Source organism: Lepeophtheirus salmonis, chromosome 13, assembly GCF_016086655.4.
Source record: "Lepeophtheirus salmonis chromosome 13, UVic_Lsal_1.4, whole genome shotgun sequence".
NCBI classification, from domain to species: domain Eukaryota; kingdom Metazoa; phylum Arthropoda; class Copepoda; order Siphonostomatoida; family Caligidae; genus Lepeophtheirus; species Lepeophtheirus salmonis.
In genome coordinates, this window is record NC_052143.2 from 25,383,952 (window position 1) to 25,526,726 (window position 142,775).

Here is a 142,775-nt window from a genome sequence, read left to right on the forward strand (position 1 = left end):
AATACATGCATGTCATACTTTTGAATATACTCAAAAAAAAAAAAAACTTGGGAATGATTTTCAAAAATCCATAGTTATTCACAAAAAATATTTTTTTTTTCGAAAAAAGTTTCGAAATTAAATTTTAAATTTTACTTTTTTGGGGAAAAATTTCAAAAATTCAGAGTTATTCACCGGAAATATAATTTTTTCGAAAAAAAAATCCAAAAATTCAATTTAAAAATATTACATTTTTTGAAAAAAAATTCATAGCTCTATCTACAGAACATTAATTTTTTGTGAAAAAAAGTAAATTTAAATAAAAAAAAATTTCCTCTGCAATTTCAATTAAAAAGCAAAAAATCCTTCATTTGGTAGGCTACAACCCCTCCAGCCCACATCACAATTTCAAGAACGTAATTTCAAAAATTAAATTTCGAATATTAAACATTTGGAATTTTTTTTTCTGGCAATTCATAGTTATTCTGAAAAAAAAAAATATATAAAAAATTATAAAATCCATGTCTAGTTACAAAAAAAAAAAATTTATAAAAAAAATATTACACTTATGCACTTTTTGGGAAAAATTTCAAAAATCTACATGGGTATTCAGAATTTTTTTTTTTTTTTGGGGAGGGGGAAGGAAGCCTTTGTTTAAAATCGAGTTATGGATCTTAATTTGTTCCCAAATTATGGTCGACTATGCGTTTTGCGTTACTCAGACCATGAATTCTTACTTTGACCATCTTTGCAACAGGTTTGATTAAAATCAATCCATAACTCTTCCCCTAATCCTGGTGACTAACAAGCAAACCTTTAAGGGAGATAGAACATTCAACATTCTCTGTTCAACGTCCTTGCGGAGGTAATTAAAATGGAAGTATAAATAGCGGGTGCTGTAGTAAGATGTAGATATTTGTCATAACAAATGAACTCCATAAACATCAATGGGCAGACCTAAAGGATACGCCTTATTGGATTCTCAAGTACTTGAGTATCTACTCACAAGATACCTACTACCTACAAGATATTTAAATTGACTCGTCCCGTCCTAAAAGAAAAATTGACTCTATTTCTTTTAATCGATAATGTTCCAATTTATTTATATCAAACAATATTTTAACATACAAAAATCAATGTTCAATTTTAATCTTTTAAAAATAATATCCACATAACATGTACGAAGATGATACTCAGATCAGAGGCTTGAACACCAGACCAAGAGGCAGAAGAAGAAGCAGTTGAACATATAAAGTCCGGTGTCCTCCATTGCATCCATCGTAGTTACAAGTTAGGATACATCCACTTAGTGTATCGTTTTGAAAATGGAAGGTTCCGCATTGTGAGTTCATATCTTCAAAGACACAAGTTCGAATAACGAGAGATTCTCCCGATTTCACTGCAAACACATATAATATAGATAGTGTATAATATTAAATAAATAACAACTATCCCTAAGTAATTATATAGCTATTTTGTTTTATTTGCAATAAAAAATAGGGGCATGATATCAAAAGGGGATTATTGTTCAAAATTAATCAATATTCTTTGGTATTTCTGCTTCAAGTTGAAATTAGAATGGGATGAAACTTTGATATATGAATAATTATCTATTATTCATATATCTATGTACAAATATTGTAGATAGAATACACCCCGAAGGGTAATTTACAGAGCTAATGAATAGGTATTTAATCGATTGACTCTACATTTGTAAATGGCCAAGAAAATAACAACTAATGAATTCTTGCATATATAATTATGCAATTTATTTATCAAGATACAGGGCGAACGCATTTATATGAACGCAGGGATTATATGTTTATATATTTTTTTTCTGGGGGTTGGATTTTTTTTTAAATCCAAAAATTAAACATTTTTGAAAAAAAATATAAAAATTAAAATTTTCTGAAAAAAAATTGAAACATTAAATTTCTTGGAAAAAAATTTCAAAAATTCAGAGCTGGCTGTTCACAAAAATTAATTTTTTGGGAATAAATTTCAAAAAATTGTTTTCAAATTTTAATTTTTTTTTTAAAGTTTCAAAAGTTCCCAGTTATTTATAAAAAAATAAATTTAAAGAAAACATTTAAATATTTTTTTTTTTTTCTAAAAAAAATTTTAATAAAACATTCAGGAGTTTTTTTCTCAATTCTTTGGAAAAAGAATTCCAACAATCTATAGCTATTCTGGAAAAATGTGAGGTTCAATACATCAAATTGAAAATTCTAGTAATAGTGACGTAATCGACTATGATTGTATGCGTGTTTTTTCAAAATCTGTCTATCTTGTCCAGCAATCGGTACGATCACATTGACAAAAAACGCAACCACTCATACACTATGACGTCAATATTAAAAAGCGTGGTGGAAGTTAATTATGAATCGTACACGCGTTATGGTCAATCTTTATATTTCTATTAACCTTGGTCTAACTTTGCACTTTTATTAACCTTGGGGTACACGCTTTACACATATAGAAAAAAGTGAGACAAATCCAACCTAATCTCCATGTCAATAGGATCATTTCCAACAAATTTCTTTCTTAAAATAGAAAAAGAAATAGTTAAATTTCATAGTATTTGTTAAAGATAGACGAAACTTCGGATTCGGCTTCGGAATCGCCCAAGGAAAACGAGGTTCTTCGTAATAATAAGTTTTTTTAGCACCTCCTCCGGTGAACCGAATTCTTTTAAGACATATGTATATTATATTAAATAAAATATTATTCAGTTTCTCTTAATATCAATAAAAAATATTAAAAATAATATTTGATTGAAATAGTTGAATAGTTGATTCAATGCAAGCAGCAACAAATAGAGAAAAAAATGCCGAAAAATATGAATAGGAAACTTAATCATATATTCAGTCAAAAACTAAAAAAAAATTGATCAATTGTTAGTGAAATATATACTTAAAGTCATTTACTGCAGGCTGTATTTATTTTCTGTCACCTTCGGCTTCCGCCGAACTGAACTTTGACGTTCTACCAGACTTCGGTTGACCCTCTTTCAGTCTATCTCTAGTATTTATTATTTAATAATTGGATCCTGTAATTTAATTATTTGTTTCCCCCGGAAATGAGGAACTCTAATTAATAAGGAACCCACCCTAGTTTCTCATTTCCTTGCTTTCAAATTTTAAATAATGAATTGTAAAAATAGATATATTTAACAAAGGTAACAATGAAAGGAATAAGTAGGTAATACACATATTAACACCTACTAACACATCTCGTGATTCCTGAATATTTTGAACTCCTTCAACCGCAATCATTTTATCAATTACCACTCGAAAAGAACTGCCAACAATTATAATAGTGAGTATTGACTAGTTTCGACAAGCTTATTTGCTCCTCTAAATCAAATATTGAGAAAATAGGAGAAACTTTCCATGAATGTCCCCGTTACATACTAACTTACTATAAGGAAATGAAGGACTAAAATCCGTAATGCCGAGCATATCGCCGAGCTTGGAGTAAAAGTAATACAAAAGATTTTTTTTTAATTCTTTGTATAAATATATCAAAGAGTGTTTTTACATATCATATTTGACATACATACTAAAAAATTTCAAATATCAAATTTCCAACAGTTCTATTTCCAAAACCAATATGTTAGAATTATGTCAAATATGATGTGTTATAAAAAAATCCTTTCATATATTAAAACAAAGAACTACAAAAAGTCACTTGTAACACTTTTACTCCAGGCCCACAATATATAAATTACTACATGAATTCATAGATGAATATACCGCATGGGACAGTATTCAGAAGATCCTCTCTGAGACAGGAGAAGTTGATCATAAAAATGGGGTTGAGAATTTCGAGAGAAGAAACTTGAAGAATCTCTATAAATTGGCAGTCAACGCCACATTTTCGACCTTGTTCTGCTACTTTGATTGGATTTCAGGTTTCCTACACATTCACGATCATCTAACAACATCAAATGGTACAAAAGGGATAGCAAAGTATGAAGACCTTGGTTGGAGAGAGGATTTCAAACTCCTTTTGAAGCTTTGTGAAGGATACATGTTTTACAATACAGAGGGGAAATGGCACATCACCCCATGGCAAACTGTCATCAATTCATAGAAAAACTCACTTCTTTTTCCAAATTAGGAAGAGCAGCTGAGGGAAAGTTACGACTTTATTGCAATTACCTGGGCGTCGAACCAGATAGATTATGAAGATCTGGAAATATCCCAACTTCAGTGTCCTAATGCAATGAAACGATTCTCTACTCACTGGGAAAATGGACCATCAGTACTCGATGTGCCTCACTCCAACATCGTAGCTCAGAGAGTTGTAAAAGTGATGAAGGAGGTTCATATAACTTACAAACCCCACCAAATATATTTAGAGCGAATTTATTAATATTAATAAACAACTATTACAACACTAAAAAAAGCTCTACGTAATTACTCATTTTCGTGATTCTTTATGTTTATCTCTGTACATGTTACAGATCATTTGATCATGAAGGATTTGACTACGATGCAATTTCATTGAAATTGTAATCAGACAATCAAACTATTGTATGATAAGAAATTATCAAGAGAGATTCCATTTTATTTTATAAAATATACCTCGGCCAACAGGCTTTGCAAATGGACAGCTGGTTTCTAAGCGGGATCAAAAACCTGAGTATCAAGGGCTCCTTCAAATATATTATAATACAATCAAAGTCTGCCATTGTTCTCTGCCTCAAATTACCTTGCTGGTCTTCTTTTTTTTTTTTAATTAGCTCCTACTAAATTTTAATTGCCATAATTATTTATTAGACACTATTTTTTGATTTAGTAAACTAAAACTATGCTATACATACAGGTTTTTCCCTACAAAATGGTCTTAAGAAAGATCATCAAGGTTAAGGTCATCTAAATTTACACTTTTTTTTTTGTTAATTTAAGTAAAAACACATTTACAATTTTTGGAGTTATGAATAACTCCTCATTGCCTGTGATACACAGATGAACAGACAGATAGGCAAGAAAGCTATTTCATTTAAATATTTTTATCATTCTTTTAGAGACGTAAGAAATGATTTATAATAAACATTTATAAAAAATCTTTTGATAGATGTTTAACTTCAACAAATTAGTTAATTTTACAAATAAGCTGTTGTGTGTAGTATACGGATAATAAAAAAACAAAATCATGTTTTTTCCAAAAATATGTAAAATTTCAAAAACTCTAGGACCGTTGAGCTACTTCTAAATATTCATAGAAATGGTTCAAACTAGTAAATTGTATTTTTTTTTATCAAAAGGAACGCATTTGAACCTTCAATTTTTGAACGTTTCACAAAAAGTGATTTATTGGCCCCCAAACCCAGACACATGGGTTAAATAATTGAACCACTTGTCCACAAGGGGAGATCAAAACCTATCGCCACCACTATCCTGAGTATCAAGGACTCCCTCTAATATCCTATGATACACTTCAGCCCAAAGGTTGTGCAAGTGATCCACTGGTCCAAAGGGTAGATCATTACCAACAGCCACCACTTGGCTGAGCATCAAGTACTTCCTTTGATATCCTATAATACACCCCGCCCACGTGTTGTGCAAAAGAACCGCAGATTCAAGAGGGGATTGAATTATAAATCAAAAATGACTGGCGTCTGAAAAAAAAAAAAAAAAAAAAAAACTATACAAATAAGAACATTTTCTAATTTATTCAAAATCAAAAAAGTTCCGGGAAAAAAAGAAATCCGTAAAAGCCGAACTTTTTTTTTTTTTTTCAGATGCAAAAAAATAGATTTTCAAAGAATATTGGATTTGTAGATAAAATACAGTTTAGTAAATATTTGTCTGGAGTTTCGTTTGCATATAAGTTTGAAGCATAAAAATGGATATTTTACTCAAATATCTGTCATTTTCTGAATAATTTCTGATTTTTTTTTTTCTTCTTCTTTTTTTCATCAAAAGTCAATTTTCAAAAAAAATTGACACTAAAATACTAAAAATCTTCTTTTTTTTATTTTAATATCTGGTATTTTCATTTTTTGAAACATTTTATTACATAATTTTTTGAATATTAGTGAAATGAAACAGTTATCGAGGGTTATTGTTTTAGACCACATTATCCTCCATAACTTTTTTGTTTTTGCAAGTACGAAAGCAATCTAGGTAGTTTTGTTCTCCTCCTTACCATGATAATAAATTACATTACTAATGAAATACAGTTTTTGTAATTTTCTTCCCGAATTTCGATTTACCTATTTTTTCACAAAAATAAAAACTGGACCAATTTTTTCATGCATATACATATATGTATATATATTATGTCAAGTTTATACAATTTTTTTATTGATTAAATTCATAATAATAAATACAAGTATTAGGATATATTCATTAATGAAAATCCTGTGTATAATGAGCATGTTAAAAAAAAGAAAGTGACAATTTGAGAAATGTTTTGGAGGAAATCAGCTACAGTCACCTTTGATAAGGGAGGAGAGGGAGAAGGAAATAAACTATGGCATTGGCATGAATTACTCCGATATCGATCCCCAATTCTACTCTGAGTCTAACAAATACTTACAATTGTATCTCCGCAAGAAATCCTCAGGGTTACGCTCCGTCTTTTATGAGCACACACGAATGTTCAATCAGGTTTTGAATATAATTTAATCTATTTAGAAAAGGATCTTCACTACTCAGGAATGAAATAATCATGACAACTACGAAGGAAAAAAAAATCCTTCTTCTGATTACCAATGAAAAAAAAGCAACAATTGATCAGCTAAAAAAATCACTGATTATAATCCTTGTCCTCATTGAAGGTGTCTAAACATTAAGAATAAATAATATTGACCATTGTTAATGCGATTTTCCGCTCCCTCCTTGACCCGAAAATCCAGGGTAACCCTGCTATTTTTATATTAAATTGTAATATTTTAATAAGGAGAGTTTCAGTCGCTAGTTTTTTCAATGTTAGATGTGAAAGTGTCTTAGGCGTGGAAAGTTTTGGCTAAACCAAAGTTATTTCTTTGAGTTTTGAGTAACAATTCATCATTTGTAACACCAGTTTTATAAATTTGAGCTTAGCCCTAACTTAATGTGTAATCCCTTAAATATTATATTTTTCTTGATATTTTAAAGAAATTTATTTGATTATTTATTGTCTATAGACTAAAAAATCTCAAAAAAAAAAAAAAAAAAAAAAAAATTGTGAAATTTTTATTATTGGGCTTCAAGGGATACTTTGAAGGAGGAAAATATCTGAAACTTATCAGTTAGAGGCTATCCTTCAAAATTCATATATAGATAGATTGTGTGAATTCTGATCCAATATTATTTGCAGATTTTTCAAATCTAAATAGTGCTGTTCGTTTGCTAACAGATATTAAACACTCACAAGAAAAGAAAAATACATATCACATAAAATCAAGATCAATGCTCTAGCAGGATATTCCTATTTTCGTCCCACAGTATCAGAGTGTTTAAATAAAATTTTGATTTTCCCAATGTAAAAAATTAAAATGTAAGCATTTCTCATGATTAACTGTGCAACTGATAAGGAATTAAAAGAACTTATTATATAGGTCTGCAAGATAAAATCGTGAACTTGACTTTAAATTAATTTAGATTACTTTAGGGTAAATATTTAATACTAGATCGCGCTATTAAAAGTAAGGACTCTTCCATTTAATAAACAATAAAAAAAACAAAGTTTCAAAAATCAACATTAGTTAGTATAGAGGCAAAAAGGGAAAGGTTGTTTGATTTACTCAAAGAATATATATATAAAGAAATAGAAGGGTAACGTGTCTGCCGAATCAAAGGAGAGAGCAACGGAAAATAAGAAAAAAAATATTTACCTTAATGTAAGGTTAATAGAAATACAATATATCAAAATTGAAAATTTTAGAAATAGTGACGTCATAGACTATAAGTGGTTGCGTGTTTTGTCAAAATCTGCCTATCTTGACCAGTAGTCGGTACAATACAGCAGATTAAAAATTCTAGCAAGCCCGATTACATGATGGGTTAACCTTGTATTTCTATTAACCTTGCCTTAATGCAATGATAAAGTGTTGAAATTTATGTATTAAACTTCTTTTTTTTTCGTTATAAGTTTTGAAATAGTGCACCTACAAACATGTTTATTAATTATTGTTTAGTAATCTATGATATTATTATTCAATAATTATGTAACAAGTACTACTTTTTATTTATAATATTTATTTTATGCAAATAAAATTTGAGTTTCTAGTGTGCTTAATGAAATTATTGTCCATTTAGAAGAATACCACTTATATTTTTTAAAGCACATGGTCACATAACAGTTCCCAATAACTACTTATATGTAATAGGCTAATAGCATAATATAATAATGCATTGTAGACCAAAATATGGGAAAAAGAGGAGCATATTATATTATTACCAGATACAATAACAATTTATATGCAATAGCAGAATAGAATATGTTTTGCAGACAAAACTATTGAGAAAAGAGAGTAATATTATCTTTAAGGTTCTAGAATCATCTTCCATTTGTTTTCCAATCACAAAAGAGACTCACAATTATTAAAGGAATCGCTAATCAGGGATGAGTTTTAAAGTGTACATGTTATATAGTTATTCATATAGAACATCTCAAATTCCACCTTATAAATTGAATTAATATCAATGTGAGTGAGATGAGTCACTTCAGTGTTATATACATCAAAAACACTTATCAATGAAATAGTTTTCTGAGAGTGGGAGACGAAGCAGAGTTGACTTAAGGAGAAAAAGACTCAAGAACTTTAATGAAGGAGCAGTGGATGGTGGATGAAAACTCTCTCTGTTCCTCACTGGATCTTTCAAGCGATTATTCTGTCGTTTTATTGAACACCGTATTCATATATGTAGAAGTATAAGATGATTCGGTAGAAAATTTGGAGGACTTTATCTATTCTTGAGCGTAGAAGCAATAAGGCATTTCGATCTATTAGATGAAGCTATATTAATAAAAAGAATGTGATATTGCTTAACTAATAAGTAATAATAACTATGATAAACATGATAACAAGGTATATATTTTTAATGGTTCTAGGACAATGTGCCAAAAACATTTTTGCCGAAGTACAATTCGCCGAAATATTATATGGGACACTTGACCGAAACATAATATTTAATATATACTATATTGATATATGAGGTTGCATATTTTAATTCAATTAAAAAAGATTGTATGATAAATTACCCGATTGTTATTTTTCATATGCTATATATGTCATATAAATTAATTAATTAGTTTTCTTTTCCAGAAAATATTTTTTTATTAATTAGGTTTGATCATTATATATATAAACACAACACAGTAGCATGTAGTTCACATCTTTTACCGCTCAAGTGCTTTAAATGAATTAAATAATAAACAAACACGACAGTGATCCAATCGAATGGACGAAGTGCTAATAAGTAATATCCGTAATATATCCGTTATCAAGTATCGTTTGTATCGAAGGTGCTGCAGCGTCTTTAGGCCTAGGTTGGAGGCCATGATAGCAGCCTAAGGAAATGATTTTAAAAAATAGAAAGATATATCAATAAAGAAGTCTGTAATAAAGCCTCAATATTGTAATCCTTTTCATTCTTGCAAAAGTATACCTATTGGTTTGTTATCAAAAAGTGTACGACTTAAAGTCCCACACTATATTTAGAATAAATATATATAAACAATTCTTTTAATTCCTTAAAACATAAATTACACGAATGTTTTAATTCAACTTTCTTTTTCATTTAATTAATATTATACTTATAAAAAGTGTGTTCCGTGTATAGAGTATCCATTAGATATTGATATCTTCATTTCGATATAAAATTTCCTTAACTTCATTATCATTGATTATACTATGCAACAGCATTTTCGACCACGGCTAAAACCCCCATTTATCTAAAGTTATTTAAGCAATATAACACGAAAATGATCATTAAAATTGTCAGTTGCAGTAGGTTTGGCCTTTAAATCCTTTTTTTTTTTTTAATCACGTCTTTAAGGTTTAATTTTGATTCTAAGGCATATTTCGAAATGAAATAACTGTATAGATAAAACTTAAAGGTAATAGCAATTGATAAAAAAACATTCCAGTATTCATAAAATAATTTTTTTATTAGGCTATCTTGAATACACTGCCTACAAAATGTGTCTCATCATACAAAAATCAGGTAAAATGAAGGATCTTGTTTAGAGGGTAATATTTTTTTCATACTTTTTTTTTGTTTCTTTATATTAGAGCTAAAATTAAAGAATAAACCTTCAAAGAACTTCAAAAGATTTTTTGTTAAAAAAAAGTTCGATTTTCATTGATTTTTTCAGTTTAACATTTAAATAATTAATTCTATAAGAAAACTTGTAGATTATTTAATAAATAAATAATGTAAGGCTCCTTTAAAATGTTTTAAAATTAAATATAATTAAGTCGACTATTTGACTAATTGTAATAAGTAAATGTTACTTTTGAAGAGGGAAGATTAACCTTAATTTAAATATGTTTAATATCTAATGTATATTTATTGATTAGATGTAAGTATCTAATTGACTTAATTATATTTAGTTTTTGAACTATTCCTGCCTCTAAAATATTCATTACTTCTTATAATTAATACCTTAAGGTTGTTACATAGTGATATAGTTACATATGTTATAAAGTATAAAAAACATTGGTTGTTGAATATTGTTGATTTGTAATACCTAGATACATAATATATAAGGATAATGAGAAAAGGTTTAAATATTTAATCATGATTTCCCATTCTACTGCTCAAACTAATTAATTATTAATAACTTACAAGAAGTTCCAATCATTTTAACGCAAAAATTAGCAGGAAAAGTCCCGATGTGATTTACTTTAGGGACTTTGCAATTCTCTTTCAATTTCTTATACGCAGGAGACATTGGGTCCTCACAGTGAGGATCCGTATTATTCATTGAGGAGCAGGTGTAACAATCAATGGAAGACATTCCTAAAGACAAAAAAACATATTTGATATTGGATAATTAGGATTACTGCACGAAAGTACTCATTCAAATAGTATTAGTAAATTAATGTATATGTAAACTGTATAACGTACATATAATATAACTCAAGTGAAACTGTAAAACATCAATTGACAAGTTGTACATATCTCAAGGGCGTGGTTTTTGGATTTTTTTTAAACCAACAAATTTTTTTTTGTTTTGAAATTTTTTTAAAAAAATCAACAGTTGTTCAGAAAAAATTAATTTTTTGGAAAAAAAACATACAAAATTAAACTTCAAAGATTAAATCTTATACAGAAAAATTGTTAAAAATCCATAGCTATTCTCAAAAAAATTCAAAAATCCATAATTGCTCAAACAAAATTTCAAAAATTAAATTTCAAATATTTTTTTTTTTTTTTTTGGAAATCGACAGTTGTTCATGAAAAAGTTAATTTTGGGAAAATAAATTCAAATATTAAATTTTCTTATAAAAAATAAAAATTCCTTTATTTGCGTTTGGTAGACGATTAATCGGAATAAGATGTATTTTTCTGGAATCAAGATCGGAAAAATAATGGTTAATATGCGATTCGGATTCTTATTTATTACAATTATTTTTTGTTTTTTTCAAAAAAATAATTTCATTTTTCAATTTTTTTTTTTGAAAAAATTTGATTTTCTCTGAATAACTATGTATTTTTGAAATTTTTCTCCGAAAAATATAATATTTAATTTTTGTTTTCAAAAAATTTTACATTAAAAATTAAGCTCTTGACATTTTTTTTTGTGAAATAGCTGTGAATTTTGTAAATTTTTCAGCACAAATTTTTAATTTGATAATAGCTATGGATTTGTGAAGTTTTTGTCAAAAAGTTTAATTCTTTTTTAACTGCCGTGGATTTTTGAAAAAAAATTCTTTAATATCACACTCTGTATTTGAAATTTTTTTCAAAAAATTTAATATTTATTTAATTTTTTTTAAATGTAATTTTAAAATATTTAACCAATTTTATTTTTTTTATTTACAAAAATTCCAAAACAAAGCCCACCTTCTCCCCTCCCCCAATTACAATCCTGAGGACGCCAACGATAGCAAAAATGCTATTTTTTAACTATTATTTACAATATTAAAGAATTGGAATCGGCATCGGAAATTTTTAATAGAATCGCATCGGAATTGTCATCGGGATTTTTTTTTTTTTGGAATTCTCCCATTACTAATTATAACACAAGGATGGTTTAAGGAGATATAATATACATCATATAATTTGAACTTTTATTTTAGCTTTAAATACTTTACATGTATATGGTAGAAACTGTTTTTGTACAATAATAGACACTCTAATAATTCAAAACTTGACAGTATCTCAATTTTTAATAACTATAGAGTCCATTGTTTTCTCCTCATTTCATTCATTTAACCATATAATTACGTCATTAGATCAACGAAACATTATGCAATATCATTATATTCAGATTTAAATCTTTTCTTTGACATTATTTTGTAAATTTATTATCTAAAATCTACCTAAAATTTCACTATAATCCGATCTTATTACTGAATTGTTAGAGGAAATATTTAATTAAGTCATATTAACTTGGATGAATTAATTATCATGCAGTGGTGAAGCAATAACAGCAATGGAGCAATAAGACACCCTATTTTCAAACGTGAAAAACATGGCAACGCTCATACACCAAATGAAGAAGTCAAGTGATTTTATAAACTTACACTCACAAAAACAAATAATAAAATCAAATGTGCATACCTATAGATACATTTCCCCTTATAAGGTAACTAATAACAAAGTAACCCAAGGCACTATTTGTTTTTAAATAAATGTTTATTTTGACAACATTTCATTACTATTTCTATTTACTCTTTCTTTATATCTATAAATTATACAGGGTAGATCTTATCTACGTGTACACATTTGATTATTTTCTATTTTTCAAGAGTATAATTTAAATAACAGGTTGTGTGAGGACATATATTATACAAAAAATTCTTTTAAAATAGTGCTCAGTATAACTTTTATTCAATATGCGAGGCCTAAATCCTTTGCAGGGCTTGACTATGTAGTCAGACTTCAGCCTGGCCCACTCTTTCTTGATGGAAGCCTCTGGAGACTTGACATTCCTATGAGGAGTAGCACACAACCTCATCTCTCATCACACATTTAGATAGAATAGTCCTAGGGGTTTGAGTCTAGAGAGAAGAGAGGCCACATATTGAGATCCCAAAAGTCTGGGAAGGCTGGTTCTTAGCGGAGTGATGACACAGAGCTCCTTCTTGAGTGAAAACCAAGTTGTCCCCAAACTTTTCTCTGACCCAAGGAAGCACTTTCATATACAGAAGTTCGTTGTTAGCATCTGCATTCTCCAGAAAAATGGGAGGGCAGATTTTGCCTGTGCTAGCCACTGGATTTTTTGTTCGGAAGACATGTTTCACTGAAGCTGAGACATTGTCTGGATGTTCGGTTGTGATATAACGGCTGTTCTGCTTATTCACAGTGTCATCAACGATGTAACTTTTTCATTAGAACAGAGCAAAACTTTGGCCGAATTTTTGTTGGCCTTGAAAATATTTAGAATCTTCTTTACTCTTTCCAACCGTCTCAGCTTGCTCTGTTCAGAGATAACATGTTTGTTGTCCTCCTCCGTGATTTTGCACCAATGCCATTCCGGATTGGAAATAATAAAATTTGCATCAACAGATAAGATCAACCCTGTGTATTATATATCAATAGAGTCTAATTAACCAATACTACTAGAAGCAGAAGTAATTAAACAATTATTTAACAAATATTAGTAGTAGTCGTATAAGGAAGGACTTAAACAAATATTTGAACAATTCGAGAAGTAATGATGAACGGATTGATAAAAGAAAACTATTCACATTTCTATACTGATGTTTACTTGATTCCTAGAGAAAGAAATATACATACTGTATATGGATTTCCCCAAAAGATTCCAAGGTTAGATGGAGTAATTGTAATACTATAATGTTTACTTATACTTAATCAGATCAACTCCATCTAACTAATTAAAGGAACATTAAAAAAAAAAAACTATTCTTTCATTTAAAATTTTATCAAATGGTTGGACTTAATGGAAAAATGAGGAAAAACAAGTAATCTACAAAAATCACTTCAAAGATTATTGCCTTGGAGTTAACCACATATTTAAGAATTAGCTAATTGTTTACAGAATGTATTTTGATACTACTTATCTATAAAAATATTGTCAATTTGAGATCAATTGGCTTTAAATTTAAGAGATACCAGTATTTAAAGACACCAAAATTAAATATATTTTCATCAAAAAAAAAAAAAAAAAAAGAATTTGAAATTTGACTAGACCGTCATTTCAACATAATCAATGACTCGCTCATTTTTAATCCAACTATGTCAAAAAAATTTAGAAATTTATTAAAACAAAATAAATTCAAATATTTTCAGAGATAAAACTTATTTATTATAGAAAAATTTAGAACTTTATATGCAGAAAATTATTTCTATAAAAAATCTTTTGCATGGTTATCAAAAGTCATATTTTGATAACGAAAGAAATACCATTTTAGTATAAGAAAATAATGCTTTTTAATATATTACTTTTATTTTTAATATAAACAACATCCATTAGACTTTTTATTTAACCTAGAAAATGTTTTATTCAACTTTGTTTACTTAAGACATCCATACCTCTAAATTTAATTAATTAAACAACTTGAAAATTTCACAACTATTAAACATATACATTAACCATATGTTGTTTAAAACTTGGCTAATTTTAAGATATTTAAACATTACATTTCTCTCTTCCTAATTCAGGAACTTGCAATGGCTAGAGGTATTTAAAAAAAAATCCGGAATAAGTCTTAAATCTGTTAGATTATCAGAGTGATTTTTTTACCATGATGTAATACACGCTACCTTGGACTCTCACTTGGAATATCAAAGTAGGATTTACGAGTTGTGAAATTCATTAGAGGTGATATTTTTAATTCACGTGATTCAACTGAAGCCACAATTTTTAAATAAGCCCTGTCATGGAAATTCAAATAGTTATTCACTTATTCAAATAAATAAGTAAACGGAACTTTTGGCCTATTTTGAGACCTTTATGACAGGGTTTGGGGATTCACATTTGAAACGTTGTGATTAAAAATCAGCTGTTTATATAGTCATTATTGATGATAGGATACAAATGCGTTTGAAATATGGTGTATGACAGGGCCGGGCCTAACCTCCAATGATTTTACCTTTGGAAGTACTCATTCACCTATTAATGGTGTGACATTGACAGTACTCCAGTCAGGCCCCCATAACAAAACAATATTGTAACTTTGGGAAACAGCATGTCCCCCATTGACGTTGAACCTTAAAATCGGGAATTAATCATGTGCTTTTGTCTGCAAAAATGTATATATATATATATTGCATGGGACCATCTGAGAAGATTATTGAGTTTTAGGAGCTCTCCGGGAATTCTTCTTGCTCAATGGCGTGATCACTTATCAAATATGAGATAACAATTCAAAGATGGTAATTATCCTTATTGATAATCAGCTAAACTACAGGAAATGAATGTTTAACATCAGGTTACTTCAAATAATTTTTGTAATTTTGATGTCCAGAAATTTAAATAATAAAACTCTTTTTTCTTTAAAAAATCGAATTTTTGATGAATTCTAATTCAATTGTCCTTAACTAGGTTGTTACATGAGTTAAGAAACGTCTGAAAAATAATCTTAACAATACTATGTATATATTTGAAATTATCAAATGAAACAAAATATAAGAATTTTTAATTTTAATTAATAATTAATAAATCTTTCAATTAAAAAGACATGTCTTTAATAATACAGCAGCTAAGGAGAGGAGCTAAGTGATCTAATTCAACTTTTCTACCATAGTTTCTTGAACCTATGGTTTTAAAACTTTTGTGAAATATTTTGTTCCATAAGAAACGACTATTTGAAGATGATGAGTGTACACATTTCTGAGCTGGGACATATTCATTTATTCTGGAATTAAAGTATTACCTTTCATTCTTAAACACATTTACTTTTTGAATATGAAAGGCCAAATAACACCAACACTATCATTTTACTAAAAAAAAAAAAGTGAGCGTGGCCGAGTTCATTTATTTTATATAGCAGATAAGGTGGTCGGTGATTGTGGAGGGTAGTCAACTCTTTCCTCTTCTTCTTCTCAAATACAAAATATTGAACCTTTATAAGTGAAGGAATAAACAAAATAATAATCTCATGCTGTCCTTCAAATTTGCTATCTACTATATGTAATATAATATTGTAGCTGTACTACGATATACTCGTATTATGTATTTTATTACGAATTATTTTACTATGCACATACTCAGAATAATAAGACCAACTCGGTAATCCTTTTATTTCCCTCTAATACGAATTATTTCATTATGCACAAAATAAAAATACTTGCTAATCCGGGGACGAATGACAAACACGTACTATAATATTATATTATAGTAGATGTACACATGCCCTCTAATAAAAACTCATAGCCAGGGTATTTATATACTTTAGACTTAAAATAAAAGTTGTTCAGAATTATGAATAACGTACATACGGCTATTTTTTTTTTTTTTTTTTTTTTTTTTTTTTTGATCAGACCAGCTTCCTTGACTCTGGTGGGCAAGCTTATTTTTTTCGCTAATAAGTTGATTTTTTTAATGTTTCTCCTATTGATTAGATGGAGTTGTACTGATTTAGTATAAATAAGCATTATTGTATTACTCCAACTGATCTAGGAATCTTGTGTGAAGACCATATGCATAAAGTATCTTTCTTTCTCTAAGTATAACCTGGGGCGAACCTGCGTACATAGAGTTCAACACAATATTTTCTCCCGAGCGACTTGTCCATGAGCTATGGCGATTCCATTGATTTTTTTCATTTAACAAGATCGATTCCCCGTGTCTCAAAGTTTTTTTTAAGGTATGGGTTGTGAATTCGAAATGCACCAAAAAAAATTGAACATTCATTGAAAAAATAAATAAGGTAAATGCAAGGTTAAAATACATTCAAGGTTATACAATCATGTAATTGGGCTTCCCAGAATTTTCAATCTGATGTTTTGTACTGGGGGCAATACAGACAGATTTTGACGTCATAGAGTATAACAACGGTATATTAACAGCAAATAATAATATAAATTATATGATTAACATTAACAGTATATTATGTTCTTTGACGTCACTATTAAAAAACGCGTGGTGGAAGTCAAACATCAGTGAGAAAAGCATTATGGTATAACCTTGTATTACTATAAACATTGGGTAAATTAAGGAAGAATACAATTAGGGATCTAGTCTCGACTGTTGGACAAGAAAAACATTGATTAAATTAATATTATTAAAAGCGTGGTCTGTCGTACACGCGTTATGGTGTAACCTTGTATATATATTAACCTTGTTAAAACAGTATATTTTCTATCATAAACAACAAACTTTTCAAACAAAATTCCATAAAAATTGGACCACAATAACATTACAATATTATAAATCATAATAGATAAAATAATTCTATAAATAAAAAAGAAAAATAACTCGTTAATTTGTGACGTCCCTCCATTATCTATGTTGTTACAGTCAAAGATATTGTTTCTGCTTTTCTCAAATTCCTGTTTCAGATAATTATTCTTTAGATGAAACAATTTAGAAAAAATAGTATTATTCCTACTAAGACAACTTTTTCTTAAGTATTTATTGAAAAATATATACCCATTTAATAATAATTTTAATTCAGTTGATATATTGATTTATAATATTGTAATGCTGATTTGGTACAAATTTTATGGAATCTTTTACTTAAAAATACCTTGATTTTTGAATTTTTTTGTACATAAATTTCAAAATTTGACACTTTTTCACAAACAAAATAATTTTTGGAAAGAAAAATTAAAAAAGGAAATTTTAAAAATTAACTTCGGTCGAAGAAAATTCAAAACTTATAGCTGTTGACAAAAAGTTAAATTTTTTTATTATTATTAAACTTTTTCTTAAAAAATATCAAAAATCCACTTTTATTCAAAAAAAAAATTAATATTTTTTGGAGTAAATATTTCAAAAATTAACTTTTCAATATTAAATTTTTGAAGTTTTAAACAATTCCAATAATGTAAAATGGAATTTTCTGAAGAAAAAAAAATTGACTATTATTTAGGCTCGTAATTTCTCAGGTATTTTTTTCAAAACTCGCAAATACTAATTATGTAAAATTCAGCTCGGGGCACATCACTAATTAAAGTCTCAACCATCAATTTCTTTAATGTTATCTGTATAGATAACATTATTTACATTTATGATATCCAGGAAGTTTGTTCTAGTAATTTCTATGGAAAATAATTCAAGAATGTATCTTTTAATTGTTATTATTATAGAAGAACAAGTGTCATATGTTATAAGAATTTGTATCTTTATCGGTATTTCCTTGTCATTAAAGACGTTAAATGATAATAAAACGATCTCAGTCATATTAAGTAGGAATACATAATAAAATATTCCTTCCAAATTGACTCATCGATATAGTATTGCTGGATATATGTATGTCGTATACATTGTACAAGTTGAAACCTAAATATGAGATGAATAATTTCAAATAAAGAATTTACAATATTAAATAACAAGGCTTCAAAAGGGGGGGGGGAAGGGGTTTATAGTAGTGGCCCGTCGAATTATATACATTTAAATATATATATATTTTTTTTTTTTTTGGGGCTTGGTTTCTTATTTATTTGAATAATGCAAAAATCCATGGCTATTCACAAAAAAAATGAAAATTATTTTTTTCAAAAGTAAATTTAAAAACTAAATTTCAAATATTATATTTTTTCGAAAAAAATTTCACAAATCTATAGCCATTTGACAAAAAATTAATTTTTTGCAATCAAATTCCAATAATGTTCACAAAAAATAAAATTTCATAGAAAAATATTTAAAAAATTAAATCTCACATATTAGATATTTTCAAAAATCTACAGCTATTCACATAAAAATTAAATTTTTTGGAAAAAAATACCCTTATTTTAGCATAGCTTTTTTCTTCCTGAGCCAAAAAAATTCTAGTAAGAAGCAAAAATTCCTTAATTTGGGGGGGGGGGTACAGCCCCTTAAGCCCAGCCCCAGTCCTTGAGACCGGTCCTTAAGACTGTACGTCCATCGGACTTTCAGTACTATAACTGATTAAAAAAGAATAAATTAAGTTGATTCACAACATGAAGAACCTAACTATATAAGTTTTTGGATTGATATACAGGACTGAGCTGGACGGTACAGTAGTCTGGAGTGCTAAATAAGGATTGGCACAAATGAGGTTCTAGGACGTTTTGCCAAACGAACACTTAGCCGAAAAAAATAATAAATATATTTGATGAAGAATCATGCTGCAATTCTATGTCTATATCCACTAGACTACTCTAACGACAACCCCATATTGATAACTATAGAGTCAGAGAAGACCTCAGCAGGATAAAGAAGTGTGAATCAGGACATACATAAACAAGTACATCGGAGCTTCAACTCATTCGATCCAAACGATTGATTCATTTACATTATACAATAAATCTCATCATTGATTAATTAACTCCTTCTCTTCTTTAAAAACATTTTTCTCTTTTTAATATATTTATGGGCACTTGTAAGGATTTTTGTTACAGCTGTCTAATTGCAGTTTGAGGCAACTGTTGAAGGGTCTTCATAATCAAATTAATCAATTATTTATTAATTAACACCAAGCTAATGCGATTCGTGACAAGTAAATAGACATTTTATCTTTTAAAGTTGGTGTAAAATGAATGGGAATCCTAATTACTTAGTGTATATTACAGAATGAATCATTATCAAATAATTATTTTTTTCAGAGAAATGGTCATTCCCCCAAGTATCTGTTCGGCAAAGTAGCTTTCGGTAATAAGGTTTTTGGCAAAGTGTCCACGCACGGAGGAGGGAATATTTGGAACAACCATTTTTTAAAACATTGTGGATGGTTTTTTCTTTATAAAACACTTTCTTGGGTGAATTTTTATTTCTGGAACAGCCAAATATTGCCTGAATATACCATATTAATTACCAGATTATTGATAGTTTCCCCTCATTTGACTTCGCCTATAGAGGTTAGCAAATAAAATTCATATAAAATATTTTTTTGTCAAACTGTAATGATAAATAGTTGGTTATTAAAATACTTGTAGCTATAAGTAAATTAATAAGCATTATGACAAATACAAATTGTACTTGTACTTGCACAAAACATTTGTCAAGTAAGAATCAAACAGAATAGGTATTTTTATATCAATATTTAATTCAGAATTTTTAGCTTATAAGTTATTAATATTAATTATAAAGCCAGCTGACTTCTGAGCTGGGGACCCGGAATTAATACATAATTGGGACCGGAAAATCCGTATTATAAAATGATGTCAAATATTATTGACACAGGCTTTATGCAATTATTATCGTTTAAAACAGTGTACCGCCACATATGTCTCTGACAATCCTAAGTTATTTTTATAAAAATATTCAAAATATAATATTTCAGTCAGAATGCTTTAGGAGCTCAAGTGAGTGGCTGAAGCCCTCACTCCCCCTCCCCCCCAATAAAGTGATTTTTTTTTTACTTAATATATAAGTAAGTGTAATCATTAAATGGTTGTCTTCTGTTAGAATAGTTATGGGGTTATGCCCCGAAATTACAATGCATACTAACAAAAATCTCACTATGTAATGAGTTCGAACCAGAAACAAAAATTGTATTATTATTAATATAATAATAGAAATAAACAAAGTTGACGACAACTGTTTGAATAGAAGAAGTGCTACTCTCTGTTCCGTTATTAACATATTCCTTATCATTTAACATTATTGATTATTCATATTGAAAAAAAATATTAACTCGTGGATAGACGAACATGCATACTATAAGGCAAGATAAGGAATTTCCACTTCGTTATGATCCAAAATGTGTCTAAAGAAGGATTCGGTTAGGCACTCAAAGGTTAGATCATAGTAGAGTATGAGGAAATGAGAAACGCCAGCGAAGAAAACTTAAAAGCTCAGGACAGTTGGAACAATTTAGAATCGAAATATAAAGATAAGCACGATGGTCTTCATCTCTTCATGAACTCCATAACTTATCCAAAGAGAGTAAAACAGTCTACATTACGTAGTCACTTATGGGACTCAAATACCTCGAAGTTGTATATATAGAAATGGGAATTCATACCTCCAACGAAAAAAAAAATTAAATCTTGCAGGCGTGTGGGTCAACTCATATTATCTGAACTCCATAATGTTGTATAAAAGGATTCGTTTTTAACAATGATCGTGTGTAACTAAATCTCATATTAAAAAAGAAAAGAAGTCCATTATATGAAATCCAAAATAATGAAAGTAACTTTGGATGAGGTTACACAACGAGCATGTGTAGCTAAAGTTCATCCAGGTAGCGTCTAGTGACATCTAGAGACGTAAGTACTCTCTGAGTCATCACACCATAATAATTTGGTTTTTTTTTCAAGCTGTTACATTTATAAATAATAGTAATATATATGGAATCGAGACTCGAGTTGAACAGCTGATGATATAGTAATGGCCCAACAATTTGTCTTTACCTCATTTTATGATTTTATTCTTGAACACATTGACATGGAAACATTGAAATAGGTAGGATATATTTAGTGATTCATCCACTTTATAATTGAAACAGATTGATGAATATATAATGGTACATAGGACCGAGTGGTCCATTAAAATTTGACCGCTTTGAATTTTAAACTTCAACAAGATATAATCTATTAATTAATTAGAGAACTTCAACAAAATTAACACTATAAATAGATGTGTGCCTGAACTCTCTTAATCATCAATGTAGCCATCCTTTGAGGCAATGATGGCTTCTGGGCGGCGGTGGAAGGCCTGATACCCGCTGTAGATGTAGTCATCTGTCATGGCGTCCAAGTGCTCGCTTACAGTGGTTTTGAGGCCTCAGTGTTTGGATGATGAAGACTGTAGGCCTTCTCCTTGACATGCACCCAAAAGATGTAGTCGAGGGGATTGGCATTAGGGCTGGAGGAGGGCCAAAGTTGTCAAAAAGTAGTTCAAAAGGCTCATTCAAAATAGTCTGGCAACAGAGGAGATTGACTTCTTTCATTAGCTCTATGAACAGTCTGGTGTAAAATCCCGAGATCTCTTGCATGGACCATCATGGACTTGAGTGGATTGGCCTGGGCTATTTTCTTTAAGTAATCAGGATACAGTATGGCATTTATGATAGAGCCCTTCTTCCTTTCCAATGTTTTGGACTTGCTAATGGCGTATAGAATGGTCCTGCTTGGATTGCACGAATGGAAATTCGCCGATCACGTTCAAGTATCATTTTCTCGACTTGTATGTAAGCTATGGAGCTTAGATTTCTATTGTAATTAATTGTTGATGCTTTAATAAATCGAAATAGGAATTAATTTCAATCACTCAGCCTTAATTAATTATTGAATAAGTAAGTATTCATATTTCAATGGGCCACGGTATCTTAAGGACTCACAAAAAATCAATCATTTCCACATGCCTAAATAAATTTATACTCATTGTTCTATTATTCTTTCGATCAAGATTCATGACTTCAAAGTGTTATTTTTTAATAAAATAGTTGCGATTATTTTGTTTCATTATGTATGTTTAAGAATTCCCTTCTTAAGTTAATATAGAATACATTCAAACAAAAATATATTATATACTTACGTATGTAAACTCTTTAAAATCACCGTTTTCTCCAATAACTTTAAACAATATTATTTAAAAATAATAAATGTAATAATACATTTAAATAATTAATTGTAATTAAATGAGATCAATAATCATCAATCTGGTTGGAATCCAATTCGAACGTTTAATACACAATTTCCTTTTATTTATGTCTTTCGGAAAGCTAAACATTTTCATGAACAAGAAGCAAATATATTTTTTGTCCCAGACATATCGTTTTTTACAATACACTGCAAATTAGGGTGTCCTGTTAATGTATTTTTTTGAGTTATGCAAACACAAGAGGCATCAAAATTAGCGTAATTTTACATAAATTATGAAAATAGTGAGAAAAAAAATTGTACATCATTTGTAGGGCTCTACTGCTCTTTAAAGTTTTGTAAAAATGTATGTCTTAACAGATTTTTACCGTATGTATAAAATGATACAAAAATGAATCTTGAAAGTCATATTATGATCAAAACAGGAATGGTCACTTAGTATAGTGGAAAACCTCCGCCTATGGTCATTTTTTGGTGTGACCTTGACCTTTAACTTTTACCTTAACTTCTCAAAATGTAATATCCTCTTACTGGAACATATATAATCTTAGTACCAAGTTTGATCAAAATCGAACCGTAACTATTATTATCTTATTATTAAAATCAATTATACTAAAATTTTGCTTCATTTGGAGGCCTCTACCGGTCTTCGAATTTTTGTTAAAATTTACTTGTAGCACGACTTGGTGTGTTCCAAATAAAATGATTCAGGTTCTCATTAAACTGAGATATGATCTTCTATAACTTCTTTGCGATGGTAAGGGCCATCTTAAGGGTTTTCTTATTTATCTGAGTTTTGTCTTTTCGTCCATCAAAGTAAATACTTCTAATGACAACTTCTTTAAGAGCTTTTGAATATTCTACGAGAGCTTTAGATACAGCTCTGATAATCTTGTTTTTATCAATGACCAGAGTTGAATTTTCGACAGAAACTAAGACAAAGTCGGCCAAAACTGCAGAAGCAACAGAAGTACCAGATTGCGTAAATAAACCGTATCTATCATATAGTCGTCTACAAATAGGGCCATTTTTACTTCGATCACAAATTTATTAGAGAGACAAAGTTGGAATTTAGAGGGGATAATTTCCGTTGGATGTGACAGAACTGCAGTTAACGCCGGTTGGACAGGGGGTGTGATTCAATATTTAGGGAACTATTTAGTGAGACCATTACAATAGTGCATTTGCATGCTTCATACCAATGAGTTACCCCTTCGTTATTTATTTTTGAGTTTAGATGGTGACACTTTGGGTACTAAAGAATATTTTGAACCAATTGGAAAAAGATTGGCTGGCTGTGAAAATGAAACTGTCGTTCCTTTTTCTGCGGTGACTGGTAATTTGCATAACTTGCCAAATCATGTGGTCGATCAATTCAGTACAGATGAAAACAATCTGTATAAAATATGTCCAGACGTTTCAACTGGTTCATGTACTCCTGAGCTGGTAAACTGTAAACCTGGAACATTGACATACTCAAGTGCTTGTCAACTATGTGCTTAAAGTGTAGTTCCTAATCAAGGCAAAAAAAAATTTTAAGGATGGACCTCAGTATTTTTATGAACAGATTTTTTGCTCCAGATTTTTATCAGAAAATCTTAGGTCTGTCGTGGACCCTGTTATTGAAAGAAATGTTATTGTTTTTTTTTTGTTTTTTTGCGCAACCTGAAAACCTACTTGTCAGTATATTGTTGGATGAGTGGGACCACATTCGGGAGTTGGCATTAGGAAGAATAATAAAAGCTAGGGGAACTGAAAATAGCATTAAAAACAGAATATTTAAACCCCAAAAAATAAACTTTTATACAAGAGACTAAACCGAGATTATTGTGTGGCACGAATGTCAAGTTACTGCAACACTGATTTTTGAAATATTTTTAATGAGTACATTCAAATCATGGCCAAAAATAAGAAATTAGAAATTGTTGATTTTCCTTGTCACACGCAATCAGTGGAAAGATGTGTTAAACTGGCAACAGAGGAATTACAAAATGTAAGTTTAAATTCAGATTTTCGTTGTTGATTATAATCTTTAATTTACTTATATAATTTTTCTATATTTGGATCATTGGTTTTAATAATAAAATACCTTTCAATATTCATTTTTGTACTATTTTAGGCAATCAGTTTAATTATGGAAAAACGTAAATCCGCTCTACCGAGTGTCCATTGTTTTTTTAATCATAAAATAACTTTCAAAATTCATTTTTGTTTTATTTTGGACATGCTGTTTATATCTGTGAAGACGTAAATTTTTACAAAACTTTGAAGAGCCGTAAAGCCCTCCAAATGATGCACAATTTTGTTTTTAGTATTTTCATTTGTGTAAAATTTTGCAAATTTTGATGCTATCTTGTGTTTGCATAGCTCCAAAAAATACATTAACAGGATACCGTACTGCTCAATACATGCCCATTATGAAAAATATACTCCAATTATTTTTGGCTGATTATTCTAAATAACTTAATTTAGTGGTATGCCCCCAAGACCTATTCAAAGAGGAATATATGATAGCTGACAATTTCAAAGCAATCAAGAATGAGAATAAAAAAATATGATCTACTTCTTTTCTTTTTTCCCCTTGAGTCCTTTAGAGCGAGCATTTCCAATTTTTGTTTGGAAAGTGGCCTTTTTCAGTTAAAAATTTTCATTCTACGGCTCTAGGGTTTCACGAAGATCACAATCAAATAAATACTCAAAATTGGAACTTTAAGATCTGTTTTGAGGATATTACCTTCAATTAAATATTAATATAAATAGAAGTTGTTTGAAATCTTCTGTAATTGGAATAAGCAGATTATACAATTTGCAATATCTACTTATCATTACACTTTATTTAACTGCATACATCATCAGTTATTTTGATAACTGGCTATTTATTTCATTTTTCCTCTATTCAGACTACTTAGGTATTTTTTTTATATTTAGAAATATTTTAATTGTGAGCATATAAACTTTAAAATGAACTAGCGGTAGTAGAATTACATGGAGTAATTCGACGTTGACTAATAGACAAATTTTGCTTTAATAATAGGAAAATCCCTCCTCAAGAAATTATCATTGTTACAAATGGCGTGTGCAGGATCATATTTCGGGGTAGCTTCGTTTTTGAGTTATTATTTTTAAATCCAAAAAAAAAGAATTTTATTTTTTTATTTTTTCGGAAAAAAATCATCATCAACATTAAATCATCAAATTCTTTAGAATTTTTTTTTTTAATTAAATCAAATTTCAAATATTAAAATAGTGCGAAGCAAAAATTCCTTAATTTGGGGTGGAGGCTACAGGCCCTTCATCATAAGTCCTACTCTAAATTATTCATTTAAAATTTTTCATCTTATTTTTGGTTTGCAAGTTGTGCAATTTTCTAATACGAGTTACTACTTATACAAAATTACCACTTATACACAACGTATTTATTATATAGATTCCACGAAGTTTATCGTATTATTTTTTATTTTGTCATTTATAATTATATATATAATTTATAATTAGACTAAGTAGTAATTTGATTCATATAAAGCAACATTGATTGACATAAAACAATGTCCTGTTTTTTTAAAGATAAAGAATATTTCAAGTTAACAAACATTTTTGAGGGATGAGACATAAAATTCATGTAGGAAATTTTAACTCATGAGCCACATTGAGAATTGGGATTACATATTTTAGTTTGTACATAAAACTTGAGTAAGACGGAAGAAAACCATCATGAGGCAAACACTATTTGACTTACGGATTTGTCTGAGTATGTTAACTTTTTCAAATAACTTTCATGGATAATAATAATACATGCCTTATTGAACAGTACTACTGAGTCTAATATGTTGTTTTACTATAGGGCAGTTATGTTCATTTGATGTTTCATTAAGGTAATTAAGGTTTCTAAACTTATTTTAAAATAACACAAATTATAATATTATATTAATGGAAGAATACAAACTGTTAAATTTACAATGTAGGGTACTCAAAATCGGCTTATCAGACAAGGCGTTATCTCGCTAACACAAAAATACACTATCTATTTTGTTGTCAGCCGTGGATTCCCTCTTCTCCCTTAAATTGATAAAATAAAATAATTTCAAGTAATACTTAATATAATTCTAATAAAGGAATAACCCAGCTTGAGAAGTTACCTTTGAGTGAGTAAAGTATTTACTCACAGATATATATAGATACACATAAGTTTAATTCTGATAGTTTAAGGAAATTTATTTATTTTTAAAGATGGCCTTTTCCCAACAGAATGTATGCTACTATTTTTAATTAATGAATACTTCTTCATACAGATATTAAATATTGTATATGCTGTTTTTATGGGAAATTTTAATTTGTTGCGCTTACATTACATAAAAAAGTGTTAATAATTTTGGACAATTATGTAAATGAATTTTTATCACTAGATTCAACTTTTAAATATTCAAAGGATATTTTTACAAAAAGTAGGCTTGATGCAAAAGATTTGTAAAATTATGATTTCACAAATCGAGTTATTCATTATTTTTTTGAATAATACTTCTAGAATTGTAAAATCAATTTTTCGTTCAGGGCCTAAAAATAAAACAATATCTTCTGATAATTTATCTTCGTGACAAAATAAATTAAAAGTTAGATCCCAAATTTTTTTTATAGCGTATGATATTTCTAGTACCCTTTCATCATTGAGACAAAATAACATTATAAATTTTGTTTTGTTAATGAAACTGATATCTTTCGGAAAATGCTTATTCATTGCCTTAAAAATGAGATCATCAAATGTGTCGTCTTTTGTTGGCTTTAAGGACATTTTGTAAACTACAGCAATAATTTTTTCACTTTACATATAATTTTTAGTAGTTCTCTTCTATAATGGTTTAATTTTGGGAGAAATTGAAGGGTAGGCCTTATGCTTAAGTCTTTGGGGGTTCTGTCCTTTATGAGTATAAAAATAATCTCTTTCATTGAAATGTAATGAACAAACTACAAAATTAGACGTTGGTATCTATGAGGATTCATGACGGGTCATGTTGATCCATTTATGCTTACGATTTAAGGATTTGGGAAATCCAAGTATTTCTCAATGTCTCTCTATCTTTCCTTCAGAGAGGGAAAGAAAAAAGCCCCGAAATTATATGTACTGGTGTGGGGTTTCAGTCTAATTTTTTTAGATTTGTAGTGAACCGAACTAATTCGGTCCTTCAAAAGAAGTTCGGTTTGGACCGGTCTAAAGAAGTTCGATCTAGATCGGTATCAAAGAAAAATTCAATCAGGATTAGTCTTATAAACACTAGCAGACACTAGGATTTTAGGACTATTGATCGACATTTTTTGCAGAAGGGTAATTTGATGAATGTACATTTTACTATAAAATGATATTTAATAGATTGATATAAGAGCATGCGATTGCCAAAGATGGGTAAATTGTCTAAATTCTCCTGAGTGTAAAAAAATAATAATTATATGTTGGCGACTTTGAAAGACGACATATCTATTGAAAAAGATCACAAAATAAAGTATAGTGCTCCTTACTCGCTAATAGGTTTGAATTTCAAAATAAGACAAATAATTTTGCAGATAGTAGTGTACAGTAACTTCGTATATTGATTTAAAATATTTTCGTATATGGACATTTTGTATAACAACAATTTCGTATAAATTTATGAGGAAACGGGGCAGACTTTATGAATTGTCATTTTTGTACCCCGTATGTGGGGTGTGTTTTTGGGTATCGCCGATACTGAAGTAACTACTAAGAGTCCCTCACAACCTCCCCAATTGTTTTTTATTTGATTTTTTAATAATGTTCTGCCCGAATACCCGGGGAGTCCCATCCCCAGATCGCCCTTGATTACTACACATTTGTAATGTATGTAGTGGGATAGCTAACGGATTCTTATGGATCTGGAAAAGTGGTTTTAGGGGCCAGACGATGTTTATGAGAGAGGGAAGGGGTGGGGTAAATTATGGATCCAGGTCCGCTTCTAATCTTGTCGAGACTCCATAATATGTTTACTATAATATTTCTTAAGCCTGAGTTTCCCTACTTTACAATACCAATGCTGCCCTACACTAATACATTTTTAGCTGAGGTCCCCTTTACATATACGAAACAGGTGTACTATGTATGCATAGACAGAAATCAATCCTCAATTCTCAATCTTTCTGCGCCACCCTAGAATTCACCCTAAAAATCATTGTCTTGAGCAACCTTAGTTTTCAGATACTCTGCTGGAACTTGGGGCACTATTCATTCTGCGTATAAGGTAGCTGCATCCCTAAATATATATATTTATTATATATATATTCAGTATTCTAGGGTCCTAACATACAATATCATCTCATAGATTATTTTGAATAATGTTGATTACATCTCCAGCCTCATTATATTAAAAACCTGATTAAACATTCGTTTGTGTTAATAAAAGACAGAGTATAACCCTGAGGATTCCTTGCAGAGTTATAATTGTAAGTCCTTGTTGAACTCAGAGTATAATTGGGGATCGTCATCGGAGTAATTCTTACCAATGTACTTGTATATTTCTTTCTCTCATTTCTCTTTGTCAAAGCCGATTATAGCTAAAGTACGTTAGAGTTCTTTAATTGTAGTTAATCTCCTCTAAAACATTCCTCAAATTGTCAGGGTTACCATCTTGATTTTCAGTTACTTTTTTCGTAAAATAGCCATTATACACAGGATTTTTCTCACTGGATATAATACTAGAAACCTTTCAGTGGAGGCTCAAGCACGCCCGCTACAAATGAGGTAGAAAAACTGAGAAATTTTGCAATGGCATAAAATAAGTTCAAAAGACAATTTGTCATATTTTTATGGGAAAAAATTATTTATTGTATTTAAATTCATAAATCACAGTTTTTATGAAATTATTTAATTTCGAAATCAATCCTATTGCATACCACTTTTTAGGTATAGTTGTACATTTGAATATTTGAATCTAATAAATGAGTGGTTGTTTTTTCATAAAAATTTGACAAATAGCTTTATGAACTTATGTTATGTCATTGTAGTAATTTCTAAGTTATTTTACCCCATTTGTAGCGTCCGTGCTTGAGTCTTTGCTTACAGGTTTCAAGTATTATTTACACTATATACATCAAAGGCATATATATGGGCTGGAATGACTTCGATGTGGATCCTAAATTCTAAGTCCACCAGGGAATTGTATTTATAACTCCCAAACAAACCCTCATAGTTACTATCCGTCTTCCATGAACCCAGTCACTAAAGATTACTTTATAATAAGATGTTCTCTACAGTTTTGGAAAATATAAAACCCTGTTCTAGTTGCAACTACATAATAATATCACACTCGTTCTACGTCATATTTCGAACAACTCTATTGATTTAACGTGTTTTTTATATTATAAAATTGGCCAAATATTACGATATTACATTTATAGATAGAAAACTTTATGAGTAATGAAAAAAATGTTACACAATGTAATGAACACAGTAGTAATAGTTCAATTTCAGAAATTTGAAGCAGATAGAACATTTTTTTAATAAAGCAACGGATTTTTATATGTATTAATATATTCAAATGAATGATTTTGGATCCCTTTTTTATAATATTATGCCATTTATACAATTAATACAGAAAGGCTAATAATACAAGAAAAAAACATACCCATTTTAAAAAAGTTTATGGTTAAGCAGTAGAGGAAAATCCACTTCATTTTGATCTGTCAAGCCCTCGGATCTCTGTATACAAAACAATCAACTATTTAATATCATGTTAATATAGAAATGAAGTACATAATATACTAGGAATGACTAGTTCTCTTGCCTCCCAACGTTTTCTTATCCACTGTAATAGGCTTGTACAATCATGTTCATAACATAATATACAAGTTTTCATAAGTGAGCTCATTATTGTTGTTTTTAATTTATAGCGGAAGATACGACACTTTGATAATAATGCGTATTTGAGTGTCAAAAGCTCAAAAAGTACAGTACTCATCATTCTACTATTCATGATTTAATTATTTGAGTAATTAGTAGAGGTTCAAGTGAAAAACTGGGAGGGTAGGGGAGAATTATTTCATTTTCCATTGTTTAACTTTCTGAAGAAATCTACACCAACAAGTTAAGTGTTTTAGAATATTGATTTAATAATAAAGCTTTAACTGATTTCTAATTTAATTACATATTGGGTATAAAGAACATTTGCAGACTCTCATTGTTCAAGAAGACCATGTTTTTTTTAACAATAACCAAATATAATTAAGAAAACTTCAAAGGATATTTATTCAATAAAGAAAAATCACAGCACTCTTTGATAACATCAAAATCTAATATATCATTTATGTATGGAGAGATGAATATAATATAAGAATTTTTTTTTGTAGTATTAAATGGAATCACAGAGAAGAAGAGAGAGATAGAGATCATCATGAGCTTCCTTGAGGATCCGAGTCGGAAGAATTCACTAATTCGATTTTAGAAGATAGTTTTTTGTAAGATACGCGATCTCTACGATAATTCTTGTTGAATATGACTGACCAAAAGGATTTGGACTCTTTTTTAGGCTTTACACCAACGATCCACTGCTCTGATTTGCTATCATAATAGTATACATATCCATCTTCTTCATCTAAGGAAAAATCTTCATCTGATGAGGAACTCTCAATTTTTTCATCAGATGAAGAGGAATATTTTGTCAAAAGTCTTTGGTATGTAGACGAAGAAGAGTCTATTGTATCCTCTCCTCGACCAAATTTAATTGCTGTTTTGGCCTTGGACTTTAACAAATCTGTGATATAAAAAAATCCCAGAACACATGAAAAATCACGGCAATTATTTTATATGTTTACCTTTCACTAATATCTCTGATTTTTCATGATATTGCGGATACACTGTGGGCTGACAATGTGTATAAGTGATAAAATACTCAGACTCTTTCCACATTTTAGAAGACAGTATGGATATGATGAGAGACATGCCCATTGTGCACAAAATGAAGGATGCCCAATAGGCATCAGAAGAATGTGTAGCTCGATGATGGATTTTGGAGAGTAAATCTGTTTTATTCTTCATAACTTGCCTCATTTTTTCAGCATTAATTTCCAGTTCAGATTTGGAACTAAGATCTTCAGGATTACAAGGACACATGAATGATGGCGTAGTGGATCCCGAAAGGGATAATGAAGGCAAAGAAGTGATAGTTAGACTTGTTGATGTTGTCATCTCGTCCACATCGTTAATGCTGAGTATGTAATATCAGACATGTATTACTCACTGAGTGAACACTAAACAGCATAGCTCATAATATACAAAAGTCAAAACAGACGCACCTGACGATACACTTAACCTTTTTTTTTTTACCTTTTCATGCGTTGATGATGATGATACGTATATAAAATTTATTTCTTCATTAAATGTATACAATATTAGCTTGATATTATTATCCTATTATTTTATGAGATAATTATTTACTCCCTGATATTACATTTTCATTCTACTGATTAAAGCAATATATATATATATATGTACCTATTCAAAATATAAGGTGTTTAAAATAAGAATAAATGACGAAGATTTCTTTAATACTATGTAATAGAACCTTATTGCTGTGTATTTCTACATAGACTCTATAAACATTAACAAAGTTTTACAAATATAAGTTAGATTCATAGAAAAATGCATCACAAGGATTGAAATAGTCTGTACAGAGTACGTCCAAAAATCAATTCAAAAGGAGCGGAAGAAAAAAGATGTAGAAAGAAACGCAACCTTTTGGACGGGCTAGTATCTGATAGTCAGATTGGCTATATCAAGTAGCCTGATTTGTAGCTCTCAGTTGGTATCTCCGAATTCATGTTCATTGACAAGGAGGGAGTAAGTAAATAAATAAGTTCTCAAGATACTCTTGACGTTCTTCATCATCGTCATCGGGTCTTTCTGGGTGTATTCTTAATCTTTGGTATTTGCCTTTAATAAAGGGATGCGTTCTTCCGTGAGTCTTTTAAGCTCCAATCATGGAAATAATTCAAAAACTAAATATTTTCTTAATTAGGTTAGCGCCATGCTAAAGGAATGCAACCCTGAGTCAAGTTTAGCTTACCCTGATTATGGCCAAACTGCAGAAGGAAATTATATTTTGACGAAATTTTATTTTATAAATGTACTTTTTTCAAATATTTGGGAATTTGTAATATTTCTACATCCTTCCTTTACTTTTTAAGCTTAAATTACAACTCCATTTCTATGAATGGCTAAATGACTTTATATAATCATCAAGTACTGCAAGTTTAAAAGATTTTCCCGAGAAATGTAAATTTTATTTTTGTAGTATTCTCAAATTGAGTCAAAATATTTTATAATTCAAAATTTAGATCACGGTCGGATCTCCGTTCTCCTTCGCTCTCTGAGTGAAAGTTATCCTAAAGACTTTGACATTAATGAGTTGGTAGATGATGAGTATCCTTGTAATGATGATCGAATAGGAAGACTACGTTGGATTTCAGGAAATTATCCTTTAGAAAACAATTCTTGGGGGGATTTTCAAGTACATCGAGCTATTTTGGGACTTGTATCCTTTGGTGTGGCCGAAACACTTAATGAATTTAATGAATTACTAAAACTTCATAATATTATTCAGGTAACTTTATCGTTCATGAATATAATTTATTCTCATTTATCTTTCAACCAATGCATTTTAGGTTAAATATTCAGATACTCTAATCGACTCTAGATTAATAGTAATAGGATGGCCTCCAGATACCTCTAAAAGTCCTCCCAATCCTGATGGACATACTCAAATACTCTTCTATGACTCTGATATCCGTGAAAGGATTTCAGAATTCGTTAAAGCACTAATCGTAGTTTTGGAGTTTCGTCGCCGAAATAGAGCAATTGAGAAACAAGAAAAACTTCCTTTATATTGTGCTCCTTTTGAGAAAAAGGATTTTGTTGGATTAGACATGGAGTCCCGTGTGAATAAACGTCGTATATATGGAAGATGTCAAAAATATATTGCAGACTTAAGTCTGCTTTGTGGTTCATATTCGGATGCATTCATTCACTACGAAGCAGCTGCAGATGTATTAAAATCCTGTCACGATTGGCTGTGGTTAGCCAATTCCTATGAAGGGCTTTGTGTAACTTCAACAATTGTTTTAAATCAAAAATTGCATAAAAAAGCTCTAAGCACTCCTGAAATAATTGAAAAGTATAAGGAAATCGTCATGCATTATAGTAAATACAAACATGCAGGAATAATTGAGATTGAAAGCTCCATCAAAGCAGTTCATGTTCTTAGAGACGTTAAGAACTACTTACTAGCTTCAGAATTTCTGCAAAATATTGTGTTCATTAACTTACCAATGAACGACGCTGAAAAAATTGAAAGATTCTCAGCTCTTTCTAGGTTATATTGGGACATTGGTTTCAAGAGGAAAGCTGCCTTCTTTAATAGAGTTGCTGCAATGAGGTTAATAATTACATTTGTTTATGTATTCATTTACTTTAGTATCTACATATTAATGGATTTAATCTCATTTTGTCTGTTTTGACTTTTTTTAATATACCTACCAATTTACGTTATCCAATTTTCATTCCAGGTGTGTTGCACCCCAAAATCCTGTCCCACAATGGTCTTTATGTTATCAATTATTGTGTAAGACTGTAAATGGTTACTTGTTGGAAGAAATAGTTGAAATACCAAGTAAGTCCAGCAATGAGGTCTCAAATGCGAAAAGAGGTTGGCCATCTTTACAAGTTCAAATCTTGCAGGAACTTGTTGGTACTGCCAGGCGAATGGGAAATATTTATGCATCAATTAATCATATGGTTCTATTAATCGAAACCTTTTTTGATAAACTGACTCCTAAAGAGCGTGTAGACTTTTGCCATCAACTCAGTGTCTTATTAAAACATTACTATGAAGAGAATCAGGACACTCCTATTACTGGTATAAGCATTTATCGTGTTCCTAGAGTGGATTCCTTTACTGTTAAGCCCCCTAGCTCCCATCATATCCCTGTTAAAATTGTAGATACGGACTCCATTGTGAACGGGCCCTTTCTATTTACTCCCATTGTTTCTGCTTCAAGATCTTCATCGTTAAACAAAAAGAATAAAAGAATTCAATGGGTTCAGTATGAAGTATGTGAAGTAGAGTTCACAATATTCAACCCTCTAGGTGTGGAATTGAAGGTTACAGATTTGCGATTGGAATTTGATTCAGTTGATTTTGAAACATTTGGAAGTACTTTTTCTTTACCTCCCTTCTCTGGACCTCATATAATTACTCTGATGAGCAAGCCTCATGGAGTAGGGAAGTTAAGAATACAGGGATATTCCTGCTCAGTTTTTGGTTTAAGGTCGATATGTTCGCTGTCTCATTGCAGACTAAAATCCAATTTTACAGAAGAAGAAAATGAAAATGGGGAATTGGTAGTAATAGTAGAAGTATTACCTAGTCTTCCTTTGATGAAAATGAGTCTTGAATCTACAACCTCGACCTCTTCCTCCATCTACTGGGGTGAAACACTAGAGATAAATATCATTTTTGATAATATTGGATCTAGGCCCGTCGATGAAATAAATCTAACGAGTATCTCCTTGAGTACATCTTCAGATTCTAATAGCAATTTTATAATTTTCAATGAAAATAGTAATATTGCAGACGCGCTCGATCTTCCCTTGTCTCCAGTTGCTTCTTTAACTTATAAAGTTGATATACTTTTTAGAGGAATGAATGAAATATTTATGAATGGCATAAGATTACCTGCCAAATCCCTTAATCAAAGTTCCTATCATAACATGACACTTTCTGTGACAGTTGCTTATTCATCATCTGGTGACGAATATCGGAGATCATCTACCGAAAAAATTAACTTTACTCTAAATCCTTCAGCCAATGCAATTGGAGCAGATGTCTTGAGAGGAGACGAGGATCCTAGAATGTGTTATCTCGTACTTGATGTGCGTAATTTAACGAAGCTCGAGATGGATCTCCTTCTTGAACCAAACAAAGTCCTCATTATTGAGCCTCTAAATGTATGTCGTGTTCCCGTTTATATACCAAAGTTGAAGCAGCCTATTACAGAGGCGAGAATCTCAGAGTATTTATCGAATAATACCTCTATTAAATGGAACATAACGGAACAAAACAGATCTGGCTGGGTTTCAATCTCTGATGTGCAGCTGTCTCCTGAAATGATTAAGTCCCTTAGTTTGTCTCCAATCACTGTCGAGCTATATGAGTCTAATAATCTAAATGTATCATGTACATCTCTGGAGTGTTCACTTGGAGGCACAAATAATTTAATTCTCATTATCAAGAATAATAGTGACGATGGCCAAGAAATTTTTATAAGTGAACTGAATGTATCATGTAAGACTCTGAGTAAATCTGATGGATTAACTATTTCTAGACCTCGCAGACGGTGGAATTCTAAATTGGATCATAATTCATCTTTTGAGCATGAGCTCTATATTTTGCCTTTAATTCCCGGTAACTATGATTTGCGGGTTTCTTGTGAATATAAAGTCAGTGATAGTGATGATGTGAAATGTGATAAGTATTTCAAGATGATAAGTCTACTCATCCGAAGTTGATCATTTTTGTTTGTTGTTATGAAATTTGCTTCAAGAAAATATTTTTATTTTATGAGGAAAGTTTATATATATATATATATTTATGCATTGTATACGTTTTTATTCACACATAGCCAATTTTCAATTAAGTTTCCTTCATATACATATTTTGTTCGTTACTATAAACTGAATCGCATTTGACTGCTAACCTTAACAATAGAGAAGAGCATGTATTTATAATCCAAGATCGAGGAGCTTAAGACTTGATTTAGTCTTACACCAAAGTTTACAATAAAATAAATCTATAAATCTGCTAATTCCTTGAGATCTTAATCTTCATTCCAAACACACTTGTAAACAGCCTTGTATTCTTTAGGATGCAAGTGGGTCTTCATTTCCTCTATGAAATTCCATGAATATTTATTTGAAATGTCTTTTTGTGGTTGGATATGTCCTCCGAGATACTGTCCTTTAAAGAGAAAAACCTGTGAAAAAGAGTAGAATTTGTTTTCCTTCAAGAATAAGAAGAATAGTTACAAGTCCTCACCTTCCGTCCTATTTTCCCTACTTTCTTTTGAACGTGTTGAGGATATTTGTATTCGTAGTGGCTCCAGGGAGCGTTTCCCCATAGGTAAAAGTCAATATCTTCTCCTACAATTTCTACGAGTGCTCTCTCTGCCGTTTTTCTCAGGTGTTGATCCTCTGATCGAAATGTGGAGAAGGGAAGAGACCATTGGAAAAAGCCTCCACCAACGTCCATTTCAACGATAAGTCTAGAGGGCCGATCAATCCCTTCCACTCTCTTCGCTGCTCTGAATTCCTCAAGTTCTACTCTCCAAGCATCCTCATCATCAATGGCTAATCGAGTGGACTTAATAAATAAACGTGAATCACAAGAGTTGGGAAACAACATTCAACAAAAGTAGATCAGTTACCTTTTGAGTCTTCTCTCGCTCAATCCGAGCCTCATGTAGGGACACAGATGACTTTTCCATTTCGATTGCACTCATTACATCCTTAACAGAGGCTTCCAAAGGTGTTAAAAGAGGTGCAATGCGAGGAGGCCGTTCCAAAAGGACGGAAGCGCATATTTCCCACGGAGAACGAATTCGATGCATTTTGAAATGACGTCATCAAACATTGTAACAGCTGATATAACTGTGACGACAAAAAATTTTATAGCCAGAATTATATTTATTCCTACGTACAGAAATACATATACAAAAATGGCTTAATTATTAAAGGTAGGTTTTAACATAATATAAAAAATGTTTTTTGAACTCATAAATCATATGAGCGGAGGCCCGTATATATAATATATTATTTGCTTTTTCACAAAATGTTATTGGTTTTTTCATATATACTAAATTTGAGACAATTTTTTTTTAAATTTAATAATAATTGGAACAAATAACCATTTTTCATAAAAAACTAATTATTTTTTTGACATCGTAAATTATTAAGGCAAGACTGATCCAACACTATCTATGGCTTGATTTGAGGTCTTTAAGGGGTGTCCGGTAAAATGATTATGGTAAAAAGATTGTGCACAAAAATGGTGGTAATATCGATCATTATCTTTGTGAAACAAAATCGTTGTGAGTAATATAATTGTAAATAATATGATTGGGAGCAATTTCATTCCAAGGCAATATGATCGTATGCAATTTCGTTACAATTATATTATATTCGGACGTTAAAACTTTTGAATAATGAAGAAACATGCCTTTTAATATGCTATAATACACTGCTGGGCCCCGATGCAAGTTAAATTTATCCACCGCTTGTTCGCTGTGTATCAACGAACCCCTTGTAATGTCCCCAAATATACCCCTCAGGTTATACATGTGAAGTGCTGGGCCCCAAGGCAGTTTAAAATCTACCGCTGCCGCGTTTCTAAGCACCAAAGGACCATTCTAATACGCTGTAATACACCTTGGCCCACAGGTTGTATAGGTGAACTACTAGAGCCTGAGGTAAGTTGGTTCATGATATTACCACCTAACGATATTAACCCCAACGTTTTTGTCCGCAACCTTTTTACCAGAATCATTTTACAGTAAACCTCTTTAAGGCAGGGATCACAGCTGTCACTCGTTGTTTTTTAGGGGTAGTGGGTTATTTATGTCTTCAAATTTTTGAACGGATATCATATTTTTTCAAACTCTAATAATGAAGGTATACATTTTTGATATGCAGTAAGATTTAAGTCATTTTATTTGTTGGTCGCATTTTAACTTCTAAATACATAGCAATAGTAGACTATTTTTCTTAATATTAATGAAAAAAAGAGTTTTAACTATTATAAAACTTAGTTATTTAGACCCCTCAAATATCCTACATCACGTGAAAACCATATTTAGTTCCACAAAAAAATTGCAATATTTCGTATAGCCGAGTTGCATAAAATTGCTCTAACTTTTAAATCTCCATAAATTGGTCATGCATTTTTTATGTAATTTATGTTTTTCAAATTTAGCCTCAAACTTTTGTGTGTTTCTTTTATCCCTATATCATGCAAAAAATGAACTGAGAGAAATATTTTGTTGTTGTGTGTTAACATAACTTTGAGGCTTGAAAGAGTTACAATAAACACCACTCATTTTTTTCATACTTAAGGGGAAATTATATTATTATTCAATTATACAAAACTATGCAAAGATAAAACTTCATCTGACTGTTTTGTCCAATGTAAATCTTGAATGACATCATTTAGCTCTTCCTCGCAAAATTAATTATTTTTACTTAAACAGCTTAAAGGGATTTCATGATATTCATCTTCTTGAGGGGGGTGTTAAATTCATTTTTAGCCCTCCTTTTCGGATGCAAGAGCATATTTTAAGCACTCTAGAGAATTTAGAATTATAACACACAAAATAATAGGGTTTTTTTTTTTTTTTAAATAAAAAGGGGAATGTTGTGAAGTTGTGAACCCCAAACACAATGGAAAAACTTTTAAGTATTTTATTTCAATCTTTTGTTGCATTTAAAAAAGTGTGTCTCACTCTCTAGATCAAAAATCCTGAATAAAAAGTCCGAGGAGAAAAAATACTTCAGAAAAAACCCTTAAATTAACCAAAAAATTAAAGACGGAGCTCACTTTCTTTACTCGCAATGTAGATACGGGGAAAACATTATATATAAATTTAGTATTTTGTGCAACACTTTGTTGTTTGAGAAGAGAACTGTAGCAATTATGATTGGTTGTTTTTGTACTGTAGTTTGAGTGAGTTTCTGACATCTTGTAATGTGTAATTCTGTGTTTTGATTGTTGGAATATCGTTCGTAATAATTTTATTTACATGAATGGGCAGTTTTGATACAAGATCAATTTTTTAAATAACTCTTACTCTGTCAAAAAGAGAAAGGCAACATATGGTAATTAGTCTTCTGTATTTTTCTTATTGCCGACTGTCAATTATTATTTAGAGAATAGTTATTATTATTATTATTATGAACATTGAGTTGATAATTTTATCAATATAAGTATTAATGACAGAGTATGACATGACATGAATTCTAAACAAAGGCCCTTGATTGATATAAATTAATAAAAAAATCCAAATCCTGCGTAATACCTTCTTAAGTTCACAATACATAGAGTCAGCTGCTTTAAACCATACGGGAGTCAACTTATGAAAATTATTTAAAACAGCTGAAGGGAAAAAAACACATCATCCTTCATTTAAAAAAGTGAGCCGTGTTTGTATACCACGTTAGTTGAGCGAACAGGATTAATTGAAAATAATTTATTTTTGCATAGTTCTCCTAAACCTCGGCCGTTGATGACATAAATTTGTAGTAATGCCAAATAAATATCTCTGCAAAGACGTTAATAGAAAAGTGACTCAAGGATTCAAGTCTTTTTATTTATATTTTGCTTTAGTCTTTCTGACTCTGAGACGAATGAATTCGCTTTTAGATGAAAATATTTATTGATCATTTTTGCGTTTTTCCAATTATTAATTACTTTTTTATTCGAACTCAAAAGTAGCATTGCCCAACAACCGCTACTAACAACTATAAGATTCATTTATGACTTGGCCGTCAATCATTTACTAGTTTTACTTTTCAATAATAATTTTTCCTGGTTCTTTCATTTCAAAAGTTTCGGTAAGCTTTATTGGTCTCGGTTCCGGTCTTCGGTTTTGCTTCTTTTTTATACAGGCTCAGTTTGGTAAAAGGCACTTAAAACAAGGGATGTCACTAGAAAATTCGTGCCCAAAAAATTATATTAGATATAAAAAGGTCCGTAGCTACCTTTACGCAGATTAATTGGTTGCTCTAAGTTCCAACAGAGCCCCCAAAAACCAAGGTTGCTTAAGACCATGGTTTTCAAAGTGGGCCGTGAGGGGAGGGTAGGGTGGGACAGGAGTAGGGAGAATTGAAGATTGCTTTGAGTCTACACATACATAGTAGACATATTTCGTATGAATGGGGACCTCAGCTAAAAATGTACTAGTGTATGAGGGCCTTGGCATAGTAAAGCTTGGAAACCCCTCACTCTGGCTTAAGAAATATTATAGGGTCCCGACAAGCATAGTAGCCTTTCCTCTTTTATTTACACCGTCTGGTGCCTAAAATCACTTTTCCAGATCCATGCGAAGCACTTATCTATTTGGAACTCAGATACAACTATATCACTCAAAAAACTCAGACTTATTGTCAATAAGTCAACTGATTACTGCTAATTTATTTTTTATAATATATATTGCATTTTCTTTTTATATTCTATATAGGAACAAAAGTACAAGAACCGAGAGTGATAATCAATATATTTCGGTCTCTGTTCGACTTTTGCCGGTTCCGGTTCTAGCCCAATAAGCACACAACCTTGATAATAATTATTGAAAAGTATGCGGGGTAGATGGCTCGGAAAGTGAATTACTCGGGGGTTAAGAGGGTTCTTCCAGTGGGTAGGTCCCCTGTTCCCTCAGAAGGAGTACCTTCATGCATTATTTGCAATAATATATTAGAGATAAATAAATACATGAATCCATGAATTTAAGATCTAATACAAAATAGGAACATCCTACATTGCCTCCACAGAGATGAGCTATTCCATGCTTTAATAAATTAAAACAGGATTGAGTTTTGGAAAAAAAAAATATTGTTCGTACTATGAATTGGGCTGGAGGCTTTCTATATACCAGATAAAATAATAATAATGTTTAAATAAATTGCAGTAATAAGTGATGACGTCAAGAGAAGTCTGATACATCACTAATACCCATACCATTAAGTTAAATTAATAATTACGATTGTATAGTTGTTAAAAGATTAAATTTTTGGCTGTATTTATTGTAGTAGGGGATAAAATGTTGGTGGTAGATGGCTCGGGGAGTGAAATCCTAAGGAGGAAGGATGGGGGTAAATTAATGAAGAGTGTTGTTGTCCAGTGGAGTAGGAGCAGAGTTGGGAAAGTTAATGCAACTTAACTTAGATAAGTTAATTAACTTTTAACTTAACTAGTTAATTAACTTTTAACTTAACTAGTTAATTAACTTTTAACTTAACTAGTTAATTAACTTTTAAACTAGTTAATTAACTTTAAACTTAACTAGTTAATTAACTAACTTAACTAGTTAATTAACTTTTTAACTTTAATTAACTTTTAACTTAACTAGTTAATTATTTAAACAGGGTTATTTAAAATTCAATTTAACTAATTATTTTTTTATTCATTAAAATTAACTTTTAACTTAACTTGTTAATTTCTAAGCTGCATTATCTTAATTTTAATTTAACTTGATTAAGTTAAAGTTAAATTTATTTTGTTATTCTAAGTTGAAATACTAAAAAACTTTCTTGAAGTAATCAATAGTTCTCTGATAATTTAGTTAAACACTTTTTCGATACTATTTGTTTTATTAAACTTTTCAACTGGGGCATTCCATATCAAATTGATTAAAAGGATATTTCTTCAGTGTCGTAGAAAAGGTTGTTTTTGTATTATCTCCGATATTTTACTAATTTTACATGTAGTTTAAAATGAGATAGAAACTCAAAAATCTAAAAATTTTGCTCCCTTTGACTTCTATTTTAGTAATAACTTAAATTTGTATTTTTTTTTTCTTGATCGTTCAATTGGAAGTGGAGAAAATTTCAGGGAGAGAGACCGACAGAATAATTTTTATTATAAAACCTTGATAAATCTATCATTTGAATTAGTTAAATAGTTATTTTTTGATATTGAAATTAATTTTTAACATAATCAAGGTCGGGTGAGTTAATTTAACTTAAATTACTCTAAAGTTAATTAACTTAAACTTAACTAGTTAATTTTCATAGAAATCGAAATTAACTATAATTCAACTAGTTCTAAGAAAATAAAATAAAATTTAACTTAACTAGTTAAAAAGATAAGTTAACTTGCCCATCACTGGGTATGAGACCCAGAACCAATACCAAATAAATAACTTCAAAACATCACGAAAACGGTTAATATATATACAGGCTGATGCGGAGGAAATATTAATATATATATAACAATAAACACTAAGGAAGCCGGACACACGTCATGAAAATTGTATAATAAAATATAAATGTTTCAAAAATGCTATGAAATTGGTTTCAGGAACTTCCGATTCCGTATGTATGTACGTCCATTGAGAAATACGATGTAAGATTGATTAGTGAGTCTTTGTTCGAGGACTTTGGCTTTTTGAGATCCTCCTTTTGGAGGATTTGAGGGCTGTGAACTACGATTTCCATTCCCAGTCTGAGTTTTCCAAGTTTGATAAATGGTCTAAATTCATCGACAGATATCCCTTTTTTCCTTCTTCATTATTCCGTAGAGGTAGTCCTGACAGGAATGGTTGACTTCCATTTAAAAAAATGTTATTCTAAATCAGTTGTTGGAACTGTTTTGAATTATGATAGAGTATAAATGCACGATAAATACAATAAGATATAAGAGCGTGAGATTATGTCAAAAAGCATCTAAAGTTATTTTGATTATCAGTGTTCTGTGGCACTGCATAATAAATATTTTATAATATGGAGGATAGCCGATGGTTATTGAGTATGGCAAAATTCATTTTTAAAAGTTTGTATATGGTTCATGGAATAATGAACTTCCATTAATTTGTTATTGGCTTGAAAAAAAAGACCCAAATACAATTTCCTCCATCAAAGAGGATTTAAAAGCTATCATTCTCGATGTACATTATTAAAAAAAAAAATTTGAATCACTTTTTTTTTTGTTCAAAAAAAAAAAAAAAATCAATGACGTTTGGTTTTAAATACAAAATTTTGACTGACCTTTCTATAATAATTAGATAACTAACATACACTTATTGAAAAACCAGTGCTTTAACCCGGAGTTTTTTGGAGTTGATGAACAGATAATTTTTTTTAATAATATAAATTTGCTTTATTAATATGTATAATAATTCCCCAACAAATCTTCAGAGTTACTATCCATTTTTCTTGGGCACACTCACACGTAGTTACTCAATACTTAGATGTTCTATCCTCAAGAATAAAAGAAGGATAGTTACAGCTTGAGAAAATAAAATACATTGTTTGTGTTGTCAATAAAATCAACAAAGAATTGTACTACAGAAATGCTTAGGATTTGCAACTCTAAATATGTAAACTCAACCTTTTCTTTGGTGAATACACTAAAAAATGACTTTACGGCAAACCATACAAACCATAGATAAATAAATTTCTATAAATAAAGTTTGTATTTAAAAAATAAAAGCCCAAAAATTAGAATATAAATATGAATTATTTTAGAATTACTAATACATGTTCAATACAATTCAGGTTAAAGTAATTTAGTCTATATAAAAAATGTAATTACGCCGAGGTTAATAGAAATTCAAGGTTATACCATAAGTAACGTATGTACGACTGATCTTTGACATCACTACACTTTTTAATAGTGACGTTATATAATATGATTGGTTGTGTGTTTTTCCAAAATCTTGCCCAGCAGTCAGTATGATACATCAAATAGAAAATTCTAGCAATAGTGACGTCATATAATATAATTGGTTGCGTGTTCTGACAAAATATATCTGTCTTGCCCAATAGTCGATACATCAAATTTAATATTCTAGCAAGCCCGATTACATGATAGTCTAACCTTGATTTCACCATGAAAAGCTTGTGTCCTTTAAAGGTCTTGTGTAAAATCTAGACAGAGGAATTAAATGTGAATAAGATATTCGATAAATGCAGATATGTCGTCTCTCAAAGTAATCTTATTTTTTATAACATTCTCTCATGCTTGGTTTTTACGCTTACCGAAATTTGATCAATATTCACCCCCACATTATTATATTAAATACAGTTTGTCTGTTGCCAACTGACATGATTTATGAGTGCTCTATATTATAAATTGGATAGATATTTAGAAAGAAGTTAAAAACGGCAATCACATATGAATATGTTTAGAAAGGATTTGTATTTCTTCATCTGTGATAAAGATCTAAGCTTATGAATAATATATTTAACAAAATTTGGAGAAATATTTTTTTGTTTTTTAACATTTGCTTAGTACCTAAAAAATATGGAAAATCCACAATGTATGTACAACTATCTTGGATATGCACAAATCAACAAAGAAAAATAGCGAGACATGTTTTTTTTAAGCAGACAAACCAGAAGCAGCTGATGGAACATAGCACCACTTCTTGACAACTGGCTTTTGAACCCTTCTTGGATTCTTCCTAGAGCGAGCACATACTTCTTTAGGTACATCTACACACTCTGTTGCAGGTTTGAGATTAGGAACCAACTTAGTGACTTGTTTGCATGACTTTTGAGGCTCCAAATTGCAGTTTTCCTCTGGTACCTATATAGTCAAAGCATGGTTTAAAAAAGCAGACAAAAGAGAATAATCATTGATAGTTACTTCTTGGATAATGGTTTCTTTTTTGTCAAAACATTCCTCCGGTCCAGGTTGGGCAACACATCCAGAGGGACCACATAATTGTCTTGGCACTTTCTTACATTCTGTTTCAGGACTATATTTCTTCACGTTTTTCTTTTGAGTCCTACAGACTTGTTTAGGCCATTTTGTGCATTTCTGCTCGGTGGTGTAGCCTTGGGTAACATCTTCGCATTTTTCCTCTTGAATGGTTTCACAGTCAACTACATCATCTTGAACATCGTGTTCATGATAGCGAGTCTCACACTCAGATTCGTAGACAGTTTTACACTCTTCAGGGCCTTCCCCCTCACAGACCAAAGGTGTGTGACAGAATCTAAGTTTTGTAACGCAGAAAAATGAAGTGAATCAATTGCTAATTCAATCACTTACTTGATGGTTTCATCAACAGCTACTTTCTTGTATTCGATGAAGCAGCTCTTTTTAAAGTTTTCTTCACACTCTTCCTCCTGTTGAGGCTCAAAATCCGTAGTGTAGGTTGTATGACATCTCTCAGAGTAGCTATGATGACATTCAATATGATCATCATACTCAGTCTCTTCAACCATGACAACCTTATCAATACAACGTTCTCCTGCTGCAGCAATCGATCCGATATCTAAAGGAAGACTATCTCCTGCACCTTGACGCCCAAATCGGGCATCTTCATCTTCTTGGTGATGCTCTTCATGGACACCCTCATGATTATGTTCATGGCTAGGAGCTAAAAATCGAAAAATTGATTTGTTTTTTCATTTACCAACAAACTAAGTTTTTTACCAGAACCCCTTTGATTGAATGGAAAAGTACTGAGAAGGGATCGTGGATCGCGAGAATCTTTGAGTCTGAGTCTTCGAGGCCCTCCAGCAGCAAGGGCAGTGCTTATCAGATAAAATATACACAGACACTAGAGATGATTAAAAAATAATAATTTTTTCATTTGAAATCCCTGAAATTATGTCAGCTGACTATAACCTTTATTAATGAAGTCATGATGACTGGAGATAAGTCTAAGCCTATGAGGTTTCCACACTGCTTAGAAACCAATATAAGGGTGATGAAGATTCCCTTCAAATATGTTCTTTATATAGTGTTAATTCATGCCAAAGTAAATAATTAGACTCGCACGCTTAAAATTTTATATTACGCTTGGAAATGTCATGAGTGACTCAAATCTTTGTGCAAGTGATGATCTAGCACAGATCACTTCATGGTATAAATACAGTAATAAGGCGTCAAACAAGTTGAATCAAAACATACTTAAGTAAATCCTTGTTACCCATAAAAACCATTCTGAATATATTCAAATCTTCTTTAGATATAACCATAGTCGTCACGTGGATTTTTTTTAGGAGGGGGGAGGTGAAATTTGCATTTTCCTCCCTCGTCATTACATTAATAATTAATCAAATTTTGCCACTGAAATAATCCAAGGGGGGGAGGTCACGTATCACCAAGGCCACGGCTCTGGATACAACATCTCGTAGTATAGGGCCGTCGGAAGATTTCAAACATTCGAGGGACACAAAGTACTTTTTCTACCTTAAGAAAAAGGAAATATAGGCTTAAATAAATTATTGGGATGAGTAGTATCCCCTCCACAGCCGTGTAATAATGGCTAAAAGTTAGTGTGATCAACTATCCTCTTTTACCTTGGGCAAACATCTTTTATCTTGGGTCCGTGTATTTTTTATAAATTCATAATTTGTTTCTATAAAATTTAGATCCAAAATATCTTTAAAAACAAATTCAAAATATGACTCCCTCCACTAAAACTAGGACTAAACGTGAATTGAAAAGTTTTCACTTTTTAGGAAATATAAGCATGGTCACAACAGTATCAAAATGTTGCCCTGTTTCTTCAGAGATTTTGTAACAGGTATAACAAAAAAAATTATACAGAGCAAGTTGTAGACAATAAATACATTGAGATTGATTCTTTTAAATATATAGTTCGACAATGAATGGTTTCTCTCGATATAGCCTACATTGGCTGATCGAATAGCATCCAATCTATGCAAAAGTCTTTACAGACAGTCCTTAGACACAAAGTAGGGGCCCAAACTTGTAGAACCATAACTTAATTACGAAGAACCTAATTTTCATGGAATCACGAAAAGGCAACTCAAAATCAATTTGTGATATCTTTAAATACCATTATTTGATTCAGATCTTTTGGATATAACGGACTGCTTGATGTTGAAGACAGTCGGATGGAGAGCCCAATGGTAAATGCAGACTTCTCCCGTCTTAATTCGGCGCGTAGAAGATGGCAAACGCTTTTTTCTTGTTGCTCCGAAATTTTACAATTAGAAAAGGGAATACAAATAAAATTTGTTTATTTTGTTTCAACTGTCGTGAGGTTGCGCAATGAAACCTTGTAATTAAAAGTAATGGATATTAAATCGTAATTAAATGCTACTGCGAGTTTTGGGTTTTGGATCATTGACTGTCTTTTTCAGTGCGTCCATACTTATCATAATCCAGAGGGTTAAGACCCAGGCTGTATGGGAGTCATATTAACTTCTTTTTTTCACATTGTCCTGAGACACTTTTGAAGTTTAAGCTGGGACACCATACTGCTGCAAGACTTTTTACCTTTTTGTTTTTATGGTTCTAGACATTGCCATCCTCTAAGCATTGAAGTTATCAACTAACATGGTCCCACATACTCTTCAGTTGGATAACCTTCACAGCTTCCTTCAAAATAAAGAAATTCCATTTTGACTTTCTGCCAGATTCAAGATTTTCAACAAGTCTTCTTCGAAATTTATCCTTTTTTTTTGACATTCTAAAGAATTTTTCCTACCCACCGTGCAATCTCTGTAAAAGTAGTTCCTGTTCGGAAAAAATGTTTCAATACGGATTTTTTTTTTTTTTTTTTTTTTTTTTTTTTTTTTGTAGTGTTCTTCGGAAACCTTAGACCTGACAAACATTCTTATAAAACAAAATATCATCTTATATGTCTCATCCGTAATTAATTTTTTATCAATTTTTAAGAAATTTTTTTTTTACAAGTCTAATATTTCCATTAGACTCGGTAATTGAGACGAATAATTTCCATTCTTCATTGATAGAAACAAAACCAACCTGAAACAAATATTAATAATAAAGAAAGAACAAAACAAGAATACAAATTTAAAGTTAGAGACAGATAGGGTCAAAATGTGTACAAAGTATATTAGTTATTTGATATCCAGACGAATCACTAAATTGTTATCATCTACTAAACCAAATATATATCATTGAAGAAAGGCGTGTCTTCTACTACAGTTATTAATTAATTATACTATTTGTGTATCTTAATGTTGATGTAAAAAAGTGTTGTATTGAATTCGTTATTTTTTTGTATACATTCTGAAGCAATTAGAGGATCGTGAATATGTGTAGAGATCCTGTGCAATGTGCACGTCTTTTTCAACATAGGAGTAAACAGAGATTTAAATATGAACTTGATTATGATAAGATTTGAATTAAATTATTTAATTTTTTGTAATCAACACATTAACTTATATTTTTATACGGTACATATAGGTTAAAAACCTAGTGACGCGTCATCCATGCGATTGTGCCTATGCAGTTACAAAATAAAATATAATATTAATAATAATGATTAAAAGAGAATTGATATCAATTCAATCTCTGGGTCTTTTATTGCTAGGAATTCATTTGAAATGAAAGGAAGATCTAACTGATTTGGTGCCTTAAATCTGTTTCTATTTGGAATAAATGTTGCAAGATACAATAAAAGTAACTACGTGGTATGTTTAGGCATTGTTTTTTGTTACATTGAAAGATTAAGGACCCCAGCCTTATCTCTAAAGGGTATAGATTTCAAACTAATAAAGCTACCCCCAGACCAATTACCAGAGAAACTCAATAAACGTTGTAATTAACAAATCTAAATCTCCCTACTTCTTTTGTAAATAGTTTGATAGCATCAGAAAAAGGCTGTAAAACCCCTAAAAAAGGACACCTTATTTAGTCCCTTCCGAGCTCGAGAATACCCAATAATCTTACGCTCAATAAAGTAACGAAGGCAACATTTACTAACACGGGAACCCTAATTACCAAGAATCTACAAAACTATAACAACAATGCATACATACTATGCTTATTCTTCCCTCAATAGTTTGACTATCACTTTACAAATTCACTCGTAAGGTTAATTAAGGATTATTTTTGATCTCCAGCTCTCAAAATACGCCCATTGTACAGATATACATACAACAATGAAACTTATTTTAACTCCTTTTTCGAATATCTTTGCAGATGAATCCAGGATGTGGGCTTGGGCTAGAGAGACTCTAGATCCCCACTCCACCAATTTATTGATTTTTTAATAAAAAAAAACAAATATTTAAAATTTCATTTATTTTTCAAATTGTTTTCCCCGAAAAATTTAAGTTTTAGTGAACAGCTATGAATTTTTGAATTTTTTTTCCGAAAAAATTTAATATTTGAAATAGAATTTCTAAATTTGTTTTTCAAAAATGTGCATTTTTGAAAAAATTTTCCAAAAAATTTAATTTTTTTGTCAGCAGTTGTAGATTTTGAAATTTTTTGTCAAAAAATTTTATATTAGAAATTTTTTACCAAAATTTTTTCGTGTGCACTGTACAGTTGTGGATTTTTGAAATTGTTTTAAAAAAAATTTAATATTTGAAATATTTTCCAATTTTTTTTTTTTAAATGCCAAAAACCAAGCCCACCCAAAATATAATCCTGCAGACGTCCCTGCTTTGTGGAATAATTAGTATGTTTTAAAATTTACAGTTTGTCAAGGCTAACAGGATATGCAACTCATCCCTCCGGAAATTCTCCACCTCATTTACGATAAATACGAGAATAAATAATTATAAAAATAGCTATTAAATATGTGTCTTCATATTACGTAATATACGTAACATAATGTGTATGAGAGGTGTATAAAAGGGTGTGAAGAAGTCAATGATATGAGCTTATGAATCATTTAGGTTTATTCAAAACAATATGGGTTGAGGTATAATTTTTTCTAGTAGGAGGAGGATCCTGGCGGTTGGAGTAAGGAGTAGGTGATTCCTACATCATGGTATTATAATATTTTTGTATTAAATACATCAATAGAATATGTTTCGTTCGTCCCATCTTTTAATCCAAAAATACACAATTATTTTGTATAAATGACTAGTATGAGGCTGCTTGTTCCACGGACGCATGGGGGAAGATAATAAAAGTGTGATATGAAATCAATAAACTAACCTACACCTGAAAAATTATTGAACAGATTGAAGTCTCATTAGTGTTCATGCAATCCAATACAAATTAACTGGTTAATGCAATTTCCCCTTCATGTTACTTCCTGAAAAATTATTAAACAGATTGAATTATCATAAGTGTTCATCCAAGACAAATTAACTGGCTAATGCAATATCCCCTTCCTTTCTAATTTTTGATAGTAGAATGAAGAATAAAAACTGTTGCTCTGCAGAAAAAAAAGGGGGGAGGAGGAGGAAAATTAAAAATTTTATTTTTTATATATAAGACTAATATGAGTCTGACAGTTCCACGGACGCATGGGGCGGGGACGCATTTGGACACAAAATGGTGGTCGTCAAATAATTTAAAAATTCAAATAAATAGCGTTATTCATAACTTAAGTTTGTCTATTTGAATCGAATGTTAAAGTACCTAATTCATTCCAGAACAATAATTAAAAAATCCCAAGAACGGTAATTTTTTTTTGGGTAGCCTCCTTGGTTTTATAAAAAAAAAGGTTATGTTCGTCAGAACTACTCCTAAACAGGTATTGTGTACGGCAGTACTTCCACAGTTACGCATGCATTGAAGACAACCCAACAAATTGCAAAATATGAGTAACTTTAAACAATGAACATTTAGCTACGTCACATGCCTCTCAGTATGTAGCTAAACCAAATTTATGATTAATTATTTTTTTTGATTTTGTATGTCTTTTTTTATCACAAATAAAAAGCTTATTATAATAACTTTTGTACATTAAACCCTGTTTAACCCCATGTCAATAAACTAAACAACTCCTAAATTCCTTAAAGTAAAGATCGCTTAGTACATGCACTAACTACATAACAACTTTAAAATTACTTTACCTCCAAATAAATTAGTATCCTGCGTAATATTTAATGCTTCAATAGAATGCTTATGGGCCATATGTACTTCAAAATAATACCGAAGTAATTCGTCAAATTAGTTATAACTTATACAATGTCACTATTTGGATTTATTTTTTTATGGTTAATACAATTTCCCTTTATTATTATTGAACAGACTGAATTCTCATTAGTGTTCATCCAAGAAGAAAAAAAACTATTGCTAGGCAACAAAAAACGGAGGAAGAGGTTGGTGGAAGTATATAGATACGTTTATTTTTGTATGTATAAGACAAGTATGAGCCTGTCCGTTCCACGGACGCATGGAGGACGATAATGAAAGTGTGATGTTTGTTTCGAAATTTATCGATTTTTGTACCCCCATCCAATATAGAAAGATGATGGTGTCTTATGTAATTCAGAAGTAGAAAGACATACTTTTGAGAAAAAAATTATTTTATTAAGAACAATAAAATATAAACATATTATTGAATGAAATATACGCTTATGTATTATTTATAGAATTTCTTTAAACACAACATTTTTTTTATATACTTCATTTTCTTTTTTTCCTCCAAAACAAAGAAATTTCAAATTATTTGGTTTTGTTACTCGTGACATTACAACGTAAAATTGACCATGAGTAGTAATAACTGGTTGTGGCAAATAGATTCCAACATTTGACTACATCTTCTCTTGTGCCTCCATGTACAACTGGAAGTATTTGTAGAAAGTCACCACCAAATAAAGTGACTATACCTCCAAATGAATTTGTATCCTGCATAATATCTTGAAGTGTTCGATCCAATGCTTCAATAGAATGCTTATGGACCATGGGTATTTCATCCCGAAGTATTAATACACATTGCCGAATTAGTTTTACAATATCACTATTTGGCTTTATTGAACATGTAGAATTGTCCTCGATATTGATTGGAATCTTGAATGTGCTGTTCTACCACCTTTCATAAGAGTTGCAGCAGCAATCCCAGGCGAAGCAACTGATAATGCAATCTTCCCTTTACTCTTCATTTTCAATAGTAGAGTGTTGTACAAAAATGTTTTGCCTGTACCTCCAAGGTCATCTACAAAGAATATTTTTTGCCATTCTATCGAAATCTTTCGCCTTCTCGAGGAGGAACAAAGTAAAGACGACCAATTTGAAACTGTGATTTTTTTTCTTTTTGACCATTTTTTCCCACTCCAAGTAAAGTGTTTTGGAAATCCATTGTTAAGAAAATGTTTCGATTCTTCATTTTCACGATTGTATTTCAGCCATTCTGTTAAAGTCGTTATTGATTTTTCACTATCCAAAACTTGGCGTAAGTTGTCGCTCTTATGATATGTAATCATTTGTTGATCCAGTAAATGCACTGCCAATGGTAACACGGAAGGAAATTCTTTGTGAAGCGACATATGATAAATTCTCTATGACGCTTCCGAAGAGGAAACATATCTGCAATCCAAGTATTTCGAAATTTCATTTCCATTTTCGCCTTGATTTCTCATACTGTTAAAGCCTATATAGATATTTTGCCATGTCCTTTGTATACATAGTTGTACAAATATGTGACATATGGTATCGTAATCCAATTTACTTGTTCCTTTTGTAACCTTGTTGCCATTTTCTCGCCTTCTGTAAACTGGATAACCATTTCTTTCTTGAACGGTATTGCTTATAAACTCTTTAGGATTTTTTTTTTTTTTTTTGCATTCTCCATCTTCCATTCATACTAATGTTATATTTAATTGACCACATGGACCATACATTAGACATGTAGACACAGTTTCATATAACTCCAGATATTTTTCTTTATCTGGAATTTCAGCACAAACTATTTTGCCATAGTCTTCAGTCGTTTTTGTTTTGTCACTTTCGTTCAATATCAACTAAATATGTGCATTTGGTAAGCCACACTTTTGAAATTCCACTACACGAATATGATCTACCGCCTGTCCTAATACATGTCGAATTTTAAGATAATCCATTAAGACATCCAATTTTAATTTGAATACTCTGGATCCTAATTCTGGCTTATCAGAAGCTGTTTGACCTAACAACAAGCTCTCAGAAATTAAATCTGCCTTACCATATTCCCATACAATTGATATTGCATTTTGATATAACTTATGCATATGTCTACCGCTACCAATGAAAAAAGCTGTTAATAAAATCAATCGCCCCACTCGACATGTTTCTACATCATCAGCGTTGATAGAAACAACAAATTGATCAATATTTCCCTGACTGGCTTCATTCAAAGGATTTGTTCGACGTTGTCTATTTGTAGGTGTTATTCTTCTTCTTGCCTTGACATTTTCAACCTATGTTGCATCCATATTTTCGACCCCTCGCTTTGCTCTTTTATTTTCAATTTTTGTTTCATCCATATTTTCAACTCGGAGTCTGCTTCTATTATTTTCAATTTGATCCATATCCATACTTTCTATCAGATTTGATCTTTTTTGACTTACAACACGATCCAAAATCGTATTTTCCGCCCGATTTGAACGTCTATGTATAGATTAATCCGTTGGTCACTCATATTTTCCACTCTATCTATTTCTCTATTTGCAATACGATTCATCATTGGCCTCGGTCTTCTTTTTGATAGTGCAGAAAGTTTTTCAAAATATGCTTGTTTCTTCGCTGGAGTCATTTTGCTAAACCTACGCCCTATTTATCATTTTTATTCTTAGGACGTCTTTCCTTTTCTTCGTTTGTTTCTCCAGGTAGAGTTGTATATTTTAGTTTTATTGCAGATGGTGTAAAGTTAATATTTTTATCTGTCAAATAATTTAAAAAATCAATATTTATAACTTATGTTTGTTTATTTAAATTTAATGTAAAATTATCTAATTTATTCCAGAACAATAATTTAAAAAACAAAAACTCGAATACATTTATCATTAAAACCCAGAAAATAATTTATACCGAACTTAAAATTTTGGTGTAGTTTTCATGAAAAAAAAGAGTTAAAGTTCGTCAAATTGACTCCTGAACGGGGATTATGTACGCAAATACTCCCACAGTTACGCCTGCATTGAAGACAATCCAACCAATTGCAAAAATACCAATTGCTAAAGTTCGGTAAATCAAATAATCAGTAACAGTAGACAATCAACAGATTTCTACGTAACAATCCTCTCAGAATGTAGCTAAACCAAATTTAAAATAAATATATTTTTTTATTTTTTCGTTCAGGTTTTTTTTTAAATAAAAAATAAAAACTTTATTATAATAACCTTTGTTCAACCCCATTTCAATAAATTAACCTACTCTTAACTTGTCTAAAGTGAAGATCGCTTAATACATGCACCAACTACAAAACAACTTTAAAATTACTTTACCTCCAAATAAATTAGTATCTTGGGTAATATCCAATACTTCAATAGAATGCTTATGGGCCATAGGTACTTCAAAATATTAATAAAGTAATACGTCAAATTAGTTATAACTTATACAATGTACAATACTTATACACTATTTGGCTTTATTGAACAGATTAAATTCTCATAAGTGTTCATTTGAATTGCAGTAATTCAAGACTGGTTAATTCAATCTCCCTTTATTATTATTGAACAAATTCAATTTTCTTAAGTGTTCATCCAAGAAGTAAAAAAAAACCTTTTGCTAGGTAGTAAAAAAATGGAGGAAGAGGTAGGTGAAAGCATATAAATAAGTTTATTTTTGTATATATAAGATTTTGATGATATCATTTTGCAAATAACAGGTGCGTCCGCATGGGGTGGGCTGGAGAGGTTGTACCCTCCGCCAAATTAAATATTTTTTCTTTACACTAAAAAAATTTAATCATTGAAATTTAATTTAATTTTTCAAAAAAAAATTAATAATTGAAATTCAATTTAATTTTTCAAAAAAATGTATTCATTGAAATTCAATTTAATTTTCCAAAAAAAATTATTTTCTTGTGAATAGCTATGGATTTTTGAATTTTTTTATAAATGGCTGTTGATTTTCGAAATTTTTTCGAAAAAATTAGTTTTTTTATAATTGCTATGAATTTGATAAATGAAATGTGTTCCAAAAGAATGAATTTTTTTTTAACATCTGTGGATTTTTTAAATTTTTCTGCAAGAAATTTAATATTTGGTGAATATTTGAGATTTTATAATTTTTTGATAAAAATTTAATTTTTGAAATTATTTTGCTAATATATATATATATATATGTGCCCCTGAACTGATTTTTAACTAGGACTGGTTATTGAGCGAGGGTGAGTAAAAAGACATATGGTACTATTGATTAAAAGTTACAGCTTTGGAGGATAGATCCATGCTAATCCTGAATTTGAAAAAGAACTTGTTTAATTAATTTTTGAATATTTAAATACATCAATAATAACTTACCCTAGTCTTTACACGAAGAAACTGATGTTAGACAAACTATTTGCACGCCATTTGAAGCTCATTTGAAGCTTTGAGACCATTCATGCTGTTGTTCTTGAGCATATTACATTAATTAGGAATAAATATAATTATTTTTTTTAAAGTTATTTGATAAATACTTACTCTTACGAATCTAATATTTCAATATTCCATTTTATAATTAATTTGTTCTTGACACTTTTTACTGAAAACAGGATCGTATTTTTGTACGAATGGTTCTCAATATGCTCTGAAAATCCTTTCTATGTCACAATTTACGATAGTTGTGTTTCTGTAAATAGTCTTCTCAGAATTTGCTAGGTCTCGTAAATCGTTGTTCGCTGGATTTTCAATTAAAAATGTATTTCATTTTGTTTTGAATGGCTCTAGCTTGATATTGACGCGTAAATGTTCGACAATTGTCAAGTTAACAAGTAATGGGAGTCTTCCTTCTAACGCAGTAATGACCTCGGTAATTGGGTTGAGATTAATTTTAATTATTGACAATTCTTCATAAATAAACTCATCATTTATAATCTCCTTACCTTTAACGGCCGTTGGTGTTTTTTCATTCAGGTTATTTAAATATTTCCTGATAACTTCGAAGTTATTGAAATTGTAATCTCCAGCTTTCAACCAAGTTTCCTAGTGTGTGATGATAGGTAAGGGAATTTGGTAAGAAGCAGTAAATTCCGTTTTATAGCCCAGCATTCAAAAATATTTTTTTTTATTTCAGAAATGAGCTATTTGTTTTTGGGAATTCTTTACGAGCAAGTTCAGCCACGTTATGGAGTCCATGAGCTACAAAAATGATATGTTACAATTGGAGGTAACTTCTTTTCAGGTCTTATCCCGTTTTTTTTACAGTAAGACCGTGATAAAAACTTTTAACTTATTTTCTTTAAAGTTCAAACCAAGAATTAGTTGAATACTCTGAACGACAAAATTTGCAACATGAACGGCATTAACAACTTGTATATCTATCATGTTAATTAGATAAAGACGACCCAAGAAACGGCCATCCAAAGGACCCATCAATATAGCTGTCATTGATCGTTCCCAGTTGTCTTTAGTCCCATCAACAGCTATGGAAATATCCTTATCTCCAATTTTCCCTTTAATTTTGGAGATTACATACTTCCTGACAACCTCCATTAATCTATGTGTCTTTTAATAGGGACGGTTCTATTGGCATATTTTTTCATAAACTTTGAGAAAATGTGCTTTTCCACCGTGGAAAAAAGGTAAATTACAGGAAACTAGCATCTTTAAGAGGTCGGTGTTAAAGTTGTCAGAATCATTGAGTCAAATGTTGTTTGTATGCATTCATATTCTTGATACGGGACGAGTACATTAAGTGTCATTTGACTATGGTATGCGGGGGGATGTAAGAGTACTTACATCGGCATATTCAAGAAAATATTTTGTTGTCGTCCGGTAGGTAGCTCTAAATTTCATGGCCTCCATTAATTTCGATCCAGGCGTAGGGAGATTTTTTTTTCGGCATTTCACTAATTTTATAGTACAAACTCGAAGGTACTCAGCGAACAATGGATTATTTGAGGAGAGGTTAGCACAACAATAATTAATTGTTAAAGAATGAATCAAAAAAGATAGGGAAATTCTACAACAGCTTTCCTTTTCTAATCTCAAAACAGTAATGGAATTGACCAAATAGCCCAGCTTTACTTATAACTAAGCTCTAACATCATTTTTCTATGTTAATGTCGTATAGCTAAATAAAAAATAAATTGTATACCACAATCGCGATGTGTGTACCATTGTACCTCTAGAAGCAAGCAATTATAATATACTATTCAAAGAATTTCAAAGGAATGTGATTGAGATTGACTCAATTCATCATAGATTTATAATGGTCATCTAATAAGTACTTACATGCGTGCATAGATGATAAAATATGTAAATATTTAAACACATTTAAGCCGAATCAAGTTTAAAAAAAACGCATTTTAATAATTACTATTTAATTCAAATATATGAATAATTCAATCATAATCGTCAAGCCCACCTTGCTTGCCAAAAATAAATAATATATAGTTTGACAGGGGCGTCCGGAGAGGAGGGGAGCTTGAGGAATTAAGGAATTTTGCTTTTTACAAGAAAATTTAATATTTGATTTTTTTTCCACAAAATTAATATATGAATTTTTTTTTCAAACATTTAATGTTTGTGAATAGCTGTAGATTTTGGAATTTTATTTTCAAAAAATTTAATTTTTTTAAATAGCTGGGGGTTTGTGAAATTTTATTTCTGTGAATAACTGTAAATTTTGGATTTTTTTCCGAAAAAATTTAACATATTGAATTAGATTTTGGAATTTATTATATGAAATTTGATTTTGGAAATTTTTTTCGAAAAAATTGTTGGAAATTTTTTTTGCAAGATATTTAATTTTCAACTTTTTTTTTCCAAGAAATTTATTTTTCAATTTTTTTACAAAAAAATTTTATTTTTTGATTTTTTTTTCACAAACAAATCGAAAAACCAAGACCCCACCCAAAAAAAAGTATATATATATAAATAATTCTGCAGGCGTCCCTGTTAAAAGATATAAATATGGAAAACATAGAAAATGTGTCATAAATATGTACTAGTGGTTCGAGGGTTGTCTTTTTTTAGAGGCTGGGGGTCTTGCATCTTTTGAATTGTGCAACCCGCCCGACACACAACATTTTATCTAATTTAATTATTAGAGGTAACTGGGGAAATATGATATGCTTTTTCAAAATCAACGACTTATGTCATGCGGCTAGAACTTTCAGAGTGGATGTGCATTAAAAATTCTTAGCACTTATCTCTCAATCGCAAACTTATTCAAAGTTATATGCCTTTATGAAACCCCGCATTAGGCCCATATTACCACATGCTCAGTGTTTAACAAGTGTTTTTTAGGCTTTATATACCTAGGCCACACCTCCTACTATGCAATGTTTGACAAATCTATGCCAAAATTCAAAGCTGTGCTAGCTCTAGATGTACCTCCTACAAATCGAGAATTTGGAAGCCTCATGAACATATCAGAAACATCCAAAAACCATGGCCAATAGTCATATTACCACACCGAGCCATTTCATATATTTATCATGTTGCAAAATATTCTTTAATCCTAGAAACTAATGCTTAACATTGAATTCTATATTTTCTTTGTTTGCACAACCAATTTAATCCACTGCAGTTATAAAAATTAAAAAATATGTTTAAAAAGGTTAAAAATAATGAATAGTTACTTCCATAGAAAATTTGACAAAAACAAATATTATTTAACTATTTATTTCCCTAAATACTATATCAATTACATAATAACTAAACATATTTAATTGAAATTTTGATGTTTCTTTGCAGAATAGTCCATAAACCTTTGAACTCAGAATTTAACATGTTTCATGATCAAATTACTTCTTAAATACTTTTTTTTTGTGTGATGTAACATTTTAAAATATAACTTTGTATTCATTAAATTATAATTATCTCTTGTTAAGCCTCGAACCATTCCACACAATTATAGAATAATAATTCCATATCTGGCAAGAATTAGTGTACTATCAACTGATTTTAAACCTATTTTTTTAATTTTCTTTTTTTGTTGAAAGGTTGCAAGGTATAATAAACGTAAAACGTGGAGTGTTAAAAAAATGTATAGCAACTTTTTGATAACTTTTAGTCAAGAATATGGCAACAAAATCCTAAGTCCTAACTCTGTTTATCACTTATGAATACTTAATACCAGCTCAATTTATTTGTGGAATAGATCATTTTGCCACCCGTTTATAATTTGTATAAATTAAGGTAGAATCAAAATTATGGACTATACTTAGGAATATTTAAGTACTTTTAATCTATAAATAAATCATCCTAAGTTATTGTACACCTTTGTATAATTTAAATACTTCATGAGTCGTGAGTTAATTCATGGCATACCCATTACATTCATTTTCATATGATTATCATTGAGAACTATAATAGATATTATATATATATGGCTTATTTATCAAATATGAAATATATGAGCTTTAGCAAAATATTTGAATAGCTCTCAGAATAGACGGATACTCTCATATATCTTATTTGACTTGATATAACATCGACATTTTTATGAAAAAATTGTGAGAACCGGTATCATGGACCGTCAGTCTTAAGGAACGATCTCAAGACTGGACTGGACTAAATAAATTGGAATCAAGCAGGGAACACATTAACGAATTTTTGCTTGTTACTAATCATTTTCTTTAATCAATTGTGTAAATTATGCAATAAAAAAAAAAAAAATTATTATTTGAATTTTTTTCTCGAAAAAATTTAACTTTTTGTGAGTGACTATGTATTTTTGAAATTTATGATATTAAATTCTTACAAATTTTTTTCCAAAAAAATGAACTTTCTGTAAATAGCTATGGATTTTTGAAACTGTTGGATTTTATTTGAAAAAACAAAAAGCCCCCCTCCCTCAAAAAAAAAAAATGAAAATCAAGGTTAATAGAAATACAAGGTTATACCATAACTCGTGTACGACTGATATTTGAATTCCACCATACTATTAATATTGACGTCATAGTAAATGAGTGGTTGCTTGTTTTGTCAAAATCTGTTTTTCCTGCCCGGCAGCCGGTACGATACATTAAATTGAAAATTCTAAGAATAGTGACGTCATAGACTATGAGTGGTTGTGTATTTGTCAAAATCTGCCTATCTTGTCCAGCAATTCTAAGAAGCCCGATTACATTATGGTCTAACCTTGATGTATATATAAATAATCATGCGGACGCCCCTAAAAATGTATTTAGAGAACAATAAAAATAAGTGTTCAAAAATGAATGAAAAATATAAATGGATCTCATTATTTTTCTCAACTTTTAAGCTTTTTATTTATTTTGCGATGGGAATGAAAAGCCAGGTTAGGTTGTCTCTATATAAATTAGCAAGGTACAAATAAGAAAGGAAGTATGTATTATAATGCTTCTTTAATTTATTAGCTACATATTATGAATGTACATATGTGTATTAGAAAGTTAGAGTGGAGCCGCTTCAATTGCCTTAAGCCATAATACTTTGATTTGAATTATTAGTTATGTAAATGAATGTAAATATATAATGCCTGTAAAGTTTTTTTCTTCTATGAGATTCGTTAGTGACGACGAAAGAGAATTGTCATGGGTCAATATACTATGATTTCCCTCTTCTCTAGAAATATTTTATTTTTACAGAGTTTTACTATACTTAATGTAGATCAAATTCAAAACAAAACTACGTTTTTACGCTCAGGCTGTCTCTAGCTCTACTTTATGATCTAAGTTCAGTATTTGAGCATTCATTTCTAATAATTTATTTGCTTGTTTAATTCCTGAGCACATGGCACCATGAACAGTGCCTGTATGAATATCATCTGTTGCCTCTCCTGCTAGCATAACAGCGGGTAATCCTTGGGGATAGTAAACAGGTTCCAATAAGTCAGCATGTTTTATATTCTTACGATCGCAATCATTTGTAGCGTGCGAATATGCTCCTGGAAAAAGAAAGTGGATATGTTTCTTACTTTCAAATCCCTTTTCTGCACAAATTACCTCTCGTAAACTTATTTGTGAACCATCGTGTCACAATAACTTCCTTTAGCTGTATGGGAACTTTGAGTTTCATTTGCGACGTTCTGAAAAAATTCATAAGAATAATTATGAAGAATGAGGAGGATAAAGAATAGATTTAGGGCTTACAATTTTTTGAGTAAATTTACGCAAGCATCTCCGATTTCACTGTCTGAAATGGACTCTAATACTCGGGATTCCTCACCCGAAATCCATCCCATAAGCATATTAGGATGATTAAGTATTGTATCAAAGCCATATATGTAGTGATACAGAGGATCTTTTTCATCATCATCATCGTAGCCATTCATTGTCTCAGAGTCTCTAAGTATCATGAACCCCTTTGTTTCCTCATCCCAAAATCTATGTACAAAATCCAACTTGATTCGACAAATATTCCCAAATCTAATACGACGAATTGCTCGAAACACTGATGGTGGCCAACGAATGGTTTCATGATCAAATAAGTCTGGATTGGATTTAAGTACTCCCAAAGAAACTGTGATAATGCAAGTATCACAAACGTACAAGCTGCCGTCCAATGTGTGTATGCTTGTCTTTTTAATAGCATCATTCTTAGTAACTAAGTGCATAAAGACGGGTTGTTTTAAGTGATCAATCTCTGCTGAATCAAACTAAGGTACCTTTATTAACTTCAGTTTGTAACTTAATCTCTACTTTTCCATTGAGTTCCTCAATTAAAGCTTGAATCACAGAGTCATATCCAGATCCAAAGGATGCATTTCCACCCTCATAAACTAAGAAAATGTAATGAATTTAATCCTTCTCATGAATTCTTACCTTTGTAATTAGCACGTGTAATAATGGAGGCTCTTTTTAAATCATATCCGGAGGCATCGCACTTTTCCCATAGGATTTTCCAATCGTAGACCTTCTTCCTCCAAGCTATTTCTTCTTCACTTTCAATACCAATAAATTGTTGTAACCATTCATTGAATCGATATTGCCAATAGTAACCTATGTAATATTCGTTATTTTAGTTAATTTAAATTTTGTGGGGTTTTTTTTCAATGATTTTACCCAGAGAAAAAGTTATCCCTTTAGATAAATTTCCTTCCTCATCAATTAAATCATTTATGTCATTATGTAAAGATTCCAAGAATTCCAAAGTTTCCTCACAGAGCTTTTTAGGAGGCATTTTTCCACTATGAGTCACAAAAATACCATTCCCATCAGAATTTGTAATCTCAGAAATGTGTATCTAAAGAGTAATTTGTTTATCCTCCTCATTTCATAATTTCTAAATTCTTACCCCTTTTTCTTGGACAAATTTCCAAAGGGGATTGTCTCCTCGACCATGAATCCATTGAGCTCCCAATTCTAATGGAATGCTATTTTTATTTATTGTCTTGATACGTCCTCCGACATAGTCCTGAGCCTCCAATATCACAATTTCACCGGGAGAGAAATTTCCAGATTTTATGAGTGTTCGTGCAGCAAAGAGGCCAGCTGCCCCTGCTCCAATGATTACAACACTATGATGGTTTTCCTTAATTGTCATCTTCAAATAGGGGAAAAAAGTTTAGAGTATCAATAGAAAATCTCTCAATAATTGGTTAAGTAAACATATAGTTCTGATATTTATATGCATCACATATATATATTAAATATCTTGATTTTGGGCATGTTCTTATTTCTCAAATGAGAGTTCACCAAAAACACTCTCACTTGACAACACACGTAAAAAGAAAAAAGCTAGACAATTACACATTTCCCTAGATAGTAGAAACATTCAAATTGTTCCTGTAAAATTATGGATATATAATGTTGAGTCATTCTATACCCAATCCTCAACTCTGAGATTGGATTATTAATAAATGGGGGTTTGAAGCAAGCTACGATACTGTACTTAATCCCATACCCCATTTTTTTGTAATACATTTATTAAGCCCTTGATTCAATCTGGGCTTGAGCCTGTTTATAACTTTTCCGTTCATTTCTACAAGAAATCCCTTCAGGCGGGCACTCGTTTGTTCATACATTCAGTTGTTTTTTTAAATTTAACGCCGAGCACGTTATCATTTTTTTGCTCAAATTTAGTTGGTGGCAAAAAACTTTTTCCCCATGAGCTGCCCTTTTAGAAATACAAAAAAGATTTGAAAAGCGCATTTTTTATTTCCTTTGCATACTTCATGGAGGTTGTGTAGTTAGTTATAGCATAATTCTTAATACCTTTTCTACTCAAAGTGAAATAAAATGTATTCTCATAGACAACAAAAATGATCACGTGATTGTCGTTTCGCCACTTTGTTTTATCTTTGGTCTTGGGGGAAAAATATATATTACAATTAAAAAGAAATGAAAAAATGAACCGTCAAATGAATGGCATTGTTCAATTTTGTCCATTTTGGCGCTCATTTTCCACTCTATATCTAAGTGTGATTCAGTCCCATGGATCAACATGTGGAAACAGAATAAATATTTTGGTGCAACATAGTCATGATAATGGCAAAATAAGTCACATCTTTAATAAAGATGATATTTATACATTATGTACATGAAATATGACTAACAATTAACGTCTCCCCTTAATAAAAGGTCAAATGTTCATTCGAAAAATAAAAAAATAAATAGATTTTGAGTAAATTGTATCCATTTTTGCATCCATCCTACTCAACTCATTGAGTTGCATAACGCGTTAGTGAGTCAAGAAATTTTCAATTAGAATAGAGTTTCAAGGCAGAAAAAACTAGTATTATGTTGGTCTATCCAGACTTAGGACCGGTCCTTGGAACTTTTTTTTATAAAATGTCGATGATTTATTAAGCCAAATAAGATATACGTATTAAGAGCATTGCACATATATTACAAAAAATATTGATGTCTTCATTATTATACAATATAAAACGAACATATTATATTTTAATTACTCATATAATTACTTCCAATAACAAAGTATTATGATTTCACCCCAGTTTGTAAGTTACAGATCGATTTTGATCTAACATGGTACAAAGATTATATTTGTTCACAGTGAAAGGCTATTAAATTTTGAGAGATCCAGGTAGATTGAATGTTAAAAATACATAATTGACAATAATTTTTTTTTTTGGAACATATTGAGGTACAGAGATCAAATTAGTGTCATGATGTAGGTTAAAACCGATGCTTCGCATAGGAAAAAAGATAAGGTCAAAGTCCCACAAAAAGTGAAAAACGCATAATCGACCATAAATTTTGAACAAAATGAGATACAGAGCTGAACTCATTCCTTTTGTAGCACACAATAAATGCATAATAACACACACATATTAAAGTATTAATTCAATAGATATTCAATTTCAATAAATTCAACATGCACATTTTTGACTTTAACAACATAGAGAAAAAATAATATTCCATTTAGGAAAAAACACCATAGTTTGTGCTCTACGGGGTGGTGACCAATCTGTTTTATGATATTTTATAACAAAATAATTAGAAAAAGAAAAAAAAACCCTGTATGACGTTATAAGGAATCAACAGGGCATCCGAACGATATTATATTGGAAGGGAATTGGTTTTTGGATTTTTTTTTTTTTTTGCAAATAGATCCAAAAATCCATAGTTATTCACAGAAAATTAAAATTTTTAGAAAAAAAATTTGAATTATTAAATTTTTCGGAATTTTTTTTTGAAAAATTAACTTTAATTTCACATATTAAATTTTCTTAATTTGGGAGGGGCCTATAGTCCACTCCTTGCGGACACTCCTGATTAATTTTCTTGTTAATTAAAAAAAGAGTGAATTAATGGAGTTAGCGTAGTTAATTATAATTTTACTTTTATATACCGTTATTGGTGGGTGATGTACGAGTTTTCATAACTCTATAAAAATATAGCAAAGTTTATCTGTATTTATGAATATATTTATGGATATTTGAAAAAAAAACACGTTTTTGGTCTAAGAAATAACAAGGAAACCATATTAATGAAATCTCATAAGCGTTTTGTATGAGGCATCAAGCGTGTAAGAAGTGCTCCCTGAAGTATATGATATATCTAGAGTTGAGTAGTTTGTAATGAAAAAAAGAGCACGAGGAGAAAGCGAGAGCAAGACATATGGTAAGGCAAGGACTCCTGTAAGCAGGACCGGGCACCCGCAAACATGAATTGGAAAAAAATCAATGCAACTTGTTTGGTAAGATAATAAGTAATAACTATTAGTTACTTTGTGCATTCCATCTTTATTGTGTTTTGTTATTCCAATCGTACCCACTAAGTGTTGTGCTTCAGGATGGAGCCACAACAGTCTGGTGTTACGATCCATCTGTGGCCAAACAAAGAGAGAATCCTTGGACTTGATACCGCTTGGCTGAGATCCATTCCAAGAGAAACAGATCTGAAGAAGACAGATTAGGCACCATCCAAAAGTACAAAGCTGTATTTCCTGCATTTCAGTGACTCTGATTTCATCTCTGAGTCTAAAAGAAGTCAGACCCTTGGCAAGGCTTTAAAGAAGAGGCAAGACAGCTGCTCACTTTTGATGCGTTCTTTACGGATCGCTGTTTTTGCGATTGATAATTTGTAAAAATGTTGGGAAGATAGTATGCTTATAACTGTCCTTCTTTTACAGGTACCTCAAACCAGATGTAGTACCATCCCTATGGCCAAACTCCCTCAACTACCTCTCAACTCCTAAAGCGTCATCAAAGCCAACTCAAGGTGCGACCACATCACGTAGGGCTCAACAGTCCAATGAACTACAACAGCATGCTGTGTTTCACGAATCATCAATTGGGGCGCTTTGGTACTACTCCAAAGAAGACAACAGACTTGAGTTTAAAGATACAGCCGAATTTTCAGAGTTTGTCAGAACTATGTGGAATATCCTAAACGTCAAGATACCTGGAGTTGGCTACGAAAAGAGAGATGAGCTTTGGGAACCAATCTCTGAGAAGAGCAAACTTGGCCTCTCTTTCTTGAGAGATTTTGTCAACTTTCTCATCGAGTGGCAAAGGAGTAAAGCACCTGGCCTAACAGCAGAAACCTTCCTAGCAACAAAGCAGACGTGCCTTGCCGTAGCCGATCTGGCAGAGTATCTTTTCATATGTACTCCTCGGTTTGTTCCAGTCTGATCCCATCGAAAGAAGGTTCGGCAGGTACAGACAAGACTAAGTGGAGGTATCTACTACATCAGCGTGAGACAGATCCTGGAAGCAGAGAAAAAGATTCGTATTCTGAGTCTTGTCAAATTCTCAGGTAAGTAGGATATTTGTTAATAGTAAGCTTCTTTATTTAGGTATTACTTATTTTTACAATATAATAATATCATTACAATATTTTACTTATTTAAATTTTCAGGTATGACTACTTCAGAAATTAAAGCTCTGCTGAATGAAGACCTGGTAAAAGCTGAGCTCATTTTGACTAACTGGCAACTAAATGACCTCCAGGAACTAGCTTCCAAGGGAGAAAGTAATGCTCTCTATTTTGTTGCCTGGTATATTGGTTTTTCTTTGAAGAAGAAGATCAATTGTACATCACGCCAAGAGTTAATGGTTATCAGAGATACACCTACGGACTCAATAACCTTCGATAACCCAAGCAATCAGCATGTAGACCTGAAATAGTTCATCAACATAATGAGCAGAAGGGGGTTTTCGACTCCGTCCGACCTTCTCTACCTCTCTTGTCTTTATACTCACTCCATGTTCTCTTACATCACAGCTACTCCTGAAGAGAATGACAGTTTACTTAGCACCCCAAATCCTAGAGCTTCATTGGTTGCCACATTCATTGACAGGATGCAGGACAGTTTAACTTCTGACATTATCGCCGTTGTGGGAGTAAAGTGCGAGGAAGTCAGCTTTTCTTCAAATAATTTCATTCGCTTTGTTTAATGTCATGGGTAAAAATTTTAACTGCTAAACTGAATGATGACATCCGATTTTTAACAAAAAAGAAAATGGTAGCTAAGAATTCAGAAGCTAATAGAAAAAAAAGCTAAATTTCAATCAAAATCTTCTGACTTGTAGACTCGGACCAACTTTTTGCTAGTGCCTTTTCTTTTTTTATATGTTTTTAATGTTTATTTTGATTAAAGTACTAATAAAATACCACTTCTATTAGAAATATATAACCTCATTTTTATTATTTAGATGATTTTCCCTAGCAAAATACTTTTAAAAAACTCTTTATTTTGTAGCAAAACACTTGAAGAGAGACATTCCATATATACATGATATACAAAGATCCATATTGGAAACGTGTACAGCAGTCCTTGGGTAAGGCAAAATTATAAGCCATACTTCAGAGGGAAAAGTTGACACCATGACAATAATAAATCAATAAATAATCAACAGAAAAAAAAAAAGAGCTCACAGAGGAAATAATTATCCTTTTTCAATTTTTATAGGTATTTTTTTCATAACAAAATAATCCACTCAAGATATACCTATACGGTATTAAAAACAACAGAGTGCACTGCATAATATTGTTCTCTGATGTACTGGGTGGTCCAGATAAATTGAGAAAATGTTTAAAGGCTTATAACGAACTAACTAACACATCGGTCAATAAATCCCGGGCCTAGATAGGAGAAAAAACATTTTTTTTTGTCAAAATTCATTTTTATTCATCAATATTTTAGAACGATATAATCATTCCAACGTTTCTCTAGCTTTTGAATACCATGGGTGTAAAACTATTTATCGAGAACATATGCTTCAGTTTCGACAATAATTTCTTCGTCTGAGACATATCTCTTTCCACGGAGCATCTTTTGAGTTCTGCAAAGAACCAGTAGTCGCTGGGGGGGGCAGATCTGGAGAATAAGGTGGGTGCAGTAGCAATTTGAAATCCCATTTGACCAATTTTGCAGCTGTTTTTATTGGCTTGTGACATGGTGCATTGTCTTGGTGAAAGAACACCTTTTTCTTCTTCAAATGAGGTCTTTTTGGGTAATTTCGGCATTCAAACGATCGAAAAAACCGATATAATTGTCGCTGTTGATTTCCGAATCCCAAAATAGAGTGGGCATGACCTTCCTTTGAGTCTTTGGATGGCTTTCTTTGTCTGCATACAAATCAGCAGACTCCCGTTTTGATTCTAGAGTAAAGTGGTGAATCCATGTTGCCTCTATTGTGATGTACCGACGCAAAAACTCCTTCTTATTTTGCGTGAACATCTCCAAACAGCTCTTTGAATCATATTCTCGTTGCTTTTTCATACCCAAATGTTCGTGTATGATGGTGTAAACACTACCTTTTGATAACTTCAGAGTGTCAGCTATCTCTTGCAACTTCACTTTGCGATTTCCCATGGTGATTGTCAGGATTTTTCGGAATAACCGCCTCATTTGGCCAACAAGGGCGTTCAGCATCATCGGTGTCCTTACGACCACGTTTGAAATCGGCAAACCATCGTCTGATGTTTGTTTTCGATGGGGCAGAGCCCGGATAACATTTTTCAAGCCAAGCTTGGGTTGGAATGGTGTTTTTCCCCATAAAAAAAGCAATGATATATCAACACACGAAATTGCTTTGAATCCATCGTTTTTAAGAATCACAAAAGTAGCATCACTTAAACCACTGTAACTCGATAAATAATAAACCAAACGTCATGAAATTTTGACAGTAACATTTCAAATGTTTGTACTTCCGAAAATATTTTGTTAGTAACGCCATCTGGTAGTTAGGCCCGAGTCTTATTGGCGGATGTGTTAGTTAGGGTAGAACCATATACTTTTATTAATTGAAAGCTACATTTAAGTGAATTCGATTATTTTTTATGATATTAATTCTAATACACGTAAGATCCAAGTAATAAATCCTTACATACATAAATACTTGTATACACATAGACAATATCAACCAGATAAATAAAAAATCACTACAAACAATAAATTCAATAATATGACCAAATTATTTTATTTAAATTGTCAATAAAATAACTAATATGTTTTTTTTTTGCAAAATTATAATTCATTCATAATTCCAATAGGTGGAGCTGAAGTAGTGAAATAAAATATTCTGCATTAAAAAAATGTGACGCTCCACTTATCCAAATATTTGTGTTTATTATGTTTGATATTTTCAACATTAAAATAAAAACATATGTATCATATTCATAATGAGATCATTCTAAGTAAACATATTTTAGTGGTCAGGAAGAGGGCTTATGACTGGACAGTGGAGATTGACCAATTATACAGATCTATTTTATCAAAAATTGATGGATTTAATTTTTATGATTATGTAAATTCTCTAGAGCAACTTTTTGAGTTTTTTCTTTGGATGTATACTTGATCTAAGTTAGTTGAATATTATGCATTTTTTAAACATACATAAGTCGAAAATAACAATCGAAATCATTAATTTTATTATATATATATTTTATTCATAAAACAATATTTTAAGGGACTGAATAATTATTAGTTTGCTTAAGATAACCAAAAATGGACTAATACCCACCATGATCAAAAATTATTTTTTGGTAATTGAAGGGTAAACCTAGAGGTAAATAGACAAAACAGTTTCACATATGCCAAACTTTTAAAATAAAATACAGTTAAGGCACCTGAAACATTTCCATAGAGTTGACCCAATTATACGTACCGAAATTAACCAAATTAGATCATTAAATGAGTGTCGAATAACATTTTCTAAACCAATTTTTGCCGTCATTAAATATGTATTTACATTTATTCAATAAATGAAATTAAACGTTGACAAAGAAATATTATATTGGTGATAGGCATTCTATCAGTTTAAAAGAATCTTGCAATTAATTCCACTTGGGCATTTAGTCACTCTACCATTTCCTGACACCGTTTTTTCTCCCTCCACCATTCATTCATAAATAAGCACTTATTTTTTTCAGAGCCTTCGGGGCATTTATATAACTCAGTATAAAATATTGGAGTTTCTGTCGCTATTTGAGTATTACTACACCCAGAGCCAATCTTAGCAATGATATTACCCTCGTACTTTTGTAAAACTTCTCGAGATATTTAAAATTTGATTTCCCCTTTATATTTGTGTCGACAAGAGTGTCTTTTATCCTAATTAAAGCTCTTCTGAGCTCATACTCGATAAGGGAATTTAATCTCGTCCTTGACGCTATCGTCGAGATCCTTTAGGACCTATATTCTATCTCAAGCTTATTTTCTCTAAACTGCTGGCGTGTACACTTTCAGAATATGGCATCTATTTTTTCGAGAGCTTTGACTGCTGAAGAACCTCTCTTCTTTGTGTCCAACACATTCTATAATAATCATTTCTGTATCTGGATGTCTTATTGTCCTGCACCCTTTCATGGTTAGAACCACGAGGTCCCGAACCCTCTCCCTGTTTTAAATGTGTACGGATCCTAATATATTTCTCCTCACGGTCTCTCCCTCAATATTAAACCCTTCTCTATACACCTTCTTTTCATACCTTTTCTCCTAAAAATGACAGTATTGCTTATTAAGTAACTTTAAATAATGAATATTCTATTACTTATAAAATATATTATGAATTAATAATTATAGTTATTTAACTTATAAAAATACGAAAAAGTTCGGGTACTATATATTTCCAGATATAACACTTGGGCTTAAAAGTCCCCTGCTTTATATATAGATCGTATTATTATTACTTTTTTAATTGACCTCATTTTCAGTTAGTACCAATCTTCATCAGACAAAGATTCAAAATGTCATAACAATCAATTATTATGTTATGTATTTCTATCAGTCATTTAATTTGCTTCAAAAAAAAAAAAAAAAATGCAATTTCTGTACTACAAGAACTCTGAAGGTTCTTAAATGACCTAAGTTCAAGATTACCTTTATAATGAGGTTTTATGTGAACTTTAAAGCGATAAATCTAAATTTGTCGGCTAGCATTTGAATTTTTTTTTGGTATAGATGACAAAGAGTCCTCAGGGGGAAAGGCTGTAGTCCCTCTCCCCAAATACATATTTTTCAGCAACACATAAAATTATTATTTTTTATTAATAATTTTAAATGTTTAAATCTTCGAAAATAACTCCTTCATTTAAAAAATAAAGGTAATTCGATCAAATTTAGCCTCTTTTAAAAAAGATATTGAACTATTAAACATTTTTCAAAATTCTTTTTTTGTTTCTTCTAAAAAAAAGCTAATCCAAAATGAAATCCTGTGGACACCCCCGATGAGTATAGTCTAAAGATGAAATTTTTTGAACATAAATGATCTTTCGCTTTTTTCTTTCGTGCTCATAAATCTTAAATGCTTTCCTATAACAAATATGTGATTATTAGTAGATGAGACTCGATCCGAGACAAAATTCTATTTTCTAGCTTAGTTTTGAGTAATATTTTCTAGACCAATCTGGAACAAATTTTCCTTTACTTCTAAAATGACAGCGGAAATTGTTTTATTTATTTATTAATGAAAATAAAATTCATTTTCCACATCTTAAATTTATTTTCCAAAAAAATAGCTTTTAGACCGAATTAGTTAAAAAAAAAATAACACTTCTCACACTGGTCTAAAACTTTCAGAGCGAAACACAAAATTACTATGTTATCCAATGTCCTATTGGAAACCCTGAACACCTTGAATTAAATTTTAGATGAAAAAAAAAAATTATTTAAACATGAATATTAGGGTGTTCATATTTGTATTTATTTTCCGACAGTCTGGAAAAATTTACATCTATAAAAGTAAAAATTGTCAGTTAGTACTGCAGATGTGTCTAAAAAGTCCCCCGACAAAAATTATTGTAGGTATTTGTCTTAATATCAACTTATTATATGTTTTAGTGACATAAATAGATACTTTGATAAACGTACATGATTATTTATAACTACTTAGCGTACCCGGAATGTTGTCTATCCAGTAATGTCAAGGAGAACTGAAATGCAATAAAAATTAACCACCAAAATTTTTTTATCGACGTAGCTCCAGAGAAATTATTCTCTTGAACTCAATGTGTACATGTTAGCATCCATTAAAATTCCTAGAGAAAGAAATATACTTAATGTATATGGACTTCACAGTTCACAAAAGATTTCTAGGTTAGATGGAGTAATTGTAATACTCGAATGATTACTTATGCTTAATCAGTGCAACTTTATCTAACCAATTCAAATTTTTGTTTTGGCTGAAAAGTGGTGCGCTTTCCTGATGCAACACTCACTTAAAACGTGGACAGAATTTATTATCTGCCAGCCTCGTTTTGTTTCTAAGCTGAACTTCTTTATTTATTTTTGATATATTATGTATTTTTTTAGTATGGCGAATGAGTCACATACGGGTGTAAAGGGTTAAATATTCTTAACAACTTCCAAATAATAATTTGTTTGGCCCAAATCATATAGTTATTTTTAAAATTCTTTTTATGAACTTATTTTGCTACATTCCTACATGTAATATTTCCAAATTTGGAAACTCTAGCAAGATCAAAATCCTTCCAAGTTTACATTTAACCACTTTGACCTTTTATCTTTTTTTATTTATATAATATTTCTTTAACACTGAATTAACAAGAAGATTTAAAAAATGTTCAGGAATATTAAGCAAGATCTTCTCTACACTCAACAATTATTTTTCCTTCAGACCATATAGGTACATAGGCTGTGTCATCTCTTTCTTCTTCAAAGCAGGGTTCTCCATCTACTTTAGTTTTAAAGTAAAATCGATATTGTCCAAGTTTTGGCAAATTGTTTTTAACTTGATATAAGGTTATTTGAGAAATAGCTGTGCTGCATGGTATTTTAACACGATAAGGCATACCATTAGGTTCATTACTAAAAGTGTAGGTAACAGAATACATCACATGCTTCGACATAAGTAAACGACGATTAACCTCTTGCAGCTGTTGATGAGTAGTGGAATTGGTTAAATTCTGATCATTTTGCCTTACCCTCTGTCGAGCATAGGTTTTTGACGACTTGGAAGAAAATTTAGGACCATTTCTGAATCTACACTGATCTTCATCAGTTATCCTCGATGAAGAAGATACATTGCTGACCCATTCTTTTACTCTTTCATGACCATTTGAAGAAGACATTGAATGTTGCAACTGTTTCTTTTCCAACTCACAAGAATAGGATGAACTAAAAAAAGACGGGTCTAATAGTCCATTCGATATGCTTGGATTTTGGAGACTAACATTTTTAATTGTACCAGGTAATGTCTTACTACAATTCCATTTTGTTCTATTAGGTGATCTTGGAGGACCAAAAGATTCACCTGGTGAACGTATATGAATAGGTGTTTTATCTTTCCATATACGACTTACATGTTCATCGAGAATAGACTGATCTGATTCAAACCCTTCCACAGAGTCTAACTTATTACTCAGAATTTCAAAAGTTTTTTTTTCATAATGTTTCTGATCAAGATAATTTTGCAAACGTTCAGTAAGTATTCCTGCAAACTCTTTAGGACTTAATGGATCCGGTGGAACTTGGCCAGCTCGAACAGGTCTTGGAATAGTTTTATCTTCTTTTAAATAATTATAATTGAGATTATCTTTGATTTTCTGACGATCAAATTTGAGTTTATGCTTGGATTTCTTTTTATCTAGGACGGAATTATCGGTAAAAGAGGAGTAATTATCATCCGTAGTAGTATATGCCCCAGAAGAACACGATTGAAGTTCAGAATCTTGTCTAGAAACTGGGTTATATGCAGAGCCAAAGGCATCAAAGGGAAATGAGGCTTCGTGATCTCTTCTTCGTCGCTGAGTGGAGTAAAGAGCATCTCTTGTAAGAGGTACTGAATGAATATCTTGAGGTCCAGAGAGGTTAAGAACAGTATACTCATGCAGAGTAGGCAGAAAAGAAGAATTCGAGTTAACCAATTTAGAAGAGGATTTGGACGATACATCTTTAGAATGGTACTCTGATTCTGACACTAACCCAGGCTCCTGGAAGACAATTGAGCTTGTTTTGGAGTCCTGTTCAGAATTTTGAGCAGCTTGAAGATAGTTGAGGTAGATATCAGACTTGAGAAAGTTTGGATAGGCTGTTTGCAGCATTAATTCTTTCACTTGGTTTTGAGCCTTATCAAAGATTGTGGGTGCTGGACAGGGCTTGGACCTTAGCTCACGGAGAATGTCACCCTCCACTTTTTCGCTTAAATTAAGCAATGAACTACTTATGAAGTTTTTCGTGATTACACGGATGTATTTCTCGATCACGCGTTCGTCCTTCTCCTTTTTCAGCCCCTCGCAGGCAAACCAAAACTTGAGTAAGTGCGACAAAGATTCTTCTTCCAAATACCTTTGGTACAACCTTACTCCTTCACCATCACCCAGCACATTATCCAGGTTCTCAGCCCATCCCAAACAATTGACACTCCTCGCCACTTCCACCTCGCCTCTCACTCTCTCCTCCATACCTTCCACTGCATCACGTCGGCACTCCGATGACATTCTCACATCATCATATCATTCATATGATGATATACGTTAGTTAAGATCATCACTCCTCTCCTCCTCATTTAACCAATTCCATCAAATTTTTCTATCTCCGAAGCTGCAAAGTAAATATATAAAAAAGTTAGATTAAATATATATATAAACCATTTATTAGACTATGATGTAATATAATTCAATCTTATTGGATATATAACATTTTTTATAAAAAAGGCTGCTAATTAACTTCTAATTAGTATACATATATATATACTTATAAGGAATAACTCTGCGTCTGGCAAATAATTTATTTGTGTCGTTGAACACTGTAATAACACAACACACTATGTAGATGTCGTCTCTATTGGAGGAACAAAGTCTTGAATGAAGTCTTTAAGGAGTTGCATCTCTTCCGAACTTCCCTCATGTCCCATGTGTGGGTATCCCTTAAACCGAAATTGAGAAAATAGTTCTTTAAGTATATTCGAAGCTTCCACACCCCGTGAGTAGGGTACTATTTCATCTATTTCACCATGAACTTGAAGGAGAGGTGTAGTTAATTTTGGGCCATTGAGACTCGGAACGTCACCTCCAGCAATGTATGCGGAAAGAGCAATGGCGCCTCCTAAAGTCCTATCCTTATTTTTAAGAACATTATGTAGAGCAAGGGCTCCTCCTTGTGAGAATCCTCCTAAAATAATGCGATTTCTTGGGACTTCATACTCTTCCTGTTCAATTAGGAGATCTAGATTAGCGGAGGAGGCCTCCAGACTCTCAAGATGCTCTCTTTTTCCACCGATGGCATTAATATCTAAAATGTCGTACCAGGCAGGCATACTCATGCCTCCATTACATGTAACTGGAATAGAATTTGCAGTGGGACAAACGATCTTCATGTACTTTGGACGAATGGTGTTTAGAGCACCTGCCCATCCAAACCCTGTATCTCCGAGTCCATGGAGAAATATCATGGTTGCACTATGCTTGACAGATGCTTTGAGAACAACTGGAGGAATGGAGGTCATATTTATTCCTTAAAAAAGGTAAAAACTATTTAGAGCTAGTTAATAATAGAAATAAACATAACAATATATTTCATTAATGACAAAAAAAAATTAATAAACATGTTAAATGCGAGTTGCAAATTTGGAATGACTTCCATATCAAAAAATAAATAAATACAAATAATGGTAAGGAGCATGAATAGTAGTATGACATTAATGTATGATTCAGTCTCAAAAAACAACAACTTCAAATCAAAATAAAAAGCTTAGATATTTCTTGTATTCATATATATTTTAGACATACATATGTATAACAAGTTATGAATCAAATGAAGTGCAATTTGTACCATAATGTATCTATACCCTATGCCAAATATATACTTGTATGTCACTAGAAAATTCAATTTTAGCATCAAAATGTTTTTTTTTAAATCCACAAATCCCCTTCAAATATATATTGTTACAAATCAATTTTCTTTTTGACAGTTTGAAGATATTTCACAACATATTTTTTCAAATTTAAGAAAAATGATATGTTATCAGACGAACCATGTCACTAAAACCCAAATTGTGAATTACACAATTATACGAAAATTGAATAAACATAATTCCAATGTATTCTCAACAGACCAATAACCCTATGGCATCAAATTGGAAGTTGATTCAAAAGTTTTTTATCCTTAGTTAAGTTGAGTTGCTCATGGACTGTGTGAGATCAAAAAAACCTTCAAGGAGGACGATCGATTCATCTGAATTGAAAAGAAATATCCAAGAAGTTGCCAGTCAGAATTGCGATTTGGAAACAAGTCAATCCCCAACCACCACCACTTCTCCCTAAGAAAGTCATTATACAATGGAGAACTTGATTAGATGGAGGCCAAGAACAACAAGCACACACACCAAGATCGAGTCGGCGTAGCTCTGATTGAAGCCAATCCTTCAACGTCAACCAGGAGACTCCCAAAAGAGACATTGAGGGACTTACTGAAGGAGGATTTGGGCATGAAGAGTCTTATGAAGACTATGCAGATGCTGACAACAAAACAGCGCGAGAAACGTCTCAAGATGTGCAGAATCATTAGATTCACTCAAAAAGGAAAAAGAGTATGGGGAAATGTTATGTTAGGAAACCTCTTTTGGGGCTGATAGAAATAAAGTCCTTATCCATTTTAAAGGAAGGAAATAGCAAGTTCCCACCGATGCCAGGACAGTATCAAATAGATTTAGGAGATGTGGTTCTTTGGGCGGAAACACTTCAAGAGCAGTACCTCTACCTTTAATAGTAAATTAGAACAGGAAATAAAGAACTCAGAACTGTATGATAGTATAGTAAGAGTTCGAACCAACGAACAATGGTGCTCTCCAATGGTGGCAATCAAAAAGGCTGAAGGGGTAAGACTATTTGTCGACTATCAAAAAATAAGTAAATATAAGAGTTCCCAAATTTCCTATATCGTCCTGTTAGTAAAATTGCTCGTATAAAAGGGAAATATTCTTAAAGGTTGACGTCCTTATGGGCTTACATAATATAAAATTAGTAAAATGATAAGCTAAATAATACCTTTCGGTATCTTCCGTGGTCCAGCAATATTCCAAGCCCGGTTAACGCAGATGTTAGATTTCGTAAAAAGTGTACACATCCATATACGAGGTGGTAACTTGTAACATAAACACTTGTATAATGTTGATTTGAGAGATTCTGTGCCAGGAAAATAAGAAATGTCGGTAATTGTATAGGTAGCCATATGTGTCAAACACCTGCTACTTTTTAATTTTTCTAAATCGGACGAGAAATGTCACGGCCGCGAGATTCAAGGCTTAGAGCATCAACTCTTCTTCGTGCAGGTCATACTCCAATAAAGGTGGCCAGGCTGACGGAATGGTTTGTAAGACCATCTATGTACAATGTTAAAAAGAGGCTAGACCATAGAGAGGTTGGAGTGCTCCGTGAAAAATCCCATTATAGCTTATAAACTAATTCATATGTTCTATTTGTTTTCACTTCTCAAATGGATCATAATTAAGCCGTCTTGGAGTTAAGTCCTTTGATGAAATCGAATTGAAACTTAATTTTGATCAAGTGTTTGGTTCATTCCATAAAATAAGGTACAGGTTGGATTCGTGGTCTTAAAAGATGGAATATGCAAGTTTACTTCGATTTCGAGACTGCCCTAACAATTGATAAATTTTTAGACATTATTACAGAAATAGAAAATAGTTTTTTAGTTGTGCCATGCTATTAGATATGGGCTCCTCAATTGTAGGATTACACAAAAAGTTGGGAATTACTCAAGAATTTCCTTATTTTTAAAATCCGTACAAAACATACAATTACGAGGCATGATTTTCTAGCATTGGTGTCAAAAGATATCGACAAATTAAAAATGACACATAAGATTCAAGATGTTCATTAAGAGTATCATTGCAGTCCAAGGTACAATTTTAGGAAACAATGGCAAGGGAAAAAAGCGAGATGAAAAAATGGCAAAATTATTTAAAGCTGATGTAATAACTGTCACCAATATAATACATAATAAGATATATACATAAAAAATAAACAAACACGACAGCGGTTCGAATGGAAGAAGTGTTAATCATTTAATTATCCGTTATCAATTATAATATTATTAGACATGATGGATTATTCATATTGGGCAAGACCCTTGGATTGCCGAGCAATTATTGGCATAATATCAGGCAAGAGTAGTGATTTCCAAAATTTGTTATGAAACAGGATATATCAGAAGAAATGCAGTTGGCTGAAAAGATTCAGGGAGGCAGTCAAAGGTAGGTTCATCAAAGAGTCCGAAGAAAATTGTATAGCTCAGTACAGTTGGATCAATATGAAATAGCAATAGAACGATGATCTTCATTTCTTCGTAACCTTCTTTCTTGTCTAAATAGAACGAAACAGGCTGCATTGCGTAGTTATTCAAAGGACTCAAATTCCATAAATATAATTTATGGAATAAATGTAAATAAATATTAAATGACAGAAAAGGCACTAAAATTATTTATTCAATACCTATGTAGTTATCTAATCTAGTTAATTGTGGTTCGTGTGGTTGAGAACAATTGTAATGTATTATTACTTATGCCTAGTACAGGGTGGTTCAGATAAAATGGAGAACAATCTCAATCGCTTATATCTCGGCTTCTATAGGTCGTGTGATAAAAATTCCTTTAGTTCCTAATAGCATGTGCGTTGTTAGTAATCAATATATATACCGGGCCGTGCAAAATTATTTACCGATGATGTAAATATATTTTTTAAGAGGTTTTGTGGCAACCAATCTGATTGTTTCGTATAGTTACTGTTAAAATAAACAAAAATCCTTCCTGTGAGAGCGTAACAACTTCCACACGTGAGACCATGTCCAATCAGGAAACAAAGAGGATTAAAATTGCAACCCTCCTCCGAGCGGGAGTGCCTCATAACAACATTAAGGAACAGGATGGGGCCTCGTTGAAGAGAATATACAACGTTTCCAAGCGCTTGGAGGCTGGGGGTGATCTCAAGCATTCCCCTGGGGCTGGCAGGAAGCCCACTGTCTCAACAAGGCAAGTAAAGGCAGTGTTCAAGAGGACTCCCAACAGATCCATTGCCGACATGGCCAGAAAGATGGGAACGTCGACATCAACTGTTTCAAGGACATTGAAAAGGGCTAAAGGAAAGTCCCTGAGGCGTACTGAACGTCAGCGAGAAGTCAGACTTGAGCGTGCCCAGAAAATCTTTAATGATATCAAGAGCTCATCTGGACGCATCATCATTTTTTCAGATGAGAAAACTTTTACGGTAGATCCTGTTTTCAACAGGCAAAATGACCGTGTTGTGAGCTTTGGAGATGTTTGGAGATCCAATGGGAAGGCCATGAAGCCGGTATGGTTCCCCACTGGCTCAGATTAACAGCAGAGGATTATGTGAAGATTCTGGGGTCCAAGGTCCTTCCGTGGATCAAATTCATAGTCGGCAACTCTCCTTGGGGTTTTCAACAAGATAGAGCACCCGCCCACGCTTCCAAGAAAGCTCAGGAGTGGCTCAAGGACAACATGAACTTTTGGTTTCGTGTATCGAAGTCAAATCTTTTCTGGGTCTTGTCCAATATTTAGGGTTTATGGAATCATGGCGAAAGAGCGAATTTGACTGTTGGAAAGAGATTATATATAAAAAGGGAAAAAACCCGCGAGTACCTTGCATCTTGTTATCAAATTCTAGGGTATTGACCGATCGTCAACAAAGCAACTACCCATTGCTTCTCTCTCACGTGTATCATGCCGAAGAATCCGTGCATTTTTTCATGGGTATCTAACAACTGAGGTACTGATGTGTGGAATTATGATTTGGAGAATGTGGTAAATTTCGTATTTAGTATTTTACTAATGCATCACAAAATTGTTGTCGTACGTTTTCTTTGTTTGCATACTGATTTAATAGAGGAGAACCCTGCTTGCAATGCATAAATAATTGAGATTACCTCAAACTAATAAGACTGTGTTCCAAGGAGTTAAATAAACCGCAGTTTTAAGTCATATCTAAGTATTTTTATTTCTCCACTCCACAACAATTTATTTAAATCATTAATATATCAAAATGGATTAATTCCTCAAACCCGAAAGACTTGATGCTAGAGAACCATCCCAAACTCTGGTTGCTCTAGTTCAAGACTTTTGAAAAAATTCTGAATAATCTTACAATTGGTATATCAAATCGAAGTGCTAGAAAACTCAATCTAATGATAAATTTCATCAGCCTCTTTGATGATATTTCTGAAGTTGACTAATATAAGGCGGCTGTCGAAATTCTTAAAAACCTTTCATTCAGAAGAGAAAGGAAATTTTCGGTCGATATCTTTTAACTACTGGACTTCAAGAAGTGGGCGATACCCTTAATACAAAATTTCAATCTCTAGAGCTTTTAAGTCGAGATTGCAGTTTTTCTTATGTAACTGGTGAGAGGAATCGTTGTGACCATGTGCGAGACTATTCATTAATGGACTTACAATCAATGAAATAAGGCGGCATCGGTTAGTAGAAAATTCTGATTTTCAGATAATGGAAGCGTTGGATCTACTGAAAACGTTAGAATCGGATCGAGTACAAGCGGACCTCTAATTGAGCAGCAGGGCTACCTCCTTAAATGCTGACACACCAACTACTGTCTCTATGATTGAAGATCAAAATGAAGTTTTAGCTGTTTCATCTTCATATAATGTTATTTTTATGATTTTGGATACCATACTAGACAAAAATGTCCTGTCAGAAATGACTGTGAACTCTTCTTGATATGTTAGAAACGTAGAAAGCTTTTTGTCGCCCAGCTTGTAGTATCCTCAGGTGACATTGCAACCTCTACCTTCCCCTACAAAACGGAACATCATCACCTTTGAAATAGCCGAATACATGAGTGAGCTAGAGGCAGAGTTCCCGACCCACTTTATAGATTTTAGACGGAGGGTCAGATGTTCTCCTTTATGATCAAGTCTGACAGTTTTGATGGACAGAACCTGAACGCAGCTCTAATCGACTGGATGGATGTACTGGCCGTGGAGATGCAGTCGACAGAGCTCATCACTGTGTGCGACAAAGTTTGCAGAGCTTTGAAAGCTAGATATCCTTTTTGAAAAACAGATGTATGCTTTAAATGAAATGGAGTGGTTAGTTTTGTCCATGAAAGTGATGGGGAAAATTTTCATTTCATAAGGGACCTTTAATTTCCATTTGTTCAACAAAATAATCATTTCAAAGTATTAAAGATGTGAAATTAATTTTAGTTACTCATCAAAATCAACATTGTTTGGAGAATGTATTCTCACGGATTCGTGCCATCCCAGGAAACAATACTCATCCATCCCCAGTGGAAGACAAAAAGTAATTTTGATTAATTTGATTTTTCATTAACTTGTCTTAAGACATCCAGCTGTTGAAGAGGAGTAAAATAATGAGGATGATCACAAAATATTTACGAAATCAATAACAAGTCACTTCTTTTTGTCAAATATACAGCAAGAAAAGGACAATGATGAGGGTGCAATTGAATTATAGGAAACTTTAGAAGATTCTGGACTTCTTGAAGCTCTTGAAGTCGAAAAAGTAATTACAACAGATACAAAAGAATCATCTTAAGTTTCCAATGATTGTTCAGATCAGGGTTATTTTTTGGCAAAAAAAAAATAAATAAATTTGAAGACTTTTATCCAAATTTAGGAAAAAATATATGTGAATTCGGATTTTATGAAGATACTTCTAGCCCTTGGATTGAATTGGTTTCTAAGGGAGACCTTCGATCCCCTCGTGTGATCTTTTGAAATTTTGTCATTGTCAAGAAAAACATTTCAAAGCTTTTCATTGCAACCATCAAGATGCAATTGACAAAAACACTAACGTATTTGAAAGGCTGCATAATCGTCTAATTGGATTATCTCCTAACTGGCCAAAAGAAGTTATGATATCCTTTGTGAAAACAAACCTTCATAAAAAGTTCAAACTGAAAAACACAAGTGTCAATCTGAGAAAACTGAGACAGACTTACAAATTTACAAATTAATATTAATTATTCATGTTTTAATATGAAAAAAAATATGGTTGCAATAATCTTTCATTATTGCTAGTCTTTTATTCACCACTCTTACATTATACTACCATTGTGTACTTAAATGAATTTTAGCTAAATTTATTTAATTTACTCACATAAGTTGTGTTACCGTACAATCAAGGTATTTATAATCTGGTATGCTCTTCTGAAATGTTTTTGATTTGTTATTGAAAAGAGCACGTGACATCTGACGTCATTGGATTTAAAATAATTATTAACAGATGAACAATTTCAATATATAATTAATATTTATATTATCATCATTTACTTTAAAAGTCTAGCCTCTACGATTTTCCTAATAACTTCAAAATGAACACTCCGAAGATAATTTTTTTACCTTGTGCTGTGTCAATCTGCTACTCCCCTCATGTTAACTCCGGTGAAGGTTATTTTTACCTTAGATTTTCCAAAGCCAAGGACATCCGTGCAAAATGGATCCAAGCTTGTCATAGACAAGACCCATTCAATCCCGAAAGTTTGTTCTAGACATTTTGAGGAAGACTGCTTTCAGAGAAATCTAAAGGCCGAACTCATGTCTAACTACGGAAGGACTTCTAGTAGCAAGGTTTGGAAAACTTTGAGATCAAATGTTTTTCCTACTTTATATATTTGGTTCCTGAAAGCTCTATTCGAGCTGCGGAGACAGAAAAATCAAATATTAAAAGGACAAAAATATAATTGATAGAATAAATAACGCATACGAAATTAAGCAAATTTATTTTATACATATTCATGAACATCCTTATATTTATTCTAGGCTCTCCTCCAGGAACACAAAAAAATGGTCAATGAACTTCTCACTACTCCCGAACAAGGAAGTTTGAAAGTTGATAAGCCACCTGAAGAATGCTCTGATGCTATGGGAGTATCATTTGAATATTTAAAGCCTTCTTTGGATGTCTCCTTGGGGAATATTGAAGGGCATGTAATACCACAACAAAACATAAGTCAGTACAGACAAATATGTATAATGAACAGCTTCTTCATTGGGAGAAGGAAAAGAAAAGACTTCTCATGAAAATAAATAGACTCGGAAAAAAAAATTATGTCCCTTCAAAGAGTCAGTTTGACCAAAAATGCATCTAAAAGAAGTGAATGTAAAGCCTATAAATGTAAATTAAGTAAAATATTTTCACCAAGTCAAGTCAATGCTCTAATGAATGAGAATGTTAACGCCAAACCTAAAAATCTGAGATCAATGACTGGAGGAAAAACCTATAAATATCGTCAGAAGAAATTCCCTCTTCCCTTGCCAGCTTTATCCCCATTAAGGAAATGGATTTCCAAATTTAAATGTGGTCCTGGAATTTAATACAAACTTTTGGATATTTAAAAAAAAAAAAAAATGGATGGTACATGGATTACGTCACTCATTATTTATTAACCTGTTGATACTTGTTTTTCCTTTTCTTACTTTTCAAATTTATAAAATCATGAGTGTACTTAGTAAAGGAGGAGAACACATCTAGAAGGAAATACATACTTACTTCAAGGTTAAATCAAGATAGTCTCAAAACGTCAACCTACTAGTAGTACACTATGTTTGATATTTTAAATCCAATGACGTCACAATCCGTGCCGGGCCCTATTCCTGGTGAGCACGCTTGAAAAGTTATGAAACAAACTACAAACTATTTTATTATTTAAAAATGTATCAATAAATTGTTTCTCAAGTCATTCGAAATGTCATTATTGTCCCGATATGTTCTGAACAAAAATCGGTAAATAATTCTGCACGGCCCGGTATATTATAGTTGGAAGAATTTATATAGTTTCAAATCCAAAGTTTTAAAACAAAGTGAAGCATCAGTGACATCAGTTGACCTCTGTGGGAAAACACCATTACAAAAATGTCAATATTTTTTTATGACGACACATTTGATTCTTGCTGAATCTGAAAGATACAATGCTCGGAGGAATGCACTTTTTTATTCCAGCTTAGAAGAATTGCAGGCAGTACTGGTTATCCATCTAGTTTCCGGATACAATTCTCTACCAAGAAGAAGAATGTATTGAAGTTGCGAAAGTGATGTAAGGAATGAATTAGTTAGGAAAGCTTTTCAGACAGATTTGATACAATACTTCGTTATCTTCACTTTGCAGACATCAATCAACAACAACAAAAAAAAACCAATAAAATGTTTTATTATTCTCATTAGTTCGAAAACAAACAATAAACTGCTAAGATGACCAAGCTTGACATATCTTATGAAGAACTTATGAGAGAATTGGAGGAGAGCATTAAGGAGGATGCAAACGAGTTGGAGGAAATCGCTACAGCAGTTGCTTATGAAGGATTTGATCATTTTGCAATCATAGTTAGGCTTAGAAACTGTGAAAAGGACATAAAAACCTTCCGTCTGGAAATAAACAGGTTGATCGCCGTGTTTCTTTGTAGAGGGAACAACATGGGGAAGATTGTGGACTCCATAAGTGAAAAAGGGAAGAATAATGGTTGAAACTTTGACAAGGAAATACAGAATATCATCAAAGGTGACCAGCAAAACTGATGTAACCCTTGCAAGAATCTCTGCTTGCTTTCCACAGACGACCTTGCTAGTGAGGGCTAAATAAAACTAATAAAAATAAGAACCTTAATTGATCATTTGAACAAAAAGTTCGCCGAAGTCTATCCTATTGACAAATCTGGATGAAAGTCTGAAACAATATTTTGGCAAAAATTGATGCTAGCAATGGATTAGGAATAAACCCCTCAGACTCGGTTACAAAGTCTGGTGCACAATTGTCCATGAGGCCTAATTCATCTCACATTTATATCAGCAATGCCTGAGGATGTCAGCTCGCGTAAGTGAGCAACACTGGGAGTCGATTTAATGAGTGAGAGCGACCTTGCAACTATGGTACGGGCTCTGACGAGTAAAATGTAAGCCTATACCCTAGATGAATCGTCAACAGAGATAGGGTTAGCTACGCAAATGAAAAATTGACATGCTATTGTTGTGTCTGACCTCATCTCAAAACAGGAGTACACTGAAAGGAGATGTAATTCTTGTGGGGAGGTAGGTAACCTGGGAACTCGACTACGTTTTTAATAAGTGGGTATTTTAGTTCAAAACCCTAAAAAATTTGTTCCGTGTAAATGTTTCCAATCCAAATTTTGTTCATCTAAAGAACTTCCGAATATTAAAGCCTTAGGGATGATGAATCTCACACAGTCAAAGGTTATTTCATCAAATGATACATTTTGCATTTTGAACTACAACTTTTTTTAAGTTTGACAGCTGTAGTAACATTCTTATTGTGTCTAATATCTTGTAAAAGGCCTCCGGTGTACAAAATAGTTAAGTTTATGTTCAAAGAAAATTGGCAAATACTGAATACTTACTTCCAAAATGGAGAGTCTTCAAACAAAGCTGCAAGAAAATTACGTCAGTCGAAATAAAGCGCCTTCCAGGCAGTTTGTGGATAAATTTATGAAGCCTGTGCACGAAACTGGTTCGTTAATGGATAAAACAATGCGTTCCCGAGTTCGTTTAGTGCGCTGAATCGAAAACAATGCTGCTGTTGCCGAAAGCAAAAAAACCACAAAGAAGCTGCCGTTGCGGTCAATGGTGAGCGGTATCGGGCCATGCTGGAAAAATTTTTGTTTCCCCAAATGGATAGAAAAAGACATCGACTACATTTGGTTCCAACAGGATAGCTCTACGTGCCACACAACCAACGTTACAGTGGATCTTTTGCGCACTGTCTTCGACAATCATATCATAAGCCGAAACGGCAACGTCAACTGGCCACTTCGTAGCAGCGATTTGACTCCGTTGGACTATTTTTTGTGGGGAACCGTCAAGGATAAATGTTACACCAACCATACAGAGACGATTGACGATTTGAAACACGAAATTGGAGTCGCTATTGAAGCTCACACAATCGAAAATGTATTGAAAAATTGGGTCGACAGAATGGGCTACTGTAAGGCCAGCGACGGCGACCATATGAATAAAATAGTGTTCCATTATTAACCCGAATGTTGAGGCTGTTAAATAAAAGAAAATTATTGAAAAATATCCATCCGTCTTTTTTTTATAGCGATATCAAAAAGAAAAAGCTTCGTGGGCCACTCTTCATTTGTATCTATGATTGGAATTATTTTTCATGAAAAGAGCGAGTTTTTTTTTGATAATATTGAATTTATATGTAATATTTCCTACAATACTTTAAAATATTATATTTCCAAAATTTATGCCACCTTATTTAATATTCTTATGAAATTTTTAAAAAATGAACATAACAGCATGATACACAAAAACTAAGAAAATGAAATCATATGTCTTAAACAAGAAGAGTATATCGGATATAATAGAAAAATTTGCATGAATCAACATCCTCTCAAACTCCCAGCAGTGTCGATAATCAAGGTGAAGACCAAGTAGATTTTGTTTCACCTTGTTCCAGGAGGGAAATGAGGAGGCAGAACAAACAAATAGTAACCAATTTATTGATAAAGTAACCAGAGCATAAGAATAAGGATATTGGGATACAGACAGAACATTCCCTTTTTCTGGACAATACTGATAATCTCAAATAAGAATTAAAGAAAACGAAAGCTGATTTATGTAAACAAAAAGTCAAGGTAAACATTCTTACAAAGGAACTCGAGCGACTGGAAGGGAAGGAAAAGAAACACTCCAAAATTGGTAGGACTCTTCATGATAAATGTACTCCAGCTCAGGCTAAGAAAGTTTTAACCCCTAATCAAAAATGGGTTCATTACTCAAAAGAAGACATTGTCCCTGCCTTGATAATAAGATCAATGAGTAGACGTGCTTTTGAATATTTAAGACAGAAGAAAATCATGCAAATGCCAAGCATTCAACTCAAGAGAGATGGATTCAACATTTTAAAATTAATCCAGGATTTCAAGATGATAGCATCAAAGCCCTTCAAGAAATGATCAAGACCAACACATTTCAATAAAAGTTTTCTGTGCTATTCTTTGATGAATGTCAAAATAAGAAAAAATATGATATTGACATGAAGACGCAGAAGATTTATGGGCCTCACTCTAAAGTTCAAGTTGTTATGATGAGAGGATTAGTTGAGAAATGGAAACAGCCGATCTAGTTCCATTTTGATACCACTATGACCAAGAAGCTGCTTGATGATATCATAATCAAAATGGAGATCAATAGTCTTGAAATAAGAGCAATTGTTTATGATCTTGGGAACCACACACTTCGTTCTGAACTTGGGATTGACAAAGGAAACTTTTTCTTCACCAATCCATTTGATTCCAGCAGAGTTGTCTCCATTTTTCCTGATTCTCCTCATGTTCTCAAGTTCTGTAGGAATCATTTACTAGACAAAAGGTTTATGGTTCCTGCAGATGAAAGATTCAGGAGAAAATTAAAATTGCTTTTAAGCTTAAACCTCTTCACCTTTACTGCAAAGGAGGAGCGAGACAATGAGTAAGATTGGTTGCACAAGTTGAGTAATAGAGTAGCCAAAGCTTTCACCATTCATAGCGAAAGTAAAAAGCAAGAGCCAAGGAAAACGTAATAGAAATAATCAATAATTGGTTTGATGTAGTATATAGCAGGCAAATTTATGACAAGGTCAAGCTCAGATGTGCACTGGGTATCAATTTTGAATACCAATTTATTGCATTGGATAAAATGGAATTGTTTTTGGATACATTTAAGGTCATTGGAAGGGGAAATAAGAGTGAATTGACATGGCAGAGAGGTATACGAGTTACAATCAAATCAACTCGAGCCTTGCACCATGATTTGATTTCTAATGGTCCTCTTTCTTTCATTTTGATGTCCAGAAGTAATCAAGATTGCATTGAATTTTTTTTTACCCGTTTAAGAAGTGCTGGTGATTATGATGATCACCCTGGAGCCGTTGGAGCATTGAAAAGGATGATAATTCTGGAAATTGGGAAAAATTGTGAAACTTTGGTGAGCAATCCGGCTGTTCAGATTGAAAAAGAATATGACATGTATAGAATTGAGGATGAAGAAGAAAAAGAAGCCGTAACAAGGCAAATCACTGGAGACATCTTAGATATCCCAATTGGTGAAGAAAGCTGTTCAGAATTTGAATTTACGTTTGATATCCCTCACGAAGTTCATGTGGATTTTGCAATAAACCATCAACTAGATCAGTTTAAAAAATGGGATCTCAACTTTCAGAGGCTCAGTTATGTATCGGGTTTTATTACACACAAGATGAAACTTCTATATCCGGATTCGGGGAAGAATACAAGTGACATATATTTGAATGATCATGGACTGACACCATGGATATATCATTTGTCTAGACGAGGACTTATGGTGCCATATGATTATTTTTTTGAAGATTGTGAAGTTTTCGACCAGAAGCTCAAGGAATTCCATTTACCTCTATTAGATCGTCATCCAAAAGTAATACACCGTTTTTGTCAAGTTTTGGAAGACTCCTTTGGAGCTAAGTATGAGAAGGCTGTTCTGAATCTCTTCGCCAAGACAAGGACAATGATACGAATAAGATACCTCAATGTACCATTAGAATTTAATACTAGAGGGAGTGAAAAAATAAGAGGAAAAAAGCAAATCGGCCAATTTCAAGTTTAATTATAATTTAACCAAATGTTATAATATTAATATATCACCAAATAGATTATTTGATATATGTATAGTATATAACGTATCTACGGCAAAAACCAATTCTTATTATTTCCTATGTTCCGCATTATAAATTTATCCTTCAATAAAAAGTGAAGCACATCTGCTGTTCATTATTTAATCAGTAATCGTTAGTATAATACACAAGCCTCTAAATTTCATATTAGTGATACTAATATATTGTTTATTGTTGATGAACTGGGGAGCCGAGGGGGTCCAGGACCTGCCAAGAATTTCATAGTGATATTTATTACTTGTAACTATTGTAGCCAATAAAGGTGACACAGGAAATTTGAAATCCTTAAAATGGCTAGAAATCCCTCCCCAAGGAGAATATTGCCACCTTCTCAAGATTTGTTACTTCGTCTCTCAAATATTTTTTAACTTATTGCACCTTTGTCATAAGTGGATTTTGCTTGAAAAGTAGAAAAATGTCAAGAAATAGAACAATAATTTATATACTTAGTACGTTTAAACAATATAGCTTTATCCAGTCCGTGACGTCACAATTTATTTATATATTTTTGTTTGCATAGAAATGCTCCGACCTTATATATGGATTAAATCCATAAGTATCTACTGGTTCCAAAAAGACGGGGAAAAATATTTTTCCAGGTTTTTTTTTTTTTCCTTTTTACTTTTGTATATTATTTTTATTGTATACTCTTTACATTCCCCTGAGTAATCATAATATTTGACTCAAAATGTAGTTCGCAACGATAATTATACTTCAAAAAGGTAAAATAGTATATAATTTTTTCTGTATTTGTGTAATATTACTATAGTTTTCATATTTATTAAAATACACTTAATTTTTTTTTCTTCGAGTAAATATAAAAAGTTCACTTGGGACTCATGTATCCAGTCAGGCCATTTTATAAATATTTTATACTGTAAAATGTGCTTATATACAATGTAAGTAAGTATAAGTATGCTCTATTGGCTATTTTGCTTATTTTATAGAAACATGCCCAAAAAAATATTTTCTAAAGAAGAAGATGTCCAAATGCTTATGATTCTCCCTAACGACTTTTCTGATGATACGGATATAGAAGAGGACTTGATGAGGAGGAATAAATGTGGATATAAATCTAGTACCTGAAATTCTTCCCTCAGTTGAGACTATATCAAACAAGGTTCAAAATTTCCTTGTATCCAAATACTTACATCACAAATAACTCTGAAGTTATTAGTCAATACAGAAATATTAAACAGTAAGTGCGAAAAAGAAACACTGACTCCTATCGAACTTTTGTAAGGTCCTGTTAACACTAGAACAATCAAGGGGTCATTTTTTACCCTTATTGAACTTCGGGATTTGATTTCTCAGCCAAATGATGGATCTAGATTATGATTTTTCGTATAGCTTCCTCAACCTAGAAGTAATGTATTATGAATGATGACTCGCTTGTCTTCCTTCGTTCTGATATAACATGTAATAAAGTGTAACTACGATCCTCATGATGTATCTAACGTAATCATTCCAATCTCTTGTTCCTTGACACCGTGGGCGATTGGCGACAACTCTGGATATTATATTAATTAAATCTTCTTACCCAGGTGCGTGAAAATTAGTTGTAATCCACAACACTAGAAGCTTAGTAACATATCAGAAGCTCTTATTTGTTGCTCTATCCATTCAAGAAATATTAACGACAACCCCTACAACTACCAAGGGATCATTTTTGGCCCTTTTACTAAATAAAATGTTTTTGTGAAGTGGTCCTCCACACTGCATGGATATTCATGCGGTTAATCTAGTTTATATGTGTGTTTTTTTTCTTTATCATTGAACCTCATCCATTTTATCGCAGTCAAATGAGTGGATTTATTCATTTTTTAATGTCGTTTTTAGGCTACTCATTGTAATATCTTGTGTTTTACTTTGGTTTTGTGATTTGCATATTCATTGACTAACATATAAAATGTCTTGGGATGGATCACGAAGAGTTTCAGCCCAAAAAGCCTTGATGTATTTCTGAAGATAAATCTTAGGATGAAAAAGCCGATAATTTGATTGATTTAGACGTATTGGACGAATCCTGCAAAATTGCTCTTGAAGAATATAACGTGGATGACATTTCGAGTCATGATTCTGAAATCGGTGACTATGAAAGTGGAGTTTAACACAGTAACCATGACGACAATAAAGAGTCTATAATCAATTCCCCTGATGACCTAAATAACAAAATGGAACAGTTTCGACTAAAATAGGACCCAATAGTGAATTACCCGTTCATACTGCAGTCTAAGACATATTCTCATGTAAAACAGGAGCTGTCTCAGTTGCTTCACAAAAAATTAACTTGAACTCTAAATTATCAGCTCTTAGCCCCCATGCTTCATCACATTTTAAAATGTACTGTTGTTGAAGGAAAACGTGATAATAGTGAGTATTTGACAATAGAAGAATTTGAGCAGTTTGTTGGGCTTATGTATGTAAAAGGGGTATTGGGATTGGTGAATATACAACTTAAATCAAAAATGTTAGGTGTTAAAATATTCAAAAACACAATGAGCCGAAATCGTTTGCGATAAATTAAAATTTGATTTCCAATCAGAACGATCATAGAGACTCGAGAACGATAAATTGCTATGATATACCAAGTGTGGAATGAATTTGCGGACAATTATTCTAAATACTATGTTCCCCGTTATGAAGTAATGGTTGATTAACAGAGTTACGATGTCCATTTACGCAATATAGCAACAATAAACCGTATAAGTTTGAGTTAAATTTCTGATTATTAGTGGATGTAAGGGGCAAATACAGTTGTGCTAATCGCCCCTATCTAGGAAAGGACCTTACAAAGCCAATCAATGTATCTCTAGGTTTATATGATATATCGCTGCTAAATGATGCCGGAATTATGGGCAAAGGATACAACGTGACATATAATTATTTTTCCCTAGTAAGTTGTTGTTCGATACTTAATTGATGAAAAAACAAGTTTTGTTGGGACTAACTATACATTGAGAAAGGATATTCTAGTTTTTTCAACGAATATTTACAGGAGTGAAAACCATTGCACCTTAACTTCCTACAAGGCCAAAATGAACAAAGCTCTATCGGTAATGAGTAGTCTTCATTGATCGATAAAAATAGGCGAAGGTAAAAAAAAAACCAGAATCCTTTACCTACTATAATAATACTAAATATGGAGTGGACACTCTGGAACATATGTGTTGTTTGTATTTAACTAAAAGTGGGATAAGAAGATCGCCAGTTGCCGTCTTTCGCAATATATTGGATCTTACCGCCATTAATGCCTAGATCATTTACAAAGAAACTAAGGAATTGACATTTTTACTAAATTTAGGCATTGAATTATGTAAAACAGATAATCTGGAACACCAAATGGACCAAAAACAGCAATACTTAACAATATTTTAGCGGACAATCTAACATCCCGAAAGCGTAATAATTGTCGAATACAAGATTGCATAAACAAAACACCTATAAAAGGAATATTTCTCTGATTCTATTAATGAGGTCCAAGTTTTTCTTAAATTTGTTGATCAAGAAATTCGAGAAAAAATTTTATTAAACAAAATCAATCAAAAACAGAATAAATTATCCTTTATAACTACAGAGGAACTATTTGCTATTTTAGGAAGCAATTTATTGATGGGATACTATAAATTACCATCAATAAAACATTATTGGTCTTCTGTTATAGATGTAAGCGTTTTATTATTGCAAGGAATATATTTTTTCAAATTTTACATCTCAATGATGTTCAAGCTATGCCAAAGGATACTAAAGACAACCTGTATAAAGTAAAAAATTAATCTTCTTTCACGTAAGTGAGCATATCAGCATTGATGTAATTATGATATTGTTCAAAGGACGTAGCTCACTAAAGCAATATAATCCCATGAAACAAATGAAACTTGGGTATAAAATATGGGTTAGAGATGATATTTCCAAATTTAGCATATATAAAGGTAAAATTGCTATATTGACAGCAGAAACACGCAAACTGATTTTCGTGTGTTCGTAGGTTCACAATATTTTAAGAGTCCAACTCTTTTAAAATATTGTGACCCTACCAATGATTTATTTAGAGAAAAAAAATCACAAAATTTACTTTGATATTTACTTTTCATCAATACTTCTATCCGAATATCATTTAAAAAATCAAGTTTTTTGCTGTGCGTCAATTCCTCATAACATAAATTATTTACCCAATAACTTAAGGAAGTATAAAGAATTGACAAGGGGTGACTTTGATTACAGAATTTGGAACAACCAAATTATAACTTACATATGGATTAATAGTAAAGGAGTGCATTTGCTTCCAAACTTTCACGGGACTGAGTAGGAAACAATTACTAGAAATTCAGAACGACGGATAAAAAAAAACAACAACTTTCGATTGCTCAAGTCATTTCTGACTATGATAAATACATTGGGATCGTGGACTAAGTAGATATTTATTGTGCCATCTATGGACAGGACGAAAAAATACTAAATGGTGGCACATAATTGTTTTCGGAATCATTGATAGGCCATTAACAAGTGCTTATATTACGTTTAAAAAATTAAATGGTTTAAATATAACTATTTTACAATTGAGAAGAAATTTACAACATGACTTATTACAATGGGAAGTCCACCCAAAGATAGGATGGACCCCCTTAGTTCTCCGGTAGCCTTCAAACCAACCAAAAGAAGAAGAACCAACTTTTCAATCGGCCAGAAAATGCACATACTAAATCGTGGTGTGCACTGCATAGAGTTTGGAGACAAAAAATCCAGATGTGAATTCTGTGTAAATAATAAAATGGAATCTAGGCCATTTATTTTTTGTAGTACATGTAAAGTTTTGCTTTGTTGTAAGAAAAATAAGATTTTTTTTTTTTGCAAAATATCATGAAATTTGAATTTAAATGCTATTTTAAGCGTAAAAATATATATAAAAAAGAAATAATACAAATGTACTTTTACATACAGGAGATATATCAATAAATAAATGCACTTAAAAGTTCTGTCAAGACAAGAGAATCCCAGCCTTCTTTAAAGGTCACTTTATTGGTAGCTGATAAATTTAAAAAAAAATATTCAATAATCATTAAAACTACATATAACCAATTTTACAAAAAAATAATAATATCAAAAATCAATTTTTTTCTATTACTGGATTCGAAAGGGTTAATTTTAAACTAAAATGTTTACTTTGATTATTTTTATTGCAATTTTATATTTATAGTTTATGCATATTTTGTATGCTATACATATATTTATAATGGTAACTTAATTTAGGCTTAAAAAATCCCATTGATGCATCCGATAATATCTAGCACGAATTCATAGAAAAAATCAAATATTTAAAGCTCAGTAGTTGCCCGAAGAATGTCATCATTAGCGAGCATATAGTTCTTGTCTAAGGTCTAATATTTCAAATTTCATCACTATAATTTTTTTTATTAAACAAATTTTGTTTTGAATTTCTAGATAATGTGAATTTTTCCTACATAGTACTCTTATATATCAAGAATAGTTGAACAAGTAGTTGAAGGCTGTAAAACTCAAAATGACTAACTTTCGAAAGCATATTCCATGCAATATATATATATTCCTGGCCTAGATACATTAAATAAACAGTATTCACTCAATATAAAAATTTTAAGAGAAAAGATACGATCTGATAATACCTTGAGTGATTTCCTCATTGATAGATATCTTGCCAGATTATTGGATAATGACGACAAAACAAATAGTTATTTGGAAGTAACTAATAATTTTCAAATATATTAGAACACGTCCATTTGTAACTTATTTTGGATGATGCATCAAAATTAAAAGCAGAGGCTTATTTATTTAAGGACATGTAAGTAAATTCATAAAATAGGGATAGGGAAGATGTAATGTATTCGTGTCTCCTTCCCTCTTATTCTCTTATTTCTTGTAGTGTCTTGTATATATGTTCGTAAAGTACTGTATTTACATCTTTATAAGTATAAATAGTATTATATATATATATATCAGAGTAGTGTTTTGTATTAATAAGAATATAATTGTTCCTATTAAACAAGCCTTGTGTATTCCTCTACGTCTTTCTGGATTCCTTTGTATAAATAGTTTGTGTCTCCTCAACCTCGTCAAGACACAACAGAAGATGTAAGGAAGACTCTAAGCGATAACTTTTTGGAAACTGCATTTAAGTCTTTTGCACAGGCTGAGGAATTCTGGCGGATTTTCAACTTCTCGTTTTAAATACCTCTTCTCTGCTCAGAATCAAATATTAAAGATATTAATTACGGAATTGTACAATATATTTTTAACATATACACCTCTAATTTGTGGCCCCGGGACATTTACATTTCTACAATCTGCCTTGCTCCACACTGATGACTGTTCACATTACCTTTCTACCACAAATCTCAATTAATATATTGATTTGATTTTAAGAAAGAATTTAACCGATTTATTAGTCAACAATGTAACACTCTTGATATACATTGATCGACTCATTGGTTGAATTTATTCATAATAAATATAATTAATGATATACCATTAATCTCACATAATTATGCTTTGATAAAAAACATTGATGATGTCAGTAAGTTTTATAATCGTTTTAAATTTTAAACGATTATTGAGGACAAGATAGTCTGACCATCAAGATTGTGGCTTCGTTATTGGTCTCAATACATATGAATAATCCACTACTGTAAACTCTGTGGTGATCCAAAAAAATGGGTTCAGAAATGAAGATACGCTATTGTTTCAAGGTATTTTGTTTCAAATCTCCAAACCAGTATATATTGTGTTGAACAAATTTATAACTGAATTCCTTGATATAATGAAAATTACCTCTCTAATATATCAATCTACTTCACCTAACATGTTACAATTAATACAAGTCATTGAAAACCCAAGTGATAAATTATATATTCATTAAAAAATCATATCTGATCTTAACAAATTAGATAATCAACTTGAGTTAAATACAAGACCCGTTATACAAAAGAGACAATCTGCTGTCTTGAGTGGGTTAATCGTTAATGAATACATTCTAAGGTTATAGTTCTTTGAGATTTAGTGTTTTTCTTTCTTCACTGCATGTGTATTTATCTATTTTAAGATTGATAAAGAAAATGAAGATTTAATAAATGTTCAAGTTAACCCATTGCAAGCGATAGGTTAATTTAGCACTACCTATAAGTATAAATCTTTATATCTAGATGCAACATTTATTATTTAATTTTGTTTATCTGCCGTCCAGAGTATTTTATTAAATACTATATAAAGAGAAAATTGGGACACCGCATTACTCAAGAGCCTTGCTCGAATCGAGTGTTATTCAATTCAAAAATAAAAACATCTAGTAACATCGCTTCTATACTTATCTCAAATAATAGCATTTATTATAATTTTATAAAATTATAATTAAATAACATATATATTTAAATCATACATCTAAATGCTACTGATACTGGTGATAGATTGATTAATTAAGCAAGCCCTATCAGAGTCGCAGGGCTCTTTTTATAATTTTTTAAAATGTAAATCTGTTATTTGAGTCATACATAGATTTATCCATTATTTTTTATAGATGTGCAAATAACTATGGCCTGTAATGGGTTAATTCATAAGATGTGTATAAAATTAGTACAAAAATTTACAAGTAAGAATTATGCATAGTAGTTCTGCTAATTTATGCGTATGCCAATACTTTGATATATGTAAATAGATGACACATGATCGTAAATATCTCTAAAGGTTTATAGATTTTTTTTTAAAGATATGTCCTTCATTATCAAATCGTATTTTAAAAATAATTGTATAACAAGACTACAACTCAAGTAATGAACTATTGCTCAATACAAACTGCAACTCAAGCGGATTCATAATTTATATGGAAGAAACATGTCATATTCTATTAATACCTAATAACAAGACATAAAATGAGTGTTGATGTTTAGATATATTATGACACTGAATCATACATTCATTCAAAGACTCCTTACCTTACAAACTAAGTCCAATTACAATGTTTTTGATAAATTATTGACTAGTTCCAAAATTTCCTTCCGTTTCTTTTTAATAATGGACTCTTCAAGAGGTTGAAGTCCATCAGGAGAACCATAAATGATGAAATGATGTAGGGAATGTTCTGCATGGCACAAAACATGAATTCCACAATCATAGCCATTAGTTTGTCTAGGCACAGGAACATTCACAAAAGAAAACTTTGTTACGGTCGATGAATTAGAAGAAAAGTTACTGTTAATAAAGAATAAAACGAATTCATTAACAAATTTATAATCATGGTTTGTGTAAGGAACAAAAATGTCATCCCCCCTCCCACACAAGAAGTGTATTATGTTAAAAAAAGAATCCACTTCTAATTATTGTGGAGTGGTATAAAATTAGGGAAAAAGGGAATCCCCCAGACTAGTATTGCATTATATATCTATCGTACTTAATATTTTCCATTTTTTTTCCTCTTTAAGAATTGATGGACTTGATGTGCAGTGATGCGCGCATCTTCCTCATTGCCTTTGCCAAGGGAATCCAAGTGAAAATAGGTAGAGCTTTGGCGGGAATAGATGAGAAATGACCAATGGCTTCCCCCTGGAGACGATGGATCTTGAGCATTGTTGATTGCTAGAGCAATCACCTCTTTGTTCAATAGGTCCCTCGGCTCAAGGAAAAGAGCGATTTCCTCCGAGCCTCCCATTTTGAGAAATTGAGAGACTTCTGGAGAAATGAAACATATTTTTTCAGACCCATAATTATGATTTTGGTGAAGATACTCGAAGTAAAAGCCAATGATTTGATCATTGAGCCATTTCTGAGGCTTTAGAAGTTGCACATCCGAGTGACGTAGAAGAGCGTCTCCGTAAGAGATCACAACGGGATCACCCATCTAATGGAAAATTCAAATTAATTTAGTATCCAGGTATTAGGTATCATAAGGATACTTACATCGGCTCCTATTGGCTATTTCTCCTCCTCCTTCCTTCTTCAATCTTTACACGAAATAAATTAACAAAAAAAAACAACAAAATGATGAAATAAACATCGTGACTTCAACAGAAGTACCAACTGATTTTGTTTAATGGCCAATATGGCCATTTATATAATGGATCGACAGATTTTTTTACACTATAAATAAATAATAAAGAGGGATGAAGCACACTCTAATATTGCTGTGAGTATAGGGAAAAATAAATTATTTTATGCTTTGAATTTTCCTTTTTTCAATATCCCACCAAAGAGAAGAGGATATAATTCACAGGATATAATATACACTTATGATTTATTAGTTATTATTATAATAATTAATAGTATAATAATAAATGTATAATTTAAGATAAAATCGTTAATTATTACCAGATGTGAGAACTTAGACTTGCGACTTGATTTGAGTCCATCTTTTGAAAATGATATCACAATCAAAGACTCGAGACATGACATGCCCTCCATGTTCATGTTCAATGTTGTGTCGTAAGGTGCCATCATGGAACTGATACTCTGAAATTTTTTAAGGCTATGGATTAAACATATATGTAGGAAGGATAAGACATGTACTAGAATTCAAGGGTAGGCTCATTACATTTTTGGAATGAAGACTTAGAAGACGACATATCAGATAAAAAATCCTGCCGTTCTATCAAAAAAAAAAAATATATATATATATGATTCCATCAATCTTTGTACACAAAACATACTCCTTAATCTTGAAATGGGAGAAATCCGATTGGGTATCTTCTGAAGCAACACACAGTAAATAATTGGAATGATTAAATGAGCAAATAGACGAGTTTCACTCAGCCAATCAACTCAGATATCCGATTAAGGTTTTTTTTTAGAGCAAGAGCTTACTTTTTATCCGTATCAAAATCATAAGAAGCTTCCTGTGTCAAAGTTTGTATATATTGTGAATTCAAATAAAGTTAAGATTTTTGATGCAGCTAATTTGAAAGTTATTCTTGGGGAGGAAGACTATAATGTGGAACCAAAAGAGATAATTACGAAAATTGAGGAATTGATTTTTTCTAATGTCTCGTATACCAAAAAATTTGAACTTGCGAATTTTGCTCCCTTCACCATATAATACGGATAAAGGAAGACCATGGACCTTGTTTATAAGTGCGCAGTCCGTAGTGAAATTATATGATGATTTTTCAATTGATTGAATTAATAGGTTATAACTTCATTATTAAAAGCTATGATCCTTCTGACACTGTGCAAGAAGGTAGGAAACACAAGAGAAAAAGTAATCTGGGAGCAAATATAGTAGTGAATAAATTATCACATGTATCCTGAATTCATTGTAAGTGTCGAAGTGTAAAAATTATCGCATTTAATTATATAATTTTATCTATAATATTGAAGCAAGTAAATGTGGATTTCATTTCTGTATTTAGGGTGAAATATTATTTTTAGTACAGTGAATATTTCTTCTGTGAGGGCATTTATAACAAATCATATGAATATATTATTAGTTTTTATTGTTTTATATAATGTTAATAAACAAATTTTCTACATGAAGGAGATTGTTTTATTGAATTCCTATACTTGTTCTAAGAACATAATCTCCATTTATATCAAGTTACTTCACTATGTTCTTTCGTTTCTCTCCAAACCATGGCAAGTATCAAAGATTAGTTTATTGAAGGTTTCCGTAGCAAAACGAGGTTGTGTGATTTCAATCTCCGTGTTTCAACCATAGAGATATACAGTATAGAGTGCCTTCTTTAGAAAAGGATCAAAACATTCAGTTATTATGTCAACATAAGCCTTTCTGTGGCGAATAATATTCCTAATAAATTAATAATTAGTTATAAAATAACCTTCTAATTTTTACACAAGGAGTTTGGTATTAGGTCAATGTATTTCTATTAACCTTGGTATTAGATAAGTTTATCGTAGTGGATATAATTGGAACTTGATGCATTCTTATTATTTTATTCGTAGAGTTCAATGCCTGCTTGCATTGCATTAAATCGTACTTCAAGAACTGAGTTGTTTTCTAGATCCCTAGAGCACGATCATTCAAGTGAATCGTTGAAAAAATGTGAACTCAACCACAATAAAATGAAAATAAGCTTTTTTCCGGAGGTATTTTCATAACTTTATAAAACAATCATATGTTTTGGCATCCTTTTTAGTTAATTTAATATTCCATATATATTATAAGTAACCATCTACTTTCAGATTTCCTAAAAATCCAGCGTTTCTAAAGCAAAGCAGAGTAAACTGCCGTCGCCAAGATTGGAAACCAACCAAATGGTCTAGAATATGTTCTAAGCACTTCAAGGACTCTGACATCATCAAGCACAAAGTTAAGTGCACGCTTGGTGATGGAGCAGTACCCTCAATTATCGACTTCCCAATGTACTTAAAAAAAAGTAGAGTCCGATCGACGAACCTTAAAGCGAAGAGCCTATGAAGAAGACAGTACTATAAAAAGGAATTCTGATGCCATGATTGAAAAAAGGCCAATTGTAAATATTGTCATTGATCATACATATGCTCTACCTAGTGCTATGGTATCCTTGGGGGGGAGGTGACAAAAAGAGACATTATGATTCTTTCCGAAAAAAATGAACTTCTTTCAACACATTTAAAGGCTTAACAATTAAAAATAAAATTATTTGTCAATGCAAACGAAGCCTTCAGAAGCGGATAACCAATGCTAAAGATTCATGTCGCCATTTAACAAAAAAAAAAAAAAAATCAAAATCTGGTTTCAGGATTAAGTGTCTACTATAACATCTTAGTTTCCAAAAGAGCTCTTTCATCGTATGATCCATAATAAAAAATGGAAATTATAACAAGAAAATAATACTCAAAGGAATTAAAAGCAATTTGCATTGACTGTACAGTTATGATTATGTCCGAAGGACTTTCAGCATGGCATTGCCTCATCCTTCTATCATTAGAACCTGTTATGGATCGATTGATGGTTCTCCTGGATTTACTCTAGAGTTATTTGAAGCATTAAGAATACGAGCTCAGTAACAAGAAAGCGCCAATGGCGAAAAAATCTATTGCAACCTCACTCTAGATGAAATGAGTATAAAGAAAATGATTGATTTTGATGGCAGTAATGGGTCCGTGGATATTGGCACAGGAGTGCCCTGCCTCAGAGGTTCTTGTACTGATGGTTGCTATCAAAAACTTTTATGATCCATGGATTATCTGAGCAAAATTTGGCAAAAGACAAATTTGGTTCGTACGGCTTTGAGTAATGTGTATGATACGGGTATAATCTTTCCTAGTATTACATGTGATGGACCCTCTTACAACGCCCTTGTAGCTGTTCTCTGTCCAAATAATATGGAAACTACGTTTCCTCATCCTTCCAATCCTGAAATCAAGATAGCAGTTATATTTGATATTTGCCATATGATGAAGCTCGCGCGGAAAACATTTGCATCCTTTGGTGTTAAGAAAAATCAGAAAGGAGAGGATATTCGTTGGAGATTTATCAATGAACTATACTTATTTCAGAAACATGAAGGTTTGAATGCTGAAACGAAGTTGCAAAAAAACTGACATTGAATGGAGAAGAATGAAAATGAAAGTAAATTTGGCATGTCAAACACTTCCAAGAAGTGTAGCAGATGCTTTGGATATGCTCTCAAAGGATTTTCAAGACAAAGCATTTTCGAACTGTACGGCTACAGTTGAGTTCATTAGAATATTTGAAGCCTTATTTGACATTTTTAACTCTCGGAATATATTAGGAAGCTCATCTAAGGCCCCATTTATATGATTTTTGGCGCGCTCTCGTGGAATCAAGCTACGACTATATCAAAGAATTTAAAAACTGCAGTGGTCAAAAAGTTGTTGATACAATGCAAAACCACAGGATATGTTGGATTCTTGATTACAATTCATAGTTTTATGCACTTATATAATTCTCTTATAAAAACAAATTATCTAAAATATATTCTAACATTAAATTTCAGTCAAGATCACTTGGAACTTTTCTTCTGTGCAATTTGCTCTGCCAACAGGCATAATAATAATCCTTCGGTGTGACAATTTTCCCCCGCTTATAAAATATTGATTATTCAACATGATATTAAAGCAGGAACGAGAGAAAATTGCTTAAGTCAAGGTAACACCACCTTTCTATCTTCCCAGGGAAACAAAGGAAGATGCCAGATGAATATGGATAGCAACCATATAGAATTTATTCGTAAACATGACTTAATTGATAAAGGTCCCTTGCAGATCGACCATGACTACAGCAAAGTACCTTATCCTAATTCTGGCATAGCAATTTAGGACTATAAATGAGTGGTCATCAATTACATTGCTGGATTTGTACTGAAAAAATTGGAAAAAACAATCTTCTGTGACAAATACATTGAATCTTTGTTGTGCCTTGACAACGAATTCAAGGTCGATTATGCCTTGATAAAACAAAAAGATTAGGGAGGATCGCATCAAACAGCACTAACCTATCCTTCTAAGTATGTAATTGAAGTTTGTTTAGAAACTGAAAAGATGTTTGAAAGACTTTTAAATTCTACAAAACAATCTTTGCCGAGAGATTGCAGCCTGACTCCTAAAATTAGCATTGCAGTTTTGAAAAATATTGGTTTTTGTAAAAATTAGGTCTTTCAATGCCTTAGTGATATATATATTAAGATCAATATATTAAGAACAAGTTTATATTATGAAATGCTCTGTGAAAAATATAAGCTAATAATGAGATCTTAATTTGTTATTTATCTTGAATATAATAAATATAGAGCTCAATGTAAATTATCTTGCTAATGGAACCGAAGATGATGCCTTGAATCAGACAATTTTGCCTAATGATTTTGATTATGATCTCTAGAGCAGGGGTTCTTAACCTTTTTTCTTCATATCCCCCCTTTTAATGAGCCAACGCTTCATTTCCCACCAAGGCATCGGTCTTTCAGAAATTCAATTTTAGCTCATGTAGTGTTTACTACATGAATACACGCTTTGTTTTTTTGTGCCATTTAACGACCCTTAATTTTTGTTTGTGTATATTATATTTTTTACTAACAGTTATCACAGGTAAATAAAATACTTATGAAAAGATTTGCTTCTTTTTTCTCAATTTATTTGGCCCATAAAAACATACACAAATGCAACACTAGACGCATACAGTCTAATGAGACTTTAAAAAAATAATAATGACTGAAAATAAAAAGGAAATTTGAAAAAAATTAAGCTCACGGCAAAATGTGGATCACAAAAAAATGATACGACGGAATATTTTAAATTTTTTTGACGGAAATTCGACTTCTCTTAAGTGTTTAAAATTTGAGAATTTGTGAGGTTTTGATTGAATAGTGAGCGGCCAATGGCTATTACTAATTAAAGTTACAAATAGCTATTCTCGGTCCTAGTACTGATTTACTAATCTGTCTTTTCCCACCTTTCACTTTTTTTTATGGGTATAATTTTTTTACTATTCAATGTTCCTTAGGACTGATTAGTCGATCCATCTGTCCTATGGGCTTACCTATCTTTTTATTTTCTTCACTTTTAGCTAGGATTGAAGAATATTAAAACGAACACAATAATGAATGATAATTTGAACATTTTATAATAAGTTCTAGCCATTAGCTTCCTGCTTCAAACTTCTGGTATCTCATCTCTTTAAAAGAAGTTATGATTAAACTTCCCCAACTGAAATGAGGAAGTTAGTAATTTCAGCTGTTTTAGTTACCATAAAAACCGATAAGGTACTGACACATTTTATTATGAACAAACTAATAAGACTCCAGTCTTTTTAGACCAATCCAACACAACTAGAGTTGAAACCTTTGTTAATACCAGCGGCATGTTATATGATTTTTGGGAGAAAATGAATTACTGCCATAAAGACCTTTTACATTTAAAATAGCATTTGTACACGGAAAATATTCTAATTATATTTAAATTAATATATATTTATTTTATGATATATTTTTAAAACAATTTATACCGAATATGGGTGAGAATTCTTCATTCAGAGGGAGATACTAACACCACGACGACCTATTAAATAATGAAAAAAAAAAAAAAAAGAGAGAGTCCATGCAACAACCGTTTTCCCTTTTCTAATTTTTAAAGGTAGTTTTTTTATTACTAACTCCAAGGTTAATAGAAATACAAGGTTATACCATAACGCGTGTACGAGTTGCTTGTTTGTTCAAAATCTGTTTTTCTTCCCCAGCAGTCGGTACTATATATCAAATTGAAAATTATAACAATAGTGACGTCATAGACTATGAGTGGTTGTGTATTTTGTCATAAATCTGCCTATCTTGTCCATCAGTCGGTACAACACATCGGATTGAAAATTCTAGCAAGCCCGATTACATGATGATCTAACCATGTACTTCTATTAACCTTCATTAACTCTAGTTATACCACTTTTTGAGTTCATAATACGTAGAGTCAGCTGCATTAAATCACACAAGAGTCAACTAATGAAAACAGCTGAAAGTAAAGAATATTTTTTTATTTCAAACTAGCAGTAGTACCTGTCATATATAATTCGTGTGTTATCATGCATTGTCATTGATACTTATTTTTATAAAACTATATATTCAATGTGTAGAGTAATTAATAATTATTCTCTAATTAATAATTAGCAGTTGACAACAAGAAAAATAGAGAAGGTAATATGTTTTTTTCAAATTTTTATTTTCTATTTTGACAGTCGAGGTTGAGAGTGAATAAAAATGCTAGTCGTGTACGTATATTCATTTAGCTCCTTATTATTTAAAAAATTGCACTCCTAGGTTAGTGTCTAGAGCGTTCCCCGCGCAAATACAGCAGATTAATTAAATAATTATCACTTATTTTATTTCTTGTGAAGTCACTGGGCCAGGGTGTACTTTTGAATATAAGAAGAGTTTTTGGATGCTAAGGGAAGCGGAGGCTGAAGAATTTAACCCACCTTGGAGCCTAGGATCTTATCTATACAGCACTCAGGCCTGGGTGAATTCTGGCATATTAGAAGGGGTCCTTGATGGTTAGCAACGCGGCGTCGATAGAGTTTAAACTGCTTTGAGTCCCAGTATTTAAACTGTACAACATGAGGGCCGGGGTTTTTTTTTATGTTAAAAGGGTTGTTTGATGCTTAGAGAATCTGCGATGATTAAATTTGACCTACCTTGGGACCCAGACGTTCACCTGCACAACCTATGGTTCGAGGTGTTTTATATAAGATTATGTTAAAAGGGTGATTTAAAGCAGCGGACTCTACGTTTTATGAACTCCAAACAGCTATTTCATAGGATTTGAATTTTTATATTAATTTATATGAATCAATGTCCTTTGTGTAGAATTTGTATCATTTCATACTCTGTCATTGATACTTATTTTGATAAAGTTATATATTCAATTTATGTAATAATCAATAACTAATCTCTAACTAATAATTACCAGTTAGCAACAAGAAAAATACAGAAGACAAGAAGATGCCTTACTTTTTTCAAATTTTTATTTTCTCTTTTGACAATCTAGGTTGAAAGGTGATACAATAGCTAGTTGTATCTTAGGACTGATGAATAGTGAAAAAGACCTGACGGATTAAAAAAAAACCCGTAAGGTTCATATATATATATGCAGAAATAAGACTGATAAGGAATGCAGTCCTATGGCCGATTCAATATTAACGTGATTGATGGATGTGGAAACTCACTTTAGCGTTTACAGGCGAAATATTCGATTAATTATTATTTTCAATAAATGAATAATATTAAGGCTTTATTATTATAATTATATGTGTACAAATGAATAAATTTAATAAAATATATAATCACAATATCAAGAAGGTAAAGAAATCAGAGTTCATTTTTATCATTCAAAATATCATCTATATCTCCTGTATCCCCTCTTTTGCTCTGTTGGTAACGCCTTGTCCATATTCCCCTATCAGCTAAGTATTTATCCATTGCTTCTAATATATTTTTCGAATTACTTCTTCCGGGTACAACATAGGTTAGAAGTCGAGTAGTCATTTCCTCCCTCTCAATTTCATCGTTTATGAAGGTTTCCAAACACCAATCTATAGTATCTCTGAACGCCTCGTCAATGTCTGTAGGCTCAAAATTTAAAATAGTTTTAGCTTTCTGTATGGACATACTTCCTCCATAAACAGTTGGAAACAAATGGAAAGATCTATCTGACTCCTTCCTATCAAATTCTAAATTAGCAGAAGATACATTCAGTGTTTCTGCAGTTTTTGTTATGATACTTTCGAGAGTAAAAGTTCCTTCAAGTGCAACATTATAGGCTTCATTCCATACAGATGGTCCTTTATCAATAACAGATAGGACGACTCGTCCCACGTCCTTGACGTATGTTACAGATTCATCCACTCCTTTCACTTCTGGAGGAATAAATATAGGTTCCTGAATTGATGAATAAAATTTAATCCACAATATATAAAGCCAAAGTCTTCTGGTTGTATCCCTCGGACCAATAACATCAGCTAATCGAAGTGATACCCAATTTACTGAGTTTTGTTCCTTCAAAACTTCCTCTCCAGCTAATTTAGAATGACCATACATATCTGAGTCTACAAATATTCAAAATGAGAATAGTTGTCAAAATAATTAAATTTTTTAAGGCTATTTCCTCAATTACTGTTAACTATAATAAACTATGATTATGTATTCAAGTACAAATATAATGCTTCTAAAAAATTCCTACATTTAGTCTAAACAAAATTGTCTGTATATTAAGAATCCTTAATCATTTCTAAAGACTTGATTAAGCGTATCTCAAATGCCAATAATTTTCTTTTATCATAAAGTTTAAGCATTATATTTTAGATTACGGTATTATGATCGTTTATCATAATTAACGGTAATTAAGTAAATACTCTATTTTTACTTTTGAGTTGATCTCTTATTTTAAAATCATCTGGTCGTACTGCATCTGTTTCAACACTTGGTCTTCTACTTGTCTTGGGTTTCGAAACTTCATAGACACTATCCGTACTTATGTAAATATACACTCCATCTTCCTTTAATTTGAGTAATCCAAGAACATCTCGGATCCATTTTGGCTCATAAGCACTAAAATCCAAAACAATATCGAATTCAGTCTTGTTCATGATTTTGAATAAGTCAGGACAGAGTTTGAGTGAATTAATATCACACGGATCCTCGTTCTCAGGACATGGAGGGTCCTTTGCACGATCACATGATAGGTATGTTACCTATTTAAAACCATTATATATATTTTAATAAATAACTATGACATTAATTCTATTACTAATTCTAATGTACATACTTTGGGTGCAACACGCTCACCATTATCAAAATACCATTCACCACTTCGAAACACAGTATAGATGTCATCATATTCTTTGGTGCTAATAAGTTGATACAATACTTCTGATCCAATATTACCGTTACCACCAAATGATAAAATAGACTTTTTACTCTTTGCAAGGGGAGAAAATGTTATAGATATTATCAAAAATAACCGAATCATTCTATTCGTGTTGAGATTTAAATGAGAATAAATCTATTTCATCACCGTTTTCACTTTATATATTATTTTCAATGGCTAGGACGATGTCATGATCCATTAAAAATAAAACAAATAAAATCATAGAGAGTAGAGAAAAGTAAAACGCGTTTGCCATCACGTTACATGCTAAATTTCTTAGTTTTAGCGCTGAAACAAATTATTACAATTAATTATTACGAATGCAGTTAGAAAATTTAATTCAGACATTCTACAAACATTTCTACTTCATACATCCCTTATATAATCATTATAATATATTGCTACACCTTCATGTAATTATCAAGTTAAGGAAATTGCAAATAATAACTTTAAACCGTTAACATTAATATAAGAATGTTAAAAAAACCATGATATCTTTTATTTGTAAATAAAAAATGTAATAATTTCTTAACTATAGACTATATAATATTAATAATATACTACAGTCACCATACCAAACAAATGTAAGCGCTTCCTGTTGGTTTTTTCGTGAGTTTATTATTTTTTCCCCTTAACTTTAGAAACACACAGTTACAGTGTCGGTATATATATATATATATAAATGTCTTATCTGACATTAAATACATATTTGCAAAACTAGTGGCTATTGGCAATTGCATTTCAATTTGTATTTTCAGATTGAAGGAACTAATCAAAGTCAAGTACTAACTACATCAAATACAATGTTAAATCCAGCTCAATCAGGAAAGTTCATTGCCGACAATTCAGCTCATATCAAGATTTTAAAAGAAGGAGTAGATAAGGCTGTTGATGTCATAATCAAAAGAATCGAGTCTGGGGATATTTCCACGGATAAAATATTTACAAAAACAGAGATTCATCCTCAATCTGCGGATGTTAATGGTGTAAATTGGATATTTTTTGCGGATTTATTCAACTTTTCCTTCTGGAAAAAGGACTCAGAGCCTCAATATACTGTCACTTACAAGGTTTGTATCAGTATATTATATTGACGTAGTATCTTATTAATTATTGGGCATCTTGATCATAGTGTAAAAAGTATACGGGGTATCTTGCTCTATGTGCAGCAATTAATCGAACTCTTGATAAAGGAATTCAGTTAACAAATCCAGAATTCTTTGGATCTGTCTCGCTAAATGAATTAAGCTCATTTTTGGGTGGAGATGATGGTGTACCCTGTCCCATGATACAAGAGAGGCATTCTTTGTTAAAAAGTATAAACTTATTATTAAGATGTATTCATATTCATTTATATTTTAAGGTGCTTCGGATAAACTTTTATCTAAATATAACGGATCCTTTATGAACTGTATTACTCGATGCAACAAAAGTGTGATATCTCTTTTGGAATTGATTGTGCGTGACTTTCCAGCATTTGATGACAAGGCTTTATTTCATGGAAAGAAAGTGAGACTTATGAAAAGAGCTCAAATTCTTATATCAGATATCTGGTCCCTTTTTGAAGGAAAGGGAATTGGCGAATTTTCTGATATTGATCAAATTACTATGTTTCCTGACTATAGAGTTCCACAGAGTTTACAATATCTTGGTGTATTTGAATATTCAAAAGAACTCATGCATGTTTTGAAGTTAGATGAATTGCTTCCTAATGGAAGCGAAATGGAGGTTGAAATTCGTGGTTGCTCCATAGATGCAGTTGAACAAATAAAGAATGCCTTACGACTATCTCCTCGTTACGATGAATCAAAACATGGCTTTGTTAACTCAGCTCTAATAGACTATTTTTTATGGGGTTTGAGAAGGGAGCTTGCTGAAGAAATGAAAGTATATCCCTATCATAAAACAAGGTCTATTTACTATTAGTAATTAACAAAAAAATCAATATATGCGTAATAAGAAATTGCAATGAAATACATTCATTTTGTGCTCAGTAGAGAGTAGGTAGCAGTATTAAGTATTAAATGATATATATAATTTGTTCGGTGAATCAGAAAATAGAAGAGGTTGAGAGAGAAAGCAAGTCGATACAAAAAAATAAATAGCGAGGGAGAATGACGGCCTGCGGGAAAGAGAAAGTGACGTAGCTAGCAGTTATTATTATTATTTTGATGGAGTTTTGGATTTTGTTGCCGAGTGACGTCAGAGTGGAGTTTATTCCTTCTGACTTCTGGACTTCCCTGGAGAGGCTATGATTATGAAATAAATGCTCGAAATTATAATTTATTTTTTCATCCTCTTGAGGACCCATCCTGGGGCTCTGGGTGGAGCTTGTGAGCCCATTAAGATAGAGGCGTGCCAACTCTGGGGTTATAATGAGACTTCAATGCCTAATTTAGCGAATCATGTGAAGCAAGCGGATGCCAAAGTCGAATTTGATACGTTTGCTCCATTGATGGATTCCGGCTGTTCCAATGAGCTTCCATTTTTCCTTTGTGCGATCTACACTCCAATGTGTGCTCCATTGTTTCCCTCGGCGGTGGTTGTTGGACCTTGCCGGCCTCTGTGTGAGAAAGTGAGAGCGAATTGTGAGCCTCTCCTCAACAAGATGGGTTTTTCCTGGCCTCAGCATTTCGAATGTAGCCTCTTTCATCCAGAAAACAAAGAGCATGAGATGTGTATGAAAGGCCCTGGAGAAAGTGCGACGCTTCCTCGTTTATCTATTTCCACACTTCACACTTTCAGAACCAATCATCTCTTTCGTGAACGGGTCAAGCAACATCTCTCTTCGGACTCTGAGCTTAATCATAAATACAAAGACTATGTTAAACTTTTAGAAACGGATCTTAATATGCGGAACCCTGCAACAACGACCCATTCTGAGTGTAGACACTTGAAACGCTCAACTCAATATCGTAGAGTTGAAAGATTAGGGACGTGTATACCCCTTTGTGATCAAGATATATTCTTCGATGGGTATCAAAAGAATTTTGCCGTAATTTGGATGACTGTTTGGAGTTCATTGTGTTTGGGGTCTACTCTCTTTACTCTAGTGACTTATTGTCTTGATCCAGAACAATTTAAATTCCCTGAAAAGTCAGTCATCTTTATCACATTTTGTTACAGTTTGCATGCATTGGGCTATGTATTTCGTCTTCTTGGAGGAAGAGACGCCATTGCCTGTCAATCCAGTGACGAAGATCCTAATATATCACTATTAACTCAAGAGGGTCTTCGAAATGAATACTGTGTTGTAAATGCATTGCTTTTATTCTACCCCTTTCATGCAGCTTCTACTTGGTGGACCATTGGCACTTTTACGTGGTTATTGTCTCGCTTTGATCTCCTCGTTGAAAATTATGCACCGATTTATCATCTCTATGCTTGGGGCTTACCAGCCCTACTCTCTGTTGCATCATTGGTATGGAAAAAAATAGATGCCTCGGAACTCACAGGGATGTGTTCTATTGGGAACCAAAATGAAGATAATCTTCTGTTTTTTATCATTATACCCGAAGCCCTTCAATTTGGTCTCAATATTATATTTTTCTTACTAGGACTCATAGTTTCTTCTAAGAACAAAAAAATATATTCTAAAATAGGTGTGTTTTGGATTTTATATACTCTCCCAAAGGCTTGTGTTATTGGGTGCATCTCCTATGAGTATTTGAATCGTGGAGCCTGGTTGGATGTCACTAAAATCAATAGGCCCAATGTGGAAATTTTTATGCTTCATATATGCATGTCTTTAGTCATAGGAATCACAACATGCTATTGGATATGGTCTGAACAAACTTTCAATAACTGGAAAAACATTGGCAGGTCTTGCTTGGGGTTTTGGAAAAGAGATAAACAGCCTCCAACTCCAACGTTTCCGACTGTTCGATACAGACCTCAACCGGTAGTATGTTCGAGATTAAATACGCAAGTATTCTTAATATTGTATTTATTTTCCTATTAGGGCGATGGTTGTAGTGCTGTAGCAACCACCACCAAATTACCAGTATATCCAACTTGCAGTATTGGTGGTTCCATTCAAATTGGACATCAGCCTTCCATAAGATCAAGTCCTGTTGTTTTATAGCAATCGAGTCTTCGTTATATTTTATTTTGATGAAAAGTTTTTATTCTTATTTATTAGATATTTTATTTTTGTGCCAACTTTAAGTTAATTTGTGCAATACTTAATTATTCTTATGGTCCATGAGCTTATTTCATCGTATGTTCTTAGTACTACGATACCATTTTTTAAAATATTTATGCGTATACCTATATATTTTTTAAAGAATTTTATACTTGAATTATAATTTTATTCTTTAGCATTTATTAATTGTGCATTAATTATTTTACTACATTTATAAATGAAGATCTCCACAAAGTTTGGAGCTGAGCTCTTGTAATTCTTCATCGGTACTTAATTCCTGGTGGACTTGCATGAAATAGGGAAGTCGCTTTTTATCTTCTTTTACATGCCGATGAAGGTTCCAGTTTGGGATGGAACAAACTCTTACTCGAGATAAATTATCAAACATGGCTTTTATGCCTTCTTCCTTCTCTAATTTTTTTATCTACTCAAAATATAAACGGATTATGGCATACATAACTAATTAATATGTATAAACCAAGAAATGACAACCTACGGCTTAAGGGCTAATTGTAGTTATTTAGCTAGAGTGACTCATAGTGTATGAGTCATGGTCAATAAATATATGTATATATTGATTTTTTTAAGAGGACACTCGGCCCGATCAGTGTCTGTTTCAGAGGGAAGGAGTGGGGTATTTACTACCCTGGAAATTGTCATGAATAATTATTTTTTTAGTTATATTTACCACATTATTTGTCCCATATAAAATCAGACATTCTATGAATTTATAAAAATGTCCAAAGGAAAGATGCAAGTAAAAAAGACGTCAGGGACTATGACTTTTCTTGGGCTTTTCAACAGAAGGTTTTTTAAAGTCCTATTTTTAAATGAACTTTTTCTTAAGAAGAAAATTAAAAAACATTAATTTCGAATACATTCAAAACATACTTCTATTTTTGTCAAAAAACGACTAGTTCTTATGATATTTTAGGTTGCCAACTCTTAGTTTAACGAGAAAATAATACCTCATCCATTGAAATCTTGTCTTCTTGATCCTTAAAATCATTGTTCAGAGATCCTGTTTTACTGGAACTGTCTACAGTTAACTTAGAACCTGATGCGCGACTACTAACCCTGTGTCTTAATACAGATGGAAATAATTTTGTAGCTTCTGTATCACTCTCTAAGTTTGTACTTTCTTTCTCTTTTGTAGCTTTTTGCTTCAGCTTAACATCAATCTAATTGAATAATGAAAGTAATTACTACTATAAAAAAAATGGTTGGAACCTACCTTGGCCAAAATAGACAACATATTAGCAGTGTGGGAAAAATCTGGTTTTTCTCCCGGTGGAGGAGTTTCAATGACCAAATTATTTGGTCCACGGTTTATATTTGATATTGCAGAAATAGATTTTCCTATATATCGAAAAGATGTTGGCAAACCGGGATGTCGATTTGTCTTTGGAGCCTCTTCATCAGACTCGTCTGTGTCTTGTGATTTAAGTGTACCCGACCGTGCTAATCTTCTTGATTGTAGCTTGCCAACAAAGCGTGAAGAAGTTGGCATTCCTTTTAAAATAAGATCAGACATTGATACTTTTCCTCCTCCAATAGAAGAAATAGATTTTTCAGTGTTTATGTTGGTTTGCGTTGATGAATTTATCAAACATTCTAAGGAAATAATTAAGGATCTATAGTTATGTCAAGAGTTGTCTATAGCGATCATTACCAATATTTTTCAATGTAGCGTTATCTCCTAAATCCGACTTGGTGTTCGCAGAATGAACCAAATTCAAATATTCTATTAAATTCTTATTCGATGTTTCATCATCCAACGATTTATTTGCCTTCCCAGATTCATTTAATTGAAGTCCTAAGGAAACCATGATTTTAGTTAAAAGTTCTTCGGGGTCACTTATATGTGATGGAGTTGATGTTCCAGAAGTAAAGGGCGATTGTTTATTCGTCAAAGGTCTTCTTCTAAATTTTGAACCTGGAGACACAGGTATCTTTTTCCTTCCTACTCCTTGATCAAAACTGTTCGGACCTACCTTTTTCCAAATACCTCTACGATTAGAGCTTGTTCGACTTTAATTAATGTAGTTAACTTCAATATTAGTCTTCTTAAAAATCTTACTTTCATGTACATACCTTACACTTCTAGAAATTGAGGTAGATTCCTGTCCAGATTTTTTATCTTGAATTCGCTTGGATAATCTCCCAACAAACCGAGTAGAGGTTGGAACACCATTAGCAACATCGTAAATATTTTTAGTTAAAATATTATCCATTTTAGTTGGGATTTCTACTAATGTTTCATCTATATCCTCTTTAATCATTTCTGATGAAATATAAGATTTCCTTGATATATCATCCACAGACCTATGAAGGGATGCATGCATTTTACCTATAAATCTTGTCGAAGTTGGAGGCTGATATTTACATTTTAATGTGGAGACAAAATACTAAATTTAAAAACTTACTGGAAGAAACGATGTAAGTATATTCAATTTTTTGCTAGGTTCTTCTTCATCAATAGGCTCTTTACTATCTTCTTTAATTGAAATATTACTCAATAATGACCTCAATGAAGGCCTTGTAACAACTACTTCAGGCATGACTTTACTCGATTGGGATTTATGAGTGTCTTCAATTTCTGATAAATGCTCTTCCGTCAGAGTTGGAGAATCATTTTTGGGAGGCTCAAGTTCTATTATACTAGTTGATTTTAAACTTGATCGTCGACTACCTTCAAGACTCTCATCTGCTCCACCAAAATAAAATGAATTTGATCTACATATTGTTGGACTGGCTGCAGATTCTAGTCTCACAGCGGTCTCTAATGATTCATCAAACTCTTCTAATTCATTATCTATTATATATAGGAAATATTTCTTTTAGAATTAATATTATTTTTAACACCTGATTATAATAACCATGGATATATCTAATTTTATCTGCCGCAGACTTCTCAGCAACTTTTAAATCTCTCTTCTTCTGATCTTCTTTCTTTAATTTTTCGATTTTTCTTCGGATTTCTGGATCCAATTGCAAAACTCTAAAGTTATAGTATTCTTCTCTGGCTCTCCGGCTCACATTCAGAATTCGTAAAAAATTTCGTTTTCTTGAGTCAAATGCTCTCATAGAACGTAAACAAGTTCTATCAATAAATTTAAGATGATTGTCAAGAACACGCATATACCCTGGATTAATTCTTAATAGTGTTTTGGGAACTTGACTCTTGATGGAGTCATCATCGAAGAACATAATGAAAACACGAATAAACTAGACAATTTACATTACTATTATTTTACGAAATTGAAGTATTTTTGTTTCTTTTTTTTTACTTCGTGGTTACCATAAAAAAACAAGGAAAGCATTTTGTAAAGGTAAATGATTAACAACCACTATGGGACACATTTATAATATATAAATTATTAGCTCCTCTTTTCATAAAAAACATTTGATCAAAAGCCATTTTCAATTTTTCTATCAAATACACCATTTGAGAGGTTTTGTGTTTCTCTTTTGAATTTCTTACGTTTTTGTTTATTATTTTAAGATCTTCCATATTATTATGAGCATGTAAGTTTTTATTCTTAATATTCGCCTTTAACATGAGGACGTCAATTTTTCGGTTAGGACGCAATTTGGGTCAAATTGCATGTACAAAAGATGGGTCCGTAATTGTGGCTTGGCATCCTCCCAGACCTTTTCCCTACGAGTGTACTCAACCTCTACCTGAAACGAACACTTCCACAACGGATTCAAAGTAAGGGTTTGATTATTAATAGTTATATTCAGATTCTAATCAATACCATTGTTCTTTATGTAAGACTGAATGTACAGTATATAGATGATATGAAAAATCTGTATCGTCAGAAACATGAGCGTTTTGTTCGAAGGGATTTGATGCGACTCACGTGGACTACCAAACATCGTTGGTTCCCACCTGGAAGTATTGTACGAAAAGAAGAGTCAAGAAAAACACCAAGAGAGAAACCATTTCTATAAAAAGATTGACGATATTATCTCGTGGTATGTCGGAGCTTCAGTCAGTGTAGTTAGATTTATATATTCATATTTTATAAAATTAAATGTGTTACATGTTTAAAGAAATGAATTTGGTCAGTTATTATTTGAATATTCAAAATATATTATCATTTATGTAACATATTTTTATATATTGATATTATTGACAGATATCTTAACATATTTTACATCTACATGAGTATTTGGGTCGGGATCTCATGTCATTTCACTCTTTGAATGTTGGCGAGATTCTTCATATGTTTTTATCGAATCAATTCCTACAAAAAAAAAATGAAATAAAATTGAGGAACAGTAGAAACGGTAAAAATTCACATTTTTATTTTTACCTCGTCAGATTCCGTATGTGTTGAAGATTGGCTCATTCTTTGAATATTTTTTGGCACTTTTATGGTTTTGGTAGAGCTAACGGGTAGGGTTGCTGGATCCTTAAAAAAAAATATGGGACAATAGTTGACTATTAATAATAATATGGACATTGAAATTGATTTTTTTTTGTATTAAGTGTTTATTTAATCATGTAAAAAACCATTGCCAAGTTACATTTATTTCCATTATGAGTATGAATGAAAATAAGATCTTACATTGTCATTTCCAGGAGTTAGAACCTTTGACTTAACGGACGGAAGATCTCTTGAATTATTGATTGATATAGATATAATTCTATCATTGACACTTAGATCCTGAATGCAATTCATTTTGTCTTCATCATCCAAAGATGAACTGGAGTCGTCTCCTCCCTCAATATCATATATTATTTCGGTATCTACGTCATCGTCATCGTGGTGATCGAATTGACTTAATTTCGAATATTGATAGGCTGCGGTACGTTTCTTCCTGAAACAAATATACAACGGAGTTTAATCACGAAATGGTTCGGGACAATTACCCTTTTCGCTTCCTTGATCTGCTCCATAAATAAAAAAATGCTAAGAAACAAGTCCCAATGAAGAAAATAGAGAAGAAAGTCAGTGCAGACTCTGAGACAGTTTTTACTTCATCGTTTAATTCAAAATCTCCTGGATGCGTCTTGTTTAACATATTGACATTTTCGGTCGTAGATGATGATGTCTGATGGAGCTTCATGTTGAAGTCCTTTCAGTCTATAAGCACCAAGCAAAACTTCGTTAGCGTTTATGAAGTAAGAAGTCCTACAAACGAAAACGTTTTCTGAACAATCACTAGAAAGAAGTGGGCGAAACCATTGTCATCATTTGGATATATGAAATAAACACTTTATTTTTACCTTTTAGAATAGTTTGTTAGTCAATTACCATTTTTTTTTCAGGATGTTTCTTCGTCCAAATTAGCTTAAAACTTTTAATTAAGTCATTTCAACGTATTTGTTGATTCCATAAACATACATACCTAAAGGATCACACGCATCTCTGTATGTATGTATTTGATACGAGTATGCGTGGAATAGAGAAAAATCCTCAAGTGTCGTAAAACTGCTTTCCTTTAACTTATATGCCTTCTCTCACTACTAACAATATTATATAGTTCATGTGTGTCGGAGGCAAGGTGATTATACTTGGTTGGAGGTAACAACTCAATACTCCATTTCCCATTTATGTATATGCATGCATACAATTGGACATAAATACAATTTATAGATTCTCTTAAAAAATTGAATATTTATAATCATAGCATATCTGTATTCAATAATTTAATTATGTCAATCAGATACATTATTATATATTTTATCATGACGAATATTCAACTGTCATCGTACATATTGGTGTACGGCAAGGTTAATATAAATTTCTATTAGCCTTGGGTGTACGGTATAATAGTTTAAACCTAGTATTGCCGGTTTTAAAACAGTACTATAGGGACTGTTTAACGTCCAGCACGACTTGTTTGGAGATGCACTACGCTAGTATCGCGGCAAAACTTAATAAGATTTTAAACAATAATTTTGAAATGTGAAAAATCCAAGTTCATTGCAAAGTTTATGTCACAAGAAAATAATGACATGGAGTTGAATTTTTGGACAGAAATTTAACTTCCTTTTAGTGTTTAAGGTTTGAGATTATGTCTGGTTTTGACTGGATAGAAGGGCCCCCTGGTAGCTATTCTTGTTCATTAAACAGTCCATATAGCTAAAAACTGTTTATGTACAAAAATAGCCACTAAGGCCCCTTCTATCGGATCAATTTGGAATTCTTAATAGGACTTCAAATGGTAAATACAATGAGGAAGTCGAGATTTCTGTCAAAAAATTCAAACTGTTCCGTCATTGTTGAATAAATATAAAAAAAATATTGACATTACTGAAATTAGGAGAAAAAAAATGCATTCAGGGAAGGTAATTAACGACTTCATTTTTTTTTATGAATTTTTAACATACAGCCTTAATCATTAAATATATATAAAATTACCTGTACTTTTTAGTTGATTATCTTACCTGCTATAACTTAGTCAGAATATGATCCGGGATCTTCAACAAAAATGAACGACTCATTGCATCTAACCATCTTTTCAATGTTCAAGAAGTTTTCTTTAAGATTTATTTTCCTTACATGGAAAAAATAATATCCTTAAAAAAGGAAAATCCTGCTTAAACTCAAATCTAATTAAGTATATACATTTGTACTGTAAAAACTACACATCTTACTGTCTAATGTCATGGGGTTTCTTATCAATTTATTTTTCAATTTGATGAACAGTATGTTTAGAGTGTATTGAAAAAATAGGAAATCATTTACTTCAATGTAATTCATTAATCACTCCTTAGTTACGAATCTTTCAATATTGACTAAAGAAATTTCAGAAATAACAAATCAAATTTTTATGAGTATTTTAAAATTTGTCATAAAGTAATAATCTGTTTCATTCATTGCATAGTCATTTTAATTTTTTCTTTTATAAATTTACAGTATTTACAACAATTACAATAATTTTATCAACTTTGTTTATCATAATCCTCTAAAAGTAATTTATATTTAAGCTTTGTTTCGTCTTACGGGTCAAAATGACCCCCATTTTCAAGTTTAATTTAGGACTAATACCTCTTAATGACATTTTTCAGGCTTGAAATTTCTTGACTTTTCCTAAATAAACCTCAACATTGGAAAAAGTAAAAAAAAAAAAAAAGATCACTTCAATTTTTTCTGAAAATGACTCGAGTACAAAGATGGGTCATTTTGACACGGCTATTATAAATGATATTTTTTTTTGAAATAATTTTAGAAAATGCATATACATATGTAGGAAAGTCCAAATGAATATTAATGTATTGTAGATACCAAATCGATCATTTTGGACTGAGAGTATGAGTAGGAGAGAGTGAGGATCAAGGTACTGCATTATAAAGGTGTGTTGCTCACGACTTTTATAATTTGAAAGAAGTAAGCATCCCATTTTAATGACGCCATGTGGGGAAAATGCTAGCCCGTACTTGTATTTTGCTCTAAGATTATAAGGAATCTAACTCAAAATGTAAGATTTTCTACTTGCAAACTAGGCCTAGCACTATATTTTAAGAGGAATTATATTTTATTTTCATACTATACCCTTGCAGGTATGAAAAATAAATAAAAAAGTAGGTGAACATCTACGTTTATGAATATAATACGGTAGACAACTATTACTATTAGTTGCCGTGTAGTTGTAAGTTTGAACAACTGCATCTAGTCAGTTGTGAACATTTTTCAACTTTTCTTGGATAGGGGATATACACCATTATCTTAATTTTAATGAAAAAAAAAAAAAAACAATCTACGAAGAAATCAATTATATTTTAAAAATAAGTCGATATTATTTTTTCTAAACGTGAAACGCTCATGTGAAAAAAATAAACTTACAACTATAACTAAATTTGTTATTTTTGTTGATATAGAGTTTATCTTGCTACCAGAACTGAAGATGATGAATTGATGTGCCTCTGTTGCCTTGTGATTTTTACTTATCTCTCCAGAAAGAGATATATATTATAGTAAAAATTTAAATAATACTCGGGAAATCAAATTTTCTAAAGATTTCCTGCTTTTATATTGCTTTAAATAGTTTGTAATATAGACCAATAATAATGTTCTACAACTAATAATAGAAGGATTTTGAAATTTTCCTCACCTGACAACAATCACAGTAACAAAATACAATTTGCATGTCCAAAATAAAACAGAATTAGTCAATAAGATAAAAAAATAAAATAACGTAGAACTCATAAATAGTGATTGTACACTTTGAAGAATATCATTTACACTTAACTATTTTTTCAATCAATACTAAAACAATTGTATATTATATTGTTACATTTTAACTATTGTTTTCATTAAAACAGCTTATAATTATCTAGTATAGAAAACGTTTAATAATTTATTTATTTGTGTTATCTTTGCAAGAGTAATATTCTCATATGATGACAAACAATTTGGCTGTTTAGAGAAGGATTCCCAACTCAATAAATTTGGGAATTTCAATGACATTCAGATATTTCAACATAGGTCTACAGAAGTTAAAAGGTTTGTTATATATTTTGTAAAACACATAATCACTTAACAGCTCCGAATAACTATTTATATGTAATAGTAGAGTAGAATAGGATTTGCAGACCAAAATATCGAGAAAAGAGATCTACATTATCTTTACCAGTCTAGAATCATGTTCCACTTATTTTCCAATGCTAAGTGACCCAGTAGTAATAAAGCAATCAGGCGTGAGCTTGAAGTGTCTAGCTTATAAGTATATAATTATCCGTGTAGACCGTATATCACGAAGTCTAAATTATAAACGGAATTTATATAAATGTGATAGGGATGAGTGGTTTCTGCGTTCTATACATCCAGGAAACTAAAGGACTCTTATTAATGGAATTTATATAAATGTGATAGGGATGAGTGGTTCCTGCGTTATATACATCCAGGAAACTAAAGGACTCTTATTAATGGAATAGTTTTCTCATTTCATTTTGTAAGAAATCCTGGTAAAGTGATGAAACAGATTTCCTCACCTTAGCAGCCCGGGATTGAGAAAGTAGATGGAGCTAGGCCTAAGTCGAATGATGGCAAACTAAATACTCCCAAGTTACCCTCCAATGATAAGAAATTGTTGTTCTCAGTAGAGAATGAAACCCCTACAGAGTGGATAAAAGCTCCACCAACTATTGTTCATGTGGATCTAACAATAATTGCACAGCACCTGGCACAACCTTCATATGATTTGCTCAGCCCTGTCAGTCAATCAAATGAGACGCACTTTGAGTTTGTGTTTGAAAATGAACATTTGAATATTGGGAGTGATATCCCCTCTTAATCTACCCTGCTGCTCACCGTAGTCGAAGATATGGTGATTAGCCGCCTCACAAAGTTTAAAAATTCCTACTCAACTAGTGATCTCGTTAATATCGATGATCCCCCACTTAAGACTACTCACAAGAGAAGTCGTCCTGAATTACTTTCGTTGTTCATTTCGGTCCACAAAAAATGTAAGCCAAAGGATAGCCTTGGTGATGGGAAGACTTCCCTCACCGATATTAATTGTGTTAATGATTCTAAGGCAGATGAGTCAAACCCATTCATAACGGATGGTGGTGTTGACTTCTTGATTGATCGTGTCAATATCACATCTGAGGTAATCGATGTTAACCTATTAACAGCCCCTTCCCCCTGACAGCCTACCAGTGTTCTGGGTAGGTAAGGAAGTCTCACTTGGCTCTTCTCGAGCTAAACCGTCTGGTAGAAGTCCTTCTTTCTTGAGCAAACCCGCCCTCCATTTGTGGTCAGTAATATTGAGGCATCTCAGATAGCACCCACAAGCCCAGTTATTAGTTTTCGTGATAATCCTAATATTCGTGGTGACGGTCTTATAGTGGATGGTGCTGACGATGAGGTAGCTTTCTTTATTGATAATGAACCCCAAGATAATAATACATTTGTTGTGACCTCAATAAATACGCGTGGTGAGGTTGTTCATATTGATGTTTGTCATTTGCCGCCTGTAGTCGACTCTGAGCCTCCCCCCCCAATACTCGGGCCCTGAGCTAGAGCTACTCTATAACGTACAGTCTAATGCCTATATGGATTGGCGACCTGAGCTACTTTATAAGTGGTATGTAATTGAAATCTGTACCTCTTTTTATTGGTGATAAAAGAGTTAAAGATAGTCGCAGTGTTCATGGGACAATTAAGTCAAGTAGAACTATAGTTCCTAGAAACTCTAAACCTAATAAAAATGTGAGTCCTGCAGCTGATTCAGATAGTGCTGCTATAAAGCAGGGAGTAAATGGAGGAGTGAGACACAATAAAGCTAGGCAATTTATTAAGGAGTGTTGATTCTGAGTACCTGAACAGTGAACAGTCATGTTGTAAAATACACACCCACAACTGTTCGCCAGGGTATCCCCTAGTTAGTACCCCAGTTTTTGTCAACACTGGTCCTTAGATCTGACTTTGATGCCAATGTTACTGCGGAGGCCAAAAAGGCTGAATTAGATCTAGAGATCTCGCTGATGCCTAATTACAGGATAAAGTTCGGTAGTTACAACATTCCCTACCTTCGTAGGTTCCTTAGCCCTATGGGTGGGGTTAAATACCTAGTAAATTATTACTTAATTGTTATGAAACGGATTTGCCCGGAAAAGATGAATACGTTATACCATTTTGCAGGGGCTACAATCAGTGGTCTGAAGGATGATAAATTGGGGATTCAGGCATATAATTTCATCCTGAAATATTTGAAAACGAAACCGGGTGTATGTGTGTGTGTGTGGGGGGTCTTCATTAAGGCTGACCTGAGACGGATTGCCTTTCTTTCCGCCTTCGAGCAACAAACCCAAATGTTTATCGCTAACCATAATAGGAGGCGAGTGTGTTCTCCCCATGAGATCCATCGAAAGCACTCATTCCTGGAACCAAATTGATGTTGGACGACAGGGAGTTGCTAAAAAAACGAAATAAACTTGATAATCGGCTGGGTGTAAAGTTCCAGAAATCCAACATGAGTAACAGGACAAACGAATACCGGAGAAGGCAAGCTCTTTCAAAACAGAGTAAGGCTAATAAAAGTATTGAATATAAAAAAACGTTCCGTAATACCCAGCGAGGCTTGAAAAAGAATTTTAAACGGGTTCCTAAGGCTATTGTTGAGTGTACCCTTGGCCCTGTTGGGCAGTGGACTAATATAGATCCATCAATACTGTCGGAATGAAAGTCAATCTTTGAGAAGAAATCAATTAATGTCGAAAGATCACCCTTGACTGCAGTAAGTATGGTGGACCTGAAGCCCTTAAGATTATGGGCCCCATCACTATTGACGAACTTAATAAAGTACTTCCCCGGAGTAGAGCAGGAATCATACTAGAATGATAGTACAAGTCTTGAGGGTGAGTTAGATGCTTAATTTCGCAGAGTAATACTACAGGGAGAAGCAATGTTAGTCAATTTATTCACTTTAGTGATGGAGTCTGTGTTTCATGATTTGGACACTGACGCGCCGTATGAGATTGGGATCTCTGGTACTGCTATAAGCAGAATGATGTTTGCTGATGATACTACCCTAATATGGTATAACAACCTTAAAAGCCTTCAGATCTACTTGAAATCTTTTGAAATTGTGGCAGCTAAAGTTGATCTATCATTGAAAAGTAATAATTCGGGTCTGTTGTCTATCCCACAAGGGAATAAAAAAATGCCTCATGTACGTTGACCCCTCCCATATGGCCACTAGTTCGGATAGTACTATCAAAAATATGGAACTAAATGTTTTTTACAAGTATTTAGATATACGCTACTCTTGTTTTTGGCAACAAAGAGTGGATATGATCAATGATCTAAAATTGCGGCTCAAAAGGTTCGATAATGCAATGATTTCAATTTAATTACGCTTACACATCCTTAAAAGTAATATAATAACACGGTATCTGTATGTAGTGACAAAATCCAAGATGAAGGGAAACTGTAAGGCTTTTCAAATTGTAATCAGATAGTATATCCGTAAAATAACGGGTATGTTCCATGATGTGCCTATAAGTTTCTCTGAATCCAAAGCTAAAGATGGTGGACTTGGAGTAATGAAACTCTAGTCGACGGCAAAGCTTTGCCTACAATAATAGAATGGGTTCACTGGATAAGAGTAACAATACTTATATTAGAACTCGCCAAGACCAACCTAATTAACTCGGTAGACACAAAAAGTATGAAGTATGCCCTTCAAGGTAAAGGGAATCACAACTTTCTCCAAGACAATACATATAGCATGAACAATACAGAGTTCAAAAGGGTTGTGCAAATCATGGCAGCCAACGTGGCAACCAATTCTAAATTTAATCGATATAAGGTAATTCCAAATAATAACAAATGCGAAAGCTGTGATGATAGGGTTAACAATATTGACCATGCCCACGTGCACAAGGCGTCCACATAGAGAGACATGATAAATTAATTGACTACTTGGACTTGAAGTTACACTGGCCAGGAGTGCAGGGTTTTAAAAACCAAGTATAAAAAATAGGGGATACGACATTAAAACCAGATCAAGAAGGGCATGTGAACATCTTGGAGCAAAAATTTGTTGGGAATACAACTGATTTAGTCTTAGCCAATTGTGTAAAAAGGAAAAAGTATTTGTGAAATGCCTTACTTGAATCTATTAAGCTAAAACACTCTCTGGAGAACGTAGTTATTGGCGAAGTAGGAGGGATTGACATGAATTGGAATGGAATCCTACTGGCCAAATCGTAAGAGATACTTAAGAGATTTGGCATGCCTAAAATGAAATTGATTTTATGTTAATCAGGGCATTGAATGCCTGATTTAAAGTTTGGGCAGCGGAAAGTCAAAGACCGGACCGCCTGGACAGGCTTTAACCCCTCTTAAATAAGTTTTGGTTTTTGTATATTATATGTAAATTATATTTTGCCTTTACCTAGTTGTCTATATTATAAACATCATAAGTTTATATTTCAACATTTTCCCTTGTTAGTCCTTATGGGCATTGGGGATGAAATATGTTGTTGTCTCTAGTATGGCATCGGGCTAGAATTAGATAGATTTGTGGATATTAATTGAGATGCAAAATTCTTGTTCTTTTGATTGTTTTTTTTTTTTTGGTTTACCCTCATATTTGATTAACTTTATATTTAATTAAGTATTTTACTTGTGACTAGATCCATTTCTAGCCTTTCTTCTACTGAATTTATGGAACTCAATTCCTAAGCGGTAGTCCCTAACTGATGATGGAATTATCTTTGATTAACCTTCTTAATCAAATTTCCGTCGTTCAATAAACCCAATAGCTTTATGCTGCTTTGCTTTTCCTTTAAAATAGAAATAATAAAATAACCTCTTTCATCAGGTGCGATGCATGGGTGTGTTTTTGGTTTTTTTTTTTCTTATTTAGCCTATGATATGTGGACTATGCTACATAAATAAAGTTTTTTTGTTGAATAAATAACTTAATGAATAATCATTTTTGATATTAAATTGTGTAAATGAGTTTTTTTTTCGATTTTGCTTTTTTTTCACCCTTTTCCTTTAGCATGTATTGTAGAACTCATTTTGTGTTTTTGTCTTTATGTGCAATCCTACATTGTATATCTTGATTGTCATCAAATGTACACACTCTTGGTAGTTATTCTGAAGTGCTACATGAGTTGGACATTCGCATCATGTGAACATCACCTTACACTTAATATAAGGATCTAGACTTTTGATGTGTGTAATTTAAACATTTTCAGGTCGACAACTAAATAATCAACTTATCTCGTTGAACATTAAATAATTTTTAAGCTTAATAAGGAGTACATTAAGCTTGCTATATGAACACCCGAATAGAAGTTACCTTCTAAGACAATTGAAGCGTCTCTACATAAGGAAATGAACAATAGTGTTTTACCCTGGAATGATAACAATGAATTACATTGTGATGCCACACTGATTTAGAGCTCTAAACGACAGGAAATTACATTTCATCAATGCCTTCGGTTTTTTTTAAATTGAACTGTGTCATTAATTTTTCTATTTAACTATTTTTTTTATTTTACGTAATTATTTTCTTTGTAGTGTATATTATTACAATAGAAGTGTGTGTGCTGGTATTATTTTTACCACTATTTATAAGTGGATTATAATATGATATATTTAATTATTGTATGATTCTACTTGTTTAACGAAAATAAAAAGCTTTTTTTTCTATATTTTAACCCGACCCTCTATAAATAAATGAAATTGGTAACCCTTCCCCCTATGAGTTGAAAGTTTTGTTAGTTTTCATCCACCTATCTAGATTAGGAGCTGAATTCAGACTTTGTTTCCTACTCCTCAAAATAGGAGACGAAGCAGAATTGACTTTCAATAATTTCAAAGAAGGCGCTGTGGGTGGAGGATGAAAACTCTCCCTGCTTCTCTCAGTCGATTATTATGTCGTTTTATGGAACTCCTTAGTTCTTATATGTAGAAGTATACGATGATTCCGTGGAAGAACTGAAGGAATTTATGTTAAGAGACAATTATTAACGAGATCAGAAGTGACTAGTCACAAGTCACTTTAATATGAAGAGGTACCTGCACAATGAACGATCTTTCCATTAAAGGAGATGATATCCACCTAGTGAAACACTTGTTTAATGGATCTCACCTTAAGAATCGAGATCCCTTGATCAGACCATTAAATTGAAGAGAGTTATATCATCCCCCACCTTGATAAATTCTCAATTCACGTTGTTATATTTATATTATTGTTTTAATTTTTGAGTGAATACAACATATGTGACGTCACTCAGCTCAGCCAATTAGAATGTAGACGCTAACCGACACTACCTTGATTCCAGTCAAGTCTTAGGTCCGGTCCTATTAGTCCTTGAGACTGTTGTTCTGAGGACTGTCAATACTATTTTTTTTGTCATGCATTAATAACCACCTAAGTAGTACTTTTTTCAATCAAACTACATCAAAGTTTTTGTTTCTGAAACGAGCAGCTAAATTTACGCAAATAAAAAAAAGAAAAAGAAAAATATATTTAAAAAATTCTTCAACTGTTAATTTTTTTTTCCAAAAGTTTGATTAAAATGGTGAATTTATCTTCAGTCTTAAAGTGTATACTATATATGTGTTTCATTATTTTATGAAATTGGCTTAAATTACAAATAGATAATACATATTTTGTGTTATTAAATTAATAATTATATAGTGCTTAAACTTTCAATAAAAAATATTTTTTGAAATATGTAAGATTAAGATGTGTTCAACAGTTTCTATTTACAGGATTTATTTTTATTAATATGAGAAAATTATGTTGCACTTCAGTCAAAATAAGAACACCCTTAAAAAATGGGATATATCCCAGCAAAATAAATATCGTTCCATAATTTTACACTCAGTATCTATGTGGTAAAGTTCTCCAAACATCAATCCGTCATCCTCAAGACGACACGAAGAGGATATTTCTCTTAATAGATTCAGTTCATAACTTTAAGAATGTATACAACTGCTTTCAACGAAGTTACTTTTTTGTTGCTCCCGATATTTAACTTCCTAGATCTTCTTTTTTACGTCCCAACTTTGCTCGCATTCGAGAAATTCCTTCCATAGAATCAATTTTTAATCTGAAATTAGCCAACAAGGTGTCTCTGATAGTGATGGGACGATCCCCCCAAAAAAAAAAAATACGATGCCGAAGCAATTCCAGTAAAAATTGACAATACCGATTCTTTAAAATAATATTTAAAAAATACTATTATGTTATTAGGGCCATTCACATGATTATATTAAAGGGGTGTTTGGAATTTGGATTTTTTTCAAATAATAATTTTTTTTTTGATAAAAATTTCAAAAATTAAGTTTTTTGGAGGAAAATTTCAAATATTAAATTTTTGGAAAATAAATTCAAATGTACAAATAGATATTTAAAAATCCACAATTATTCACAAAAAATTAAATTTTGGGAATAAAATTTAAAAAATTCATAGGCATTCTGAAAAAATTCCAAAATCCAAAGTTATGAAAAAAAAATTAAATATTTTTGAAGAAAATTTTCCTAAATACACAGTTGTATGCAAAAAGTTCGAAAAATTCAAGATATTCTCAAAAAAAAAATTTTTGTAAAAAAATTTCAAAAATTTAGTTTCTAATATAAATTTTTTAGTAAAAACCAAAAATTCCTTTTATTGGGGGGGGGTATTTTTTTCGTAACTTGGTAAAATAATATATCGCAAATTAAACATTATTTTTCTCTATTCAGATTCCTGAAAAAACAACCGATTGGGATTTATTACCCATTAATAGTCTTTGAAAGCTTTAAATCCTACAGCCATCTTTAAGACAAGTGTAAAACTTTTTCTACGAGTCTAGGATTGGGGCTTTCAAGTTCTATTCCCAGATCTAACCCTTAATTCCTTAATACTGCCGAGTTTCTTGAGTTTGTAAGAAATCATTAGAACATTCTTAATATTAAGATGCTGAAAGTTGAACACAATAATCGGGATAATCTCAGAAAACCTAACTCTAGGAAAAACCTGGCGCCTTTGAGATTTCTGAACGAGCTCACAATATTTCTTGATGATTATAAAAAGTTTGGATCGAGAGGATTTACTGACGAAACGCAACCTCAATGTCAAACATACGTCTTTGGCGATATCTGAACACGTTGAGTATCTTTTGGAAATGAAGGAATTTGAGCCGTTTCTCTTGCAATGTTTCAGTCTGACCCAATCGAAAAGAGATTTGGTTGGTACCATCAATAAAGTGGTAGAAATTATTATATTTATTTGAGAGGCTGAAAAAAAAAGCGTTGTCCTTTGTGAAATTTTCTATTATGAACATTTCCAATATAACTGAGCTGATAGACGACGATACCGTTTATCACACTGATATTATTATCCCCGATTGGTGGCCTATGGAGTTGTAGACTTTCACGACAATTAGAGAGAGCAATGATCTTTACTTCGTGTTTCTTTTTCTCTCCGTAAAAAGTGCAATGTCTGTCGTGCAGGGCATCCTAAGCTCAAAGAGATTTTCCTCCAGCTAACATAAGTTTTATGTGCACTCTAATGAAGAAAAGGCTGAACTAGAAAGGTTAATTGAAATTGTAAATCGAGGAAGTCTTTCCAACCATATAGAAATGCTATTCCTCTAATGTCTTTATGCATATTCGCTCTTCGATTTTATTTCTAAACATGCCGAGGAGAAGCATTGCCTCATTCACGCCTCAAATCCAAGAGCAAAATTCGTCTCTACGTTTATCGGGAGGATGCTTGATAGTTTGGAGCTAGCTATTTAGACAATTATGAGGCCGAATTGTGAAGAAGGACATGAGTGGATTAATATTTTATAAAAACCTTGTGTAACTCTGTATTATGTCGTGTGCAAAAATACTGCTGCAAGTTTCAATGATGCTTTGGTCTTGCAAAGTAAAAAAAAACTTTAGGAAGACCCACCAAAACTAAAAAAAAAGTGGTTAAACTTCAGTCTTTTTCTAGTTGAAAAAGCATTTACATTATTTTAGTGTGACTGTATCATGCCTTTATTTAATATTTATGTAAGATAATTACGATTTTAAACTGATTCTAATGGCGTCTCTTTATAAAAATATATATAAGTTTTTGCTTAACTTTTCATCTCCTTGTTATTCATTTTTATTTAAAAATTTATATGCTTGTAGATTTTAACATTTCTGTATTTAAGCGACAAGTTTTTTCCTCTCCTTGGCCGGGCGCGCTTTTTCTTTGACTACCATGTGTTTCCGGTCTTCCTTGGTACGGTACATCAAATTAAAAATTCTGACAAGCCCGATTAAAAGAATAGTTTAACATGTATAACCTTGTATTTCTATTAAGCTTGATATATAGTAGTTTCTTTAGTGAGCAATTAGTAAATACATTTTGAAAAACCATATCCTTCCAATATGAATTATAAATTGAGAAAGCCATCAATCTTTATTTGCTGCTGCCACTATTCAGCTAATGGAGTTGGAAGGTATAATAAATATAATATCAAAGAAGAATGCAAATTTTGTAATAGTTTTTTTGGCAAAGCAAACATCATCGTGGGGAAAATGCTCTCTGTATTCATGATAACTTTTTTTATGGCAAAGTAATATGATTAAAAAATTGATAAAAATGATTTTACTACTGATCAAAGAAAGATATCAAAATTGAATGGTACATTTTGAGTATATTAAAGAAAATCCTAATAATAATTATTTAATAAAATCTTCTCTATTAATGTTGTTTTCCTAGGGTTTTTTTTTCTATTACTATTTGTTAAAATTCATTATCGAACTTATTATTGATGCCATTTCTCGAAAAGTTTTCAGAATAACAAAATTCAGAAAAAAATTTATGATTTATTCATTGCACGTAGCTATGTTTGTTATGAAGATTTATATATTTGTTTCGTGTTTCTATTCCATCCCTTGTTAGTGTATCCCATTTGTAAATCCTAAACATATTTTGACGAGCAAGTTGTTTTAACTCCACAAGAAATTTAAAATATTCAAAACAATATTATGATAGAGTATCGAATAAAATACTATGTAGGATTTTAATAATATCAAATATATGTATTTATAATTCATTTAAAAATTGTGGAGACATAATATGACAATGATTGTCTGGAAGTACATAAAAAATAAATAGCAGTTGTCATGATGAGCAAGTGAGAGAATTACTATTTAGTTAATCCCGTGACGATGATAAGGAATCCGACTACAATCACGATAAATTTATACAGAACGATTCTGAATTTTCATCTAGTTCTGAGGATGACAATCTCTGTCTTGTACAAACATCAGTCTCATGTAAATTGATTTAATAGTTTATTTCAAACAATATTTTATTAGTTTATAAATGTATATTTGGTTTGAATGGTTATACAATAAATTTTACTCAATTCACAGATCATGTCAATGATTTGAATGTAGATATGGATTCAAATGGTAGTAGTTTTCAATCTCCCAATGGAACAACATGGATTGAAAAAAGAAAAAAAAGAAAAGAAATAGCAATGCTGTTGTAGGACGTATATCTTCCCAACATGTCCTTTGATGTAGTCCAGGGTCTACTTCATTTGAAAAAAAACAACAACCACAACAAGTGGTTTAAGGGAATATGATGTCTGCATTTACTTTGTTCATTGAAGACTTAAAAATTCGGGAAATCGAGTCATGCACAGAAAGTTAAAAAATGGTTAAAAATGAAAACAAGTACAAAGTCAACATCAAAAGAAGAAATATACGCTTTTCAGGAATAGTATTTGCTCTAGGTGTCATTGGTAAAATCAGTCAATGACCTGTGGTCCAAACCTCGGGGTCCTCCATATTTTAAAAATATGAATAAAAAGTAAAAAAGGATGTTGAGGCTGCTGATGAAAATGATTCTTACAAAGAAAAAAAGAAACAGCAGGCCCACATGAAAAGAAAAGCTTGCCAAGTCGTCAGTGTAAAAACAACAAATCTAATATTAAATGTTAAATGAATAAAAACCTCTGTAAAATTTGTCACTCATGATGTGCTTTCATTTTTTTTTGTATTTTCATATTGGTTTATGTTGATTTATATAGTCAATTTTTTAAGAGATTTTTTTTTTCTCTCTAGTGTTAAAGTTCCATTGAATAGGAGAACACAGATTGGATTAAAAAAAAACTTCTTGGAAGGTATTTCTTTAGGATAAAATTATGAAGGTTTAAAAAAACCTTTTTCTTATGAACCCAACTTTTTGTTAAGTATAGGGTCGATTTATTTAGATTTCGGATATTTAGGGCCCTTTTGAAATAAAGATATTCGTTATTTATTGCAAGATTAAATAAAAATATACATAATTTAAGAAAGTAGGTCAGAAATATATTTTTTTCAGAAAATTGTAAAAAAAAGCCAGGTTTTATTAGCTATACTCTAGTGAAAGTTGGATTTTTATGGAAGGTAATATTTAGTGAATTAATGAGGAGGAAAATTCAGCATTTCAAGCATGAAATTTAATGAGAATCGTGGAAACCTTGATCCAAAAGGAAACAAAATTATTTCATTAACTTAAATTTAGTATAATTTAAGAGTTTAGGAGTTGTGCAATACATATAGCCTAAGAATATTTACTTATCAACAGAGCACCAAAAATAAATCAGACAATCAAACAGTAAAATATGTCACGTAGAATGAATACAACAGTGGGTAGACAATGATAGGCACATTGAGCTGGGATTATTAGAGAGATTGAGGACTATTTTTTTTTTTGTTTACCTACAGTACATCTGTTTATCATTCTCTTCACATGCTTTTCGCTCCTTTTTCGGTTTATAACTTTAGTTATTATTGGTTTAAGATACATTTTTTCTCTAAATATAAACTTAGAAGGCACTAATTTTATTTAAAATGATATAGCATAATTTTTTTCTACGAAATCTTCTTTTGAAAGCTCAAATTATAATGAAGTTTCAAGCGTAGAAAATAATATTTTAGTAAATATATATTTGTTTTTAAGAGCCAAAGAGGAGGATCTACAGACACGGAATTAGAATTCCTTGGCTCAGTTCATCAATTTCAATAGGTAAAAATGGAAATCATCGACAGATTGACTCGTTTTTGAATGAAGTCAATAGAGATGGATTTGTAAGACCAAGTGATTTTATGTTCCATCAGTTGTTCAGATATATCATGTAATCAAAAATTATTTGATAGTGATCTTATAAGAAAAAGTCTTTTTCTCTTTAACATTCTAAAATGTATTTATACCTGCACGAGTCAAGAAAACGTGACATGGATTATTCGATCATATTATTAAGATCATATGCAAATCACAAATCATGCAAAAATATTCCTATTTTCATTATTATATCTTAACTTGGTTATATAATTTATTATATTATATAATGGAATAACTAAAAAAAGAAAGAAAACCCTCAATGACGTCATGAAGGATCGATTTTACTTTCTTTAAGGACCGACAAGTGGGACTGGCCCGTCTGGACCCCTGTCCTGTATAAGGACCGACACAACACTAAATATGGCCTTCTTGCATCTCCTGTTGTACACGTCATTATATCGCTCACACAAAAATACCCTATTTATTTTATTATCAGCTGTGGATTATCTCGTCTCACTTGATACGTCACTAATATTTCATAATTTATTCTTTTTGACAAATAAAAAAAAAAAAGTTATAAACAAAGATGTTTATTTCTAAGAACGCGAGGAGAAGGCGGGAGTGAGACATAATGTACACCTGAATATAAAACCTTTGTTAATATCAGCCGCTTGTTTTATTACTTTGGAGGGAGAAAATGAATTACTGCTATAAAAATAAGACCCTTCAACATATAAAATAGTATTAGGTCGGGGAAAATATTCAATTCATCAACTCTTTTTCTAATCGCTATACATACTTAGTTTTTTCTTTACACTAAAGTTTTAAATAAAACTACGCTTATGCTCCGTTTCGAAAAGGACAGGAATACAACTTCGTGTGGATACCCTGTCACACATATATAATCTTATATATATTGGCCATTTTATTATTTCTATGAAGAGATTTTGGCTATCTTATAGAAATACAAATAATATACAGCTACGCTTTTGATGAAACATTCTTTGCAATATTATAAAACAGTATGGAATGAAATACTATGAAGGATTTTAATATTATGAAATAATATATATATATATTTAATTCATACCAAATAATTGTGGATAAATAGTAAGACAATGATAGTCGGGGAGTACTTTAGAGATCCATAGCAGTTGGTATCATTGACTTATTTGGCTAACTACCATATCATATTATGTCTTTTTTATTTGTTTCTGTTTGAAGGAAAGGTTGCTTTTACCAGAAATATATTTCACCGTAGAACATTTAGCTCCAAAGTCATCATTAGGTTATTTCGCCGAATTTTGTCTATAAGTATGACTTATACTTGGATATTAGGTATTTCTAATTGACTAAAAAAATGATGCCACGTTACTTTTTCTTTGATATTTTTTGTTCCGTAACTTAAAGAAGTATAAATTTTGCTCAGAATGACTTTTTTTTATTTTCTTGCTTATGAAAAGAAGCAAACGCAAACAAGTTTTCATTTCGAAAGTTTATAATTTCTTCTTTGAAAATGACTCATGCTATAATCGATTTTAGGGACGAAAAAGTCCAAGCTCATTGTGCTTGATATCCTTGAATATCTTTTGAAATTATGTGGAAAAATCTCCATAAAAACATTTACAATCATTCTAAGTTATAATGAGAAGGACCTGATATAGTAAGTATGTGTCGGAAAATTACTGCAGGTTTGTCATTCAAGGAGAGTAGTGGTGCAATGATACACCTTTGAGATACTGAACTAGATATAAATTTTAGACTACCTACCCTCTAGCCTTTCAATTCCATTTTTTTTTAATTGGCCCTTTGTTACTTGAATTTCCTATTTTATATTTTCTTTTAGTAAATAAATTTCCGATTTTTTTTCCCCTTCGTGATAATTTTTTGACCAATGGATTTGAATTTTTTTAGAAAATAAATTTTTATTTTTGTTATTAAAAATAAAAACCTAATCAGAGCCTACCACTAAATTTTGGCAAGTCATTAAAAAACTCATTGTAGAGGGGTCATGAATCCCAGCCACTGAAAGAAATAGTTACAAATTAAAAAAATGTTATTAAGATGATGGTCATCTAAGAGGAAACCCTTTTCACTTGTACAAAATCGACCTGTAGAACAATAACTAACAAGGATATGCAAAAAAAAAAAATATATATATATATACAATAATAATGCCTGCCATTCATTCATTTTCCACCTGTTGAGCCGCTCAAGCCCTCAAAAATGAACTGAAAGTATGAACGGGGAGGGATAAATGAATAACAGGATAAATAATTGAACGGCGTTAATTTTTTGATTGAATGTCTCTTTTGATCGATTACAACTCTAATAGGTTAAGGCTTTGATATATTAACATTTAGCAAATAAAATATGCACAATACAAATGTATATGAATATGCGGATAGAATAAAAATATTATAATGTTAATGCGCATTCACTTAACATAAAATTCCATAATAGGATTTTGGGATGGTGAATTGAGAATTACTATATTATATATACCGGAATATTTACATAGATTAATAAATGCTGATTATAAAAGTTTTTTTTTTGTTTTTCAAAGGGTATATCTATGATTATTATTTTTATTCCCTCTACCTATAGCATTTGTGATTCTAGTGTTAGCAAGTGCACCAATACCTAGTAATAAGAAATATTGTTAAAAAAGAAACAAAAGAAACCAACAATAATAAATATTAAACAATCCCAATCACCATGTTCTCGTCGCATTAAATAAATTAAATGTCCGGCTTTATTCCCGTTAATTCAAACGCGCCAAGAGCCAACTCCGCTATTCTTGGTGAAGGGCGGGCCCCACTCAGTGCAATGTGGAGAATACAGAGAAAAGAGTCTGGAGCCTGAATATCACCTTCCACGCGTAACGTAGTCCCTCGTTGGTACCTGCAAAGCCATACCGAACCTCATTTGAATCGGAAGTTCTCCCTATTTTCTCTCTTACACCCTTCCCAACGTTCTCTATGATTCCACTCAGAATCACACAGTCCCAGAAAATGTGAGAGGTTGTCTGTAATTTATTGCAATCCACACAGAGCGCCCGAGCGTCATTAAAATGTCTCCCAGTAAAGAAAACCCTCGACGATATCCGATATTTCAGATACATTTACTTTGGATTGAGGACTGGATCCCAAATTGTCTTGAGATAATGATCTATCTTCAATGTTACCTTAGCAAACTAATCTCTGAAATCGTCTTTTGCCAAGTTGTCTCTCATCTTTCTATTGGGGATGTTACATGGACTCCCTTGCCTCATTATTGGTTTGAGTGTGAATTCTCCAAGTTGATTTTCGACCATAATTATCAGGGGCTGTGTAGTCTGAGTTTTTAAAACATTTTAAACATACCGTTTTCAATCCAAGAGATGTTTTCACATTTTGTAGGTATTTTTATTTGGAGGAGCTCACTCTCATGGAGAAGGGCCGCCCTTCCTACCTCGAGCCAATACATCTTCCTTGTTTCTTTGGGTATCTCTCTCTCTCCATGGTGAATATTTAATTTATTTTTCCTCCATGTGTATTATAAAAAGTTGTTTATTTCTAGAACAATAAATTATATCGTTATATCTTAGATAGAGACTTGGACAAATTTGATTAACTATGTATATATATATTTATTACGCAATTTTTTTGCATAAAATTTTATATACAACGCTTGACGAGTTTCACTTATTGATTCAAAGTGGTTAAAGCTCAACTTCTCAACGAGTGGTACTCGTCAAGCGAATTAAACAAGTTTTTTTTTTACTGGGGGAAAAAAAAAGAAGATATGGTATTTGAAAGTTGTCTCATTTCACTTATTTTCAAAAGGAAGTACATTCAGTTTGCAAGAAAAATAATTTCTATCAGAAATCATAAGTTCTTTAAATACCAATGTATTTTTCCAACTTTTTCTTAATGAAAAAGCTATCAAGAAATAATAATAGTATAAGAATCGATAATAAATTTCCTTGTTTTCTTTTAAAATAATTAAGAAATTCTTTATAAAATCCTAAGTTTTTCTCATATGTTACTTTTTTTTCAAGGCTACATTTTTGAATTATTTAAACGATAACTCTAAATCTTCTCATTGGGCCTGAAGGCTCTCTTAGTTATATTAGATAATGTTATGATCTTGCAAATTACATGATATAAGACAGCCGAATGAGCGGTTTTGGAGATATGGGTAATTGAAATATTACTTGAAAATGAGATTTTTTGATGGGTAATTTTTTTATATTACGGATGATTTTTTTGTATCTTTTTTTAAAGTGCTTAAATTTGATTTCCATGTTGTTTTCCTAAGAAGATTGAGTACAGTTAGATTTTTAGTAATTGTATAAGTATCTGTTAAAAGTATAAAATAAAGTATTAAAAACTATTTATATAGCTAAGATTAGTTTATTCCACATTAACCCCACGCCACCTTATGACAGAGGGTATGAAGCCAGAAGGCTCGAATATTCGAGGGAATATTATTTGTGAACTTGGCCACCATTAGTGGCAATAACAGTCTCGAAGCGGACCGGAAGGCCGTGCACATGTGTGAGATATTATTACAGCTTATCTTCTTCCACTCATTATTCAGGAAGGACTTCAGGTCAGCAATGTTTCTGTGACGGACTCAACAGTCTTTGGATTCCACTTTCCACCCGATGATGTAGTCTAGCTAGTTTAGATTCGGGCTCTGGGTGGGCCACAAGTTAATTAAAAAGATTCAACCAACGCTTCTTATGGAATTGCTGATGTTTTGGAGTAAAATAAAACCTCTTTGACTTCCCATCTACACCCTTTACCACTTTGACACGATATATAAATCTAGGGACTTCTTTTTTTGTTTTGCAAATTCTACCATGGAAATGGCAAAAGTTGGCCTCAAAACAGTGTTTGTTAGCTTCAGGAGATAGCTTGACTGACATACTCGAGCTGCTTGACGATGTCTTAGGTGTCATTTGCTATCAAAGTTTCTATCTCCAACCTTGTTTTTTTATCCTTGTCTAGAAGTGAGACAATTTTGTTTACAATATCTGATTTGAAGGATAACAAAATCAGCTTTTCATTCATGTTCCCAACTGTATGATTGAAATTTACAACACCTCTCAAAAATACAGTTTACGAGGTGGTGAAAGATTTATTCACCACATATATTTACTGTTTCAACTATTTAATATTTTAAGTTTTTTCGAGAGAGGCATCACGGTTAAAAGCAGTCCGTTTGTTTGGCGATTTTTTTGCTATCGAGAAACATGGATCAAAGAATTTGCATCAAGTTTTGTATAAAAGTGAAATTAAGTACTCCAAAACACATGATTTGTTGACAGTGTCATACAGGGAAACTGTTCTAAGTAAAAAAATATTAACAAGTAGGGCAAACTCTTCGGAAGATTGGCCGGAAGATGCCAAAGACGAGCCTCGCTCAGGACACCCAAGAACATTGAAAACGTTGAAGCAGTGAAGAAAACTGTCGAATCACTATCAGTGAAGTGACTTAGGATATTGACTTATCGGTTGGCTCGTGCCATACATTTTATTTGAACGCTTTTTTGGAATGAGACGAGTCTCATATAAGTTAGTTGAGAAACTGCTTAATTTTTTACCAAAATAATCATCCTACTCATCTTTACGTTTGAGAGATTTTTTCGGCTAAAAAATACATCCAGAATCATGCCTTAGCCACCATATTCACTGGATTTGGCCCATGTGACTTTTCCTCGTTCCCAAATCTGGAGAGACCTATGAAAGGACAAAGATTTGCTAAGATTGAGGAGATAAAGACTACACGGCTTGAAGAGCTCATGGATATACCGAAAAGTGCGTATGAGAATTGCTCCGAGGATATGAAAAAGTGTTGGCACGAATTTATTGTATCTCAGGGGGATTGCTTTGAACAAAAATATTGATGAACAAAAAAATAGGGTTTTCTAAAAATTCAAAGTCACTTTACTTTTTGAACACACTTCCTATATATATATATAAAATAAACCTATTTATATAAATAATTATATTACACTGTTAATAATTTTGGGGCCTAAGCCTCTAATTATGAAAACAAGCAACGCCTGGATTATCACTCCTTACAACAAATTTGTAGAAAGTGAGGGATAAACCTGTTGTAAAAAACAAAGTTTTATATCCGAATGCTTCAAAAAATTAACCTTTAATAATATTTAGATAAATTAATTAAAAAAATATAATATATTTCCCGATGGACAATATAGTTATTGATCTAAAATAGCATCTAAAGATTGACTAAAGTCTTCTTAAGGTATATTAGCATTTGAAGTAATGTTACTAAAAAACACTTAACCATTTACTGCATAAGTATTCAGGGGTAGCTTCTTTTGATTTCTCATAAGGTGGAAAAGATCACTTGATTTTGTTAGTGATGATGAAGTATCTCGAGTATAGCGGACTTCATGATAGAGATGTTGTTATTATATAACCCCATTAGAGATATTCGTCTATAGTATCAACCTAAGTAAATAGACCACCCCTTTTTTCAGCTATTCTAGGTTTTTATTTGTCCCACGAGCCACTGGAACATTATAAACTTATCTAGCATTCCTTTTTTTTAAAGATTGCTTTCTTTTAAATCCCAAATTTCTTAGCCACCTTTCCATAGTTTCTAAAAGACAATAACGATCTTTTCTCAATTAAACCTGTTGATCCGGCCTTGACTTGAGATGATAATTCACAACTCAGTTGCTTAGCTTCTCTTCTATAAGGTTTGTAGTTGATTCAGTCTATGCTGTGTTCCGCACCCAAACTGTGTACGGGTGATTTTTATAACTTAAATTGGGGGCTCATATGAATGACTGAGTGCTAAAAATATTCACCAAAGACAAAAATGTCACTTTTTTGATTTTAATATCCTTTGGCCAATTCAGGAAGTATCATCTAAAGTAGTTCAGGTTTTTATTTACTTGCTTCATCAAGTATAGCATTATGACCTTCTTCTTAATACTTTCAGTTATAGAACCTTTTCCAGGAAACAAACTTGAATGCTGGTTCCTCTACTTGTAGCAAAAGTAAAGTGTATATAACGAATTATTCCTTGTTTAAGTCTTAGAAGACTGAAATATTTTTGGTTTAAGTTGTTTCAGCCAATGTAGTCAAAGAAAGGAAATGCTCATCCAGATGTTCTCCAATGAGATTATCTACACAATACATAACTTTCAGGAATTCTAAGTCGACGAAGCATCTTACTATACTAGCTAGCTGATTAGTTACATTTTCATACTTAAGGAGAAAATATACAACATCTTCTATATGGTATAGACCAATTGTACATACCAGTGTCAAATAATTGAACTGTTCATCCTTGAGACTGACTAACCTATTTAATTTTGGTGAAATGTTGATATCAAATTCACAAGATTTGGGATCAAAGTCATGGTTTATTAAACAAGGAAACATTCTAAGGCTTGTTCACTGACACTTGATGCTGTTACATTGAAGAAAAAAAATGTAATATATTTAAAATTTACGAATCGTTCTTTCTACTTCAGATACAAACTTGTGATAAAACGATTGAGCATAAAAGTTGGGTGAACATTGCAGAAAAAGTGGAGGGGATTGTGCTCAAAATTAAGCAATTGGCTACAAATTGATCTATATTGAAGCTGTGAGCTGTTGGATCTGTTAAGACAAATTCAAATCTCTCAAAGAGTAATTAAATTATTACCATAAAATAGCTAAATGTACATAAAAGGTTATAGGGGCATCCCCAGGGAGTGAGGTGCAGTCCTGTAGACCCTTCCTCCCACAAATATAATTCTGCGGGCGCCCCTGGGTTGAGACAGGGAAATATATCAAAAAGAAAGTGTAAATCGAGAAATCAAGTGTAATTGAAATAGGGCTGGAGGGAGGCAAAACTACAGAGGGTTTGTGCAGGGGGATTAATGTTGATCGATCAATAAAAAAGTTATATTTACAACCACAATACCTCAGTATATATATTAAGGGGAGCCCGAACAGTCAAAATTAAATTTTGTAAAATAATAGCCCCCCTCTTACATTTTGTCCATAATTGTTAATTCATACTAATTATATAGGGAACTTTTCCTCTATATTTTTCAAAAAACTATGTGGATTTTGTATAGCAAAAATTGGTGAACATAAATTAAACTTACATAAGAAAACAACATGTGATAGGCCATGTGATTAATACCCTATCTTGAATCAATTCGAAGTTATTCTTGCGTTAATGCCCTATCTGGTAGATAAGGTACTCTTCCAATTTATATATGTATCTTTATTGTAATTAGGGCATTCTGCCTAATGTTAAAAAAAAGTTGAAAATATCATATATACAAATCATTTTCCCCTCTTTTATTTCCCAGACTACAATACTGGCGTTGAGTCATAAAATATACATATTTAAATCACACAAGAACACTGATTCAATCCCTCGAATTTACTTACTTTGTAGTTGTCCCAACAACTTTTGAATGCACATTTGTTCCTTTAATGACTTATAAATAATGGGCGAAGGAAAAATACATCATTTAAAAAAAAAATAATGTTTATCTCCTAGGCAATCAAAACTGTGTTTACATGACGGTCGGACACTACAATTTCCATTATTTTATCCCCATTTTTGAGAATCGGTCTACCACATCTTTCACATCAAAATTACCGGAACAGAATCCACGAAACCAAAATACCACGTAATTGACAGTCAGTATAATGTCCATAAACACTATTCACATTTCCAGGCACCTGGCCTGTATTTTCGTCTATATCGAAGAAAAACTGTAAAATATGGCGCATTTTGTCTTTGCTGATTTCCATCTTTCACGACCCCTCAAAAAATACCGAGTTAAACAATCACAAACTGTCTTAAAAATTTCTTTAATAAAAAACGCCATGTTGCGTTAACTTATTGCACTTAGCAGACTGGATGTTTTCTATATCACCTGGAGGTCTCCACTCCTTACAAGCGGACTCCATCCTTTCCAAAGCCATATCCATGATGTACGCAGCCAAGTGCAAAGGTTGACCCATATCCATAAGTCATCAGGAGGGACGTTGACCTTCTTCAGGGGCTGTAGAAGATTAATTTTATGTCTTTATATAGACATACACAAACTATAATATTAAACACAGGTTGCATGAGCTAAATTTATAGAATTGTTCCGAGGGGAAGGAATTTATAATATATAATGTTTTGTCTCCCCTCGCTGCATTTCTTTATTACTTCTTTTATTATAAGTTTTATTTGACGAAATCTTGTGTATATATTTTAATTTGTTTTTACAGTTATTATAGAAATAAAATAAAAACGCGAGATACACATTAGTAAAGCCATCTATCAGAAAAATTATGTATCAATATTTACTAGATCTTTTAATATTAAAGAAAGACAGTCGTAATAATATGTGCCTATATACATGAGTAATTAAATATAGATACAAAAAAATGATGCAATATATGTTTTTTTTGTATATTAGTCCAAAGGTTTGTTTCATTTAAAGTTGTATATGTACAAGAGTGGGACATAAAGAAACGATCATTTTTATAAAGAACATAGGACATACAATTTACATATAAAATAAATTAATGAGTAATATACTTGATAAAATTTGAATTTTTTTCTTCCAAATCATGTATTCTAGAGCTGAAACATTAATGGACTATAATATGTAAGAATACATACTTTTTTCATATTATGTGAAGTAGCTTTTTCATATAAGATAAATGAGTCAGCCTCTAACTAATATATAAAGTAATTATGAGGATGACACATCACTTAAAACTTTAATAATTATAACAAATATCCAAATGACTTATATATATATTATGACATAATAACGTGAAATAACTAGTGATATTTGTAGATTAGATTGAAGCTTTTTTTCCAGATGGATAAAAAAGTCAATTGAATAGTTATATTATTGATGGATTTTATAGCATTCTACTCCTCTTGAATACACGGATTGGAGGATAATGTAGTCTAGTGTACATTATATATGTAGGTGTTGAAAATAAGTATGATTTATTTTTTCTATTTATCTTTGTTACGATCCAACATATTTCTAAATTCTTGAAGACTTATTCTGCCATCCTTTTTAGCATCGCAAGACTTGAAAATCCGATTAACTTCTGACTTTTCCACATTTTTCATCATCTGTAATTAAACATTTTAATAAAAAAAAATCCTTTAAATTTTTGTAAAATTATTTGTGAATAAATCGAAAGAAATATCCTTCCTTAGAACAGGGATGTCGGATTTAAAGACTGCGTTTTTATTTGTCCCCAAAAAATTTATTTAGGCCACTGCTCACTCAAATTAGAATTCAATATACATAGTGTTTGATCTGTTCTAGAACTGATTTTCTAATCGATTCCCCATTTTCAGTCTTTTTTTCATGGTTCCGATCTTTTTCAACATTCAACAGTTCTAAGGACTGATTAGTTGGTCTTACAGTCCTAGCTATCTTTTTATTTTCTTCACTCCAAGCTAGGATTGAATAATATAAAGACGGAAAAAATAATTCATAATATTTAGAACGTATATTAAGTAGCTCTACTTTAAGTTTCAGGACTCTTGTCTGTTTGAAGGGGGTTATGATAAAACTTCAACAACTGAATAAATAAGTCATTTATTTAGTAGCTACAATATTTCATCTGTTGTAGTTGCCAAAGGCCGATAATAAGGACCAGCCCTAGGTTTCATATAACTATATTTCTTTTATATTAATTGTATTACTATGGTTTATATGTGGAAAAAATATCGCACTTCTTAGATTTTCAAGGATTCTTCAGATGTAAACCCGAAGTATGGAGAAACCAGACTATATATTTTTAATTCATTCTGTTTTTAACTTTTGAAAATTTTAAATATAGATATAATTGTATCTAAGTGAATTTAGATATAGTCTGGCACTTTATCAAAAAAGTTTTAATATATTTAGAACTTGGGAGGTATGATAGGT

At 31.8% G+C, this 142,775-nt stretch overlaps 15 protein-coding genes and 3 long non-coding RNA genes across 30 annotated transcripts in view; 6 read left to right on the forward strand and 12 right to left on the reverse strand.

The window, feature by feature from the left end:
- Positions 1–1,051: 1,051 nt before the first annotated feature.
- Positions 1,052–30,590, reverse strand: LOC121128746 (UPAR/Ly6 domain-containing protein bou-like). 3 transcript variants are annotated; one of them, XM_071893079.1, is made up of 4 exons: positions 30,566–30,590; positions 30,407–30,480; positions 10,767–10,940; positions 1,052–1,378 (listed from the first exon to the last, which is right to left on the reverse strand). In XM_071893079.1, the coding sequence occupies exons 2-4, from the start codon at positions 30,453–30,455 to the stop codon at positions 1,173–1,175; spliced, it is 429 nt and encodes a 142-aa protein (XP_071749180.1). In that variant the 5' UTR covers positions 30,456–30,480; positions 30,566–30,590; the 3' UTR covers positions 1,052–1,172. The 3 variants fall into 3 exon arrangements, with proteins under 3 accessions (XP_071749180.1, XP_071749181.1, XP_040580275.1); XM_071893080.1 differs by having other exon boundaries at positions 30,544–30,587; XM_040724341.2 differs by lacking the exons at positions 1,052–1,378; positions 30,566–30,590 and adding an exon at positions 8,751–8,932 and having other exon boundaries at positions 30,407–30,546.
- Positions 30,591–30,696: 106 nt separating this feature from the next.
- On the forward strand, positions 30,697–32,325 carry LOC121128747 (uncharacterized). Its single transcript, XR_005868265.2, has 3 exons — positions 30,697–30,864; positions 31,128–31,235; positions 31,307–32,325. It is a non-coding gene; the product is annotated as an uncharacterized lncRNA (long non-coding RNA).
- LOC139907087 (uncharacterized) lies at positions 31,003–31,965 on the reverse strand. Its single transcript, XM_071893078.1, has 2 exons — positions 31,593–31,965; positions 31,003–31,531 (listed from the first exon to the last, which is right to left on the reverse strand). Exons 1-2 carry the CDS (start codon positions 31,963–31,965, stop codon positions 31,170–31,172), a joined length of 735 nt encoding a protein of 244 aa, XP_071749179.1. The 3' UTR covers positions 31,003–31,169.
- Positions 32,326–32,997: 672 nt separating the features above from the next.
- Positions 32,998–36,638, forward strand: brun (trafficking protein particle complex subunit brun). The gene is made up of 4 exons (XM_071893102.1): positions 32,998–33,018; positions 33,071–33,379; positions 33,441–34,210; positions 34,341–36,638. Exons 1-4 carry the CDS (start codon positions 32,998–33,000, stop codon positions 36,340–36,342), a joined length of 3,102 nt encoding a protein of 1,033 aa, XP_071749203.1. The 3' UTR covers positions 36,343–36,638.
- mRpL46 (mitochondrial ribosomal protein L46) lies at positions 36,418–37,473 on the reverse strand. Its single transcript, XM_040724339.2, has 3 exons — positions 37,257–37,473; positions 36,869–37,192; positions 36,418–36,806 (listed from the first exon to the last, which is right to left on the reverse strand). Exons 1-3 carry the CDS (start codon positions 37,437–37,439, stop codon positions 36,651–36,653), a joined length of 663 nt encoding a protein of 220 aa, XP_040580273.1. The 5' UTR covers positions 37,440–37,473; the 3' UTR covers positions 36,418–36,650.
- Positions 37,474–44,718: 7,245 nt separating this feature from the next.
- LOC121128244 (uncharacterized) lies at positions 44,719–46,299 on the reverse strand. Its single transcript, XM_040723826.2, has 5 exons — positions 46,178–46,299; positions 45,983–46,109; positions 45,596–45,926; positions 45,188–45,539; positions 44,719–45,127 (listed from the first exon to the last, which is right to left on the reverse strand). Exons 1-5 carry the CDS (start codon positions 46,193–46,195, stop codon positions 44,921–44,923), a joined length of 1,035 nt encoding a protein of 344 aa, XP_040579760.1. The 5' UTR covers positions 46,196–46,299; the 3' UTR covers positions 44,719–44,920.
- Positions 46,300–60,646: 14,347 nt separating this feature from the next.
- LOC121128019 (spermine oxidase) lies at positions 60,647–63,017 on the reverse strand. The gene is made up of 7 exons (XM_040723597.2): positions 62,569–63,017; positions 62,337–62,517; positions 62,097–62,273; positions 61,940–62,053; positions 61,425–61,878; positions 61,278–61,360; positions 60,647–61,219 (listed from the first exon to the last, which is right to left on the reverse strand). Exons 1-7 carry the CDS (start codon positions 62,815–62,817, stop codon positions 60,975–60,977), a joined length of 1,503 nt encoding a protein of 500 aa, XP_040579531.1. The 5' UTR covers positions 62,818–63,017; the 3' UTR covers positions 60,647–60,974.
- Positions 63,018–66,332: 3,315 nt separating this feature from the next.
- Positions 66,333–67,377, forward strand: LOC139906935 (uncharacterized). Its single transcript, XR_011783167.1, has 2 exons — positions 66,333–66,497; positions 66,600–67,377. It is a non-coding gene; the product is annotated as an uncharacterized lncRNA (long non-coding RNA).
- A 5,320-nt stretch (positions 67,378–72,697) lies between these two features.
- On the reverse strand, positions 72,698–74,657 carry Axn (protein axin). Its single transcript, XM_040723850.2, has one exon. It carries the CDS (start codon positions 74,643–74,645, stop codon positions 72,780–72,782), a length of 1,866 nt encoding a protein of 621 aa, XP_040579784.1. The 5' UTR covers positions 74,646–74,657; the 3' UTR covers positions 72,698–72,779.
- A 91-nt stretch (positions 74,658–74,748) lies between these two features.
- Positions 74,749–97,728, reverse strand: LOC121128275 (uncharacterized). Of its 3 annotated transcripts, none has more exons than XM_040723853.2 (3): positions 97,282–97,728; positions 96,849–97,082; positions 74,749–75,660 (listed from the first exon to the last, which is right to left on the reverse strand). In XM_040723853.2, the coding sequence occupies exon 3, from the start codon at positions 75,650–75,652 to the stop codon at positions 74,972–74,974; it is 681 nt and encodes a 226-aa protein (XP_040579787.1). In that variant the 5' UTR covers positions 75,653–75,660; positions 96,849–97,082; positions 97,282–97,728; the 3' UTR covers positions 74,749–74,971. The 3 variants fall into 3 exon arrangements, with proteins under 3 accessions (XP_040579787.1, XP_071749107.1, XP_040579786.1); XM_071893006.1 differs by having other exon boundaries at positions 96,827–97,082; XM_040723852.2 differs by lacking the exons at positions 96,849–97,082; positions 97,282–97,728 and adding an exon at positions 77,193–82,688.
- LOC121128276 (sentrin-specific protease 8) lies at positions 96,845–97,728 on the reverse strand. Its single transcript, XM_071893103.1, has 2 exons — positions 97,421–97,728; positions 96,845–97,082 (listed from the first exon to the last, which is right to left on the reverse strand). The coding sequence occupies exons 1-2, from the start codon at positions 97,726–97,728 to the stop codon at positions 96,845–96,847; spliced, it is 546 nt and encodes a 181-aa protein (XP_071749204.1).
- Positions 97,729–99,426: 1,698 nt separating this feature from the next.
- LOC121127995 (uncharacterized) lies at positions 99,427–101,786 on the forward strand. 3 transcript variants are annotated; one of them, XR_011783348.1, is made up of 2 exons: positions 99,427–99,926; positions 99,977–101,786. It is a non-coding gene; the product is annotated as an uncharacterized lncRNA (long non-coding RNA). The 3 variants fall into 3 exon arrangements; XR_005867994.2 differs by having other exon boundaries at positions 100,006–101,786; XR_005867993.2 differs by having other exon boundaries at positions 100,023–101,786.
- Positions 101,787–104,315: 2,529 nt separating this feature from the next.
- Positions 104,316–109,185, forward strand: LOC121127372 (queuosine 5'-phosphate N-glycosylase/hydrolase). 4 transcript variants are annotated; one of them, XM_040722711.2, is made up of 4 exons: positions 104,316–104,464; positions 107,951–108,262; positions 108,325–108,508; positions 108,556–109,185. In XM_040722711.2, exons 2-4 carry the CDS (start codon positions 107,996–107,998, stop codon positions 109,116–109,118), a joined length of 1,014 nt encoding a protein of 337 aa, XP_040578645.1. In that variant the 5' UTR covers positions 104,316–104,464; positions 107,951–107,995; the 3' UTR covers positions 109,119–109,185. The 4 variants fall into 4 exon arrangements, with proteins under 4 accessions (XP_040578645.1, XP_040578643.1, XP_071749298.1 ...); XM_040722709.2 differs by lacking the exon at positions 104,316–104,464 and adding an exon at positions 107,478–107,605; XM_071893197.1 differs by lacking the exon at positions 104,316–104,464 and adding an exon at positions 107,783–107,801.
- LOC121127371 (uncharacterized) lies at positions 105,541–107,439 on the reverse strand. The gene is made up of 3 exons (XM_040722708.2): positions 107,091–107,439; positions 106,689–107,016; positions 105,541–106,371 (listed from the first exon to the last, which is right to left on the reverse strand). The coding sequence occupies exons 1-3, from the start codon at positions 107,292–107,294 to the stop codon at positions 105,635–105,637; spliced, it is 1,269 nt and encodes a 422-aa protein (XP_040578642.1). The 5' UTR covers positions 107,295–107,439; the 3' UTR covers positions 105,541–105,634.
- A 143-nt stretch (positions 109,186–109,328) lies between the features above and the next one.
- Positions 109,329–111,518, forward strand: LOC121127370 (frizzled-4-like). Of its 2 annotated transcripts, none has more exons than XM_040722705.2 (2): positions 109,329–111,096; positions 111,154–111,518. In XM_040722705.2, the coding sequence occupies exons 1-2, from the start codon at positions 109,459–109,461 to the stop codon at positions 111,274–111,276; spliced, it is 1,761 nt and encodes a 586-aa protein (XP_040578639.1). In that variant the 5' UTR covers positions 109,329–109,458; the 3' UTR covers positions 111,277–111,518. The 2 variants fall into 2 exon arrangements, with proteins under 2 accessions (XP_040578639.1, XP_040578640.1); XM_040722706.2 differs by having other exon boundaries at positions 109,329–111,093.
- On the reverse strand, positions 111,481–115,045 carry LOC121127369 (uncharacterized). The gene is made up of 7 exons (XM_040722704.2): positions 114,216–115,045; positions 113,763–114,151; positions 113,431–113,711; positions 113,009–113,367; positions 112,571–112,950; positions 112,305–112,517; positions 111,481–111,760 (listed from the first exon to the last, which is right to left on the reverse strand). Exons 1-7 carry the CDS (start codon positions 114,544–114,546, stop codon positions 111,548–111,550), a joined length of 2,166 nt encoding a protein of 721 aa, XP_040578638.1. The 5' UTR covers positions 114,547–115,045; the 3' UTR covers positions 111,481–111,547.
- A 366-nt stretch (positions 115,046–115,411) lies between these two features.
- LOC121127366 (uncharacterized) lies at positions 115,412–121,090 on the reverse strand. 3 transcript variants are annotated; one of them, XM_040722702.2, is made up of 6 exons: positions 116,698–121,090; positions 116,576–116,639; positions 116,219–116,510; positions 115,914–116,166; positions 115,659–115,757; positions 115,412–115,589 (listed from the first exon to the last, which is right to left on the reverse strand). In XM_040722702.2, the coding sequence occupies exons 3-6, from the start codon at positions 116,413–116,415 to the stop codon at positions 115,575–115,577; spliced, it is 564 nt and encodes a 187-aa protein (XP_040578636.1). In that variant the 5' UTR covers positions 116,416–116,510; positions 116,576–116,639; positions 116,698–121,090; the 3' UTR covers positions 115,412–115,574. The 3 variants fall into 3 exon arrangements, with proteins under 3 accessions (XP_040578636.1, XP_040578635.1, XP_071749299.1); XM_040722701.2 differs by having other exon boundaries at positions 116,576–116,646; XM_071893198.1 differs by having other exon boundaries at positions 116,576–121,090.
- Positions 121,091–140,148: 19,058 nt separating this feature from the next.
- LOC121128433 (uncharacterized) overlaps positions 140,149–142,775 on the reverse strand; it is a 5,777-nt gene continuing 3,150 nt past the window's right edge. Inside the window, exon 4 of the mRNA XM_040724008.2 lies at positions 140,149–141,967. Within this exon, the coding sequence (XP_040579942.1) occupies positions 141,845–141,967 (123 nt within the window). The 3' untranslated portion in view covers positions 140,149–141,844. The remainder of the gene's footprint in view (positions 141,968–142,775) is intronic.

What these genes read in the sequence shown, in the direction of transcription:
- LOC121128746 (XM_071893079.1), bottom strand. Translation starts at nt 30,455, where the DNA reads ATGAAGTGGATTTTCCTCTACTGCTTAACCATAAACTTTTTTAAAATG. An exon ending in CATAAACTTTTTTAAAATGG is followed by an intron (nt 10,941 to 30,406) that starts GTATGTTTTTTT and finishes TTTTGTCTTTAG; the next exon opens with GAATGTCTTCCATTGATTGT. An exon ending in TAAAATGATTGGAACTTCTT is followed by an intron (nt 1,379 to 10,766) that starts GTAAGTTATTAA and finishes ATGTGTTTGCAG; the next exon opens with TGAAATCGGGAGAATCTCTC.
- LOC139907087 (XM_071893078.1), bottom strand. Translation starts at nt 31,965, where the DNA reads ATGACAACATCAACAAGTCTAACTATCACTTCTTTGCCTTCATTATCC. An exon ending in ATCAGAGATATTAGTGAAAG is followed by an intron (nt 31,532 to 31,592) that starts GTAAACATATAA and finishes TTTATATCACAG; the next exon opens with ATTTGTTAAAGTCCAAGGCC.
- brun (XM_071893102.1), top strand. Translation starts at nt 32,998, where the DNA reads ATGACTTTATATAATCATCAA. An exon ending in TGACTTTATATAATCATCAA is followed by an intron (nt 33,019 to 33,070) that starts GTACTGCAAGTT and finishes TTATTTTTGTAG; the next exon opens with TATTCTCAAATTGAGTCAAA. An exon ending in AACTTCATAATATTATTCAG is followed by an intron (nt 33,380 to 33,440) that starts GTAACTTTATCG and finishes AATGCATTTTAG; the next exon opens with GTTAAATATTCAGATACTCT.
- mRpL46 (XM_040724339.2), bottom strand. Translation starts at nt 37,439, where the DNA reads ATGCATCGAATTCGTTCTCCGTGGGAAATATGCGCTTCCGTCCTTTTG. An exon ending in AGCGAGAGAAGACTCAAAAG is followed by an intron (nt 37,193 to 37,256) that starts GTAACTGATCTA and finishes TTATTTATTAAG; the next exon opens with TCCACTCGATTAGCCATTGA. An exon ending in TAGGGAAAATAGGACGGAAG is followed by an intron (nt 36,807 to 36,868) that starts GTGAGGACTTGT and finishes TCTTTTTCACAG; the next exon opens with GTTTTTCTCTTTAAAGGACA.
- LOC121128244 (XM_040723826.2), bottom strand. An exon ending in GCTGTTGATGAAACCATCAA is followed by an intron (nt 45,540 to 45,595) that starts GTAAGTGATTGA and finishes TACAAAACTTAG; the next exon opens with ATTCTGTCACACACCTTTGG. An exon ending in AAGAAACCATTATCCAAGAA is followed by an intron (nt 45,128 to 45,187) that starts GTAACTATCAAT and finishes TTGACTATATAG; the next exon opens with GTACCAGAGGAAAACTGCAA.
- LOC121128019 (XM_040723597.2), bottom strand. Translation starts at nt 62,817, where the DNA reads ATGACAATTAAGGAAAACCATCATAGTGTTGTAATCATTGGAGCAGGG. An exon ending in AGGGATAACTTTTTCTCTGG is followed by an intron (nt 62,274 to 62,336) that starts GTAAAATCATTG and finishes AATATTACATAG; the next exon opens with GTTACTATTGGCAATATCGA. An exon ending in CACAAATAAGTTTACGAGAG is followed by an intron (nt 61,220 to 61,277) that starts GTAATTTGTGCA and finishes TTCTTTTTCCAG; the next exon opens with GAGCATATTCGCACGCTACA.
- Axn (XM_040723850.2), bottom strand. Translation starts at nt 74,645, where the DNA reads ATGTCATCGGAGTGCCGACGTGATGCAGTGGAAGGTATGGAGGAGAGA.
- LOC121128275 (XM_040723852.2), bottom strand. Translation starts at nt 77,376, where the DNA reads ATGGCTACCTATACAATTACCGACATTTCTTATTTTCCTGGCACAGAA. An exon ending in ACCACGGAAGATACCGAAAG is followed by an intron (nt 75,661 to 77,192) that starts GTATTATTTAGC and finishes ACCTTTTTTAAG; the next exon opens with GAATAAATATGACCTCCATT.
- LOC121128276 (XM_071893103.1), bottom strand. Translation starts at nt 97,728, where the DNA reads ATGGGTGATCCCGTTGTGATCTCTTACGGAGACGCTCTTCTACGTCAC. An exon ending in TCTCCAGGGGGAAGCCATTG is followed by an intron (nt 97,083 to 97,420) that starts GTCATTTCTCAT and finishes CTTTATTAACAG; the next exon opens with TAACTTTTCTTCTAATTCAT.
- LOC121127371 (XM_040722708.2), bottom strand. Translation starts at nt 107,294, where the DNA reads ATGATTCGGTTATTTTTGATAATATCTATAACATTTTCTCCCCTTGCA. An exon ending in GTGAGCGTGTTGCACCCAAA is followed by an intron (nt 107,017 to 107,090) that starts GTATGTACATTA and finishes GGTTTTAAATAG; the next exon opens with GTAACATACCTATCATGTGA. An exon ending in AATAAGAGATCAACTCAAAA is followed by an intron (nt 106,372 to 106,688) that starts GTAAAAATAGAG and finishes GAATATTTGTAG; the next exon opens with ACTCAGATATGTATGGTCAT.
- LOC121127372 (XM_040722709.2), top strand. Translation starts at nt 107,513, where the DNA reads ATGCAGTTAGAAAATTTAATTCAGACATTCTACAAACATTTCTACTTC. An exon ending in AATATACTGTCACTTACAAG is followed by an intron (nt 108,263 to 108,324) that starts GTTTGTATCAGT and finishes TCTTGATCATAG; the next exon opens with TGTAAAAAGTATACGGGGTA. An exon ending in GAGGCATTCTTTGTTAAAAA is followed by an intron (nt 108,509 to 108,555) that starts GTATAAACTTAT and finishes TTATATTTTAAG; the next exon opens with GTGCTTCGGATAAACTTTTA.
- LOC121127370 (XM_040722705.2), top strand. Translation starts at nt 109,459, where the DNA reads ATGCTCGAAATTATAATTTATTTTTTCATCCTCTTGAGGACCCATCCT. An exon ending in GATACAGACCTCAACCGGTA is followed by an intron (nt 111,097 to 111,153) that starts GTATGTTCGAGA and finishes TTTTCCTATTAG; the next exon opens with GGCGATGGTTGTAGTGCTGT.
- LOC121127369 (XM_040722704.2), bottom strand. Translation starts at nt 114,546, where the DNA reads ATGTTCTTCGATGATGACTCCATCAAGAGTCAAGTTCCCAAAACACTA. An exon ending in TCAATTTCTAGAAGTGTAAG is followed by an intron (nt 113,368 to 113,430) that starts GTATGTACATGA and finishes CATTAATTAAAG; the next exon opens with TCGAACAAGCTCTAATCGTA. An exon ending in ACAAGATTTCAATGGATGAG is followed by an intron (nt 111,761 to 112,304) that starts GTATTATTTTCT and finishes TATTTTGAGTAG; the next exon opens with ATAAAAAAATTAGAGAAGGA.
- LOC121127366 (XM_040722702.2), bottom strand. Translation starts at nt 116,415, where the DNA reads ATGAAGCTCCATCAGACATCATCATCTACGACCGAAAATGTCAATATG. An exon ending in AGATCAAGGAAGCGAAAAGG is followed by an intron (nt 116,167 to 116,218) that starts GTAATTGTCCCG and finishes TATTTGTTTCAG; the next exon opens with GAAGAAACGTACCGCAGCCT. An exon ending in TAACTCCTGGAAATGACAAT is followed by an intron (nt 115,758 to 115,913) that starts GTAAGATCTTAT and finishes TTTTTTTTTAAG; the next exon opens with GATCCAGCAACCCTACCCGT.